At 44.1% G+C, this 129998-nt stretch overlaps 4 protein-coding genes across 12 annotated transcripts; all 4 read left to right on the top strand.

Moving 5' to 3' along the window:
• Positions 1 to 15300: 15300 nt before the first annotated feature.
• On the top strand, positions 15301 to 66363 carry DDAH1 (dimethylarginine dimethylaminohydrolase 1). Of its 3 annotated transcripts, XM_042819588.1 has the most exons (7): positions 15301 to 15606; positions 49745 to 49844; positions 50985 to 51058; positions 51635 to 51754; positions 61455 to 61598; positions 62007 to 62171; positions 63361 to 66363. In XM_042819588.1, exons 1-6 carry the CDS (start codon positions 15301 to 15303, stop codon positions 62121 to 62123), a joined length of 861 nt encoding a protein of 286 aa, XP_042675522.1. In that variant the 3' UTR covers positions 62124 to 62171; positions 63361 to 66363. The 3 variants fall into 3 exon arrangements, with proteins under 3 accessions (XP_042675522.1, XP_042675521.1, XP_042675523.1); XM_042819587.1 differs by having other exon boundaries at positions 62007 to 66363; XM_042819589.1 differs by lacking the exon at positions 15301 to 15606 and adding an exon at positions 36881 to 36912 and having other exon boundaries at positions 62007 to 66363.
• A 2846-nt stretch (positions 66364 to 69209) lies between these two features.
• On the top strand, positions 69210 to 77490 carry BCL10 (BCL10 immune signaling adaptor). Of its 2 annotated transcripts, XR_006169022.1 has the most exons (5): positions 69210 to 69340; positions 72990 to 73278; positions 74375 to 75981; positions 76918 to 76986; positions 77406 to 77490. XR_006169022.1 is itself a non-coding variant. In XM_042820067.1 (3 exons), exons 1-3 carry the CDS (start codon positions 69263 to 69265, stop codon positions 74740 to 74742), a joined length of 735 nt encoding a protein of 244 aa, XP_042676001.1. In that variant the 5' UTR covers positions 69210 to 69262; the 3' UTR covers positions 74743 to 76788. The 2 variants fall into 2 exon arrangements, 1 of the variants encoding a protein (XP_042676001.1); XM_042820067.1 differs by lacking the exons at positions 76918 to 76986; positions 77406 to 77490 and having other exon boundaries at positions 74375 to 76788.
• Positions 77491 to 77580: 90 nt separating this feature from the next.
• Positions 77581 to 98945, top strand: CUNH1orf52 (chromosome unknown C1orf52 homolog). 6 transcript variants are annotated; one of them, XR_006168841.1, is made up of 9 exons: positions 77581 to 77841; positions 77955 to 78162; positions 79408 to 79484; positions 85307 to 85440; positions 85822 to 85880; positions 87629 to 87735; positions 88457 to 91397; positions 91764 to 91907; positions 94720 to 94804. XR_006168841.1 is itself a non-coding variant. In XM_042818974.1 (6 exons), exons 1-5 carry the CDS (start codon positions 77581 to 77583, stop codon positions 95371 to 95373), a joined length of 747 nt encoding a protein of 248 aa, XP_042674908.1. In that variant the 3' UTR covers position 95374; positions 98838 to 98945. The 6 variants fall into 6 exon arrangements, 2 of the variants coding, with proteins under 2 accessions (XP_042674908.1, XP_042674909.1); XR_006168840.1 differs by having other exon boundaries at positions 88457 to 91907; XR_006168842.1 differs by having other exon boundaries at positions 87658 to 87735; positions 88457 to 91907.
• SYDE2 (synapse defective Rho GTPase homolog 2) lies at positions 96063 to 121393 on the top strand. The gene is made up of 7 exons (XM_042819498.1): positions 96063 to 96171; positions 98841 to 99554; positions 107346 to 108445; positions 110931 to 111057; positions 115162 to 115343; positions 116046 to 116277; positions 119138 to 121393. The coding sequence occupies exons 1-7, from the start codon at positions 96063 to 96065 to the stop codon at positions 119638 to 119640; spliced, it is 2967 nt and encodes a 988-aa protein (XP_042675432.1). The 3' UTR covers positions 119641 to 121393.
• Positions 121394 to 129998: the final 8605 nt, after the last annotated feature.

Consider the following 129998-nt stretch of genomic DNA (forward strand, 5'->3'; position numbering starts at 1 on the left):
TTTGCATTGTGAGCTGTCTGATGAGAGAGAGCTTGACGAGGGATTTAAAAGAAAAGATGCAGTAAGCTGAGTGTGGTTAACAAAACATTTCCTTATGGAGAGATGGCAGAAGAAAGAGAAAACATTGCCCTGGGAAAGCCTGAGAGGAGGAGCAGGAGTGCGTATGCAAGTGCAGTATTAGAGACTGATGAAACCAGGGCTGGACTGACAAAGAAGGAGCAAGAGGCAGGTTTGCAGGTGGCAAAACATGGATGCTGAAGCCAGACAGCCTTACATTCAGTTTTGGGATCACTCTGAGAAATCCAAGCTTGACGATGGAGCATGAGGAGCTCGGGTTTTGCGGGATCCCTGAGTTGAATTACACCAGAGGTAAAATTTTAGGGCTGTCAGAGGAGTCAAGGTCAGCTGAGCCTGAACATCTTGGTAAGGTTGTAAAGAAAGAATTACCAGGGACTGGGTGTGTTCGGGGAGGACAGAAGAGGTAAGGAGATGAAGGAGATGGGGGTAATGCATCACTGTATGTTCACATGGAAAGAGGGCAGTAGCACTGCTGGTGGGGATGAGGAGATGGGAAGGGGCTTGGGGTGAAGGTGAGGATAGAGCTTGTCCTCTGGGGGCAGACCACACCACCCAGCATCAGACCAAGCACTTCTCCTGCTCCTGCCATGTTGGCAGTAAGCCCAGCAGGACACAGATCCCTGTGGTAGTCTGTGCTGCACTATGGGGCAGTAGGGAGGGAGGAGGCTGCATCCAAGCTGATGCACACAAAACCCAGCTGCAAAGGTGTTACTTTTTTTGGAACAGACACCCATTGGTTTAATATGAGGCAATCATATACATATGCAAGCACTGTGCTATACAGGCTCCTTTTCAGACAGCACACTGAGCACCTGGATGCTCAAAAGTTATGAAGACTCAACAGAAAATAATGTGATGATTTCTAAGCAATTTTTGAATCTGGGGTGGAGGAAGTAAGCTCATTTGCATTTAAATACCATAAGCCCCTGCAGGAGTTTGAACGTCTCATTATGCTTGGCAGACAGCTATTTCTTTTTTTCTATGTCACCTGTTACTATCTTATTAACAGCTGGCTCCTATCATTTCAGTGTCAGGCTTCCCGTTTCTGAGCTGATCCTGTGCATGAGGTGCACTAGATATTGCTTCTTTCCTAAGCCTCTTGTTTCAAAGGTCTATGCATTTTCATCAGACTTTTCAGTAAGCTTCTGCTCTGAGCAGCAGTTGTGAAAAATAGCCCAGGTTTTCCTATAGGCCTTTTCAAGACCTTTTGTCTCTGTCACTTTTTCCTGTTTTGGTGTGGTTTGTTGTAGACTAGGGTAGTGTTCTCTGGGTGGAGTGTATATCAAGGTAGGTCATTTGTGATATGTTAATTCAAGTTGATGTTTGGATTTGCCGGGATGATTTTGTGTAACAGGTTTTTGTTGTAAAAAGCATAGCTGACCTTTGAAGTCCAAAGGCCATATTTATGAATGACTCATCCTGCTCTCAGTGAGCCTGAAGATTACAGTACGCAAACAAAAGATGAAACATACTTCTCCCATGTAACTTTTTGAGAAAGCAGTATTTGCCCATGGCATTAGTCAAGGGAGCTTTCCCTTTGTGTGCAAGATGAAAATGGGGCGGGCTACAATAAAAGGCATTGTTGGTCCCAGCATGCAAAGAATGATGATCCAAGAACTAAAATAATAGAAAAGTGTTGGGAGGGAATTTCGTTCGCAAACATGTCAGGATAGCTTCAGGCTTACTCAAGTTTTGATTCAAGTTTTTCATTCTTCTTAAATTCTTTCCAGGCCAAAATGAATTAAATAGTTGCTAATCCTCAATCCTCCAGTGTTTCATTGGGATCAGTGTGTAAGGGTGGCTTCGCAGGGCAGCATTTCAGGCTGCGATTCCTTAATGACAGTCTGCCCCAGGGAGCCACACAGCATGCAGTTCTGTGCTGTGAGTATAGACCGTTCCTTTGGACTCCAGTGCTATGTTCTCTGCAGGAGGGTCCTTCCTGCTGTTTATCCTGGAGAGCATCTGTCATGACAGTCAGCGAGTATGACCGTGTATTGCTCCCAGCGTCAGTAGTGGGCTATAAGGAATTGGGTTTGTGGAGCTGTTTCCAAACTAGAATATTGCCTTACGGATGTGCTTACAAAGCACTGAAATTAGAACTGGTCCTGCTGTGCCACACCTAGACAAATAGTGAAGGCCTGCACCTAATAAATAAGTAGTTCTTTCTTTTTCTCTTGCTAGTCCTGTCAGGATGTCTCCAAGTTGAAAAGATAACACTATTAACAGCAAAACAATAAGAAGAATATTAATAAAAGCTTTTGACATATATTATTTTTAAAAGGAGTTTTAGGGTGAAAAAATATCTCTATGGAAGTTCAGATGTCTTTTTCTCCTTTTCCTCCTTATCCCCAGCAAAAGCCTGCAGGATCTAACGCCAGCCAAGAATTTGCGGCAGCAACCCAGTGTAACAACTATGTAATTTATGTCCTGCGGCCCTACCAAATATAATTACAAACCATGTTCATAGTGCTGCAAATTACACAGCATTCACCAGTGTGGGAGACGGCATGCTGCCTGTTGTGATAGATGATCCCACACCTAGCAGTGACTGGCAGCTTCTGGGAAATAGTCAGGCATCCCTTTGTGCCTGGATGATGAAGGACAGATGGTTTTCTTCTCCTTCAAGGGCAATTCCATTCAGGCTTTATTTGCAACAGTTTATGTGTATATTAATTATTTGTATTAAAGGAGGCTGAATATAGTATTTATTTTCAAGCTAAAATACATCTATATAAAGTGAGATTTTTAACTTTTTTTTTTCATCAAGACCAGTTCTGACAGTTCAGTATTTATTCTCTCTGACAATTGAGACAATTTTCATGAGCTCAAAGGAGGCCTTGTGCTTGTCTGGTAGTGCAGATTCCTTTGTACCTGCCTCGGAGGCCTTCCTGCCCTTCCAGAGTAGTGCAGCAGAGGCTGAGGATAAATGAGAACAGAAGAGCTATTAAAAGAACCAAAAAAAGGCATAACCCCAAGTTAATTCTCTTTAATGTTCGTAATACTGCTCTTAACCATCCTCCTCAGACCTTCTTACATCATTTGGAATGGCTCAAGGGGAATGACTGCTCCTTCCCACTCTTTATTTTCTCCCCAGCTTATTTTTCCTTCGGTAACATAGTTGAACCCTGCTCAGCTAATTCTGTGAATTAATAACAATAACCAAATCACTCTGTATAAGCACAGAGAGATTTGTACAGCACGATGTCTTGGACATGGTAGTCTTGAGTTGCTGGGCTAAGTGAGGTGCTCTTGGCTTTTATAGCCCTTGCTCTTGTCTCTGTGGGTCTTTAATGGGTGTTCCCACTTAATTCACAATAAAGTGATAATCATCACGATAAAATAAGAGTCCTGAGCTTTTAGTGGCTTTTCAGTGAGCATTGCACAGCTTCACTAATTGCATTAGTTTCAGATCTGAATTATTGAAAGCTTCTGGGGAAAAAAGAAGAACAACGCATTTTGGTCAAGGGCAATTAGGAGATGTTCCTGGAACCTCTTTGCACTACTCATGTTCAGCTATCCATTAGTTGCTCTTACTCATCAAAAATTACATCATCAAAAATATGCCAGGATAATTAAAGATATTATAAAGAAATTTCTGTTGTATTGGTCCTTACAAGTAGAATGTGCTCTTTCCTATTAGAACCTAAACCTGCTTCAGAAAATAAAGGCCCTATGAACAGTGCAATGACAAAACACATAAAAGGACAGACCTCATTTCCAAGAAGATCAGGCAGGTCCTTGATGTCAGAATGAAGCACCTCCTGGCGTTTTTGGATGCTCTCAGCAGTGCAAGAGCTAATGACCTGCTTCCTGCATGGCTGGCTGCTGGTGCACCATTTTTCTTCACCACAGCCTGTGCTGCTCCTCACTCTGTCTATACGTGCTGCTGTGCTGCAGCTCACAGTGCAAAGCCCGAGGAGGGATTGATGGCCAGGGCTGATCCTAAGAAGCCTGGTGCAATAAAAGAAACAAGTAGCTGAGGAATGAGCAGCAAGAGAGCAGATCTGTATGGAGACTGACCTGGCCAGGGCAGTGGGTGGGCTGCAAAATTCAGTGGGAGGTGAAAAACAGTGAGAATGGAATGGAAGAGGGAAGAGGATAATCCAAGGGCCTGTAAGAATTCTGCGTGGTGACTGGGCCATGCATGGAGCCAGGTATAAACAAGGGTTTATTTGAGTTTTCAAAAAAATACATCAGCGCTAGCGACAGCAGCAGGCCTGACTGTAACGAAATTAATGAATGTGGTGCAAGGGATGCTTCAGGTAAAAGGAGAAATGTGAGATTTCTTGTGTGTTTAATTAGGACACTTGGCAGTTGGGTAAGCTTTAATTGCCATCCCAAGCTCTGCAGCTTGCCAGAGAATGAGGAGAGGTATTGATTTCCATCTGGGCACACAATTTACTTCTTAGTGCTCATCAGCCTGATACGTATCTTCATTCTCTGTCACTGCTGTGTACAAGCTAGCGCTGCTTTCACCTGCAGATTTCAGGGGGGGCTTCAACTGAATAAGTGCCCAGAATTGCAAGAAGTTAGCTAAAAAAACGGCCTCATTTATCAGAATGTCATGCACAATGTGCTGTTCGTTTGGGAGCATCTTCACATCTTCACTTATATAGAGCATCTCGTTGCTGCAGTGTCCAGTTGCTTCTCAAAAATGAAATGGGCACAGAAAGATCCTTCTCTCTCTTGTAGGCAGGAGCAAAACAATGCTTATTTTATACAATGCATGTTTGTTTGTTTATAAATGTGTTTCGGAGAAGAGAATTAGATCAAAGTGGATTTTGTATTTCCCATTGAAGACCCAGGTGTCCATAGTCAATATGATCTTTTCTGTGGGTGACTCCCAAATTTCATGGGCTAAACACCACATTTTTGCCCTGTAGTTGACAGTTTCTAGGGGAGCACAGCTGGTGCAGTTCATGATCTTGAAAGAGAGACATGAGAAATGAAAACTCATATGCAAGGCAAAGAATGAAACAATTTGATTTGGAAAAAAAACAGGGAAATGTTGTGGGAAAAGATGGAGAAGATGGAGAAGAAAGAGTAAGAGGCTGAATTACCTTTGCAAAGCTATCAAAAATATAGACTTGCTGTCATTTACTATTCACTATGCAAATAGCATCGTTATATGCAAACAGCTTTAGTCAATTAATCCAACATGTAATGGAGATCGGTGCAGAGTAGGTGTGTGTATGGCTTTCTGAAATTAAAAAATAAAGGTTAAAATAATGAATTTCCTTCTCTTCAGGAACTGATAATGAGTACAATTCTACACACTCAGCAGATACAATTTATAGGGAGATCCATCATATAGTTCCCCAGGTGAATTGTGCACTGTACAGTAAGAACTGTATGAAATCATGGTCAATAGTAAAAGTTGTTGGATGTATCCAATTCTAGCAAAATCATTTGTACACCAAATGGGAAGAAACATAAACACATCTGGCACTGGTTTTCCTTTTGCCCACATTTTCATCTGGAGTGACTTTTCTGGAACAACTCTGCAGCAACGATAAGGCGGAATTGGCCTCCACATGTGAAGGCACTGAGGAAGGGTGCCAAAGTCAAATGATGACAAATTAAAACGAAAGTAGTGTATGAGTAATGCCTAAAAAGTCATCTAAAATAATCTTGTCTAATGTTTGATACTTTAAAGCTCTTTTCTGACTTAGTAGGAAAGAAATGCCTAACTTGGGTTAGTACAGGCATTGGCTATTACCATCTCACCTTTTTGTTTGTCATTTAAAGCATTTAGGAATGCTTTAATTCAACACAGTAGGGAAAGAAACTAACTTCCAAATTGAAACGGCCCTTTTGGACACAGAGATTTATATCTGTTTGTCTCTAAGAACTAATCCCATTAAAATAGTCTGTACTGAAATGCAAATTTTAATGTAGACAAGATAATGGAGATTAAAAACAACAAAAAAGTAGGCAAGTTTTAGATCTATACTTGCCTATTTTAAAATGAGAAAATGGTGCATTTTCATTTGGTTGGTTAGATCTTGAATTTCATCTTGTTCAATTATTTTTAAATCATGATGTCACTGTTGCTTTACTTTCATGTATATATATCTCCCTTTCTAATCAGGAGATGACAACATGCACAGCAGCAGTAATCTGGTACCTCAGACAGCTGTTAAAATACAACAGCTATTGATATCTCCTTTGTTATTTGGTATTGGATTATAGTCTCATTTCATATACAAAATAGTTCTACTGTTTGTAACAAAATACTTCCCACATGACACTGTCTTGTCATCTTGGCTGTTCCTAGTGAGGCGCAGGGAAATGACTCGCAGTTTGGTGTGTCCTACTTCAGGTACTTCAGGCACTGGGGTGCTTCCCCAGGCCTTTGACAGTCAGGTCTTGAAAGAAGAGAACACAGAAATGTAAATGCCTGAAATCATTGGTTAACTTTTAAAAATATGCCTTTTTCTTGTAAAAAAAAAAATGAAAGAAAGATTGCTTTTTCCTCTGCTATTCAAAGTTATTTAAAATTGCTTGAAACAGTTCCATTCCTCCGTTAATTTATCTGTTAAGGTGAGCAGATAATTACACTTTAAGTCTGTATATCCTGTGAAACTGTGACAGTAATCATTACCTAATTTTATTTTATTTAGATGCACGTTAGAATTTCTTCCATTCCCATTTACTGAGTTTGTTACATATGGTATTTCTTCTCTGATCTTGAACACGAGTATTTTGCAGTACCAGTCTGTATGTATTTATAGCAGTCAGGGGCAGAACTGGCAAAATAGATGAAGTAGGCTTTTTTGTCACTGCTTTCAGAGAAATCAATACGAGAGCTATCTGCTTTCAGTGCTGATTTTGCTTTTGCGATTGTGTTACGAAAAGCATAACTGGTCCTCTCCATTTCACAAACTTTTCAAACAGAGCTGAACATATTGGGCCAGCATACTCAGTATATGAACTGATTTCTTGCAGCAGTTTATTAAGCCAACATTCCTCCTTTTTAAATAATGTGGCTGGCAACGTTTATATGCCTGCAATATGGAAGCATCAGTACAGAATATTTGCAGTACAAAGCAAATAGTCATTTACATGTCATCAGAAGTTCTCAGGATCTGGGGGAAAGAAAGTAATCATCAGTGAAAAAGTGGTAATCATTAGTTTCATGACATAGCTAAGAAAAGTTGAATGAGCCCTTTTACTGGTGTCACTGGGCATAGGACCATGGGCTTGAGTACATGTGTGACTTCCATAGGACTAAACCAAAGTAGCTGCTCTTTTGGTAGAATTCCCACTAACAAGTGAAAGGATAGGAAGATTTGCATTATTGACAGAAGACTGCTGGTTGATTTGTTTTTGTCTTTTAACAATAGCAATTGGCTTTATTCCACCTTCTTGTTCTTTGTGTTTGGAATGAGATGCAAAGTTTCAGTTTGAGTTGAGCTGATCTGCAGGATCATTTAGACACTGCAGAACCATCTCCATGAAGATCAGTAAAAGGCACAGAGATTTTCAAATATGCATGCCTCTGTACAAGATAGGCAAATCAACCAAGAGCATTGCTGCAAAGGCTGTGCTGGTGCCTGTGGGCTCCAGGCTCACACTGCAAATTTGCAACCAGCATATAGGGCTGCGCTGGGAGGTTTGTGGCCTGCAAGGAGGAACTAATAGCAGTCTTTTCTCAGGAGACATGAAGGCTGACATACTTCTCAGGAATCTCTACTGGGTTTTGTGCTGTCCAACATATTTGTAAGTAATCTGAAGAAGGAGGTGAAGAGCAATGAGTGATGCGAAAGTCACTGATACTACTAAGTTTACTCAGCAGTGTTCTGGTTGTAGAACTTCAACACAAGCTCTGCTTGCAGGACAAGTGAGCAGATTGCGTCTATTCAAGTGATGTGCATAGGGAGAAATGTTCCTACTGCTAAATTCACTGAGATGAGTTCCAGTACAGTTACTGACATTTGGAAAGCAGATCTTGAAGTTTAGTTTATGCTTCAGCTCAGCATTTCCTCCAAATCAAATGTTAGGTGCTGTCGAGGCTGCCTCATCTTCTGCTGCTCTGTCAGTTTGTCTGCTGAAGTGATTCCTGTGCTGCTTCCAGACCCAGTTGTGTGTAGTGGCACTGCTTGTCAGGAAAGATTATGGGAAGTAGTTATGTTCCTTCTGAACTGCACCTTACTTGTTCCATTTCTCCATTCTTTTTCAGCTGGTGAGATAGAAATATTCACAAACCTGCCCACTGAGGCAGGAACTGCATAATTTAAAATGGAACAAGCTGATCACCTGGTATCTCATTAAGCCTTCCTACCAGTGTTGGTCCCTCATTTACTACCTGCCTCCTATGGAAGCACTACACATTACTTTTGTATGGAGGGGCAAAGAGCTATCGAATATTTCCCTTTGAAGAAGAAAAGATTCTTTTATGTCTGTTCTGTGATGGATTACAGCAGTAGTTATTGCCCCGAGCCTGGACACATCAATATTGAAGCTAATCATTGCATCTTTTCATGTTTTATAGCTTAACTCTGACACGTAGGAAAGCATATTAATAAATTCTTAAAAAAAAAAAAAAAAAAAAAAAGTACATTGGTAATCTTTTACTTTCTTAGTTCAAACTGTGATGTATTAACTTGTCTCTAACACTGATCTTAGTGCCAAAGTAGCTGGCAAAAGACCTGCTTGCCCTTTGTAAGCATGTAAGAGAAACCACAAAGTTGTTGACTTGTGTGAGTACATACCAGCTATATATAACCTATATGTGTACGTGTGTATATTTATATCTCCATATTTTCTTTCCGAGAATAAAGAAGCTGATTCCAGTTTACTGTTTATATGTGAATATACAGTTTCTTAGTTTCATTTGCAGGTTATTGACTAAATTAACACCAAAAATGTACCCAGCATTTGCAAGCCAAGGTAAAAAAAACTGTTTGAGTGATAAGAATGGCTGAAAAATTGTTCTCAGGGAGCTGGCCACTGGAAAGAATTGAAATACAGACTAAGAAATGCAAGAAATGCTACAGCCAAATGTCACTGCATCTCACTGCTGAGGTCACGAGGGCTTTTCAGGCAGTGAAAGGAAAGGACAGTTTGCCACACTTGCAGGGTGCTGCCAACTGGTCAGCTGGCCCCCTAGAAAAGGAAAATGGAGGCTTAGTACAAACATTAAAAAGCAACTCAAGCCACTTTGCAAAGGGTTTGGGCTCTTTAGAAAATATTAACCTGGATCAGTCAGCATTTTTAGTCTCTTGTTTTTTTAGAGATTAAAGGTGTATTTTTGATGGAGGACTGGAAGAAAGAAAACACAGCATATCCATCATCTTTGCCACATCAGTGCCTCCTTGTTTCAGAGGCTGTGACTTTCCAAAGAGTACCTCCCACCCATACCTCCAGGAATCTTTGTGCCCTTCCCTGTCCACAGGGGCACCTGCAGCACTATCTGGGCAGTACCTCTGCATCACCTCACAGCAGCCAGCTTCGCATTCTTGAGACCCATTGAAAAACAGCTGCATAAATGCAAATTGCATGAGCCATCTCTGTTTTTACTGCTGGTGCTGGTATTTCCTTGCCAAGCTGATAAAACAGCATACTTTATTAAAAATGCTGTCCAATACCAGGAAAAAAAAGTCTTACTGGCTGATTTTCCCAGGGCAGCCACAATAAGAGCAAATTACAAAGCACTTACTCTAACTGTCTCCTCTTTCTCTTGTGGGTGGCACAGTATGTGTGACGTGTTGCTGGGAAGTATATCCTTCAGGGAAACAAATGGTGTTGTTCTTTTCTGTAACAGGGATGCCAGATACTGTAGTTCAGCACAAATTCCCACAGATTACCAGTCTCGCTTTTTAGTTCTGATTGTCAGAGGTGCCTGACGCAGGGTATTTTTTTGTTTGTTTGTTTGTTTAATTGAACAGGAGATTCTTCCCCCTTCAGAGAAAGAATGGCAGAGGTGCACATAAGGCATGGTGCAGATGTGGAGACATGAGCATAGCACAGAAATCATCAAAATTCCACAGCTCTCCCTCAAATGATCTGTTTGCTCAGCCAAGTAAATCCAAAAGCTGATCCTATTGGAAGCAGTGCAACCTATTGTAGCAAAACATGTGGGAAGACTATAAATGCCAAGAATGCCCTGAGCCTATGAGTTTTGCCCAGGCTCCCTGGTGCCATAAGTCATGGCAACAATGCTGCCAAAGCTGACTTTTAAAGAATAACCCTTTGACAGTATTGTCTCCCAACAATTGCTTAGCTGCCAGCTCAGGGAAATTCCTCCTTCTCTGGAGTATGCAAAATGCCAGCTGAGGTCCAGTTCTTTATCCCATATCAGACAAAACAAATACTGTGGACCAGCTAGATATAGAATTAATCTGACCCTTGTTAGACTCTGTGAGATAGCTTGGGTTCAGCTCAGGCAAGGGAAAATGCTGCTCCCCAAAAGGATTTCTTTGTGCTCTGGCAGATGCACTGCTGATTTACACCATCCAGAAGGGACTGGTCACCCAAGAGCAGCCTGTTACATGCCAAGCTAACGATGTCCAGCATTTGGAATATGTAAAGTGCTCTGGAGCCTGTCCATGCTTCATACACCAGGGTAAAGTTAAGTGAGGTGACATGTTGTCTATATTGCTGATCTTTACCTCCTCTAAATGAGGAACCCAACTACTTATTTAGTAAAAATACTGTTCAATAGAGTCACGGTGTTATTTTGTATTAGATAGCAGAAATTGAACATTACTGTCAATTACCTCGGTGTTCTTTGAGTTACTTTTCATGTATCTAAAGCAGGATTAAAATCAGCTTTTCTCTTTTATGGCTGTAAGCAAGACTCAATCCTGTACCCTTACTATCAGAATGAAAGACCAATTGATCTTAACGGGAGATTTTCCTGCAAAGTGTCTGCTTCTGTTATAATAGCATTTGACTATGAAGCCTTGTACTGAGATGAAGAATCTCTCAAATTTCTGGTCCTTTAAAATTTCTACTTCTTTAAAAATGTGAAACTCGATGTCTCTTCTACCTGGTACAGATTCAGCCACCACAGTGAGAAGAACTGGGTGCTTGGTGGCCTTCTTGTCCGTGGTCTTCAATGCCTCAAGTTTCAGTCAGCATTTCATTATGGTGTGAGACATGTTCAGTAAGGCTTTAGGGCCAGAGGTGCTGTTCCTGCATCTGCAAGCAATGGGAAGTGATGTTCAAGGTGGCCTTGTAGCACGTCTGAGCAATCAGCTGTGTGGTATACCTTTGTGCTCAGCAGTGATTAAATTCTCTTGTCATTGTCCCTTAGACTGTTCAACAGCAGTGGCCAGCTGTGACCATTCACCTAGCATTGTACTAGAGGCTTGTGCATTTGCTAGACATTAGGGGACTTCAGAATCATCATTACAGAGCTGATTTCACTAAAATTATCAGTTATTTCCAGTGTAACAATGACAATAGAAGCATGGGACTGGAAGAGACCTTCCTTTATCCATCCTTCTTCCCCATCTCCAGCTCTCTGCTCCTGACAGACAGTTTTTTAAATTACTTAAAACACCTGGTATGGGGGCTGCCTGTTGTTCCCAGCAATCTTTACTTCAGCTCCCTGCTGTTGGGATGTTTTCTCTAGTTTTCATTGCAATAGTCTAAGTTTCATGCTTGTCTTCAACCTGGTGGATAAGGAGGACAAATTATTCTTTGAGTCTTCGCAGCAGCTTTGTACAAAGCTGCAGACTGTTCTCAAGTCATGGTTGTGAAAAAAAAATCATATCAATATGCTGCTGGTGATTTTGTCAAATGGATGAATTTCACTCTGCTTATTGATGACTCCTCTGTCATATGTTTTAAGCCGTGTCTTCTCTTTTAGTGTCTGTTGCATTCTCCTGAAAGTGAATGCACTGTTCACATATGCCTCTGCAAATGCATTTTGCAAAGCAATTTTCTTGTCACTGTCAGTGCCAGCAGATGACTCTGTGTAGTGTCAGTCAAAAAAAAAAAAAAGTTTGCTTCTTTTTTCTCTATTTTCTGTATAAAGTGTTCTTCCACATACAGTTTTCTATGATACTGCTTGAGTGGTCTGCATTATATTTTCTGATATGAGAACCATTTCCATCATTTTGCATGAATTCCACACAGCAACACAGCTTTTTTCTTGCTGGGAGGCAGCTTTGCTCTGTTACAGCAGTAGCTCCAGTAGGACAAAGTTACTGAGAGCAGGCTGAATATATAGCAAGGTGCACAGAAAATAGTCTGTAGATGAGTGAAGCTGAGCCATTTTAAAATAACTCTTGCAAGACTGTGTGAACACATTTTATTGTGCAATGCTAATTGTGAGTAAACTGATATTTTGTTAATCTTATTATAAATACGCGCAATTTTCCTCAGGCTGCATCTGTTCCTAAATTGCTAATGATGCCTCTCTATTCAACAGAAATAACAGAACAATCACAATCAGCAAACAGTTCTTCATTTGTATGTACACTGCACCTTTTTATAAATTTGTGAAACTAGACAGGATTTTTTACTGTAGTAATTATTTCTGCAACATCGCTCTAAATAGATAACACTGTATTTCCAAGATATGTGATGTTCCTTGCATGCCTTTGTCCATACAACATTTCCCCTTCAACTGGCCCTATCTCCCATGGCAGGGTGTGCAGGAGATGCTACAGGTGGTGCTTGGCCAGCTGCCATGGGCCACCTAAGACCTGGTCAGTGGCAGTGCTTCCAGGGCAAACCACGTTGTCCTATCATAGAAGTGCAGAATCATTTAGGTTGGGAAAGACCTCCAAGATCATTAGGTCCAATTCTCCACTAAACTCTACAAGTCCACCATAAGTCTTCATCCATGCTGCTCTTCAGTACCTCTGTGGAAGGGAGCTCCCCGCCTCCTGCACAGCCCATACCAAGATCTGACCACCTGTCTGTGAGGACATTCTTCCCAGCATCCCACCTAAACCTCCCCTGGCACAACCTGAGGCTGTGACGTCTGATATGTGCATGAGGTGACTGCATGGCATATTGCTGTAATCTCAGTAAGATTTGAAACTTGGAGCATATAAATTTAAAAGGTATTTATGAAAGTCAAAAACTCAGTACTGAATGGAACTTCTCAATTAAATGACTGCAGGAACAATTTTCAGCACTTTCTCAAGGAGGTACCCTAGCATATTTTAAAATTGCAGAAAGATAGTAGCACTTTCTCTTCTGCCTAAAAGTCATTCTAACAAAAAAACAAACCAAAGATTGCCAATAGCCACACCCCAAATCTGTGATGGGTAGAAATAGGCCCTAGTGGCTGTGCAAGAACCACACGTTACACTCCACAAGCTGAATACCATATACCACAAGCAGTATAATACCATCTATAGCTGTTTCTCAAAAATTTCAAGCCTCCAAAATGATGGCAGCTCAATTGCCTGCCCATTTGTTTAAAGAGAATAATATTTGCACATTATTCAGTGAATCACAGTTATTCAAACAACTGCGCCTCAGCACGCTACATAAAGACAGCCGTTACGGGGCATATGGAGAACGTGTAAGAAATGCAGATGAACATCAAGACATCTGCCATTTTAGAAGCACACTGATATTTCCTTCATGTTATCCATTTATTATATCCCAGAACTCTGAACACGTGCCTGTGACATGGCTGAGACAGCTTGCCTGGCTTTTGTCTGAGCACTGAAGGGGAGCAGAGCTGTGTGCGGGCAGTCCTCTCTAAGCTTCCCCTCTATGACCAGGGGATACCTGCCAGTAAAAATGGCTGGAAGGAATGCCCGTATTCCTCTCTTCCCATCTGCTCTGGTGAGGAGAGATTGCTGAGGCACTTGGGAGGGCAGCAGTATTGTTGTCATCACCAGAGCTGGTGCTGGGGATATCTCCTGTGGAGTGAGGTCTGGTGGAAAACCAAAGTTGCTTCTATGGGGAGCCAGAGATGTGGAGAGTCGGATGAGGGCTGCCCTCAGCCAGGACAGCCTTGAATCAGGCAGGAGCATGAGGAAAATGACTTGGGAGGAGGCAAGGGTTTCTTATAGGGGAAGAGATGGAAAATCCCTATTGTTTCAGTCCCCAGCACAGGGGTGGAGCGAGAAGCTGGTGTCCCTATTAGCTACTTTGCCCTGCAGAGGTAGAAAATTCAGTACCTTAAAGGAATGAAAGAACGCAACAAGCTCTCTTGACAAACAGTCCTGTAGAAGCACAAAGGGTTGTTTTGAATTGACTGTGTTCATTTGTTCCAGGTTGCATTTAGAAGTGCCTTCCTTTGTGGGAGACCTTCCATGTGCAGTTAGGGACAAACCACTGGCCACAGAGGAGCAGACTGCTGCAGGCGGGCACCACGGGGCTAGTGCCATGCCACACTGCCCATGCCAGGATCAGGTGTAAAAGCATGGGGAGATGCAGGTGTCTGAATTTTGTGGATGTGATTACATGGTTATGGCAATCATTGTGCAGATAGTCTGGGAGATACTGTTACAGAAATGACCTTATGCCCAAGTAATTGCTAGAACTCTCTGAAACAAAGCGAGAGCTTTGCCTCTGACAGGAATATAAAGCAGAAAAACATCGTGGCCTTCAGGCTGATAACCAGAATGACCACATACTGCTTCTGGGACAGATGGAGCTCTCTCCCAGTACCTCCCACATGCCGGGACAGACCGAGGAGCGCAGCACGATGACTACAGCTCTGAGGCCGGCTCCTTCAGTGGGAGAGCAGCCCCAGGTGCGTACAGTGAACGGCGTGCTGCCACCCGCTGCTCGCTGCCTCCTGCCCTCGCCTCCCGGCCTCAGGGAGGCACCCGCGCAGGCGGTGTCACGAGGCACACAGAGCGCCCGAAAGTCGATGCCCGCCCGTTGATGCCGTGACGCCGGGGCCGGGCACGTGGCACCCGCAGCCCTAACGCTGTGGAACCGGAGCAGCCCCAGTTGCCCCGCCAGCGACGACGCCCGGGACCGAGCTTCACCTCCGACCGAGCCCCAGTGACCCACCGAGCGCAGCAGGGCGCGGCTCCTCAAAGCTGCGAGGGTCACGGCGCCGCCGCCCGCCGCCCAGGTAAGCGGCGCCCCGCGGGGGGCGGCCAATGGCGCGGCCCGGCCGCCTCCGCCAGCCAATGGGAGCGCGCTCGGCAGCGGCCCCATGGAAATGTGCCTGGTGGGGAGCCAATGGGGCGCGGCCGGGCCGCGGGCGGCGCTTTATCAGCTGCCAGGGCCGGCGGTGGCGGCAGCCGCGCGGAGCCGGGTCGCTCGGATCCTCCCGCGTCCCCGCGCAGCATGGCCGGGCTGGGCGGTGGCCCCGCCGCCTTCGGGCGCTGCACGCACGCCGTGGTGCGGGCGCTGCCCGAGTCGCTCTGCCGGCAGGCGCTGCGCAGCACGGCGGGCCCCGAGGTGGACTTCGCTCGCGCGGAGCGGGAGCATCAGCTGTACGTGGGCGTGCTGCGGGGCAAGCTGGGGCTGCAGGTGCTGGAGCTGCCCGCTGACGAGAGCCTCCCCGACTGCGTCTTCGTGGAGGACGCGGCCGTAGTCTGCGAGGAGACGGCGCTGCTCACCCGCCCGGGCGCGCCCAGCCGCAGGAAGGAGGTACGGTACGGTCGCGGTGGGGTGCGGTGCCGTGCGGGTGCCCGAGCTGTGCCGGGGCGCGGCGGGGACCTACCGTCCCTGCTGAGGCGGCACCACGGGGCTCCTCCCGGCCCCGCCGCCCCCCGAGGCTCCGGCCCGCAGGTGCCCGGAGCGCGGCTATGGTCAGCGCCTCTGCGAGCTGTGACTCATCTCGGTCCTTCGCGGCCGCGTGGGCTCCGGTGGCGGAGCCGCGTCCTTCGCGTGGGTCACCGCGAAGCGGTGTGGGTGTCCGGCACCGCCGCCGCTCCTTTCGGCCCCGAACCCATCTTCGTGGCGCGCCGGGCTGCGGCCGTGCTGCGGGTGGTGCTACAGGTGCCGGAGGGCCTCACCCGGTCCCTGCCCGAGGATCTGTTCCTCTGCGCTGGACCTCGTGCCTGCAGCCCCTTTACGGGCCCCGCGTGCTGAGCGGGTACAGCTACTCGGCCCGCCTCGGGTGTTCTTAGGACCCGCTATGCATCCTACCCACCCGAAAGGTGGTCTGGTAGGCAGTGAAGTGCCACCCATCCACTTCCTCGAGGAGCAGAGTAGAAAATCGAGGAGCTTGCCCATCTTCAGGCTGCAGGACTGCTGTGCTGACTGTTCTTCTCTCTGCTAGCAGGCTGTGGGGGTGACCCTCTTTGTCTGCCCCTGTGCTTGTTCCTGGGGTGCCACTGCTGAGGCCGTAGGATACACAGCCACTCACTGGCACGCCTGGGGCTGAAGGGAGGCTTCCTTGGGCCACAGTGCAGTATGTAATGGTCTGTATGGTTCTGAGGCTTTGATGTGATGCCCTAGTAATAAAGTTCACCTGAATTTTGTCCAACAGTGAGTTGGAGATATTGCACAGCTCTTACACATATGCTTTTCCCTATGCATACATGCCTACCTGCTTCTTCAAACACACTTGGATGCTCTTAGAGGGAGCAGCACTAGAGCCAAGTGTGCATACAGCCACATACTGTTTCCAGGAGCTGTCAAGGCCCAAGGGGGCTTGTGCAGGTCTTTTGCTGTGAGTCAGTGATGTGTGCTGTGAGAGTCTTCAGGAGAAATTACTCCATTATTGACTGCACTCTGTACTAACACAGAAGTGTCTCTGCAGAGTGGTGTTGGCTCTGACTGGGAGCCCAGAAGTGTTTGGGCAGTAAGGGGTGCTGGGTTATGTTATGCAGCTGGTGGGAGGTGGGACACGTGCAACCAGAGCACCAGCAGAATGCAAGAGGCAGTATTTCTTTGTCCACTTCAAGGTTTCATGTTCTGCCAACACAGAGGGAACACAAAGAGACAAGATAGGGCAGCAGAACTGAATGGGCTACTGGCTGCAACTTTGCTGTATCATTTGAGGTGGTGTAAGGAAATTAAATATATATATAAAACAAGGAATAAAACGGTGTAGGGTACACCTTCCTACAGGGAATTAAGTTGTTTTCCCTTCAACGTCATTGGTTGTTCTGGTTCAGTAGAGGTAGTGGACAAAGACAAGTCTGCAGGAGTAGTGGGGGAGAGCTGGTGGTGCTTGAGAGAGGGAGAAGGCTGCAGAGCCCTTGAATGAGCACTTAAATGTGAGTGCCTGATAGCATTAGCTCTCTCCTGTGGTTAACAGTAGCACGCTAAGCCATGCATCAGTTATATCTGACTTATTGTAATTATTGGTGTTGTAAAACAGTTTGTGTTTTGTTTTTTTTTCCTTCCTTAACAACAGCAATAAAAAAATCAAGATCTGATCTTTACTATGTAATGTTAAATTCTTTTAAATCATAATTAGATGTTCTTCCTCCAGCATCCACGTAAAAAAACTTAAAATGATTGTGCTGGAGGGGTTGCATATGGTAGCAATTTATCATTGAATTATGCAGTTCATTGTCAATTTGAGAATAACAGAAAATCTATTCTGCTTCTGTTCTTGTTTGTTGGTTTTTGTTTTTTGTTTTTGTTGATTCTTTTTTGCTTGGCCCATGCCTGCTGGGACTGATATGAGTAGTCTTATTGATAGTGCTAACTATTTTCATGAAGTAGCATTTCAGATGTGATATGAAATAAATCTACTATGTTCAAATTTCATACTAGAAATGGCAGAACAGATTTACTTCTTTCCATGGGTGACTTGTCCAGGCACAGTCATAAATCAAGATAAGAGAAAAAGCTCTGAAGCATAATTTGAACCTTATTAGTTTCTTTGAATGATGGGGCAATCATTCCCATGAGCTTTCTGAGTTGAAAAAAAATTAAAAAATAAAAAATTGAACAAACATCCTCTTAAAACTAACAATGCAGTGTAGTGCTTGTCTGAACATGTAACTTAATTATTTACAACAGTTGGCTCTCCAGAGAGCACTGCTACTGCAGTGCTTTTGGAGAGATGGGGAGAAGATGGCGGGCAGCAGCATGCCATACACATCTGGGGCTGCCCTCCTGCTGAGGGAAGGCCTGGCTGACACACATGTTGAGGACAGCTTTGCAGAGGAACAGTGTGGGTCTAGTGGTCAGCAGGCTGAATGTGAGCCTGCAGCATGTGCCCCTGTGGTAGAGAAGGTACAGCATCCCAGGCTGTAGCAATCAGCAGAATCAGTAGGCTGAGGAGAGTGCCCTACTCAGCGCTTGTTAACAGCCGTGTTCAATCTTGGTTCCTCTTAACGTTGGGGAGAGATTGACAACTGAACACACTCACTGGAAAGCTGCTCAGGGGCTGAAGCATAGCCTGAGGCAACAGGACCTGCTCCACTTGGAGAAGAGGTGGCTTAGGGGGCCTAAGAGCAGGACCCCAGTACCTACATGGGTTATCAAGAACAGAGGGAGAGTGTCTCGTCGTGTGTGGCAGGATGATGAGACAGTGGGTGTAAATTGAATCCTGATGGTTTAATGGGATAGGAAGAAGGGTTTTTTTTTTTTTGTTGTTGTTGTTGTTGTTGTTGTTGTTTTTTTTTTTGCAGTGGGGAAGTGGGGACAGCCAAGCAGTGAAATGAGGGCCTGGAAAAGCTCTGCCATCATTTCCGGAGGCTTTCAAGACCTGACTGGATAAAGCCCAGACCAGCATGGTCTATTCTGATAGCTGGTCCTGCTTAGAGAGGAAGTTGGCTCCTGGTCTGATCGATCACTGCTAGAGAATCATAAGGACAAAACCTCATGAAACCAATTTCTGCATGCTGCTTCTGGAGGTCTTCTCTGCTAGCCCAGCTGGTTAGCCAGCCTGGTGTGATTGTGCATGGGGCTGCTTTAGTGCCTTGTCACTCACGCTGACACTGGCTGTCAGAGGGGAGGCAGGTGGTTGCAATCCATGTACAGCACCAGTTTCTCAAAGAGCAGTTTCTTATTCTTTTTATGTAACACAAGCATAGCCCATGAATATTTCAAGAGAGTGGTTGACACACGCTTGGCTTAACCCAGTTAATATGAAGCCCGTCCACTGAGTATGTGTTCCTGCCCTGAACCTCCTGCAGTGCAGGAGAGCTGTTCCAGCTGGTGCTGCAACCAGTCAGGGCTCACTTGTCCCTTCTTTTAATTCCATGGGCTGTAGGTTACTTACTGCTCCTGTGGTATGTTAATAAAGGGCTTGTGTCCAGGCAGCTTGCCAACAGGCTTGTGGTAGGTCAGGCTCTGTAGTCTGATCGGAGCCATGGAAGATGAAGGACATGGGGACACTCAAGGTGCATCCCAAAGACAGCAGCCTGGCCGAATGTGCAGCTGGAGCAGTTCTGCTTCAGGCGCATAGTGCCTCCTGATAAGCTGCCTGCCAGATGTGTGAACTGAGCTGCTCTGTCTCCATCCTTCCCCATTTCAGGTTGCCAAAAACCATAATGCAATATTTAAGAACCATTGCAGCATGTTCTTTCACTGGCTAGACTCCTTATTAAGAAGGCTTGTCATCAAATTACTGTAATGCTGTATGTAGCAGGAAAACTTCTGCAGCAATCTTTAATAGCACTGGCTGAGCTTCTATGCTTTACAGATATAGTACAGGTTACCCCTCCAGTACTGTTGCATTCTTTACTGGTTGTCTGCTGGGGGAAAATAAAAAAAAGAACAGCTGCTGAGGCTGTTTGTTCTTGCTCCAAGTTATTGTAGGGTTTAAAAAAAAAAAAAAAGAGGAGTTGAATTCAATTTGGTCATGTTCAGTGACTACTGGGAAACAGCCCAGTGTGTGTGTGTGTGTGTGTGTGTGTGTATATATATTTAGTAAAGTAGAAAAATCAGTCATGCATTTAATGATTTGTTTGCAAGAAGCAGAGGCTTATTTCACAGCATTATGTTTCTGTGCTATCAACTTCTGAACTTATTTTAAAATTCATAGTTTCTGGGGACTTTGAGATTTAGTATGAAGGTAAAAGTAAAAAGTAAACCAGAGATGGATGGCTAATGTGGATAAGCCAGTGTTTTGTTTAGCTGTGTGCAGTCACCAACACACTTGATGTTTGAGTTGAGTAACTCTAATGAAAACATTGTGATCAAGTTCCAGTACCTTTTGTCCAGGAAGTGTGTTCTCAGTTGTTCTGCTGGTATAAGTTATTTGTGTCACCTTCTGAATGCACCAGGGTTAGATGTGTAGATGAGCTGTGATCAGCACATTGTGCTTACTGTCTAAGTTGTCTTAATGTGCTTGGGATGGCGCAAATAGCACTTGCACCATTTCAGCGCTTATGCAGGCAGATGGAAATCCAAAAGCTCAGCAGAAAATACCCCCAGTAACATGGCTTCTTTTCAGCTGCTGCATAGGCAAGGAAGAGTAGTTGCTGCAGAAGTGATGGTGGTGAGCAAATCCTCCAATGATGGTCAAGAAAGGAAATGCCCACCCAAGAGCCTCTTTTCTTCCCCAGAAAACCTCAGGGGACAAGCTGTGAAGCAGCACTGCTGCAGCATCGAAGGAGGGAGGACAGGTTATGAGCAGCAACAGAATGTTTATTAAGTGCTATCATCTCAGCAAGCATTGGAAGAGCCTCCTGGTGGCCCCTTGAGCATCTCTGGGTTCTTCCTACATCTGCTTGCTGAGTGGCAGGGCTTTGGTCTTCGAGATTGAATGCTGGTGCTGGCAGGAATGCTTCTCAGCCCAGGTGGCCGAGGCCTCTGAGAAAGCCTGCAGGGAAGCAGCCAGGTAGAAAAAGCTGTCAGGGGTAAGGAGTTATATATAGCTCAGGCAGGTAAGGTTATATTGCTGCTGCTAAATGATAGGCATCTTCTCTGTAGACCTAGATGGTTCTGTAGAATAATTGTTAATAGAAAAGCTTAGCTCAGGAGAAATGGATTCAAGGCTCTGCTAGCTCCTGAACTTAATTAGGCCATGGGGGTTTTATTTTATAGTACATGCTAGTGCACGAGAACCTGTATCTGCTGACTAATCATTTAAAGCAGCATTTCTCTGCATAAGTGGCAAATGCCTGTCTCATTCCCATTGGAGGATTAGTGCTTTCTCCTCACTAGAGAGGCAAGAGGTAGACAAAATAAAACGAATGCCACTTTAAATAATTTGTAGTTCTGTAAACTATCATAATAGACACTGGAGGCCTTGTTCATTTGCTCTGAACCCTTTGCATGCTTTTATTGCACCTCAGCTGTGATGTTACTGATTAATTTGGTGTTCTATCTAGAAAGTTTGGTAGGAACCTCAGGAGTACCTCTTTGCCATTGCTTGGTGCTTAAACCAGTTGGAGAGTAAACATAATCAGAAACTTTATGTGAAAGATGCCAAAAGTAAATTAGAAATAGTGTTTGGCACCCTTCTATTCAGACTATTTTGGTTTGAGTATCTTTCCCATTTTGCTCATGCTCTTTTGGCCTCTTCACCATGCTCTCATTCTAACTTCAAAACCAGAGCAAAAATGTAAAAGACGCTGTCTTTGGTTGTCACAGCTATTTTTAGGTGTACTGAAAACAAATGGAGAAGTCCCAGTCAAATGTAGGTTAAGATGATTTTTCTGGATACCTAGGTTTTAGTTGTCTTCTGTAGAGATATTGTATGGAGAACGTTGAGAGTATATAATTGACAGAACCGAATGTAATGATCTTCCTCAAAGTGGACACACTTGGACAGGTGTGCTGGGGCTGGTGCAGCTTTCTGCTGCTCATCATGGTGCACAGAAAGCAGCCAAGTGGCTTTCATCAGAATTTATAGCAATGCTTTCTTCAATATGTTTTATTAGCTTTCACGTCAGTGTCTTGGTATTAGCATATACCTTGGTTACATGAAAAGTAACCAGTAGAGAAGTTTTGTCTTAATATTAAAATCTCCTCTTCAATAGTACTTGAGGCAACTTGGAAAAAAAAAGAACATTTTGGTGGTATCAGATAGACCAGTGTCAGGAGCCTGTGTAATTGGAGTCTCAGTAGATGCGTGGAAGGAGTATTTTAGCCTCTTTAAGCTGTCTTCTTCAAAAGCAGGTTGAATTGTTTCTGTGGCCCTGCCCTTCCATCTGCTTTGTGGTTGGAGCATTGCCTTATGGTTTGGGGAGATTCTTCTTTGGTCACAGAGTTCACTGCTGGTGAAGCTCTGACCCTATATTAATAGGGCTGGCACTTTAGGCAAATGAGCCATGCCAAGAATTACATTCTTTCATTTTCAATTTTGCTACTGTGATTACAGGTTTAATGAAAATACTAGGAAGTAGCTTCTAGTCAAATCAATATAACTGGACTGTATTCATTATAATTGGTTTCTATCTATAAAACTGTAAAACAGTCTCACAGGATGGTCTAGGAGCAACTTAACTCTCATACTTTTCTAACAGAGGCAGCATTTAGACTTTATTATTAAATTGCTACATCTCAGCAATATCTGAAGTGCTGACCAAAAGATTCAAAATAATTTGGCCTTTAAGTGCCTGTTTTTAATCTCCTCTGGACACCTATTATTATTTTGCAAGCCTTGATGTCAGCTTTTGTACCTTTCTTAATCACTGCTCCTCTGACTGTGATAAATAGTCCTTGGTGAGCTCACGGTTCAGCGCAAATGCTAAGTGCTTAAAGGTTCTGAATAACCTTAAGCATTTCCTTAGAAGAATGAAAAGCGCCTTTTCTGCCGTTCTGACTTAGACAGATGGCTTGGAGCTACCTCGCTGCTTCCCCAAGAGAATTCTGACCAGACTGTCAAAGTGAAGCTAAATCTTTTTCTTTTACAACCCCCTCACTTAAAGCGTCATAAAAACTAGTTTAACCACGGTCACCACCAGAGTTCTGCTTTGGGGTTTTAAAGGTGGGTTTGTGCTATCCCCAGTGTAAGCTGCTTGATGGGTTTTTCAGTCCTGCTCTCCCTGCAGTCCTGCAGCACCTCACACACCCTGCAAAGGAGGGCATTCATATGGAAGCTGCAGTGATCTCTTGCTCATGGGTGGATCTGCCAGCACCTCCTGAGAGTGGTGAAGTGTGCAGAGGAGCTGCTGCACAGGGGCTCTGCTGCTGTCTGCTGAAATGTGCTATGGAGAGGCAGATCCCTGGATGAGCTTCCTGGGCTGGCCCAGAATGTCCGGACACACACACAGGAAAGAGTGCAGATCTTCATCTCCCCCTCTGCCTCTCCTTTGCAAATTCAGTTCCAGTTTGCTGATAATACGTGTGGAGTGTCTGGCCTGCAGCTCAGGTAGTTGCCTGTCGTTTTGATAAAGCTTGAAAAGCTTCTGGCTTAATTGTAAAACATACTTACTGCTGATGTAGAAGTATCCATGTGGCAAAGGTAAAAAGCTCTGGCTTGGTTAAGTGGGATTTTGGAAGTAACAAATTGAGCTGCCCTTTTAAAAAAAGAAAACTCAGTGCTTCCAGTTGTCCTGCTTGGAGAGTTCCCTGGGGCATACAGTGCATAGGCACAGCTGGTCTAAACACTGACTTTTTAAATCAAAATAAGCACATCTTAATTTCTGCCAATATTGTTCCTGTTCCCTTACTGCTCTTTTTTCTTTCTTTCTTTCTTTTTTTTTTTTTTTTGGGGGGACTGATTCTGGATAGTTGGTGTGGTACTCAATCTTGGCCTCAGATGCGGTTTGCACTTGTTATTCCATTCATAAGGAGCATCCAGTGAGTTTGTGGTACAAATTAGCCTAAGGGCATGTCGTCAGTGCTTCTGCATTGTTCAGTTTTCAGAGGTTTTTTTGTCTTTATCATAAGTCTCCTGGTAAGTAATACTGGATCAAAAATGCAGACTGGGTTTTTAGATGTCTGATCTGAAATGTGTGTCACCTGTGCAAAGCAAGAATCTTCATTGCCCAGAAGTTATCTCAGAGCACAGTGATTTCTGTGCAGCAACCACTGCTTTTGGAAGGCTTGCATGAGTTAGTGCCTGCAGAGAGTGTGTTCCTATTATGAGAGTGATTATTATGGCTGGCATAACTTCTGAGCATTAATTGGTTAAGTGTTTTATTTAAGTACAGAGGCATATCCTCTATTCAGTCAAGGTATATGCTGTGAGGAAGCTTCACTCTGTTGGTCTGTGATCTGGCCAGCACTAAGTGCTGGTCAGCCTCGTTTCTGGGGTGAGATTGAGTGATGAGACCACAGCACCAGCTGGCATCTTTTTTTGCTACTTCTTTTGTAGTAATATTAGCATTTCCTTCAAAGAAAACAAATGAAACAAATGTACTATTTTATGGCTGAGATGTACCCAAATCAGGTCTTGCATTCATCCAAGGCGACTGATCGTAAACAAGTTAGTTGCTCTATTACTTTTCTGTTACCTTGAGTCAACAGCAAAAGCAAACGCATACGTCAAAAATAGCTTGTTTGAGACTTGCAGAATTCATTTTCACTTCAGTAGAACGTCAGTGCTTGGCACTGTCTTCAAAAAATAATTGTGATAATTTGTTTCTGGAAGGGTTACATGTGTTAATAGTAAAGGAGCTGGCTCTCTGCATCTGTCTCTGAGTGTTAGCAGAAGTTCTCTGGCAAGATCAAATCCTGTTTCTCAGCTCAGCCCCAGCTGGCCACCATGGCAAGCTTAAACAAAACCTGCCGCACAATTGGATGTTAATGGCAGCATTGTGATATTTTTCTGGATTTGTCTTGTCTTCTCTGGAAAGAAGTATAATATGAGAGCTGTCTTTTTAACTCCCATGCCCAGAGAATGATCTTCCTGGCCAGGAGTCCTGCATATACCTCCTCCTCTGCGCTGCTGTGTGGTTGGTGTCTTTTGTGTTGTGGTCCAGCAGTTACAGAGATGGTCATCTCCGTGCAAACCCTTGTGTTCAGCTAACTGGAAAAGTCAATGGTTTAGAGATGGAGCCAGGCTTTGGTGTGTCCAGAAGTAGCACACTGTTTTTTTTAAATGTACTTTAAATGTTTAGCAGTAAATTCCAAACTATACCTCTTTGTAGAGGTGAGAGAGACATTTACTAGTCCTACAGGAGATCATTTTCCAGATAATTCAAGTGATTGGAGAGTTTCACCTACCCGGTTGTCTGAACATGTGATATCTCTGTGATTGAAATGGTAAGGATGATGACTCTCATGCATGCATTTCATGTTCTTCCAGTGATGACTGCACAGAGAAGTGGAGCTGTGGTTATTGCTAGCCAGTAGGCTTTCCTGAGGTTTAATGCTAGTTCTTGGCTCTTTAAAAGACGTGAAAAGATGCAAATACTAGTGCCTGTGCTCACAAGGTGTGGTATGTAGAGCTGAAGTGAGCAGTGTTGTTTGGAGGCAAGTACAAAGTGTGTAAAGATCCTGATGGAGAAAGATACAAATTAGATAACTAATTTTTTCCAGATTTCCTTGACCACAGGGTACTGCGTTAGGACATTCCTTCTTAGATGAGCACTGCAAAGCTTTTTTAAAAACTGTATACATGCAGTATTACTGTTGTTTTTCTTAAATGGATTTTAGATTAATTATTCACCTGAAATGCTGTTTGAAGTTCTAGCTGCCGATCTTGGAAGCACACCGTAAGCAGAAAAGGTATGGGCCTTGAAGGTCAAGAAGATCTTGCTGCAATACAGGGTTGTGTGAAGTAAGGCTAATTAAATAAATGCCTTTGTCCAGAAAAGCTGTTTTAGGCAAGAGGAGGAGAGAAATAGAAAAGCTCTTTATTGCAAATGGTACAGTGAAAATGAAATGGGATGATAGCACAGAATTTGATGACGTCCAGAGAAACACCCAGGCAGCAGACTCAAGCAGAAGGAAATACTTTGTCATGCAGTGCACAACCGAGCTGTCAGCTTCATTGCCAGGATGTTGTGGGGTTCAAAAGTGCAGCTGGGTGCAAGTTTACAAAAGAGATCCTTCAATAGCTGTTCAGCACTCTGATCCAGATGCAATATCTGGCTTTGAAAATGTGTACACTGCCTCTTACAATAAGTGAGGCAAAATTATACCAAGACAAAATCACACTATATTTGTCCTCTCTTTGTTATCTTTCCATAAGCTGCCAGCACTGACTGCTGCTTGAGTCAGGCTACTTGAATATCCAGGTCTCTGTGACCCACTTAAGCAGCTGATGTATTATGAATAAGCTGTAATACTGATAGCTCTTTAGCAGCCTTATAATGAGTCACTCACTGTGATCCTGAAGGTCACGAGTGGTCCAAGAGCTGAGCTGCACTTGGGGAGGCTCTTCTCTGCTGTGGACATCTTGCCAGTTTCTGACCTGCTGGGCTGTAGAATCCTTCATTCAGGCTTAATTAGAGTGTCAGGTGGCATAAGGTGGGCCATTGTAGCACCACAAATGGATGCTCTGAGGTCAGATGTTAATTTTTTCTTCTCTGCTTCCATGTATCTATCCTAGCACAGAAACTAGAAAATGGAACAGCTCTCTTATTAAGAAAAGAAAAGCTGAGATATTTTATGTCAACAGTATGAAAGGATTTTATTTTTTCCTCCCTCTAGCAAGTCAGATTAACCCTAAGAAACAGAGCACACTTTGTAACACAGATTTCTCATTGGGAAATGTTGTTTCTAGCTTTTCCACATCAGCTGTGAAAACATATTGCCATCCAAGCTTTGCAAAATGATTCTTAGAAAGGCCAAGCAATGAATACTTGGCATACAGAGGTTTGATGTATTGAGAGCCAGGCTTAGTGCTGTGGAAGAGAGTGTCCTTGAGGAGGTTTGGCAGAAAGGTGTTGTGGGAAGGGCAGTCTCTCGCAGCCCCTGAGGTCAACATTGTCGTGGGGAAGCTGATGGCTATTGATAATCTGCCAGTACTGACTGTGGAGATTATGGGTAGGCTTTCCTGTATAGCCTGGTGTAGACTGAGACTGAAATACCAGTACTGGTGGTATAAAACAGTTGTTTGGTTTTTTCAGAGCACAAGGAGCCTTTTGGAAGAGGTACTGCTCTTTTCTGCCCTTACACCCCTGCTTCACAGCTAATCAAATCACTAAAAATCTGCAAAACAGAACTGCTGATCTTCTTTCGTCTGCATGCAGGAGTCATTTTCAGGTGGGTCTGATGAGTGGCAGACTGCCAGGAGTGGCATCCATCTTGTTATCTGAGATAAGGCCTCAAGCAGCCCGAGAGCCCTTTCTGACAGAAGTCTAATCAAGCCTGGTGTGCATCACAGTGTCTCCACTGCCAACTGTGAAATGCTTTTTACAGGAGCAGGACTAGAAGTGATGCTGCTGGCAATGGGTGGTAAGCATTTGTCTGTGGCCACGTGTCCAAAAACTCCTCCCAGTAGTGAGTCCTTTGTGTAGAAACCTGGTATGAACCCATGACCTTGATGGCAGGCTTCTGAAGATATAGGCTGCATGCGTCTGAGGCCTGGTGGCTTGTAACCTGGCCCTGCTGGGCAGGGAGGGAGGGTTCAAGCTGCATCTCCTTCTGCTTTGGATTTGATTGTTTTGGCTGCAGTCACGCTCCCAGTGGGCTTGCCTGACCCAGTAGCTGGAGCTGCAGCCTCTCTTCAGTCCAGATTGCCATTGCACTGCTTCACAGTAATGCAGGATGATTGAAGAGGAGCAAAAGTGAATGCCAGGGAAGGTACGAAGAACAGTGCTACTATCTGTGCTCTGACTGAGAGCGAGTTTGCAGTACCGGTGGGGAAAGTGCTTCTGTGACTGTCCTGCTCCACAAGCTGTGAGCAGCTTCCATCTGGGGTGAGCATGTCCTCTCCCTCTCTGGGCTTGCTCTTTCTTGTTATGGCTTTGATATTTCCTGAATGTGACTTGATCTTTCTCATTTTTCATACTTAAGGGAGACTCAGCACAGTTGTCAGCAGACATGAGAAATGGCAGAAAGCTTTTGAGCAGTTTTTTGTCCACTCTATCCATGCTTGATTTTTAAGGACTAAAGTCACTACTTGTATTTCTGCACCAGACTTCTCTAATTTTAACCTAATTTCCACTTTGCTGGGTTTCCTTACTATCTTTAGAAGATGGCTGCACCCAACCAGGAGCGTAATGGGAGCTCCTAAAGAACTGCCAGCCCTTCTAGTGGCCATCATTACTTGCAGAACATCTTAAGAAATGGGTCTGTACTGCTCAGGGATGGAATGTAAACAAAGAGCTGTTAATAAAATAGTGTGTATGGTCTCACTGAGATTGTGTAAATACAAAGTTCTTGTCTAAAAATAGTGCTCTGTTTTGCATTCCTGAAAGTAAATTCACTCACATCATCGTACGTGAGGTACTGTACTGGTAACAAACCCAACTTCTTGTCTATATGCGATGTTAACATTCAAGGAGCTTTAAAAAAATAAATTAAAAAAAAAAAAATTAAGACCTGTGTCTTGTTCTGCAATGTAAGCACTTAAGTAGAGAGGGCTCAGTCCTGCAAGGTGCCAGTGCTTAACATGGAGACTGTAGTCGCTCCCCTCAGCTTAAAATGCTTGAACTCTTTCCTGCTTTATCTGCTTACCATCTCTCTAAGCTGATCTCACGATCATGTTTTTCTGTATTGGAAAGTCTGGTGTAATGTAGCATTTGTCAAAATGACATGGTTTTAGCTTGAAAGTGTTTCTTAGCCTTAGATATTGACTAGGAGACTTAAAACTGTATCACACAGCACTTGTGAGTGTGGTTAGTAACACAATAGAACTTGTGTGCATAATAATATTAAATAGTGTGTAGTAATATTTAATATATCCTGCAATTAGTGTGTACCATATACTTTAAAGAACACTTATTTTTTGTGTCTTGCTTTGTACATGTTCCTACAGGGATGGAAAAGCCCATCTCTTTGTTGCTGATGCATAAAGCACCTGATGTGTCTGCCATGTGTGTTGCTTGCTTTAGTAATAAGATTTCCTGTAGGCTTCCTTCATACCTAGCAGAGGAGAGATGCAGTTGTGTAGCTTTTGGGGGACTGCACCAGAGTCTGAAGGGGCTGAAGGTGTGGGGACTGCTGCTGCTGCTGTAAACCCCAAAGGGTTTTCCTTCAGAGGCAGAGCTCATCTGACATGCTGCCTGCTGCAAGGCATTACCCTCATCCCCACGCAGACAGCAGTGTGGGTGATAACTCATAGATGAGATCAGCAGTGTGGTCTTTTTTAAAGTGTTTTAACATGCTTGAAAATGCCGTGGAAAGCATCCTGCGACCCCCAGCCAAAGCCCAGAATGGGAAGTCCAGGTGCAGCATCTCACAAAGGCAGAGCCCTTTGCTTCTGAACCTAAACATGACTTAGAGGCCCAACCCAGCTTTAGGAGCTTGTATTAAGATTTTTTGGCTGCAGTTTCCAAACCAATCCCTAAAACTTGAGCTGTCAGTGTGCTGGGAGTGCCCTTCACACGGGCAGCCTCTCCAATCTCCAGCATGGTAATTTTTTTCTTGCCAGAAGCATGGGCATGTGCTTTGTCTACCCTGAAAAGTAATGCTTAACATGAGGAGATGTTCCTGAAGGCATTTGTATTTGGTCTGAGTTCTGCATTTCCAGCAAGGCTTTTTCTAAAGCTGATCAGTTGGTGGGAACTGTATTGACCCAGCACTGATGCTTAGAAAGATGCTTCCTGAGGTGCAGATGTGGGCTGTAACAGTTTGCAAGTATTTGGAATATTTATTAAACCATTAGTTGCACAGAAACAGCCTTGTCCAAGTGCAGTGCAGGCTTGCACTGTAATTCAGGGAGACTGGAAAATGTGGAAACCAGCTTCCTCATTCCCTCATGGGTTGCACTTTAGGAATGTGCATGAAAGATCTTTAGATCTTGCTCGATGCTCCTACTCAGTTCTCACCAACTAGCTCATCTTGATAGAAGTGCTTACTGGATGCACCATAAGGCTCATGAAAACCCATTTCATTGTGCTGAGTGAATTAGAGTCATTTGTTCTTTCCATAACAGTTCTGTCTGTGGACTAAACTGCTTGGACATCCCACTGTGATGGTATCTGACCAAGGCGTTTTCTGGGAAGCCAATTTCCTGGTGATACCTAACAGCTTCCAATTCAGCTCATCTCTGGGGAAGCCACCTAGACAGCCACTGCAGCAGAGAGAAGAGCTGAGTTATTTTAAAATTCTAAAAATTAGAAGTTTTCTTTACTTGCATTCCTGGGTCTTGGCCTGAAGGAGGAATGGGAGTGCCAAAATACTGCGAGAGCGTCTGTTGTTGCAGTATGTCTGGCCGAACCAGAAGCAGGAAATTCTTGTGAGAGCCTGTCTCATGAGATTGCCAGCCAGCTCCAAGGCTGGCCTGGTGCTTGCTGCTGGTGCAAAGTTGTGAGGTGGGGATGCAGCTGAGGGAAGTATCTGAAGATGAGTAAAATGACAGTTAGACAGTAAAATGTGTGCATCTGGGGAAGGCAGTGGCCTTCTTTACATAGAACATAAAAGCAACAGAATGAATACACAAAGCAAACTTGCATCGTATTCCTTCTTCTAGTGGAGGAGGACATGGGGGAAGCTCCCTGTGCTGGAGCTGGGCTGGCTCTGCTCTGCCTTGGAGTCTCCCCATGATTTGAAGAGGGCCAAACCCAGCCCCCTGGTTGTTCATAACACCCTTTTCTAAACTTGCTGGTTAGGAATTTTTTCGTTAACCTGAGTAGACTCTGCTCTAAAACTTTCCATTTTGTCTTGTGCAGAGCTGCCTGGGCAAAAGCAGAGATGCCCACAATGGAGGCAGGGAGCCGAGCATTAACCCCTGTCCAGCAGACTTGCTCAACCTTGGCTCTGTTTCAAGACAGTTTTAAAAGCCATATCCAGCCTGTGCTGCCGTTTTCAGCATTATTGCTCCTGATGGAGCTGTAGCAGTGGGGAACTTTAAAGGAAAAGGACATAATGGAAACTGATTAGAAAAATGCAGAAAGTCTTGGGGTACAATAATGCCTTGCCCAAGGAAGGGAAGGGGAGAGGGGAAGGCCTTAAAAGGCATGCATTCTGTCACAGCAGGGCAGGAAGTAGCTTTGGGAGAGTTTTTCTTTGGTCCATTCATAACTCGGTTTGTACCTCATTAACTTTCTGTTAGTGCTTTTTTTTCCTCCTGAAATCCGGGGTAGTTTATTCCCACTGAAGTCAATGTGAAGAGTCATTCAGCACCAAGTGCAATCTCTCCTACAGATTAAACAAGAGAAGCTCCTGGTATTGCTCTCATCCAGAAGAGATGAGAAGCATGCTGAGGATGTGCTGATGATGCATGCTTTGTTTACTCCGTTTCCATGAAGCTACAATGAGCTTCCTGGAGGTTCTTTTCTAAGCCTCTTGCACTTTTTTTCTTTAGTACACTGAACATACAGTGATAACCTCTGTGAAACCAGCTGCAACCTTGCTACTGGCTGCATTGAGCCTGTTGGACTGTTTGAAATATCTTATATATGACGGAGTCTCTGTAAAAGCTGCATTGATTAAAACTTGCCCAGTTGTTTAAGATCTTAAAGATTTTTTTCTCTTTCAGCTATTCCCTACTTACCTCAGAGATTCATTTTGCTAACTTGTTCTGCAGTGCTAAAATTAGATTCCAGGTATTTTAAACTGTGCTTTGTTATATCCTTTAGGAAAGACAGCTGGGGTTTTGTCTTGCTGATGAAGCCTAATTTGAATGACTTTACTCATCAAGCCCATTTAATTAAAGATTCATTACATTCTATATAGTCCAACAGTGACAATGCAGAGGTATTCCCTGGGCAGCCAGCTGCCAAAAGAGGGGGATTAACTACAGCAGATGGGGTAGGATGATGTGGGAGGAAAATGAGGTAGGCAAGATCCCAGTTCAATACTGGGGGAAGATGGAAGGGATAGCAAGGGGCTAGAATGTGCTCTCTGCATGTCTGGGGTGTCCAGAACAGGGCAGGTGTGTGTCTGTGGGTGAGGTCCATGAAGTGATACATCAGCTTATCTCATCTGCCACAGGGTGTCCAGGTTCTGTGAAAGGATGGAGGGCAGTAAGCCATGGCAATAGGTACTGGCTAGTCCAGGGCTGAAGGAAACTCTCAGAAATCTAGGAGGACTAAAATGAGGCAGATATAATTTGGATGCTGCTGAATGTTGTCCAGAGTGGACATTTCTATTAGATTACATTAAGGGACTTTTACTTACCTCTTATGGAATGTAATGTCACAGTGAAATACGCTGAAAAATAAAATGACTTATGTACTTCTTTTGTTGCTGAGCATCCACTGGAGAAACTGGCTCAGGGTGCATATACACAGTTATGTTGAAGAAAACACTTTCAAAGACCGCCCCAAAAAATTCTAATGCTGGGATCCTCAGTGGGGGTCAGCCCAAAGGTGGATAAGCTCTGTAAGATTCCCTTGTGTCACACAGCGGTGCCACTGGAGCATCCAACTGGCCAGGTTGCAGCTCTGACTTCTGTTTCATGGCAGAGATCAAGAGCTGTGTATTGATTTATTCAAAAAAACATTTTTTCTTATTACTTTTGCTTGAAACAAGTAAATAGATTTGGTGGTTTTGGCTTGTATTTCTGGGAAGAGAGGAGATAAAAACTTGAGGCAAATCTCATGAGTGAAAACATTCCAGGCTAAATTTGAAAAGCGTTTTTGCACTCTTTCTGAAGTGCCTGTTTATCTTGTTTGCTCTGATTGAAAGAGGTTGTCTTAAATGAACAAATAAACCATCAGAAAATCTAGCGTCTCTGCTCGGAGCTCTGCTGGGAGCCTGCTGAAAGCCGGTGCTTGCTTTATTTCTGGTCTGAGTTCAGGTTCTGTTTTTGCTTCATTGGATAGAGTTTTCTGTTTGCAGAGCAATGAAGGGCTGAGCTCGGATCCTTCTCCAGTGCGAGCTGTGTCTCTCGTTCGGTCTTTTATGGCTGAGATTCTTATTGCGTGGCCCTGGCTCTCAGCCATGGCTGGGCTCCCTTTGGGAAGGGATATGTGCTCATGCTGCACAACAAAGCCCTGTGCCATGCAGGGGGAGGGAGGAGTTGAGAACTTCTGCAAGAGTGCTTGAAAGCTGTTGTCCGTGTGCCCAGTATTTGTTGATGCCACTCTAGATTTCCAGCAGGAAGAGGGACGTAATTAAATCTTGGTCCTGCAATCTGAGCCCTCCACCAGCAGCTCTGTCAGAGCTCTTCTCTCCTTTCCATGTTTTTGCGGCACACTGGTACATGAGAACTGCTAGGCGGGTTTGTCTGGCTCTGACTTGGACCTGAAGGTGGCTGGGGCTGCACTATGGGCACTGTGTGGCATTGCTCACATCCGAGTGCGCTTGCTGCTGGAAACACCGCAAGGCCTGATGCTGCTGTCCTGTCACGTTAGCGGCATTCCTTGGAAATAATCCCATGTGCTCTATGAAGTCTGAGTTCCCTTTGCAGGAAAGCTTACTGTACTGAGATTCATGCTATAAATCCTCCAGACAGTGCACTGGAATGAGATATATTTCAGATCTAATTTGACTCCTGTTGTCCAAGGTATAGTGTAGTTCTCTCTGGTTTCTCTGACTGAGCTGAAGACACACACAACTTCTTCAGGGGCCTTAGGGTCTTGGAACCACTGTACAATATGCTCTGTGCTGTCTTTAACCTGCAGCAGTGAGCACGTGGGTCCTGTTGCCATCACTCACCTGCTGCTGGTGCCTTGGGTGCAGTACTGCATCCTGCAGAGCTTCTCTGCTGACACAGGGCTGCCACAGCCCTGCTCTGCCTGGAGTTTCAGACAGACCTGCCTGCTACGGACAGTATGAAGTTGCCATTGCAGGAAATGCTAACATTGATGGGATTTCCCTTAGATTGCAAAGCTTTGCTAAACATGCATATCCTCAATTGAAAGGAAAGCATTTCATATGCTTGTATATGTATGTATGCTTAGTATGTAACTATGTTATAAGTTGCTTATACAATTTATGAAAGCTACTAGCTCATTGCGAATGATGCTGCATTTTTTTTTTTATTATTGCAGAGAACAGCTCTTGCTCGCTAATTTCTGCTGAGGGCTGAGTTCATCCCTGAGAAATATTTCCAGTCTTGGTGTAGCCGGGTTGAAACGTGGGCCTCCAGAGGCAGGAAGGAGAGTGCCCTAAATCATGACACCAATGAGCTCTGAGCAGCACCATGTGTTTGCTGCCCACCTTTCTCTTTCATCCTTCTCCCTGACTCCATTCCAGGACATCTTGTGGAAAAAGGAAAGGCAGTTTCCTTTAGAACTGGCTGTTTTTCTTCTTGTAGACCATTCTGCACTCCCCGCCTCCCCCCGGCCTCTCTCTCAAGTTAAATGGGAAAACATAAGGTATGCAGTATTCCTGCTGCAGAGTTAAATATTGATGAAGATTAAGATGCATTAAATGACTGAGGAAATTCATGGGACAGGAAGAAAAATAAACAAAGCTCAGAAAATTAAAAAATGTTCAAGTGCCTGAATAGCCCTTTATCTTTCCACCTTCCTGCATGGCTTCCAACGAAATGTTTCAGCATCTTGCTGCAAACATTCCAGTTTTAGCAAGCTGGGGACAAGGAAGTGCTGTACAGCAATAGCTAAGGGGGGAAAATGTTCTGCACCATGTTGCTCTTGGACTTCCTAGGAGTGTTTTTGTTCCAGATGTTAAACTGTTATTTTTTCAGAAGCCTTGCGAAGTTGCCAGGACATTGGATTTTTCGAAGGATTTTCCGAACCCCAGCTGATTATCACAACACGCAAGAATCCAGGCTCGGTCCTGGCTTTGCAGTGCTCCAACAGCTGTAGAAAATCTGGGGGAAGGTGTGGGTTCACGGCACCGTCACCCACTGCCTTTGTACGGCCAGAGAGGAGTGCACCGGTCCAGCTCTGCTGCCTCCTGCTACATGGGTCTCACATCAGCGACATGCTTCATTGCAGCTCCTCGACTGCAGCCCTGATGGGTTGAAAAGTTACATCCCTCTGCCTCCCTTCCTACAGAGGTTCACTTGCTTGTAGGCAAAATCAGTGTTTGGTTTCCAGGTGCAGGGATGTGCTGTTGATCGCATGACAATGCTGGCTGTGCAGGCAGAGGTCACACACTGCCACTCCCAGCCATAGTGCCTGGCCCTCCTGCAGCCCCACTGCTCCCATTCTTTTCAGTGCTGTGGAAGCAGATGGAAAAACCTCCTGGGCTCTGACTTGTCTATCAAGTGTTCTCTCACTGAGTGTCAGTGGGAAACTTTGATACAGAGCAATAAACCTTCTATTTTGTACCTGCTCCTCTCTTCAATATGCCCTATTTTCATCCTTATGCATTTACAGAAACTCTCAGCTGTGGTGCTTCTGCACTTAATGCACCTTCTTAATGCTTGCTGCACCCCCCTGCTGCCTTTGCCTTGCTCTGCAGGGCTGTCAGCCTCACAGGCGGAAGCCTGCAACTATCCCAGTGTTAAGGCAACATGGAGCACTGTGCTCACATTCCTTCCCCTGACCACAGCTCTCCTTCTAGAGGTGAGTTCTGCCAACCAGCCCGGGTGCTCCGCTCTCCTGTGCCAAAGAAAGCCACTTATTTTGCCAAGCACATCTGCTTTACCTGGAAGAGGTCTGCTGGAGGTGGCCGCCTGCAGCGTGAGGACCCTGGGTGGGTGGTGAGTGGGTTTCTGGGCTGCAGCCAGAGCCTGTCTGGAGGGGACTGTCACACGTGGGCTGAGCTAAGGGCTGGTGCCCAGCTCAGCTAACCTGGGGCTGTGGGGCAGGTGAGGGAGAAGGGAGGTGTGGAGATGTCTTCTGCACTCGCTGATTGCGGCTGGAGCAGAAAGGGAATGGGCTGCAATGTGTCCTTGGTGCTCTTGCAGCATGGAAGTAATCCTAATAGCCCCCCTCCTGTTTTGTTTGCTCTTGATTTTCTGAAGGCTTTGTTTGAGTCTGTTTTTGTGTATTACGATGCCCACATGGAGTGCATGAAGAAAACTGTCCCAAAGCAAGATATAAAATGTGGAGTGAAACTGGACAGCAAAGGCAGAAATCTGTATGTAGAAATGGTAACAGCCTTGCTTTTGTAGCAGCAGCAATCCTCACCAGGGAGTGGGCCTAATTCTCAGCGTGCTTTTATGGGCAGTGAAGCAAAATAGCTGTGCCCCAGCACACCCCATCCACCTTGCGCTGCTACCGAAGGGTTGTGCAGCTCTTTATGGAACTGAGAGGATGGTCGGCCCGGCAGCGGGACCTGGAATAAATGACCTATTTGGTGTCCTCCAAGCTCTCCTCTTCCTATTTCAGAGCAATGGGAACGGAAATGGCAGTTCCTATTTACATGAACAGATGGACTTTAGTGGTTCTCTTTGAAAGGTACCATTATTCTAATTAAGCGAAAATAACTGCAGAAAAGTATCAGTTATCGTAAAATCAAGATGTTACAGTTCGGTTGTATTTCCAGACTCTGATGAGCTGCTGGAATGTGTGCCATTTAACTTTCCTCTATGATATAATAGTTTAAAAGAGATCAGGGTACATTTTACCATAGTGTCTAGCAATGTGCGTTTATTCAGATTTTTGGCAGGCAGTTCTGCACACTCTTGCTAAAACTGTGAATCATCCATTGTTGGCTGATTGCACGCTAGTTGCTAAGAGATCTGTCAAGTGCATACTGTGGCTTAATTCTACATTTTCTCTAAGAAGAGCTAAATGTATTAAATTGGAACATGTCACATCCTTCCTAAACAAGTAATTAAGGCAGCACTGTGAGCCTGTCTGATGGAGAGAAGGAGCTGGGAACAGCTGGAAGATTTAACTTGAGCTGAGGTTGGCCTCTTCTGTCTGGGAGTGCTGGGTTTGCCGCATGCTGGATTTTCACATCCTGATGCAGAGTGGAAATAGGGAGATGGTTTTTTGTTTTGTTTTTTTTTTTAAAGTTTTACAAAGGACTTGTTTTTCAGTGTCCTTATATAAACCTCTTAAAATGATCTAATGCTATTTCACAAAGTGTAATTTTCAGTAATGGAAAGACAATACGTCAGTGTTTCCCAGGCTGCCTTGCCCCCGCCCCTCCAGAGTGAACTTCGTGTTCAGCAGCTTCTCCTGCTTCCAGGTCACACCGTGCAGCGTCCCTGGGTGCCAGCAGAAGTGCCAGGTAGGCAGTGCATCACATGTTTGTAAGCACCTGCCTGGCCTGTGTACCCTCAAGAAGCCCTTTTAGTGTCCACAAAGAGAAAACTCATCCCCTCCGTAGTAAACCTAGCACTCTGTGGGTTTCTCTGAATGTATGTCTGCTTGTGTGTGGCTGTGTGGCAGCAATTGAAAAAGTTGTAAAAGAAATTGGGATGCTCAGACTCTAAATCACATAATTGGCACCATTGTTTGCCATAAATGTAGGATCACCTCGGTTCTTCACTTCTCTCTCCCTGCTGCTCGCTGAATGGGCAGCAGAGCAGTGGGTTGGCTGCTCTTGCTTCACGACAGGCTCCTGGCTCCAGCCCTTTGCCCAGCATCCTTTGTGGGCCGGGCTGCCTGCTGTGAGTTACCTCAATGCTGAATCACCTTCCTTCTCAAAGCAAGAACACCAACCATGCCTCAACCACTGCTACTCATCTACGTTCCTCTTATAGATACTGTGTTTTGTCAAACCTTATTATTGAATTTCTCTTCCTTGTGTAGGGCTTTGCAAGCACCATTGAAACCTTCTTTCAGTCCTACCGCTGGTCAGTAAAATAGATTGAGCCCTGAGAATCCTGCACTGAGTGAGGTTTTGGAAATGATGCCTTCCTGCCTGTGGTTGCTCTGTGAGCCCTTGGCACCGGCTGGCCAATCTCCATGCACACAGACACAGTCCTGGCATGTGGTGGTGGCATAGCAGGCACAGAGCTGGCTGGTTTCCCCCAGTCCTGTGCTGTACTCCCTGCCCATCCTGCTTGAAGGTCTCTTCTCTATATATGGCTGGAATGAAAGCTGCTATCCATGATGTAGTCTGAATATTTGAGTGGCTTTTTCCCAAATACCGAGCAAATGTATGTTGTTTGTTCTTTGTTGTAGTGAAAATTGAAAATTTCATCCTTTTCAGCTAGTAATGTATTAGCATCACTGATGTTGTTCCTCAGACAGAGAAACAGCAGAAGAAAATGTCCTTCTGTATCTTGATTCTGTTGTCCAGAGACTTTCACTAGCTCCTTTTGCTTCTACAATTTCCTTTGGTTTCTGATATATTGCACTAAAATGTGTTTCATGCAGTTATTTTGGCTTTCATATCCAACTTTAATTTCTTTTCTACACTAACTGTAATTATCTGTTATATTTGCTTCTTAAAAGAAGCCTGGAAAGGGAGTCTTTACTCGGGGAGTGTAATGATAGGACAAGGGATAATGCTTTTAAATTAAAGAGGAGAGATTTAGATAAAATGTTAGGACCAAATTCTTCACTATAAGCATGGTAAGGCACTGGCATATCCTAGATAAGCTGTGGATGCCCCCTCCCTGAAGTTGCTCAAGGCCACGCTGGATGGGGCTGTAGGTGACCTGGGCTAGTGGGAGGTATCCCTGCCCAGGATAGGGCTTAGAGCCAGTTAATCTTTAAGATCCCTTCCAACCTAAACCATTCTATAATTCTGTGGTGTTCTTTCTGACATGTGAATGCAGTATTTCTGGACATTTAGTGACATTTTTGTAGAACTGCTCCTGGGCACCACTAATTTCTAGCTTGCAAATTTGCTGCTTAATGATCTGGCATATAATGATTTCAGCTTTGAGAAAATAGTGTTTGTGAAAATTGTGTCTTCGTTATGTAACTGATTTTGCTTATTAGGGACATCTTTCTGGTCTATTAAATCTGTCACTTTTTTGGTGAATTTTGCTTCACCACTTTACATGTAACTGTAAGAACACAGAGAATTATCTGTATTCTGAACAAGATAATATGCCTTCATAAATTAGTATCTGCAAACTATGTGTTAGTTTTTCCAGGAGCGTCATCTTCCTAGTTGCTGCAGTGAGTGGTTGCTGACGGAGAAGCTGTGTTTGTCCCCCCTAGGCTGAAGTTAGTATTGAAAACATCTGGAGCATGATGCAGCCTTGCTTTTTGCCTTCACCTTCTTTTTAAGTTGATAAGCTGCTGAAGCACAAGATAAACAGGCTAAAGAGAAGATTATAATCTTCCTGCTCTGACCCTGCAGACTGCACACACTTCTGCAGCCTTTTCTCTTCACTGTTGTGTAACTATGCTTAGACCTCTTTTTGCCAACCAAAATAGATAAGAAAGCAGGCTTCCTACCTTTCCCCTCAAGCACTTACCACTGGTAGTGCATCAGAAGCATTCAGCAGTAGGTAGATATGAGTCTTAAAAAATACTCTAGAATTTAGAAAGAATTTAGCCATTGTTATTTTTCCAAGTTTGCACTTCACTGCTTAACACGCAGATCCGCACACGTGTGATACGGAGTTGCAGCAGCAGAAGATCCAGGTCCCTCGTACTGAAGAAACTGAAGCCTTTGCTGCATGACATCTGCTTCTCCGTGGTTCTTCCTGAGAGTAATCCAGTGATGGTGAAGAGTGAAAGTGGAGCTTTCAACCTTTTTGCCTTTCTTGGTGGCATGTAATGAGGAAGTTTAAAGGCTCCTCCATCTCCAGGGTGCTGGCAGCAGTCATGCTAGGGGCTCTATGCTGCAGTCATGTGCAGTCATCCTTACACCAGTTGCTTGCCCTGTGGTGCAGGTGTTGTTTCCCTCCTCCCAGGCTAGGTTGTCCTCACGGGCTCAGCTGTCCAACACAGCAGTGTCATCCTCCCCTGGAGCAACAGTCACGCCCAGCCCTGTAGTTGAAACCAAAACCAGTCACCAAGGAAATATGCTGTTCAGCTTCTCAGTGGCAGAAATACATGGAGTGGTTTTTATCTAACTTTTCCACAAATTACCCTACTCCAGCAGGAAGCTTGCTTTTTTATTTGCACTGGGTTCTGCAGGTATGTGTGGGCTCTGGCATTGCCTTTGTCTGGAAGCACTGCTGTTACAAGCTGTTAGGTTACTGCCACACCTCGGGCGGGTTTGATAGCAGCTGGTGAGCTAATCGTTTCCATTTTGTTATGATTTTATACATCTCAGTTTTTCCCTTTATTTCTACATGGCGTTGAGGTTATGTAGCACAGCAGGAGGAAAGGAAAAGCCATCAGGCAGGCTGGCTGCCTGCATCATTGCCTCCTGGCTGTTGCCTCCTATTCCACCTCTCCTCAGTCGTGCTGCGGCAGTGGGCTCTACGCAGTCTCATGGCACAGCTCTGAGCAGGGAACGTGTCCCCAGAGCTGAGGTGTGCTGGCACCCAACTCATCAGCAGCGTCACAGCCACTCTGCAAAGCATGCCAGCACGGATGTGGTGAGACTCAGGCAGCTGCTGCCTCAGGTACAGGTGATGTGATTAGGAAGTGTGGGTCATCACATTCGATTAACCCTGTACAGTTTGGTTATGTTCTTTTTCAATCTGCTCCTCTTTTAAAGTAGCTCTTATTGAGTAATATCATAGCTTAAACCCTAATCTCTAATGTGTATTTAAAAGTCTGTAGGAAGATATTTCCCAAAGTAACTGTTTTCAAGACTGAGTGGTGGGATGTCAGTGAAGCTGCATCTCTTACAATGTGCACAGTGAACAGAATTATACACGTGAAGGGAGATAGCTTTGCTCTCTCTGAAGGAGCATGACTGGATCAGGAGTCTGATATCTGAAAGAGCTTTTATTAAGTAGAATCTTTAAAAAGTTGCCCTTTACATAGCTCTTGTCTTGCTTTTCTTCATTTTTTTCTACTGTCTCTGTACATTTATAGCAAGCATGGTGGTTTCCCGTTGTTTAAAATCCATTAGTATTTTATGTTTGGGAAAGGCAAATATGTTTATACAGTAGGACAGTAGTAACTCAGTTGCAGATGTGTCAAAGAAATGTGTTCCTTTCAAAACATAACAACCCCCTTCCTGATGTCCTGCACTTTCAGCTGAACATGGTGTTTAGCACTATTAAAGAATATGGCCTCAGGATGCAAGAAAGTAGGTAAGAGCTTGTTTGGTGGAGAACGGAGTGCCTGCTCATGCCCCGGAAGTGGCTTCCTTGCAGGATCACTGATATTGGCATTTTTTCAGTTATGATACACTATGGAAAGGTGCATCTTGGGGGAATTTTGACCTCGTTGGGTCAGGCTTTCATCCTCTGCTGCCTGCCCAGGGTTTGAGTCCTGCATCTGGTTTGTGTCAGTGAAAGGTGGCAACTTCCTTTTTTCAAGTATGTAGAGATCTGGATGTTTTGTTGCCTGTGTGTGCAGTTAACCCTTGATTGTGGGAGCAGGTGGTGAGAATGCTGGTGGCTGAGGCTGGTGGTGGCTTTGGGGATCCCTGGGGAGTTGTGCATGGGGGGAGCATTTCTACCTCATAAAAATACACAGTTACAAGGGGAATGTACCAACTACTGGGTGTTCTTATGTGCTCTTTGTTTCAGTGCTTGTTCTTTACTCTCATTTCCTTTCAATTGTTGTAAGCTTCTGATGGGCAGTTTATGTAAGAGCAGCACGTATGAGGCCCTTCCACTGCCTCTGTCAGTCTGAGCTCAAGGAAGAGCAGACAGAAATGGGTAATCAGTTTTGCTTGCTGCAGATTTTCTTCTGAAGCTGAAGAATTTGTTGAAGCTTGTCACTATTGTATAACATCTCTAGAGGTTATTTTCAGGTTGAAGTGTCACTGTTTGCGCTGTGATGGCCAATTTGTTCAGTGGATGACTTCTAGTTTGCTTATTGGCACTGAGATGTATTAATTTTGATTTCTCTGACTGGTTGGTATGTCTTCTAGGATTTGATTCCACTTTATGAATATCAGCAAATTTCTGTATTCCTACTCAGATGTTGCTTTTATTTCTAGTCAGTAGGACATCACTGGAACTAGTTGAGAGAAGGAAAATGGTCAGAATTTGCATTTTCTGCAGTTGCTGTTATGTTTGTCTTGATGCTTCAGGCACATTACAAGATACGTTAGTATTGCTAAAATAAGACTGTCAACTTCTCTAAAAGCATGAATGAAACCTTGTATTAGAGGGGGGAAAAGCTCTGTGTTAGTATAACCTCTGCCTGTGGCCTCGTTATAAAATAACAAGGGATGTTTCTTGGTGAAAGGCCAGTTATTGAGTGAATAGGAGGTGAACAAAAACGTTTTCTTTGCCTGTGAAGATGGTCGCTGTTCCTACAGCTAGGCTGGCTTCTGGGACTCTGCTTCTCCTCACTGCCCTCCTTGGCATATGGCAGCACGGGCCTGGTAGCAACCGCTGGGTGTTCTCTGTGGCTCCCCAGCTGACAAACGAGGTAGAACAGATCTTCCTGATGATGGTCCTCTGCCATTCGTGCAGCTGAAATCCTTGGATTGCAGGAGGGCTCAGAGCTGAATGGGAACAACTGCCACCAGGCCCTGCCGGGCTGGAGCTGGGTGGGAGCTGCTTCTCAGCAGAGCAGCATTACTTAATAGAAATGGAAACTTATAAATCCACTTTCCAGAAGGAGATGGATATGCTTTTCACTGTTAGAAGTTACAAGATTTGGAGTCCTCTTGGCAAAATGGTACGTTCACAGCAAGATCAGAAGGTGGTAGTGGGCTTTGCCAGTATTTTGGCAATTAACTGAGGAATCTCAGCAAAATCTATCTTAATGCAAAGCAAACACTCTTAGAGGGTCTTTAGAAGAAGTCTTTTATATTTATTTTCTTTGTTAAAATTAAGATTCAGTGAAGATGGGAGGAAATGAATCGCTGAAATGAAAATGCAGACGAGACCCAAGCTGACCGGGTGCATGGGAGCCCCAGAGGCTGCTCCTCTGCAGAAAGCCCCAGTGGTATTTACTGCTGCATTCAGGCTGTGAGCACCCCTTCAAAAGGTTACACACACACACACACAAAAAAAAAAAATCCTGGTTGAGGTATAATTATTTTTTACTTCTTTAGTGTAGATTTTCCTTTGAAAAGAGCTTGCTACCTTAAAATAAGCAGAGTATTATCCTTGCCAAAGATCTTTCAGCCTCCTTAGAATAGGGCATTTAGATGGCCTGGGACAAAGTAAGCATCATGAATGCTCGGTGTCAAGTCGTGAACAAACGGCACAGAAACAGGAGTACAGTACAGAGTGAAACCTGACAACTCTGCGTTAAAGGAAAGGAATGCTACTGTATGGTTTGATTGTGATCAACTTATCTTCAAGTAGGTTTATTAGCAATTTAATAGAATATTGGTTATTCAAGAGCCATAATAGCCCCAGCTGAAATGTCCCTTCTGCTCGGCTTTCCCATACCCTGTGGAATGAGCAGAATGTGACAGTCGAGCTTTCAACAAGCTTCATGAATTTTAAATACTTTTCAGCTGTGAAATGGGGCACATGGCGTGTGGTCAACAGTGGACAAGGAGCTGGCAGCCACTGTGGGTATTATGGGATATTGAGTGTCTGGGAGATAATGAATGCTTGGCTTATCCAGGTGCATTCTTGGCCCACTGTGCATGTCCAGGCAGAGTGGAAGATATTTCTCCGTGCAACCTTTAACAATTGATCATTTTGTAATTGTAAGCAGAAAGTATTTAGAACGTTACTTTCTCAGCATGCCAGCGTACGACTTAAATTTCATGTCATCATCTTTATCCAGCAAAATCTTCGCTGTTTTTCTCTGACAATGCATTCACGCTGCTTAAACTTTTCCACTAACCTCATTTTATGCCTATCTTAGTGAGCCTTTTTTTTTTTTTCTAGTGATTTTGAATCTCAATCTTTTTAAGCATTCTTTCACTGTTAACAATTTACTTCTGATTGAAATTATTTCTACTTGCTGTGGGTTGAAATTTCAGCCTTTTTCTAGTAAGTAAGCAGCTTGCTGGCTCCTGCCTTGTGGGAAGTGGTATCTCTACATTTCAAAGTGTTCTAAGAGAAAGGGCAGAGACAGACATACTTTACTTCTGGTGAGCTATGTATTGTTTTCTCATGCACTTCAATTCTGCTTAGCTGTGAAAGCACGACATCAAGGGCATCCAATTTAGTTGTGTTTTTTACTATATGTACAAATGTAACTACATTGAAGATGCTGCAAATTAATGGAGTGACAGTGACCAATGGTAGAGCTCTTCCACAACGTGTTCCATCTGATGACTGTAGAAACTTGCTGGATTACTTTTGGTCATTTCGCTTGCATCTTATATCTACATAAATCTATTTTCATGGCAGTCATGAAAAAGTACTTAAAACAACCAGGTTCCAAATGCAGTTTTTTTTATAAAGATTTGAAATCCTGTAATATCACTCATGAGAAATATCCATATTATGTATTTTTTCCTATTGAGTCATCCTGTTGCAATTTCTTTGCCAGAGAGTGGGCATGAGATTAGAGATGCCTGCTGCATTGGTGCATGCAAGTATATGTGCAAGCAGATGTGGCACCAGCACTTAGGGCACCTGGGGGAGGGGATGGTCATAGGACCTCCTGAAATGTGCCAGGCTGGAGCTCTCCTCCTGTGCTGCCAAAGAGCTGTCAGAGATGTGATGTTTGGATGGAATCTATAGGGGTGCTTCAGGAGCATCCCTATTCTATGTCATCCCGTAACATGCTGCTGTGCAGCTCGCTGCTGCAGGTCTTCACATCTCCCCCCCCTTCCTGAAAGAGGAGGAGGCCACACAGAGTCCCTGCATGCGTGGAAAGGGGAATCACAGAATTGCAGGGGTTGGAAGGGACCTCTAGAGATCATAGAGTCCAGTCCCCCCCTAAAGCAGGTTTTCTATAGCAGGTCAAACAGGTAGGTGTCCAGACGGGTCTTCAATATCTCCAAAGAAGGAGACTCCGCAACCTCTCTGGGCAACCTGTTCCAGTGCTCTATTGCTGCCACTGTGAAGAAGTTCTTGCATATGTTTATGTGGAACTTCCTACATTCTGTTTTCTGGCCATTGCTCCTTATCCCATCACTACATGTCACTGAAAACAGTCTGATCTCACCCAATTGCCTCCTGCACTTCAGATTTTTGTAAATATCGATCAGATCCCCTCGGTCTTCTCTAGTCTGAACATCCCCCAGATCTCTCAGCCTTTCCTCATGCAGGAGGTGCTTCAGGCCCTTTATCATCTTTGTTACCTTCCACTTTCTAGGAGATCCCTGAATCACTTGTCAAAGCAAACTGCAGTTCAACTGGCACAGGTGGTAACAGCTACAGGATGTCCTTATCATGCAGTGCTGGGTGCTGCTTGCTGGGACTGAGCTGATGTTACTTATCCAGCACGTAGTGCTTTTATGGTTTGATCTGCTTAGAGGATGCACTGGAGCATCATCTTGTTCCTGTGTTTCCTAGCTAAGATCCCAAGAGCCAGGGCCATTTCTGGTGTCAGCAGAGAAGGGACCGAAGCTGGAAGCAGGAGTTGGAAACTCTTCCATAACCTGCATCCCACTGATTTCTGAGATCAGTATACACTAGGGTATGTATCTCACTTACTTGAAGTGAGAAAACAACTGGTAGTGGGTTTCTCTTTTCAAAAAAGCTCAAAACTATTACAGTGCTGCTTATTTTCTTTATTCTCTGCAAACCCAGAATGACAGTGCTTATCATCAGCAGGAGACATACTTCTCTCATCTCCCAGCTGAGCAGATGCAGACAGGCTAGGATCTGGATCGTGACCAACACTGGTATCTGGTTTTGCAGAGCTGAAGTCTACCCTTTCCTGGCTCCAGATTTGTCCATCTCTATTTATATTTCTCACTCAGAGACTTGCTGAAAAATGCTTTATATGTTGACAGTGGAACTTTGTGAACTCAGAACTAATGGCTCCCGAAACAGTCACCTCAGAGATATCAAAATATAACTTTTGAATATATTGAGTCTGACGTTTGCTTGGCATAGCTATAAATAATAGTTTAAAAGACAATGAAGTGGAGACTGAAACCCAGTAATTGTAATTTACCACACCAGAGAAAATGATGGTGGATGTAAAATTACAGGAGACAGTGAAGTAGTGTTTCTTGGGCTGTGAGGCCTTTTAGTGAAGGCTGTGGTCTCCAGAGAACCAAGCTGTTAGCACTTAAAGCTGAACTGTGCTATTTTAGAAACCTAATTTAATAAGTAGTTCACTGGATGATCTGCAGCCCTGGAATCTCTCTGCATCTTTTCGTTTGAAACAGATCTGTAGACATCTTCCCCCTTTCACCAAAAACTCAGAGGCTCAGAGACAAAGGCAGATGGGTAATTGCAGTCATTAAGGATTACTTCCTTTGTACCACACACAGCTTCTGCCCACATCCAGTGGTACCCCTGCACTCAGTAGCATTTTGGAAACTTGGGGAAGCCATGCCTATGTCCCAGTAACCAGCCCAGGTGTTAACTAGGCAGCTTTCCTGCTGGGGTGCTCTTGCTGGAATGAGCCCATGTTTTGTAGCTCAGCGCTGGGTTCAGGCCCCTCTTGCAAAGTCATTTCCTTGTCTCCACCATCCTTTGAAAAGATCCTTCTTATTGTCAGTTGCATGAATCTCATAATGTGGTTAGTGCACAGAATGCCAGTAAATAATTAAGGAAACAGCCTTCAGTGAGAGTGCATCAAATACTAATATAGAGAAGGAAAAATCCCGGCACATCAGTTACAATAATTGGTGGAACCAGCAGTCTGGAGAGTAATGAGCTCCATTTGTAAAGCACGAGGAAATTAGATTCTTATAAATGTCAAATGCAGTTATTGTCCTCTTTCCTTGAAACAGAACTGAGCTGGCTGAAGTCCATTGTCTCTCCATCAGCTTTGTTATGGATTAGACACATCCCGTCTCACACCAGGAATGTGCTTATTAGAAAAAATATCACTACACAAAGCATACAAGCTTTAACACTCAACTGATGTACTAATGGGTACATTTACAATAAAACCCAATATTGTGTTACAAACCTTAAGCTGACCTGAGATAATATGATACAGAAATCTTAAACGATACAGATGAGTGTTTTCTTTGTGTGCTACAACTCTGACTACCTGGGGTTTTATTTTTCAAATAAAGGAGATAGAGTAAGGGAAGGTGACTTTTCTTCTCATCTGCTTTGAAAAAGAAAAAAAAAAAGCCAAGTCTTCCTCATTGTGAATATGCTTGTAGTCAGTTCATTTCTAAATACTGAAGGTATTTTACTGTTGTCTCCTGGGTAGTGTGGCTTCACAGAGAACTTTGTCCATCCACCTTTTTCACTTTTCTCCTGGGAAAAAAAGCAAGAGGTGGTGGTTTGTTCAAAATCAAAGCTAACTCTGTGATTTTGTCTTTCTTATAAAATCACACCCATATGCCTTAAGGGTCCATGTTTCATAAAAACTGGTATCACTTGTTCTGGGAGAATGAAATGCAAGGAGGATAAATCAAACCTGTTCCCTGCCTCCCTATTTTTAACTTCAGGGTAGCAATCAATTGTCCCTCATTAGCCAGAGATGGCATCTTAATGCTTTCTCTGGGTAGGAGCTGTGTTAAAAGTGACAGCAATCCTTCCTGGTTTGGGAGTGCTCTCATGAAGGCTTAGGGATGGAGCCATGCTCTCAGTTCCCTTTTGCAGTAACGAGATACAAACAAGCAGCTTGTGTGGACTGCAGTAGCTATCAGCTCAGTCATTCTGTTGTGTGGTATGCTTGGTCTCCAAGACAGCCATGTGTCCTTGATCGCTAACATTTACCTTGAACACGCTGCATGGGAGAACCTATGCAAGGCTGCAGTATTGCTCTGAAAATGTCATGGTAGGGATGATGCCTGTTTGTGCTCTCCCTGTGCAGGTGACTCAGCTGTTTGCAAAGGCAGAAGGGCTGTAAGTTTTGGTTTTATTTTTCCAGAATTCTATATTTACAAATTCTCTTTTCTTGGCAGTCTTTTCAACAATGTCAGGTCTTCCCTTCTGTCTTCTTTGTGCTTCTTTTTTCATTTCTGCTTCTACTGAATGAAGATCCTGGTGCTGCTCATAGAAAGAAAACAAACAAACAAAAAAACCCCAGTAACTTGAGACTTTTATTTTACACAAGCTGTGGATATTGAAAGATATTCTTAGCATATGTCACCAACCGTGTGAACATTACTTTCCAATTAAGTCTCCCAGTATTTCTGCTGGTTGCATAAAAGCTCTACAAAACGTGGAGCCATAGACATGAATGCATTAGCACCCATGGTGGAAAAAAGATCCAACTATTTATGTGGCAGTCATTTTTTTTAATTTAAATGTGGTTTCAGAAGTTAAAATGAGCTCAACTGTTGGAGAAAATCATCTTGAGCATCACGTATATGTATATCTTCAAAACTTGGAACAATCACTGAGCAAATTAAAGCAGTTTTCTGTGATTCTGGGCAACTTTTTAGATGCAATAACTTTCCGTAATGTCTGTGCCGCAGCTGCATCAACCTCTGCAAATTAAATAAGGAAACAATTCAAGGCATTTCTGACGTAGCCTGGTGGTTAAATTGTAATCAGCATCTGGTAATTAAAACGTATGGCTGAAACGACAAACCCCAAGTCAGCATTTACCTTCCATTATCCTCATCTGCTGGGTGCTTTGCTCAATTGGTTCTCCAAGATAGGGGCTGCTAACGGTGTGTGGCTGAGTGCTGCGTGCCCAGGGAGCTGCAGGCACCTTTGTGTGCAGCACCTGCCTGGAGATGCGCTCCAGCCCTGCTGACTGTACCCACCTTCCTGTTCTCTCACTGCTTCCTCCCCCCCTTACCTTTGCTGAGGTGCACTGCTGACTGCATCCGGGTCACTTCTTAAGGCAGCATGAGTGTTTCACATTGTTGCAATGCTGTGGTCTGTAGGTGCCTCGGACAGGTGACTGAAGGCCTGGTACAGACAGATGCGGCTGCGCGTACTCCACATCCACCTATAGTAGTGGGTGGTGCAGAGAATGAAGCAGTCTTTCCTTTTTGTTTGTGTTGGTAACCAGGAATAGCCAAGGCATGTGGTCGCTCGTTCTGCAGGGCAACGCGTTGTGGTGGTCTATGGCCAGAGGCTGAAATGCCTGCTGCATCCTCTGAGTGCAGGAAAGGCTTCATAGCCCACGTGCAGGCAATGGGCAGGGGCCAGGGCAACCTCTGGCTTGGCAGCTGCTGGGAGCTTTCTCTTGTGGTCTTCTGTTATCAGAAAAAGAAATCTTGCTGGTGCCAGAGAGAACATGGCAGTGGTTCTGCCTTCAGTGTAACTCATCGGCATTCTACAGGTGGCCCACGGACCTGCCTTCATCCTGCTCAACCTCAGGCTGTCCTGGGCTTTGCCTATAGAGCAACTGTGAAATATGAATGCGGTAAAGAGTCAGCTTCAGAGATCAAATTAAATCCAAGATAAGATGGTGTCCCTGGTGCATTCCTTACCTCCTGACAGCAGCTTGCAAAGCAGCAAACAACTGCACAGACAACATGCAGAAGTGAAATACACACAAAGAGCGCACAGAAACGGAAAGTCTTGAAGTTCTCTGGTGTAGTAGCTCCATGATGCAGAGAGAACGGGCACTCAGTAGAGTTGGAAAACTATAAGGAAAATGAATATTTACTGACGCCAGTTTCTTTCACTGGCTGACGGGGGAGACCTAGGGTAGAGCTGCTTCTGTGGCTGACAGAGCTGTGTCTTGTGCCTGAGTGTGGCAGAAGGAGAGAACATCACTTCTCTGGCACCACTCTTTCCTGCTCAAATCTAAGGGACAAGCATTTGCAAGAGAGAGCATTGCTATGCAGGAGAGAACTGGAGTTAACATAAATTTTGGACCACATGTACCACTGGATGTGGTTTCTCTGCAAAGGTGATGGCCCAACCCTGGCTGCTTGGCACCCCATTCAGGAGGTCTGGGAGCTGTGGTGGGTGAGGGATGAGGGGCTCTGCTGTCAAGCTGGCTATTGGTTTGTTACAGAACTTCGTTTTTACTAAAGATTAATATTTCATGTAGGTTATTTTAAGTTTTTCAATGATACAAGCAAAGTGTGTTCTAAACAACTTTTTCTTGAACAGGTTGAAGCCATGAAGAGAGTACTAGAAAGTCTTAACCTCAACATGGTAGAGATGGTAGATGAAAATGCAACCTTGGATGGTGGAGACGTCTTATTTACAGGTACAGTGTAGTAAATTTGCTGTTTAAATATTCTGCTTAGAAGACAGCATGTTATCTGTTGTCTGCACAATAAAGTGTTGTTCGTATGGCTTGTTAAATCAGTTGTTTGCTAAATGTCACGTAGGTAGCGGAGAGATTAATTTTCAGTGCAGCCCTCAGTGTCCTGTCTAATGCCTGAATAAATGAAGCAGCAGTACACACAGTACAAAGAACGGTACTGTGCATACAAATTTTATTTTAGCTTGTAAAGTGCCAATAAGAAACATGCTTTCAATAGTCAGCTGCCTGCAGTTGTTTCATATTTCTTATTACAAGCAGCTATGCTCACACAGACTCATTTTCAGGAATTGTGAAGCTTGATGCAGGCAGTTGTCACTGGTTCAGTGAATCAAATACAAAAAACGCCTTTTAGTTTATGGAGAAAGCGGCAGAGTTGCCTGCCAGATGTCATGTGCTAGACAACTCTTATGCGTGGTTGACTTCAAGGGTGAAGATACTGACAGTGTTTTTTATGTCACTAAACCCATTAGGCATTTTCTCACATCAGCTGCATGTACGCTTGCTCCCACCTGTGCCGAATGAGCCTGTTCATTCTGATCAGCATCACAGCAGGCTGGCTGCTTGTCTTAGGTCACAGGGGGACAGGAAGGGTCCCAGAAGTGGCGGGCCAAGGAGGAAGGTCTTCCTAATATGGTGCAGGTCCTGTGCTGGCCCATTTCCCCTGGAGTCAGTGCCGGCAGAGCTGTCTGGAGGCCAGAGGAGACCTCAGAGGAAGGGGGAAGCGCCCATCAGAGCTGTGCTAATCCAGCCCAGCTGTTCTCTTGCCTGGCTCCATGAGCACTTCGTTAGGAGGGGAAGCTGTTTGTGTTTCCAGCAAAACTTGTTGTGTGGAAGAAGATAACTGATTTGCATTATCAGCTTGGGATTGTAGGTTGTGTACTCCTGAACCGAGTTTTATGGTTCAGCTTAAGAAGGGAAAGATAGGAAATTATATCCATTAATGGTTGCCTCAGATTGTCTCTAAAGTTGGCCCGGTTTTGAAATTGATTTTGTTTGATTGGTTTTGAAACTGGTTTGTTTGACTGGAGCTGCTAAAGAATAAAATCTGTAATTGTTTCATTCCTTGTTTTTTCATTCTAGGCAGAGAATTTTTTGTAGGCCTTTCCAAGCGGACAAATCAACGTGGGGCAGAAATTCTGGCTGACACATTTAAGGTCTGTAGGTTGACCTGTGCTACAGGAAGCACAGTTGTCCTCTGAAAAATTGTACTGGCTAAGATGCTTGTCATACTTGTAAATGGTTTTCTTACAATTTCTTTTTAAAAAGTAGAAATTAATGAAAAAAATGAAAAAGTGTAAGCATCCTCTGACTTAGTATACTGTAATTGCATCTGAAATGGGGAATCATTGCATAAAAGTAACTTGGGTAGTAGGAGACTGAAAGGATATTGACATGTTCTTAGTGTTCTCATCTGTCAGCTCCTTGTTCTTAATGCAGGTCCCTGGAAAGTTTTTATGTACGTACCGTCTGATTGCACATTGTAACGTATTGCTTCACAGCTGCAATAACAGTATTGTTTGAAATGTGCTCTGGATTTTACTCCAGTGCACAAGATTAGGCAAGCTGGTCCAGAGGGGTATGTCATACATAAGCAGTTGACACTGTGCTCTGGGATACGTTGCTATTGTTAATTTGTAGAGAACATGATTAATTATGGAATGTCTCAATATAATTAAGGAAATAGGACAGCTTAAAAATATTTATAGTACCCATTTTCTGCTCCCACACAGGATTATGCTGTCTCCACAGTCCCTGTTCATGATTCTTTGCATCTGAAGAGTTTTTGCAGCATGGCTGGGCCAAATCTGATTGCTATCGGGTCAAGTGAAGCTGCACAGAAAGCCCTCAAGGTAAAGAGCATATGAAAATTTTCTTTAAACGGCAAACTTTGGTTGGTTAGTTTTTAATCTCTGCTCAAGGATGCTGGGGTTTTAAATATGTGCACATCAATGAAAGAGGAAATCGGTGCCTGCCTTGTATATACAAGCCAGAGAGTATGTTTATACTGGGTAAGAGAACAGTGATATTAATTTAGCTCAAGCTACGTAGATTAGTTTATAAAATGGAATACGTGGGTTATTATTTACACTTCTATTGTCTGAAAGTGACAATTTGTTGATAGGAGGGAGGAAGAAGATATCATCAGAGCAGTAGGAGACATTAGAATCACCTGCTCCAGCAGAAAGTGAAGCCCATGGTCCTTTGCAAGCCAAACCACTCTGTGGTTCTGTCTTTATTTCAGGTGTTGCTGTTAGAACATGTGGCTTTTAAAATTGCCAGAGAAGATGTAAAAGATATGGCAGGAGGAGGGAGAGGGGAATAGACCCAGTTGTACGAATGGCCCATGTGTGCATTTTTCACAGGGTAAAATAATTCTGTCACTGCAGCCACAGGGCTTGGGGGCCAGAGCTCCCCATCCCTCCACCAGGTGGCTGCAGAGTCAAGGTCCTTTCATTTTGCTTTTTCCTATCGGATCCCATCCGGATGTCATGTCATAGCAGTGAGGCTCCAGCAGAAAGTAGGGAGAGCTGTTCACCTGAGCCTTGCCCTTCTCTCAAGGCTTTGAACAGTTCAGTTTGAAGTGAGGTTGTGAATCTGGATCTCTTTGCTGACAGGCTTGCTAGCCAGTAACACACTGTGCAGCAGGTCAGCACTGCGCTACCACTGTCATGGTTCATGGGAAATTGCTGCTGTGGTTTGTACTGAGCTCAGTGGCTTCCCCTGCATGTGTACAGAGCATTTTGGAGATGTGGGCACAGAGGTGCCTGAGGCCATGAATCTCGTTACATGTGTAGGTAACCTGAGAGATTAGCATCTCTGCTCCAGCCTGATAGCACAGCTGCAGGCACTGATGCTTTGCAGCAGAAGCTTGTGCCGAAGCACCAAAACAGCAAAGTGTAGCCATGGCTTTACCTGGTGTGAAGCTTGAGGGAGTTTGTCTCTGTGATACAGACTGGGTCCTGCCATCCTGTGCTCTTTGTTTTGATATGCAGGTAAATCAGAGTGTGTCTGAAAGCACTGGAGCTTTTTTTTTAATCAGTACTTGCCTTTAAAGATTTAACCAAAATTTACTTATTGGTGATGACAGCAAGTCCCACATTTTCAGCTTCTGATTACACTTATTACTTTGCCACTAAATAAGAACATAAGTGCATGCATTGTTCTTCAGTTTTGCAGAAGCCTCAGTGATGCAGTGTCATCACTAATGCATGGACAAAATCAGCTGTACGTGGGGAGGAGTGGAAGTAGCTCTGCTTAGCTGGAGTGAGAAAGCCCTCTGCAGTCCTCAGTTGAAAGGCACCTTACTCAACCTGACTTATGTCTCTTGCTCTAATTATACAAAATTTATTTTAAAAAACAGCAATGCTATTGGTGCCCAAGGCTACCAATCTGAATCTGTGCCACACAGAATATGTACTATGGGAGTAACATGTAGCTCTGATATTAACATCACTTCATCCTAAAGAGCTTTGGAACCGATCCTGCATTTGTGGTGCATACACCTCCTTGGCTTCTGCAAACTACTTATTACTTTGATACATCTGTAATTGTCTGCAAGATGGAAGCCTGAAAACTTTCTCATTCTTATTGCTGTGCAGCGATTTCTTCTTGCATATTTACCTACCAATTTTTATGAATTCCCTTCATGGGCATAATCCTAGGACTTTACATTTCCCAACAGCATCATTTATTCCATCAGAGCTCAGCAGAGACTTGTTGTTTGTTTTTCCTTCTCTCTCTTCTGACAGTTGAGGATTTAAAATATCTTAGTGCCCTGCTGAGATAAAACCAACTTTTCAGATCTGCTCAGGATCTCCCCTGCAGGATGCTGCTTGAATTATGGAGGAGGGGAAAGTGTGATCCTGGCTGCCTTACATTTGCAGCCTGACGGCTATGAGGGAATAGGATAGCAGCCTGGTTGCTCTGATGAGCAGTGAGTGTGAGCGAAGGTAGGGAGCTTGCTCTCAAACAGGAGGAAACAGGAGGACAGTCCTGTGGATCCCCGCGTGGCTTGCAGTGGCTGCAAGTCTGTTTGTTCACTTGAACGTGCTGTGGAAGTTACTGTCTCATTAGAAATCGCTGCACGAAGCTCTGGGAGTACATTCCCAGCCTCTGCTCTGCCCTGAGGAATTTATGACAAATGGCTTTGGTTGAAAAGGTCTGATGTTCCTGATGCTGTGAGATTGATTTAGTCTGGGGTGGAAAGTGCCCTGCATCTTTCTCTGTGAAATATGCACAATCCCAGATATTCAGGCTCAGGCTCAAAACACCTCGTGAGCAGCAGCCTGATGGAGTTTGCAGATATCCAGACAACCCTACTCTTGTATAGAGTGTTTATAAACATGAGCAAAATTCAAGTACAATACTGGTTGCTCAGAGCTGCAATTGGAACCTGAGCCAGCACTAATCTGAGAACTCATCGTTCTGATTAAGGCTTTTTGCCCAGCTTGGCTAATCATGTTGCAGTGCATAAATGTAGCTGTTGTAGCCAAAAATATTTTTTGGATAAACTGATGAAATGATGCTGATAACTAGCCGTCAAGTAGATATCACCATTAATCAAGGCACAGTGGAAAACAGATTTATTTTGAAGAGGATGTGCTCATTGACAAGATAAACTAGCAGTCTGTTGTTTAAAAAAATATATCAGTTATGCCAGTTTTCAGTGTATTTCTGTGAATCAAAGACTGAGTAGCATGTTCACGTGTGCAATTACATCTGCTCACATGCTGCGAGCTGGAGCTCTCAGAGAAATTGTCTGAAAACATGTAAGTAATACATCTCCCTTGGAAATGCTAGCAGTGGTAGTGCTGCGTATTGCAGCTTTCTCCAATTGTTGAATTCCTGCTTTTTGACCCAAGTGAATTTTCTGTTTGTTCACTTACCTCTGATGAAAAAATATTGCAGTAAGTGATCAATGTCTTGCAACCTTGTGGAAATAAAACTGCAATTTCTATAAAGTGTTGATACTGAGAATTAACAGCTGCTGCCTGGCTTTTGGCCAGTGAATGGAGTGATAGCAGTGCCTGTCCACCTCTCCTCCAGCCCTGTGTGGCCCCACTGTCCCTGGGCTCCCTCTGGGTCACCTGCCTGAGGCAGCTCTCAGTGTGGCTGCTGTAGGAGACTGCTGTTAGGAGCCTCTCCTTGGTGGCTGCCTTCTGCACTGGAACTCCTGTTGAGCAAAAAAAGCAATTGAGCTGCTTTTGAGCACCCTCCCCAAGGCATTTTGTCCTCCAGTGTGTCTTGGTGGCCAACAAGTGAGCTGTAGTGCTAGGCTAGGCTAACATTTATATTTAAAATAGGGTTTTTTTGTTTGAAAGGCAGCAGTTTTTCTTGATTGTTCTTGCCATTGCAACTGATGTCCACACAATTCCTTAAAAATAAGAGAATAAATGAAATCTGGTGCTTATTGCAGAGCGCAGTTTATCATGAGCTTAGTGTAGTGTGTGTAACAGAGAGCACTGCCAATGAACTATAAAATGAGTGCACAGAGTTTAGGATTATAGAGCACATGCTAGGAGCAGGCAATAAATCACAAGTGACGTTCTTACCATGAAATCCTCTTCAGGCTCTGGCAAGTATAGAATATTTATTTGGGCTGCAGCTGAAAAGCGGCACTCGAGGAAACTTGGTGAAAGAGAGAGGCAAATTAACTACAGAAAGTACCGTGGCCTGCCTTGCTTCCACATCTGAAACATTAGCTTCCCTCTGCTATACGCAGGGCACATTTCTTTCTTGCAGTTAACCCCATCAGTAATTCTGTAGCTGAATGCTTGCCAAGGCTGTTGGGCAGATAATGCCTTGGGGAGGGTTCTGTACCGTTGATGGGGCCAAGAGCTTTCCAGAAGTGTCATCTCTGGGCTCCAGTCTTGTGGTGCTGGAGGGGCCGGGCAGTGGGCACAGTGCTGTCAGCACGGCTTGGTGCCCTGCTGCCCATCATGGGGCACAACCCAGATTCTGGCCCAGATGACAGGAGATGAGAGCCAGCCAGTCAGGTCAGCAGCAAAGGCAAATTATAGGATTGCATGGAGAACGGTGACCCAGCATCTGCTGTGAACTAGAAAGGCTGTGTTTGTGTCCCTCACATAGTCCTGTTGGATGGCACAGAGCACAGGTCCCTCTGCTTTCCCTGGTGAGCGAGGACTTGGATGGTGCTGATGGGCACCACTTTCAGCTTAGGAACTTGTCTATGGCCGGGCCACCCTGTCCCCTCACAAGTAGCTCAGTAGCGATCCCAGAGTACCTGAGAGGTTCTCTGATGCAGTATCTCCTGCTGGGAGCAGTGCTGTTCATTCATCTCCTGATGTATTCCCCGGAGAACACTATTACAAAAACAACTCCTCTGTTTTGACAGAGGCCAAGGGAGGCCTACCAAAACCACATTGTAAGCATAAAGAAGGAAGTCTCTTTTGGGCAGCTGGGCCCTTGGTCCGTATCCAAAGCTGTGATCACAGCAGGGCTTTTAATGACTTGGGTGCAAGAAGTTGCTAGAGTGTTGGCAGAGTTACCCCATCCCCATGATTAAATGCCTTTTGTTCTCACTGTGGCTTGGCTAACCCTAGTCCCTGCAGTGTGCCAGCTTTAAGAAGCAGAGTGCTGTTAGCCTGCATTGCAACAGGGGTGCAGTGCCTGCATACAAGCTATGGAATTTCTGTCCCAGCTGCAGAAGAGCCTCTGGAATGGGCAACTAGGGGAAAGCATCATATATCCCGTGTGCTTACAACGCATCCTCTACCCCTGGGCAGAACAGAAAGGCTCAGAAAAGCTGCTTTTTGCTATTGTCATAGAATCATAGAATTGCTCAGGATGGAAAAGATCTTAAAGATCATCAAGTCCAACCACTTGTCTGTACAGGGGCTTTCTTTTCTAGTAATGCAAAAGTTAGAACAAACATATTGTCTCTTATTTCTTAAGAATTCATCATTTGTATCTCTGCTTATTCCCCATATGAAGTCATCATCCTCTATTTATGATATCACAAAGGGTTGCTGTGGAAAAGATTGCTAATATTAATAATCCAAAGAGGACAACTTCAGGTAGGGGATTAGCAGAAAGTGCAGATGAGTGTGGACATCTATGTAATGCTGCAGCAAAGAAGGTAATAAAATCCAGAGAACAGCTGTCAACCTGCTCCTTAGTATAATTCAGAAACAGAGACGTCATTTGCTGCTCCCAGCCTTATAGATAGGAAAATTAGTCAATGTTTAAGATTCTGAACACTTTCCTTTAGCTCATAGTTGCTCACTCTGGATCAGGTCCTGTGAGACATTGCATACTTTCAGCTCCTTCTGACTTTCCATTACTTCACAAGTGAAGGGCGTAGGGTGTCCCAGAGGACACAGGTCTTCACACCGCATGGCCTGCTGCTTTATAAGACAACTCTTTGTGGGTTCTTTTAATTAAGGTCGGGTGTTGTAATGAATTTCTTCTGTGTAATTGAGTGTCGGCGTTGTTCAGTTTGCAAACAGGCTGGAGAATTGAGTCTTTTGGAAGTTCCAGACTCGAAAGTATACTTATAGAATAGGCTGTGCTGTATTAGGTTGTTTGTGTTTCTTAACAAGGTGAGGCAGGTGTCCCTTTAAGCACGTCTTTGTCACTGCCAGTGACACAGTGCAGCCTGGGCAGCTCCCGGTTGGCAGGGCGTATGTGTTCCTCTGACAGGTCTGACATGTGAGCAGATCAGGCTCTTCCAGCTCTGCCCTCTGGTCTGCCCCTCTACCTGCTCGCCATCACTGTTGCCTCCATGTGCTGGAAAACTGTGTGCTCTGTAGAGCCATAGTGCATGGGCAGGCTGGCATAACAGCAGCGTGGCCCTCTGGCCCCTCTTCATCCCTACAGTGCTGTTTTCCTTCTCTGCTATTGATGATTTCTCCAGACATGAAGAGGCAAACTTGAGGAACTGAAGAAGCAGAGACAGGGCAATAAAGCAGTGAATGAAAGTCAGTGTAGATAAATGTAAAATGATGACCAGCATGGGCTGGGAGAATGATGAAGTGAACTTCACGTATGAAATAATGTGCCCTGACTGATGGTTACCACAGAAATAAGATGCTACTCACTGAGGCTGTCAGCTAAGCTGAGAGCCAGGCAGAAAACATCATTATGCCACTAATTAAAGCTGTGGTGTGTCTGTATGTTGGCTGCCACATGCCCTTTGCATGCACAATCCCTTCATCCAAAGAAAGATAGAGCAGAGATGGAGAGGCTCAGGAAAGAGGAGTAGGTGAACTAATACCTGTAGCCTGTAAAATACCTTGTATTGGATAAAGAGATAAGGTAAGCAAGCTATGGCTGTCACCTGGAAAAGAGACAGCTACGAAGGGGTGAGAGATGCCTATAAAACCAGGCATCTCTGGTTTATGGCACAGGGCTTGCTGTGACATTGCAAAGAATAGCAGATGCTGTGCATTGGGCTTGGCCTGGGGGGGTGTGGATATGGGGGATCACTGCATCCCTCACCCAAGCATGGCAGTGAGGCCCTGCATGCCAGTGAGGGGGCAGAGTGCATGGTGGAGCCTGGCTTGCCTTAAAAGTGCATGTGGTCATCTCAGCTCTGCTGAGATAATAGGCCCTGAACACATACACATTTTTCCTTCATTCATAATGCTGCTTCATATTTAGGATTATTTAGCTTATCCATTACCTCAGTTGTCTGAGGACACACTAAAAAAAAAACAACTATAGGAAAGGCATTTTAGGCTATGAGAATGACTTCAACATAAGGAAAGCATGACTAAGGGCTGAGAGAATGTGCAATGAAAATTACCCTCTCCGGGCTGAAGAAAATTCCCAGAAAACTAGGCATGCGGGAAATGCCTGACTGTTAACATAGCTGGTCATACAATGCATGTGGGCAGAAAGCCAGCCTTCCACTGATGCACTGTGCAAGGGCTACAGGCTTTGTAAACTGCTCATTTCCCAAAAATGTGTATTCTGCAGGAGTATCTGATAAAAAATAAGAGCCTTGCTTTTATCTCTTTCTCTGCCCCGGAGCCCTGTCTGGCCAGCTGTACGTGCTCAGTGACTTTTTGCCATAGAAATATACAAGAGCACGAGTCTTTAAAATAGCCTGGTTGCATCATTTCTGCACATTTCTGCTTTGTTCATAGACTCCTTGTGGCACAGGTCTGGGGTTTATTGCCTTTGCGCACTCTCAACAGATTGATTTTTGAAATTTTACTTCAATATGCAGACATTGTTAAAACAGATGAAAGCTTGCATATATGATTTTCTTCTTATTTTAAAAGGTGAGGAAGAGAGAGCAATTTTGTGTTGTCAGAATGCTAGTTCTGCTTTCTTAGGGTGATACTGTAGTGAACAGATCCCATCCCCACTGCTGCAGCTGTGGACTTAAGATTCCATGATTCTGTATCTTGTTTTCTCGCTCGTTTTTTCTTTGCTTCTTTCTAAATGAATTCAGCCACCACTTTCCAGCTTTTTAGTCTTGAAAGCAATCCTTCTAGCATGCCTTGCCATCATCTGCTCAGTTTTCCTGAGGCTGGTTTGTGTTTCCTGCAGCACAGTTAGGGCCTTGCATTTGGTCTTCGCTTCAATTTGCTGTGAGTGTTCCTAACTGAAGCATTTTATGGAAGGAAGTGAATGGGAGATGTGTCCATACCCTTCCATTTGAGAATTCATTTGTAATTTATTATGGAAATGTTACCCAGTGAGTCAGTACATTTCTGATGAATGAGCTGTTTTCTGTAGAAAACCTGCAGCACAGAATTTTTTTTTCACCACCGAGGTCTGGAGAAAGCACAACTTTCTGGGAGTTGAGTGAAATCCAGGCGGTAGCTTTTCTTCTGCTGCTGCATATATTTCAGTGCAGGTTTAATAACAACAACCCTTAATCCAGACTTAAACAGATTATGTTAGGAAGGAGAAGGAGGCTGCGGGCAGAGGACAAGTCTGCAGGCTGTTACCAGGGAGAGCAACAGCAGCTCTGCTGGCATGTCACCTGCTGCTGTATGCCTGCAACATCGAGGAGAGCTTGAACAAATGCATCACGGCAATGTAACGGAAGCAAATGCATAAACAGGGAAGTGAAACACATGGAATACAGTAATAAAAACACATCCGGTGAAGTAAAGATGCAAGGATTGCTTCTCAGCAAAGCACAGCAACCTTTTATGGAGGTAGTTGCGACCTTGGGAACTGAGGAGAGTTTCACAATTGAAGAAAGAACAAGAAATGATAACGCTTCCTCAAGAATGCGTGGCATCCTTCATTACCAGTTTCACGTTCTCCATGGGATGTGCATGACTCAGACTGCGACATGAAAAATGCATCCAGACCTAGAAAGGAATTGCTGTAGCAGTATGTGTGTATGTACTGCTTTGGTACTTCACAATATGTTTTAGAAGTAGTTATTATAATTAGGTTCCACATGGTATTTCTCATGAATGAGTAGTAGTACAAATGACCCTGCTGATAATTTGAAGATAAATTTAACTGTGCCACAGATCAAAGTCTGCTATGTGGTGTAGATCTGTGGGGTTTTGCTGAGAAGGGTAAATTCCCTTGAAGAATTTTGTTAACAGAATAGTGATTTATTTTTAACATAATGTTAATGTGAGTACTTCTAAGTTGGAAAAAAAAAAAAAAAAAGACTTTTATTTCTGTTCGGATCTTTGCAATGTGTGTGGGAACAAAGGAGAGCTAGGAGGGAAACTGAAACACTTGAGTTTGCTTAGGCTTTGGGCAGAGCCAAAGCTTTGGGCTTTGTTCACTTCTGCTTTATTCTAGGTCTCTGTCAGAGAAGCTGGTGTAAAGCTGGAATGATACAATGGAGAGTCAAGCTTCTTGTCTCCAGGCTTTTTCCATCTTTACTGAGAAGTTGAGCCTAATCCAAAACTTGGGATCTCAGGCTTCTCATGTGCTTGACAGTCTGTGTCTCTGAAATTCCAGCCAGGGTCCAAATTTGTGTATGAGCCTTATATTTATAAAAACAACCTTCTGAAAACCACCAGCTCTGCTGTTCTGACAAGGTTATTGTGTTGTCCCCTTGGGAACGAGGATTAACTCGGACATGTCATCTCGCTCCCCAGCACAGGTGCTTGGTGAAAGAGTAACTGCTTGGAAAGCAAAAACGAGGTCCTTGAAAAGAGTTAAGATTGGGCTGATATCCAAGTTGGGAACCATTCTTGTCCTGTTTGTGCTAATTCATACTCGTTTGATGAGTGTTGAATGATGGCTGCTTTTTTCAAAGGTGGCTGAGCACCTCTAGTTTTCATCAATGTGAGCAGGAGGTTTGCATACTCAATGTGCGCTGCTTAAGGAAAAGACCCCGCTGACTGTCCGTTGGGCAGCCTGCTTAATCCTGCCACTTGCAGGAACCATTTGACAGGTTTTCTACTGCTGTTCTTGGGTAGGGTTAGTGGATTCTTCCTTGAAGGCAGAGATAAAAGCAGGTCTCCTTGCTGCATAGCAAAATGTCTCTTGACTGGCTTGGCAATCGTACTTAGAGTGTTTTTTGAAGGCTCTATTCTTGCATTTATTTGGGCCCACTACAGTGTTTGGTCGATAGTCGTGCTTTGTGTCTCCCGACAGACCATGCAACAGATGAGCGACCACCGCTACGACAAGCTGACGGTGCCCGACGATGCCGCCGCAAACTGCATCTACTTAAACATTCCCAGCAAAGGGCACGTCCTGCTGCACCGAGCCCCTGAGGAGTACCCAGAGAGCGCAAAGGTGAGGGATGTGCTGGGGGCAGCTGGGAGACTGCCAGCATCCCAGCATCACCGGGAAGTGGCTGGGAACTGAAATTCAGTGCTTTACAGAGTGACATCCTGCCATGGGAAATAGCAGATGGCGAAAGCTCTCAAAAGGTGGGAGGTCTGGGCTCTGTGTGTGTCTCCACTGGTTTTGTGTGCCCCTTGTGCTTCTTCTGCCCAACTGGAAGCAGTAATGGTACTAATGTTTGCAACCCTCTGAGAGCCGCAGCCAAATGGCCACATAAACTGCAAATGTTAGCTTGAATTACAGTGAGAAGCATGGCACCCACTGATCAATCCGTGACTACTCTGAATACTCAGGGAAAAGGGAAAATTAGGAGGTGTAAAAAGTAATTGTTTCTGTGCCGTTTCCTTTCCTAAACAGGTTTTTGAAAAACTGAAGGACCACATGCTGATCCCAATAGCCAACACAGAACTGGAGAAAGTAGATGGGGCTCTGACCTGTTGCTCTGTGCTTATTAACAAAACTTCAGAATTATGAGTTTACAGAAGTCCCTCCCTTGTAACTGGCAATAATGTTACACACAAGGTAGACGAATCTGTATCCACACTTTTATTGTTTTTATTGACAATCTACTGTACCACTGTGCTACTAACCCTTGTTTACAAATTTTTTGCTTTGTGTATTTTTATGATGTCCTTGCAGATGGTATTTAAGGTGGATGTATGCTCTCATTGAGGGAACATAACTCTGAAGTGTGTTAGTCCTGTGGGCTGGCAGAAGAAAATTACAATGGCTAACCCCAAGCTTTAGCAATCTAACTTACCTGTGTGAAATTTTTAAGAAGACCAACTAATTCTCAACACTTCAAGCACCTCTGTTGTCTTTGCACTGCTCCCTTCTCCTGTGTTTTTTCTTTCTCTTCCTTGATCTACTCTTTTGATTCCTTTAGTCTTTCACCTCCGTTTCTTCTCACTTTCAATGATGCAAAGTGTCAGTGGGGGCGGAAAAAAGTTCAGGGGACTCATGAACTTGGTATTTCCTGTGGTAGGGAAGCTGAAACAGTGGGCAGTAGTCTACACTCAGTCTCAGCCATATCACAGCGCTGCTGCTGGGCATTGTTAGTTTCAGATGCAAGGTAGCAGCATTGGGAAAAGCCTCCTCTGACAGGAGCATTTGAAGGCAGTACCTGCCTGGGAAACTTGGATGACATAAAAAGAATTCACAGTGCAGCCACACAGGACATCACCTGCAAGTTCAGGTGGCATTTTGCTGCTAATGCTCTGTTTTACACGTTGGTGACAACAGAATAAGAGTTTTCTTCAAAGGCCAGGTCCTGGGGAACATTTGGACCACAAAAATGAAGATCTCAGATGCTTTCAGTAAAGTTGAAGCTATAAAAAGTAATCAAAAAAATTTGGGCTTTTAAAATTATTATTCGTTTGCTCTTTTTTTTTTTTTTTTTTAATTTGTTCCTCCTTTCTGTTGTTTTCTCCTCTTTTGAAGGCCACATACTAGCAAAATTCAAAAGGAAAGGCTGATAGAATGAGTTGAAGGACAGTTATTCCTGGATTATGCTCATGAATAAGGGAAGCTATTGTTTCCTGAAAGATTGGCATGTGTAATTTGCCCTTGGGGTAGTTTTCCTTGGAACAATGACCATCTTAACTTTTAATTGCATGAATATTTAGTGTGGTATTCAGTTAAAACAAATACATTTTTTGTAGCAAATTCCACAACATGTTTACCCACTGAGTCATACTTTTTTTTGCCACAGTAAAGCGGAGCATACCCCATTGTATTCACATGCTTCTTGTTAAATCATTTGTAAACTACGGATGGAGAAATTCCCAAATAGAGACAGCAGCAGGAACTCTCCGGACACTTACAAACAGTCAGAACATGTTTTCAACTTCCTAGGCACCTCCTCCACCTTTCCTGAACCACTTGTGACATGGCGCTAAGGTACAGTCGGAAGTGAGCAGGGGGAGTCAGTCTGTAGCACAGCAAATAGCACTAACCAAGCACATACTTCAGTATTCTTTGGAAACCTGCGTGTTTTTCCACGCTGTCATAAGGGAGGAAACACAAGTACGTACATCCGTGGGTACTCCACAGTGCGACTCTCACCTCACCTAGCAGTAATGTGGAGCAAACATCCTGTCAGCCACCAGGATATCTGTCGCACTGTCTGCATGCTGCGGTGACAAGAAGCGTCATGAGAGAGAGGACAAGGACGAGCAAATAAAATGGTTTTATGGCTGTGTGCTGTCCCAAAGGATTCTCCCGAGGTTTCCCCTTTGTCTCCTCCATTCCCATGCACCATGGTTTCAGCCTGACCCACATGATCAAGCTCTAAGGATGTAAACGTTGCAGTGGGAAATCTTTCCCTCTTTCTTTCAGTGCTCTTTAAGTATCTGATAAAGCATCTTGCATTTTAAAATGACTTGATACTCAGCAGAGTTTCTGTGCCAAAAAAGTAACCCTGCAGTATTTAACTGTGACCGTCTAAAGGCAAGCTTTACCTTAAAACATCCGTATCTGTGGGAGCTGTCATATGAAGGCCACATGCCCCATCCCTCCTGCCCTGTCCATACTCCTGAGCCTGGTTACACCTCATTCCCATCCCTTTGCCTTGATTCCTCCATCATCTCATCCAGGAGTGGGAGTTGTCCTGTGCCACCACTGGGCTGTGGGGTATCCATTCCATTTATGCCTCAAGCTCTCTTCCTCAGACTATAGTTTCTACTTTTGTGGCATAATGAATGCTTTTTTCTTTCAGCCTCAAAGAAAATTTTCCTCCCGCTGCCTTAGTTCTCCTACTTCAGTTGTTTTTTTTCTGCCTCCTTGTTGTTCACTCCATAACAGACTGTCCTAAATTCCTTCCCTTCTTGTGTCAGTGCCAGGTGGGAGAAGAAACTAAGGGGTCTGCTCTTACTTTGAGCTGGAAAGATGAGTGTCAGTATACGTAGGGATTGACAAGGAGGACACTTCTTACGACAAAATATGGTAGACACCGCTCATAGCTTATGTCTCTGAAAGCAACTGAATGGGTGATAGTGGCTTTCCTTGGTTTCCCCATGGCATGGAGAGGTGAGGCTGGTCTTTCACCTGTTGCTAGTTAGATTTCCCTGCCTTCAAGGCTGCATTTTGGTATATGGAAAGAGCAGGGGAATGGCTGAGGGATCTGAATTCCCTATGGTGATGATTTCAAATTGTATATAAATTTTCTGACTTTAGGGGCAGGATTTGGTTGCTTTAAATCACACGTGCTTTGTCTCTGTCTTATAGGCTCATAACAAAGTTCAAAATTAAATCTTAGTCTGATGCCCAAAGTTACCTAAGCTGGTTAGTGGAATTGCCCTTACCTCTCTGCTTTTAGCATTGTTCTTTATTATGTCATTATAATAAAGCAAAAACACTTGAAGCACTTCAGTTTGTGCATTTGCAGTATGGTACTAAGAACTAAAATCATGCCAAGTGCTTCTTGCTGTTTGTTACTTTTTCTGTTGTCCAAACAAATAATTTCTTTGCAAGGACGTTCCTGCTGTAGCACGTACGTATTTAATGGGTACCCTGTGCATCCTGTCACTAGGACATTTCTCAGATGTCAGATGTAAATCATCATCCTTGACTGATAGAAATAATAAAATGAAATCCCAAACCAAACAAAAAGGAGATGAGACACTGAACTGCCCACAGAAAACATTTGATAACAACTGTCAGGCTGCATGACATAGCCGGTCAGTGAATAAGATGTTGTGGTTAATAGCTCAGCAGTGGGGTTTGAATTTACTCGTCAGAGGTTTTTTCATTTTGAGCAAGCAGTTTAGCTTAGATCAAATGAAAGAGCTAGAATATGCATTAAAGGTCTTTAAACGATATTATCTTTACTGCTAGTGCAGGAAGAGCTGTGATATGTGGGTTTCTCTCTTCAACAAAATGTGAATACAGTATCTCTCTCTGCAATGAAAATGTGAATGTGTACTGTACTTAGAGGATAATCTGAAATGCTTCCATTTCGGCATTTTTGTTGTTTTCATGCTAATACACTCCTTTCTGGTCTTAAATAGCTGCCACTGTATGAAGCTGTTCTCTGATTTTTGGATGAATTCCAGAGGTCATAGGTACAGAGGTGATAAGTACCACCAAGCTGAGTTTTAAAAATAAACATTCAGTGAAATGCAGAACAACGAATCTGATTTTCTGTTTGCTCACAGTAAATTGGAGATAAAATATGGGAAAAATCAGCTTTTGATGTCATTCAGCTTCTTGAACATTATATTAATCAAGCAGAGCCAAATTACTTCAACATAAAATACCAGCTTTCATGTGGAACTATTTGGAGAAAATAATTTACTTTTTAAGACGCTATTTTTGTTTTTATCAATAAGGAAACTGAAAAGATAAGACTGCTTAAAGAATGGTATTTGTTAAGTGATTGTGAACAAAGTATAATTGGACCTCATGTATTTTCAGAAAAGGTTTAACTGGATGTATGATGTAACTTGTATAGAGCTGCATGTGAATTGTTAGTCACTGTTTTATGTTGTATTGTTCTGCAGTGCACAAATACGACTACTAAACAGAAGTGTTACATTTCATTAAACTTAAAACCTTGTTGCAGTACATAGTTTCCCACTTTCTGTGCCAAAAACATCAACACATTCCATAATCTGTTCTAATAGAGATTTGCACTTTTTTTTCCCTTTTTGACTCTTGCAGTTTCAATACTATATATCCCCATCACAATGGAATAAAGTGTCAATTGTACTGTGAACTGTGTAGTTTTTTGCCTCTTATTCTGAAACTGCAAGCACCTGCATTTTATTTAATACTGTTTCATGTCATCTTTTTATTAGAAAGCTTGCTATATGCCTAGGAAAAAGCCAGTAGTATACAGGAGAGTTAAAACCTTTCAGCATGTTAGAAGAAAATTTGGCTCTTTTTTAAAAAAAGTTATTACTTACATTTAAGAATAATGTAGGTAGAGGTATTGGCCAAGTGTTCCAGGTACAGTGGTTGTAATCAATTTTATTACTGTTAAGATAACTAAACAGATATTACTGTAGTGCAGTTTGTTTTTCTGTCATGCATGTATTTACTGCAAGTTACAACAGTTAAAATGACAAAAGTTGAGTGGCATGACCATGGTGTTTTCATTCTTAATGTAGCACTTGTGTCTTTCTCCCCCACAAGATGTCAAGAAAGTTGACTGTATTTGAAATATTGTGTACCAGTAATATGGCTGATGGCTGCACGTTTTGTATCCAAATATTTCTTCTCGTGTGCTACAAATGATGCAGGTGGAGTTAATCTCTGCCTGGATTCTTGTGCTCTAATGACATTAGGTTGTGATATCCGGAGTAATGGTCCCAGGAGGTAATCCATGACTCTAGGCTTGGAGGCCGTGGGCATTAAATGCTCGTAGGCCTTCAGTGCCACCTGGTGGCAACCCGAGCTTTAATTATTCGAGGCCTCAGTGTTGCTTCTGCTCTTTTAAGAAATCCAGCATAAAATGATAGTACTGGAGCAAAAGAATTGCAGTAGAATAGTTTGTCTAGGAATATGACTTTAAACAGAGAAGAACTGAATATTCTTGCTGAAGATTGAAGAACAAGTAAAGACGTAGCTAGAGCTAGTCTAATCTAAATACAGCCTTCATGCTAATTTAACTACACAAGTTAACTGGTTTATATTGCATTATAGGTTTATATTACTATTTATAAATCAGTGCTACCTCTGGATACATTCTGCTTGGTGCAATTACTTCACATAGTAAACTACGTCATTCAGATGAATCTTTGTGTATCTGTATACAGGAGAGAGTTGGTACCAGTTTACTTGGATTTGTTTACGAATGTCAATAATGTAAAATAGTACAAAAGCTATACAACTCCCATTTGCCACATCAACAAGCACCTCATAGAATATTTAAACCTTGAAAAGCAAAATATGACAGTCATTTAAAAAGATGTGCCCTTTGAGAAGTTTAGCTGAAGAATATCACGTCAGCAAATCAAGTCTTCCTGCACTGACTTTGTGAATGTTTCAGGGACAGCCTGCCAAAAAAAAGCATCAGTCACAGTCTCCTGCATCCTGAACTCCAGATATCCTCACATTCTCAGCTACCTCACCTCACCCCCAAATCCACGAGGCGTAGGTTCATTGCTGTGGGTTTGTCATTTGAAAGCTGCAGTTGTTAGCTCCAGAAATCCATTCAGTTTGGTCAAGGCCCCCTGATCTGTGTCTTTGACTGAACCAAAGTCTTTGCCTGGAGCTTTCTTCCTCCTCCTTAGGGCAGCACTGCTGTGGAACATGACGCTACCAGGGAGAGGCCTTGCTGTGCAGTGAGGCTGCCTAGGGAAAAGGCTGATAGCTGTGGGCAGAAGGGGGGGGAATCAGCAGCCAGCCATAGTGCTGCAAAGCCCAGCGGCCTCTTCTCACAAACCAATAGTGTTACAGTGCTTGCAGGAGCCCACATGTGAGCGATTTGAACAGAGCTTTGTTGTAAGCAGTTTCTGAAACTTCTTTGACTTAGAAATTTCTTCTAAATGTGTGTACGTACATAATTATATAAACCAGTGCAGTGTCTGAAATCTTCCCACCTCCCTTCAAAAAAGAGTTCTCTAGCTCTCTCCCCATTGAGGCTCACTGATCAGTATTGAACTGATGCTAACCTCCTGAAATGAGTATCATACTGAAAGCAGTCTTCTTCCGGCTGCTGGGCTCTTAATTCCAGTTTTATTGGCAGCAAATCTGCTAAAATCTATTCTATTATTGAGTTCTCTACCCACAGTTAATTCCTTCCAGCTTGCCTCATGCTGGCTACCATGGTGCAGGGATCCAGAAGCCCAGCTCTTCAGGTGCTGCTTTAAACTGCATCTCTCACTGAGTGGGGTTATTAATATCCTAATTCCAGAGTGCACAGCAACTATTTTTATCAGAACTATTGTGCAGAGACAGCAAGGTCTTCAGCAGAATTCCCCCTGAAGAGAGGCTGGAAGACGTGTGGTTAATGACCAAGTGTGGGAGTGGGGAGCTGGGGGACACCTGCCTCAGCTCAGCAGTGCCAGCACCTTGCTGGGAGCTCCAGAGGATCTCAAAGCACACTTTTGAGTGCGACAGATTAGAGAGGATCAGTGCAGGTGCTCGAACTGCCCTGCAGTGCTCTTTGTTCTTGCAGTCATCCAGGGTGATGTTAACATCCAGCTCTACAGAGATCAGAACAGTGAGCATTCCTGTATTTTTGAAGTGTTCTGGGCAGGATGTTTGCTATGCAATGCGGTTATTAATAAGCCAGCGGAGCAGGTATCCCAGTCAGCACCCAGAGTATGACGCGATGTGGCACCGAGGGACGTGGAGGTCACGGGCTGACGGCTGAACTAGATGACCTTAAGGTTTTCCACGCTTAATGATTCGTGTGACTCCACGAGCCAAACAGCACTGCAGCGGGTGCAGACGGCAGCGACTCGGCGCTGAGCGGCGCAGCAGCACAACATCGAGTGCCCGCACCACCGCAGCGGCCCGGCACGGCGCCTCACTGCGCGTGCGCCTGTGGGCGGGACGGCCGCGCGCCTTTCTCTTGGGCCGGCGGGCGGGGCGCGGCGCGGCGCGGGAGGGGCCGGAAGCGGAGCCGGGGGCGGTTTTCCCTGTGGTGCGTTTGGAGGGGTTCCGCGATGGAGGTCTCTGGCCCGGCCTCGAGCGCGGTCGGGCGGCCATTGACAGAAGACGAGATGGCCGACGTGAAGAAGGAGGCAAGTGCCGGGCCGGATTGCAGGCGGGAGCCGGCGCGGTGGGAAGCGGAAGCGCCGTTAGAGCGGGCGGGAGCGCCTCGCAGAGCGGAGTTCCCCGGCGCGGCCCGGACAGCGCTGGGCTGTGGGTGGTTGGTTACGTCAGAGAGGAAATCAGTTTGCCTCTTGTTTGTTGACCGTCCGAGTGCTCGTAATGTATAGTGTCCTATGTACCAATTTGTGTATATTTGTGTATATTAACACTGTGTGGCCTCTTGGGTAATTTTTTTTTTCTTCTCTCCTATGCCGTTTTTTCATTCAGAAAAGGATGGAACTTAGCTTCGTTTCTTAACAGCTTTATGCGTGCGGCGTTTCCTTTAAATGCTTTGTCATAGTTTGTGAGGCGTGTTTTTCGAGTTATTACTTGCTTCTGTGGAACGTCAGAGTACAAGTGCAATAGGTAGCATCCAGTTGTTACAGCAAAAACAAAACAAATGAAGGCAGGACCTACTTATATATCACGTCACATGTGCAGTCTGATTTAAATTTGTCTGTGTTAGTGGCTGAGTTTGTAGTTTCTTCTCCCAGGAGTCCATCGGTGTCACATCAGCCTCTAATCTTACAGTTCCATATAGTAATTGGAGGACTTGATGGAAGGCTGGTGTGTAGTAAGAGAGAACTTTAATTTTATCATCAAAATGCAGTACAGTAAATCTGACTGTAGAGACTCTCCCGTTGAGGAGGTTCATTGCTGCTTCAGAGTATGCTCACTTGGTTGCCCCAAAGTCGTTCAAGTACCTCTGATCAGGCACATTCATTCACCACATTCATTGTGGTGAGCTATGGGCCAGGTCAGGTGCTGGTCTGTCTTTGTGAAGCAGCACAACGCTGCTCAGAGCTCGCAGTGCAGGTGTGTGTGAGCGTAACAAAAGGAATAGCTGCTTCTCCAGCTCTCAACTAGATTAAGTGGTGATCAGGGCAGCTATGGTATCAGAGCAGACCCAGCTTAACTGCTGTGAGAACACAATCATAGTAAAACAGGTATTTAATTTTTTACCTCTCTTAGCCAGGCTCCTGGTACCTTCTCCTTCCCTACCATTTTGTCACATCAGAGAATACTTAAAGCAACTGCCTAGATGGTCATAGGAGTCTTACACTTTTCTCTGCACAGTGAGCTGTGAGATAGAGAAGCTGCACCACTAGAAATCCCATGTGTGTTGTGTGACAGTGCACCTCAGAAAGCTCTTTTACAGGGGTCATCCTGCCTGGGTAAACTTGTCTGAAGGAGAAATTACAAAGGGCAAAATCTAATGGTGGAGATCTGGGCAGAAGGCAGTGAGACATGCAAGAACATTGATATAGAAACAGATATTTAAAGCTCCTGTTCTTCTATGTTTACTCTTTCTGTTCCTTACAAACTGCTAACCTGTGTGGACAGTTGGGGGAATTCAGAACTGATGCACTTAATGCAGTGTAAGGCACAGTGCAAGAAGGTGTTAGTCGAAACACAGTACTTTTCTTTTGAGTAACAACTTGCTTTATACTTCTAATGCTAAAAATTTTACTGACTCTTGTGTCTCAGAGTTTGTTGATTGATCCCTTGTGTGGTAGGAAGAGGTACAAGAAATGGAAAAAATCAGTGTTGCTGGCAGTATTTTTAGCACAGCTTGCTGCTGTTGGATGCTTGAGGTGTGTTGCAGAGCAGATGGATACAAGCAGCACTGCTGCCCTTCTCTGTTCTTACAAAGTCAGTTAGGCCAGCACCCTGTGATTGCACAGGAAGCTGGATCGAGTCATCATCCACTTGTGGGACTGGGTCCTCTCACTACCAAGCCCAGAATAAGAGCAGGGACAGATGCAGCTGCTGTGTGCCCCCAGCCCAGAAGAGCCACCCGGCTCCAGCTGTACTGTTATGCTCTGGTTTCACATTGAGTTTGGTCTGGCTGTGGCAGTTTGCTCCCAAAATTTTTCTTGCTCATCAGTGCACAAGTAAAGCGAAGAGTTGTTTCCACATTGCTTTCATAGAATATAATCTCAGTGAGTTGGAGGATATTTGGAAGTTTTCTTCAGGAAAAAGCATTGAATGTTTCTTTCATCACTTGTATATTAAAGCTTTTTTCCCCACTTGTAGCCCTCAAATTGCTTTTTCTTTGAATTAAATGAGGCAAATTTGATGAAAGGAGAGAAGGGGGATTTTTTTTCACATTGGTAACTTTCAGCTAGTGGATCTGCCTTGTGTATTTCTTCACAGTGAAAACTGCTGGCACAGGAAACTGCCAGTTCTGTAGTATTATGTAAAATGAAAGCTTGTTTTTCAATTAAAAAGGTATCATTTGTGACTCATCTTCATAGAGTAGTAGATTGGTTCTTGAAATCAGAGTTGTGAACAAGATGTTAGTTCTGTTTTGAAGTTAATGTACTGATTAAAATAAGAGTTGGAGATACTTGCAGTTGTGTGAACCCTATGAACAAGGTAAATAAAAGTCTTTATGTTATGCTATGTGTGAATAAATTCCTCTTTAAAAGAGAAGGCACGTGATCTTCCAAAGAGGAATTCAAAGTCGTGATGTTGCTCCTGTAAATTAGCTTTGAAGTAAATTGATATTTGTGTTGTAATTGAATATGGTAATAAAAGTTAGTTTGTTTCTGGGGAACCATAGCGTGTGAGTGGAGGTGGGACTCCATACAAGGTGCTGCAGTGCCCAAACGTACTTAGTGGCACTGCAGTTCTGTGCTCAGAACAGGGCTCTGCTTCACCTTTCCCAGTGGCAACTGGCTGCCTGCAGGGCTTCTTAGGCAATTGGTACAATCCCCTCCCAGGGGTAGACTTGCATCTTTTTTTCCCCCTTCTCTTCTCTTTGCTGGTCATAGAAAAGAGTTAAGCAACTAGTTGACACTTGTTAGCTGGGGTTATGCTGTAGGAGGTAGCGCCATTTTGCTTCGGCCAGTCATCAGAGTTGTGCTAATTTCCATGCATTGGTGCTGTGTGTCAGGGCTGCACAGGTTGCTCCAGGTGTGTGGTATAAAGCCTTAAACCAAAAGAAAGCAGATGGACAGACAAAAAGCAGCCAGTAAGTCTGTTCAAAGTAGGTGCATCTGTGGAAGGAAGAGCATGTATTGTGGATGCCAGTAATCTGGTGGTGAACCTGTGTGCCCAAATAACTGTCTGTCTAATGCAACTTTTAAACGGTGAGTATGTTTATACTGTTGCTCTGAGACTGCAGTTATTCAGTGTGCAGAGAACATTGATAATGACAGTGTGTGTCCTGCATACAAATGGTGTAGAGATGTGACAATGTAGACAAAATGAGTGGCTGCTATTTGTGTTTTATTGGTTTAATTTTTTTTCATTTTATTTAAAGACAGTTCTGAAATGTGATAAACACAGACTTAATGAAATATTTTCAGTGTTTGCCTCCACTGGCTAGTATGCATTAAAAATTCTTAGATCACTCAGGAAAATGATGAATTTTCCTTTAGAAAATTTTGGAAAAAAAAAAAAAATTCCCTTTTAAATAGATGCAAGGAGAAAATTCTCTGCATATGATATGCTCATAACGTAGTGGCATCTTTAAACTATTTTATTAACCTGTAAGTCATAAAGATTTTTCAGTGTAGCTTCTAAATAAATGGGAAGACTGAAAGATTGACTAATGTTTGTTCTGTTTTTCAGGCTTTAGAAAGGATGCGTCCTTACTTGTGTGACAAAATTATAGCTGAGAGACACTTTGATTACCTGCGTTCAAAGAAAATACTCACTAGAGAGGACACAGAGGAGATCTCTTCGCGATCTTCTAGTAGGAAAAAAACTGGGAAGTTATTGGACTACTTGGCAGAAAACCCAAAGGGACTGGATGCTTTGGTTGAATCCATCAGGCGGGAAAGAACACAAAACTTTCTGTTACAGAAGATAACTGACATAGTGTTGAAAGTCAAAAATGAAAAACTTGAAGCTCTCAAAGGTGAGAAGTTTATAATAATGTACTGTAAGACAGAAGTTTTATTTTGAGGAGCTGTGAAACAAAAGTCCTACAGCTGTGTGTTCCTTACAGATTTTTTTTTTTTTTTTTTTTTTTTTTGCTTCCTCTAGTTTTTGGGACAGCATAGTTTGAAAATTTCATAGTTTTCCATTTAAAATCCTGGGCATATATTGCTAGTTTTACTTCTTTATTTTCTGAACATGTAATAAACAACAGATCAGAGAAAACAGCTGTGCTGTGTGTTGTTCTAATGAATAAGTTTGTTTCATGCTTCAGTTCTACTTTCTGTGAGCTTCTAATTCAGAACTCAGAATAGGTGATTATCTTCCATCTTGCATTGCTGTTGAAGCTATTTGCTGCAGTGGCAGGATGCTTTGGTTTTGTTAAACTTTGCATCTCAGCAGAAGATAAGCCCGCAAACACAGCATGAGGGGGAATTCTTATTCTTGCCTTCAATGTCAGAACTTAAAATTAGACTGTTAATCTCTTTCTTCATGCAGTCGGAAGTTTTGTTGACATAGAAAACTTAAGTAGCTATATGTACTCATATTTGAAGGCAGAAAAAGAAAGTATAGAGTATCTAAACCAAAACCCTTACTTCCTCTTCCACACCCATAAATAAATAAGAAGGAAGAAAGTATATTTTTAACTCCAGAGATGAAAGAGTTGAATTTCTGTTTGGCTTCAAGTATAGCAGCTGTCAAATGCAGTCTATTTTGAAGTAGAACCATGCAGCTGAGCTTTTTAAAAGTTAGTTTGAAGATTATAGTGAGAATATTCTATCCAAAGATAGCTCAGAGGGCTGAAGTGACTTCCTAGAGGGAAGCTTCAATTACAGTGCACCATTATCAACCAGTAGCTGATACAGAGAAAACTTTTTCACGTGGTTGACTAGATGATCTGCTTGTGTTTTCTAATTTGGTGTTAGTACTGGAATGTCACAGGTAAGATGAAGACAGTCTGTTAAAAGTGGACACAGCTGATCCTTAATGACAGCTTTACCACTACTGGTTTAAACTCAGAGCACAGTTAAAGGATGTATCCTGATGTTGATTTTATTCTCTGCTCTTTGTTTCAGGTCTAAGTTGCAGCACATGTCTGACCTCACTGTATGGAGGAACAAATAATCTTTCTAGATCATATTCTGATGAATCCAATTTTTTTGATAAAACAAAAGACAAAGAATCTACTCATATGCATAATCCAGAAGAAGATTATAGCACTGCTGCATTTATGTCTGCTGTCTCTCTTCATTCAATGAATCTACCTGTTGCAGAGATGGGGAATGCTGAGAGTGCAATTTTTTCAGCCACTCTTCCAGGCCCTGGAGACCCTGGTGCACCCCCTCTCCCTCCAGAGCTCCAGTCAGAACAGCAAGAACCATCTACTAGTTCCAGTGACAATTGCTTTTTGCCTTTAAGGTCACGTTCTCTTCATCCACAGTGAACTTAATGACATTTGTCTGTTCATCCAAATGCTACTGAAACTGAGTTTCAGTCTTTTAAGGGCAAAAAATGTTTTCAAACCGTTAATTTGGGTAATCAGAGAGAACAATCAATGCTACTTGATGTTTTTAAAGTCTTTTTTTTTTTTGTAATCGGGTGTCTCTAGCTGCTTTTGTTTTTCTTAAGGAGTTTGGTTTTTTGTTTTTTAATTATGGTACCATACCAGCAGAAGTTGTTTCTTCGTTGTTCTGCTTTTTTTGGTTTGTTTGCTTTGTTTTTAAACCAATATATTTAAGATACCATGTTTAGTTGCAGGTACTTAAGCTGCAGTTACAGAATAGTAACAACAAATGTCATTTTTTTTTTTTAATGTTTTGTGGTGAGTGAAAAAGCAGCAGTGATTAAGAAAAGCACTGAGTATTGAAAAACAATGTCCTAGACTAAAAGCTTAAGCTCACATGCAGAAAAGCTTAAATTCATGCACTAAATTAATGTGTCCTCCATATATGAGTATAATTTGCAAAAAAATATTTTCATTTGGGGGGGAAAAAAAAGAAGCCTTACTAAATCTGTAGCTATGCTTATTCACAAGAAGGCTCTTAATTTTCTGGACTTTCTTTGTCCGACCAGTAAACTGAAAGGCACTCAATATCAAAGTGATTTTGAGCCAGCAAGTACATATTCACAAGCCCTAGCATGTTATTATTGTAATATAACTTAGAAAATCATGATTTGAAATGCACTTTAAATACAAATTCTCATTAATTTTTAGAAAGGAAAGGTTTTTTTAAAACTCGTGAGGGCTGTCAGAAAATGTTTTGTATAATGCTGTTAAGGACTAAGGCTTGTGTGTTTTGTCCTGGTGGGTGAGCAGAGGAGTCTCGTGGCAAGGAAGTGCCCTTAACTGAAAGATTCTTGGAAGTGTTGTACTTCAGATACCTGCTCTTCAACACAGACACGTTTACAGTTGTTTAGAATTGAAGGCATTTAAACTATTTGATCATGGGAAGGTTCTCGTGTTTCTGAACACAATATAATGCAATATTCCTCTTATACTCTGCCTTAACCACTTGAAAATGACTAGACAATCTTTTTCTTGGAAATGCACTCTTGCAGCATTCTGTAATGCTGCTCTTCAAAATGATGCTTTCAGTATATCGAAAGACAAGTTTTGTATTTCTTGCTTTGAATTCTTTTTGTTTTCATACAGCTGTGTAATTCCATTCAAGACGAAAGCCAGGTAATAACCCTGAGTTGTGTTTTCCTTTTGCGCAGACAGGCCTTCTGCAGGACCTCTGCATAGTCTCTACACTTTCATTTCATGTTTGCTCTGGTTTCAGGAGTAGGTGAAAATGACCTGCAGTGTTCAATTGTCGTCCATATTCAGTACGTGAATAGCTTACATTTGCTTATAATGTGAGCTTCTGCTTGTGTATTTATAAAAAAGCCTGGTCTTGTAAATGTCCGAAGACCTTCAAGATGGTGAAAATGATTCTAAGTGAAACTCATCAGTACAGATGGCACTCTGGGATCTAAATTTAAGTAAAATCTTGCTCTCTAACATGAAATAGAGGATAAGTGCAGGTCTTTCTTCCCTTAACTTGTACTGCAGTTGCCCATACTCAGGATGCATAGAAGTCTGTGTCTAGATCTCTTTGGTTGCTGTATACGACTTGAAGAGTTGCATGTGTGTTCTCAAACTTTTTTTTTTTTTTTTCCTCCTTGTTTTCACTTCCTTGGAAGTCTAGACTTGGGTCCCTTCTTGGGTTCTTGTACATGGGGAGAGAGCAAGCTTGGCCTTAACTGAAAAAGGGTTTTAGGTCACTGTGGAAACTGTCTTGCGGTTGTATGTCAGAACACGCAGTGTGAGCTGCCTGCCACGCTGCACAGTGAGCAGCAGGCCTGCCCGTGTGGGGAGCGCTCCTGCAATGGAGCTTCTTAACCTGAGACTTTAAATGAATGTATTATCTTATTAATGTTTATAATGGGCATTTTTAAGAAAAATGAAATATTTTTAGCATGACTCTTGAATAAATTCTTTTGTATATTTGCTTGTTTTCCTGTTTGCCTTTATTAAAATGTGTAGGCTCTAAGAGACTCTAGGAGTAGCTCGTGCCAGTACCTGGATGGGTGGCTTTGGTTTTGTATGTGTGAGAGGCTTTTCTTCTTTTTACAGAAGTTGTCTCTGGTGGAAAGAGTGACAGTGTGAAACCTGTGTTGGTACAGCCTTGAAGAGGGTATGAAGGTAGGACTGCCTTGAAGAGCCCCGTGGAGAGAGAGCACACATGTGAAATGGAGACCTTGTCTGCTGTGTGTGGCTCATGGCTGGTACTGCTAACCTGAGAGTCTGAATAGCAGCAAGAGTGCTGGGAGTTCCTCCTGCTTTCCAATGCCAGCTGCGGGGCCTGATTGCCTGCATGCTGCCCAACAGCTGCCACAAGCTGATGTGGGTGGAGGTGCCCCAGAGCGGTGCTGGGAGCCTTACCTGCCCAGAGGCTGAGGGCAATGCCATTTCTCTCTGTTCCCTCCAATGAAGCTCACGGGTGTGAAAAAGAGAAACGAAGGTTGACTCAGTTTCACGTCTAATTCTCTTTTCATCTGTGGTCTTTTTTTCTTTTTTCTTTTTCTTTCTTTTTTTTTTTTTTGTTTTTTTTTTCTTTAAAGCCCTAACTTACCGGGTCGAACGCTCGCTACTCAAGTGCGAATGCAGGAAGGCCAGTTATTTCTCTCCCTTTCTCCCGGACGCCGGTTGCCGCCCGCAATGCAGGCCGGGGCCGGCGGGCGGAACCCTCGGCACGGGGTCGGTTTCCGTGCGGGCGGCGAATTGCGCAGCCCCGCCATGGCGGCGGAGGGAGAGGATCCGCTGGGCTACTTCGCGGCCTACGGCAGCTCCAGCTCCGACTCGGAGGCCGACGAAGCCTCGGCCGAGGAGCGGCAGACAGGAGCCGGCGCAGCGGCGGGGAGCAGCCCGGGAAGCCGGCCGAAGCTGCCGCCGCCGGACGAGCTCTTCCGAAAGGTGTCCCAGCCGCCCGCCTTCCTATACAACCCGCTCAACAAGCAGATCGACTGGGAGAGCCGCGTCCTGCGGGCGCCCGAGGAGGTACGGCCCGGGGGGAGGGGGCTGCCCCGCCCCGCCCCGCCCTGCCCCGGGTTGTCCGCCGGCTTCTGAGGCCCGGCACGTGGGGCTGACTGCTTCTCTGCTCTCACCCGCAGCCGCCCAAGGAGTTTAAGGCGTGGAAGACGAACGCCGTGCCGCCGCCGGAGGTGTACAGCCCGCCCGAGAAGAAGCCTCCGCCGGCCCCCGCCGTCGATATGGCCATCAAGTGGTCCAACATCTACGAGGACAACGGCGATGACGCGCCGCGGCCCGCCGGCAGAGCCAGGTTCCTGCCGGAGGAGGAGGAGGAGCACGCGGTGTCAGGTAGGGCAGGCGAGGGGAGCTGATGCTGCCGCTGGGGCTCCCGGCCGGGTTGGTGCCCAGCTGCAGGGTATCCTGTGGCATACGGCTATCACTGGAGTCGCAGAACCGTTGAATGTGGAAAGGCCAGTGAGATAGATGGTTGTAGTTCAGCCATTGGTCCGTGCCCACTAACCACGTCCCTCCGTGCCACGCCTCCACGTTTTTCAAATACCTCCAGAGATGGTGTCTCCACCACCTCTCTGGATAGCCTGTTCCAATACATCAGCGCTCTTCCTGAGGATAAACTTTGCCTAATTTCCTCCCCTGTTGACTTTAACATTACTTTCTGCTTCTAAAACATATTTTCCAGCTTTTTATCTTATCTATTCAAACAGTACTTTTTTGGGGCAGGTACTATGCAGCGTCTACCATAACAAAGCCTTTCCTCAGTTGAGCTATGTTGAAACAGCAAAACATTCCTGTTCTGACCACATATCATCCACATTCTGAAAATGAGGATGCTGTTTGTTAGTATTCCTGTGCCTTTACTCCAGGCGTCTCACAGAATCACAGAATCACCCGGGTTGGAAGGGACCTCAAGGATCATGTAGTTCCAACCCCCCTGCCTAGCAGGGCCACCAAACATACACATTCAGATCAGGTTGCCCAGGACCCCGTCCAACCTGGCCTTAAACACATCCAAGGACGGGGCATCCACAACCTCCCTGGGCAGCCCGTTCCAGGGCCTAACCACTCTCCTTGTATAGAACTTCCCCCTAACATCCAACCTAAATCTTCCCTCCTTCAACTTCGATCCATTTCCCCTAGTCCTGCTGTTGTCAGCCCTTTTGAAGAGTTTACTCCCCTCGTGGGTGTAGGTTCCCTTCAGGTATTGATAGGCTGCAATGAGGTCACCCCGCAGCCTTCTCTTCTCCAGGCTGAACAAGCCCGACTCCCTCAGCCTGTCCTCATAGCGGAGGTGCTCCAGCCCCCTGATCATCTTAGTCGCCCTCCTCTGGACCCTTTCCAAAATCTCAATGTCTTTCTTGTACTGAGGGCTCCACACCTGGACACAGTACTCCAGATGGGGCCTCACAAGAGCCGAGTAGAGAGGGACGATCACCTCCCTGTCCCTGCTGACCACCCCTCTCCTGATGGAGCCCAGGATCTCAGATGTGGCCGAGTTAATTGTTCACGGATGAGGATGGTGTTCAACACAAAAATATGGCATTGCTGACTTTGAGTAATTCTGTCTTTTGTTTAAAGATGATGAAAAAGATGATGAACCAGCTTATGCTAAGAAACGGAAACTAGACTCCGGGGAGAAGACAAAGAGGAAGAAGGTATAAGCAGAATACGCTTGGTTTTAGTGTGATGAGAATTTAAATGAACTTGGATTCCTCTGGAATGTGGAACAAATACATGTTTACTGAATTTCTCTCTCCTGTTGGGTAGGGAATTTTATTTCAGCAGTATGCTTGCCTTTTGGAAAGCACAAAACTTAACGGACAGTGTTGTGGTAGAAACTCATCTGCTAAACAAAATTTAAACCTGTTAATTTAAAGAGGTGTCTTAAAACGTTGTGATGGAGACTTGTGCTCATGGGTACAGGATTCACTGGTATTTTGTTTATCAAGAAACCTGGTAGCGTGAGCTTTTCTTGACTGATTTTTCCATTGTGTCAAAGCCTTTTATAAAGGAGCATATACTAAAGATTCTTTAAGTATTGTACTGTGATTTGTTTGAATGATGCTGTTTTGAAATTTATGTAAAGATAGTCACTGGAATAAAACTACATTTTGAAACACCTGTGATATAAATGTTGCACTGCATGCCTGTTGAGTGGGCGCAATTAATTCTGTACTGTATGCATTTTGGTGCTGTATTTCTGAAGACTCAACAATCCTCAGGGTTTTGATGGTAATAAATACACAACTGCAAACGGAAATATTGACCTAAAAGTGGAGTTTAATATTAGATAAATCGTGATATTGTATGTTCTACATATAAAACATGAAGCTAACTGATAGAGGAATTGAAGCATTTGATGTATTCTTCCAAAAGCTGAAAATAGCAACTAGATATGTACATGAGAAATATTAAGATAAAGCTATGGCAGAGCCTTTACTGTCAAATTATGTTTACTGCAGTGCTAATGCTAGTTAAGCTTTTCATAGTATTTGGGCCAGTGCATGCTGCATCTGTGCTAACTGCTGCTTGGAATTTGGGGTCTGTAAATGGAAAAAGTAACAATGGGCTTTGAGGGGAAGGTAAGGGCTGCTCTAGGTTTATTGTCAGCTGAAGCATCTCTGCCTTAGAAATCTGCACTGAGATCTGCCTACTGATACAGGTTTATGTGGTTAAGCAATCAGTGTGCATGTCAACGTTCTACATTTTCCTTCTGTGTTGAGCTAACTTGAATTTGGTAGATTTTATACCCATATGTATATTTAATATTCATATTTTTTAAGTGATCTTTTAAAAATATTCTTTTAACCTCAGTATAGAAAAGTGTATTTGTGGTTAGTGGGTATATGCAGCTTCAGTCATCTACTTCAGATTGCAGTTGTCATGAGCTACTATTTAAGATCAAATGGTTTGAGCTCTTTTTACAGAGAAAGGAATTATAGTTTTGCTGATGTGTTGAAGTCAGTGTCTCTGAATGAAAATGCTCCCTCTGGTCAATTCTCTGTATCTTCTGATATCTCTGATATTGCTGAGAATTCAGCAGATGGCTGAAATTTGAGGGATTTGACATGAGGTGTGGGATTCAGTGGACTGCCTAATTCAAGACTCGCAGCAGTAAGCCTCTCTGCTGCTGAAGTGCTGCTCGAAGTATGTTACAGCTGAAGGTTAATGTCACTAGCTCTGGAAATAGGTTGCATTCCCACAATAGCCGTGGCCAAGAAGGCTTTTGTCCTCGTATTGTGTGCCCTGCCTTTCTGCGAGGCAGCTCAGGAAGTTAGCATGCTAATCACTCCTTTTGTTTTCAGATAATACAATATACTTGGTGTCCGGTTGTCTTGAAGCTAACGTTGTCAGATACTCAGTTTCCAAGGAGAAAAGTAGCATGTCTAATCAGAGAGAAGAATGATTAATTGTGTTATTTAGGCGCTTAGGGAAACCTCATTGTAAACAGGGACCATGGCAGCATCCCTATTCAGGATACATGGCAAAGACAACTATCTGTCTTCTTAGGACATCTGAAACAAGAAAGCCCGTCTGAAGTGGAGGTACCCAGATGAACCAACTCTGTTGCTGGATAAGTTTTATTGGTAGAGGTGGCTTGAGTCTAGGGAAGTTCTAGCATTGCTGCTCATGAAGCAGGCAGACCCTACAAAGAAGCCCAGAGCAGAGAGGGGACTGACCTTCCTGTGCTCAGAGACAACAATATGTCTGTTTTTTCTGAGTAACTGAGATTGTCTAAAGGAAATTTTGTATCCTCAATGAGTTGTAAAGGGAACTGCAGACCTCCCAGGCATGACTAACCTAAAGGCAAATTATGGCTCTGAAATTCAGAAGAATGAGAGGCATTTGGAAGTTCAGTCTGTGGGGCTACAGCCCAGAAAGCTTCCATTGAGAGCTCTGTTTCTAGTGGCAAGCTTTGATAGTGCGGTAGTTACTGAGCAGTACTGAGCTCTGGAGGGAGAAAAGCACGGCATGTGTATCTGGTACAAAGAGGCTGGTTGGAGCAGCTGGGTTGGGCTGGATAGAACACCACTGGTAGCCAGGAGAGGAAGAAAAGAAGAGAAAGCTCACTGATTTTTGTGAGGATTAGTAAAGTTTTACTCAATACTCTACAATGCTTCTAAGGAAAAATGGTGGTAAACTAAATTATAATCCTCATCTGGGGTTGGACTTCCAGGTCAAAATTACAAATGAATTATCAATGATACAAAGAACTGTGAGGCTGCAAAATTACCAGCTGCTGTTCAGGTTCCTCGAAGATGTCCGTATTCCAGGGAGGATGTCACAGCCTTGTGATTATAGGAGTGCATCCAACACGTGCAGTGGAAAAAGAGGCTCTTCTCAGTGCTCTTTTTGGATGAGTAGGAGTGATGCTGATTCCCAAAGCAGGATGAAAATGGTAATGATGTAGTGCTTAAAAAAAGGAGGTGAGGTAAGTGTGAAGAAATGAGCAATAAGAAGCTTTTCTAGTTTATTTCAGAAGCTGAAGAGAAAAGATGAGAAGCTGAAGGGCAAAGTGAGGTTTGGGCTGCTAATAGAGAAAATTTGCCTCCTCTGTGCAATGGGATCTGGGAAATGCATGAGCGAGTGCTTACTGAACTTAAACTGATAGCTCAGCTCAAAAATGTCTGCCTAGAGAACAGTTTGTCCTGGATTGTCTTTCAAGAGGAAACAGTGACAGGGAACATACACCTCCGCTTACACATGTGGAATATTGGCTTTGAAAATCAGCCTGTTACTAACTCAGCACTTGCACTGTTTTTATGATGAATCAAATGTAATGATGATCATTATGTGTAATGGGGGTAAAAAAAAAAAAAGGCAGTAAGAATCCCTACAAGCTTGATCTGAATTCTCTAAAAAAAAAAAAGATTTGTCAAGAGTAGAAAACCGGTGGCTGGAAGGCAATTTGTTTGCAATGAACACATTGTGCTGCCTCTAGATGCTGGCATAATAGCAGCTACACAATACAGATTTCCAGGAAAGGCAAGGTGATCTGGGGAAAAAAAATTCAAGTCAGTATAAAACTACAGCTGTTTCAGATAATGGCCCCCATGGCAGGCAATGCTTCCTCTGAGAAGTGCTGATGGAGAGATTGCTGCAAGGCATCACCCTGCTAGGCTGCTTGTTCCTATGTGGAAGCTCCATGCATGCCAACGCTATCGAAGAACTGATTCATTTACAAATGCTTTGTGATAAGCTTCAGGCTGCCAGTGTGAAATTGAATCCTGTGAAATGCAGTGTGTTCTACAGAGACGTTTATCTCGATCCTGTAATCAGTGAAGGAGAGGAAACGGGAGCTGTGTGAGGCTGGCTGCTCTTTCTCTGATGACAGGAAGCTCATTTGCCAGTTTGCTCATCTTGCAAAATCGAGGCAGAATTTGGATGAAAAGGTGTAATGCTTTCACTCACCAGCAGGATACAACTTGGGTTTTCTTTTGCTTAAAAGGCTCCTGTGAGCATTTGTTTTAGCTTGGGCCACTCAGTATAAATAAGTTCAATACTGACACAGACAGTTTGAGTGTGGGTTTAATGTGGGAATGGAGCAGTGTGTTGAAAGAATATAGCAGCTTGATGTTACAGATAAACAGACTCCTTAAAACTCCAAATGGGGTATGTTTAGAAAATCTCTTAGCAAAGGGAGGCACCTTAGTAAGAATATAACTCCAATCCTGCCAGCAATATTTTCTGGCTAAGGTCAGGCTTAAAACGTGATGCAATGAGAGGCATAGAGCAGCTAGGCATTCTGTGGGTTGGTCAGAACTTGAAGATTGAAACAAAAGCAGCATTTCTGTACAGTAAGTGATTGGCAAAATACAGAAAACTACCAACAGAAATGTCAAACAAATGGTTTGGTTGTTCAGGAAGCTTCCAGTGAGACATGGGAATCTCAGTGAATGATTCTTGATTCAAACCTTTTGGTAGCAGTGAATTCTTTTGTCAAAGCTACTTAAGTCCTATAATGAGAAACCAAGAAATAGTGGGAATAACAGAGGAATGGGGATTCTAGTGAGCTAGTTCTTCTTTTAAGTCTCTGAGGTATCACCGGTCAAAGGAAACAACAGGTATTCATTGGAGCCTGCTGAATTTGTGTCCTCAATAGATGTGGGCTTAGATCAGTTGGTCTTGGAAAGGGTAGTTGCACCACAGATTGGAATGGTTTTTTTGTTGCTGGTTCCTTTGAAGTATTTTCTTCAGGGCACTATGAAAAATTTGGAATTTCCAGGGAAGCTGGGACCTGTGGGGCTGGATTGACAAAAGAATGCAATGAATTCAGTGAATGGAGATAAGCATTTTTGGTCCTTATCAAATACCTTTATCAGCGCTCTTCATTTAGAAGATGAAGTGCCCTTCATCTTTAGAATGCTTTCATCTTGATAGCTTTCAAAAGATTAATCACACCTTTGCTCTGCTGTGGCTGTGAGCAACAGCATGACTGTTCTGTGCTTTGCTGCCTTCTAACAGCACAAGCTGTTCTTGGGGGCAAACACTGATTTCCCTTCCCTTTGCTTAGCTTCTCCCACCTCGCTCATCCCTGTGTATGGATTAACACAGAGTAATTCTGGGAAATAGTAACGGGGAGAGGAAGTGAAACCACAGGACTTACCAGAGGATGTTAATACTCTCCTCAAAACAAACCAAACAAACAACACCGCCCAGCAGCAGGCTCAAAGCAAAAGCAACTGTGAGCTTTTCTTTTGGGAGGCAGAATGTGGGCCACTGTTAAAATTTTCTGGCACTGTTGTTGAAAATTTTCTGACATGCCTTGATGAGTCAATAGAATTGCATCTTGTGTGACTGAGAGCTTTGTATATATCTGAAATGTTTCAAAGACTGGTAATTTAACATAGTTATAACGTCAGCGTGCCTGATAGCAAAAGCTTGTTTGCAGGCATGCTGTGTAATAGATAGGAACGCTGACTTTTGTATAAGCTCTGAAGTTTGCTTGCTATTAGTGACTTGTAACTGCTGTGTTCTCACAGGACCTTGGTGCATCACCACCTGCCTGTAAATATGCTGTATCTCTGTGGCAGTTTAAATAAGCCACGTTGCCATGATCTCTGACATAGTAATAAAATACTGCTTGCATCTTATGTACTTATATTTTTCTAAGTATCTATGTAGGTACCTACCCAGTAGAGGGAGCTTTTGCTAACTGCTGGCATCGTAGCTGCTTTAAGGAGCAGCACTACTTTATTTGATAGACCGCACAGAACCAACCTGCTAGTTTCAGGTTTTGTTGTTCTCTTTCTCTATGTTTTAATTAAAAAAGAAAAGAGAAAAAGAAGAAAAGCAGAAAAAGACGGCCTGTTACTCGGAGGTAAGAAAGTGAGGCAGAACTGGCTTTGAAAAGTTCTTCTCACCTGATTTTTCCACACTGCCATAAGCTTCTTGCTTTTCAAAGAAAACCAGACATGTTTGTAACTTGAATTTTAAGCAGAAGTTTTACATCTTTTTTTTTTTCCTTCTTTCATAGAACTTGCAGAAATAAGGCTGGCACCGGTAGGTCACCCAGTCCACCTGCCCCATTTCCCATGGGAGTCTGTGCTGGAAAACAGTGCTTCCCTGGAAGACAGCAATGCAGTGAACGCCATCACCTCTTTCAGTCAAGTTAGTAGATTAATGATTTGGTAGGAATCAGCACAAACATGCAGAGGAACAAGAAAGGTAACACCTTTCTTTTCCATTTTGGGAGGCATAAAACCCGTTGAAGTAACTCTATGGTTTATGGACTTATTTACAGAGTGGGGACTCCTATATATAAGTACAGGTGTAAATGGCTGAGGATGACATTTGGAATTATCAAACATGATTTATCTCAGGTTTTTCTCAGTTCTTTAGTTGTAACATAGCCAAATAAAATGTAATTCCTATGTCAAATAAAGATTCTAAGGTCAACGACGAACTTTAGCAAAAGATACAGCTCCCAAGGGCATTTTTTGTAGTCAAAACAGCCTAGTAATGCATAGTATCCATGTTCCCTTGGAGCAGGCTTCTGCTGAGGACTGCAATGCTGCTGTACCTGGAGAAGTAGCCAGAACTGAGTGCAGGTAGGTCCTACAATTTACTTACAGAGTAGCCCTTAAAAGCAACCTTTTTTCTTCCTCAAGTCTGCAAAAAGAATGAAGAGAAATTGCCATTATACAAGACAAGAAGCGGAGGTCCTAAGAACTGACAAACTGCATGTGCTTAGGTTTTTAATTAAAGACCTCATTTAACTTTTCACAGGATTTTTGGCTCCATACAAAGCTGGAAGTTAATTATTTTGTTTGCTGTGGAAACACCTAATGTGATGAGATGTGCTTAAAGGCAAAGGTCACCATGACTTGAATGTACTCCCTATAGCTCCATGCGTGCCTACATGGTCTGCTGCTGGATGTGACACAGGTGTGTCGCTGAGTGCTCTGAAATTCAGCCTTCAGCAGGCAACATGGGGGAACTCAAAGCAGTCATTTTTACACAGAGAATGTTATGCAGACCTTGGTTTCTGGTTTTTTGGGTTTTTTTTTCCCCCATTCTACAAATGTCCCACACGTTTTCATAATGCATGATTTCACAGAAATCCTCCTGAAAAGCTATCACATTTAGTAACAGATAGAACTAATTCCTAAGTAACTCTATAGCATTTTCCATTGGTGCTTTTTATATCATACTCAAGCATTAAGGACCAGAAATAAAAGCTGTAGGGAAAAACTGTCTCTCCTAGTACTTGCTAATTCATTTCAGAAAGTCTTGATTTTCCACTGCATATGAGTTTTATTTGTTAAATAAGCAGCTCTTCTGTTCTTACTGCAGAACAAGCAGATCCTCCTAATCCTCCTAGTCAATGCTATAGGGTTGTTGGGAAGCTATATGTGGTATAATCACTTTAATTCTATTTCTGATATCATGCTACCGGATCCTTTTCAATCTGTGGCTACATTTACATTAGTAAGTCGTTTGGCACAGTAAGACAATGTCTGTAATGTGAAAGCACACCGCAGGCTAACTCTGCTTTGCCCACCAACCTGCCACAGCTGGAGTGCATTGAAGGCACTCCTGGAGTGCATCTTCTGCTTTGGGCTTCATCCAGAAGGAATGCAGCTGATGTACTCTGAAAACCAAAGCACATGCTGCCAAGGCAGTGGGGAGAGTCACCTCAAAAGTGCACTACTAACCCCAGCCAGTAAGCTCCTGCTACCACGGCCTGCTGCAAGGACAGCAGCATCTGCAGGACACACCTCACTGGCCAAAATAAGCTTTGCTGAGGCAAATGCAACTGTATTCAGATTGAGTCCAAGCTTTATGCTTTTGGTAGTGTGCCAACACTGCCTTCTAAACTTAGCTTTTTCCTTGTCTTGAGTTGTTTTTGTGTGGTTTTTTTCCATGTTAATGGTTCTTATGTTAAGCATGGGGGTTGGTGGAGAGTGAAAACTACAGTAAGTTTAAGCACTTATCCTTGCTTATCCATTGTAGCCAGTCTAGTAGCATTTCTTGTTAGACGTGCCATTCATTGCTGCAGCAGTTTATATTTGAAGCTTAGCTATGTGTGCATCCCACTACAGGCCATGGAAAACCAGCTGTATATGAAGCAAATGATATGTGAACTCACTGACAGGACTATGGCACTGAGCACCTGGTTTGTGATAGTGGCTGAGGCCTTGTTACATATCTAACAGTAGAATAAGGAAAGTGATTTGTGTTGTTATTACGCCTTGAAAGAATGGATCCCTTTCCCCTCCCAGTGCTTTCTTCTCAGGCAAACTTGTAGCAAATTTGAATCTAGCAAGCTTGCAAAAACTTTTTCTTTGCCATGCAGTTGTCTTAAAAGATGAATTTCTCCCTGAGGACATTTCGGCAAGGTGAAGAGAGAGATTGATCGTTTCCAGATGCTCTTTGCTGGCAGGCAAAGAAAAACTATTTCAGGTAATGTTTGTGAGTGTGTTTCCAAAATATCCATTTTGTATGCAAATCGGGCAGGGAGAGTGCAAGCCAGCATGATAGACATCCTACAAGTGCCTGAGATACATAGGTTTTCATTGTTGTGGCTGTGGGTTACTAGGAGGCTCACCCCTGCTGACCTTTGGAGCTTCCCTTTTGTGTCTCCTATTTCCAAGCAGAGAAAGGAGGTATTTTTCATACAGAAATACAGAGGCCACGCTCAGTGTCCTCATTAGACAAATCACCCAGCACTCCTTGCTTTAAAGTGGAATCAGACAAGTAAAAATCCATCACTCATCTTTTATTTGATGAGCTGTGTGCCTTTGCTGGTAAGCTTCCTAAATACTTCTTGCTGGCATGACTTGGCAAATGACAATGGATTTGCCAAGAGGTTTCTGAGGGAATACCCTGCATCACAGAAGCAGAGAGACCTGATATATTTTACATTATCTGAGACAGTGGACAGATGGGGAGAGTGAGGGTACATTAGCATCCTGTGCTTGGTGCACTCCATTTCAGCCTCTTGCAGAGCACAAGCAGGACTCACACAGCAGCAACTGGAGTCACTGCTGCTTCTGCCTGTGCACAAGAAGTCAGTACTTACTTGGGTGCTGACTGCCTTGCCTGGCAGGAACATCCTGTCTCTAATGACTACAGTTTGATGACTTCTTAATGGTGAAAACTGAGAACCAACCGTTTCTTTTAGAGACCCTGATGTCTAGAAGCAACATCTGTGTCTCACTCTAAGCAGTTGTGCCACTGAGTGGTGGAAGCCATGGGATCATGTCTATCAGAAGCAAAGGATGTGCCTCTTGGTAAGCAGTCTTTCACTTCCAGCTGTTATACTTCTCAGGACAGCCAGTATGACAACACATCTGCTTGTGCACACTGAATCAAAGCAATCAGCTCTTGTAAGCCTGTCTCCATTCTGACACTGGTCTTTAAACCACTTAAACTGGTTGTCATGACTACTGATAACGATACTGAAGCTGTGTCCTGTAGCAGAAGTACAGCTTGCCCTGATGAACGGGACAGAAGACCCTGTCTAGTCCTGGGGGCAGAGGCAGCACTGCACTTTGCATCTAGAACTGGCAGCGGGATGGACAGAATTCTGCTCTCCGGTGACAGAACCCAGGACGCGGGCAGCATCCCTGGCTGAGCCCTTCTAGGGCCAAAGAAACGCATAGTGGGCCTGAGGTTTGGAGCTGGGATGGCCCTACTTTGAGCAAGTAAGTCCTCTGTGGAACTCTGTCCTGGTACTTATCCCAAAAGTGGTCAGCAACTCAGATGTGACTTAGTAAGTGAGGATAAGGAAGGAAAGAGAGAGAAAAGAGGGAAAGGTGAGAGTATAGTTCTCTGAGATTGTTTGGGTAGAGCAGGCGAATACCTAAGGGCCCTCATTACTGTGCAGAAAGGAAAATGAGGTTTAGAGGACAGGTTTAGAGCACTGCTTCGCTTGCTGTGTTTCAGAAGACAAGCAGAGGGGGAAGGTGGCTCCAAGTCAGGTTTTAGAGTGTTCTCTGTGAGAGCAGGATGTAGGTAGGAGGAAGCCAGAAGAAATTGAACCTCATCGTTTTTGTGATTGAAGAAGAACCAGGTACTATGCCAAAGAGAGCTTTGAATCCAAACACATGGTGCTAATGGTTTTGATGTGCTGAAGCTGTGGTTGGCCGCCTGTAGTGCTCCAGCGTGGCTGAAATGCATTGTCGGTGTGGGGGCAGAGTGTGCCTGTGTCTGTGTGTGTAGCCGACTTTCCCTTTCCAGGCCTGCAGGTTCTGACCTGCCAGCCACTGCCCAGACAGAGCCCTGCCGATATGGCAGCACGGCAGCTCAGGTGGGCTGCTGATGTAGTGGGGTCTGAGCAGGAACCGTAGCCATGATGCCTGATAGACAGCACACGTGGTTAGAATGTGCTGGGTGGAGTCCTATTCTGAATGATGCTAAAACTGGCAGCTTTGCAGTGGGACCTGATCTTTCTTTCTTGTTGTTCATGAAGATAGAAGCCTCTATGTGGTTGAAATCTGTTTTGTTGTGTTTGGTTGCGGGTTTTTATTTTGAGGAGAAGGGAGGTAACTTCAGGTCTTCAAAAGTAAAAAAGAGATCAAAACCCTGGCAACTGTTCAAGACAAATGAGAAACCTCCCAATGAAGGGCTTTCTGTCACCTTGGAGACATCATTTAAAAAAGCGAGGTAGAGTAATTTTAGTTTCAGACTTCCCTTTGTCCTTGTCCCTCCCATGCAAATTCTGTTTTTGTACTTACATATCCTGTTTAGTTTTGCTTTTTTTCTATATAAACAGGGGAATTTGGCAAAGCTAGGAGAACACTGGAAATGACCTTGCACATGATGTTTCAGAGCATAAAACCAGTGCTTGGAAACAGACAAAGTTAAACTTGCCCAATAACAGATTAAAAAACAAGATCAAACATTTTCAGATCATACAGATAAACATAAAAAGCTTGGAAGTCTTATTTTATATTCTTGGACTTTTATGTGTTGCTAGGTCTTTATTCTGCAGAAGAATATGGGATTTAGGCAACAAGGTTTTTGTGATAAGAAGAGAGGATGGAGAAAGATTAAATAAGGAATAATCTAATATGCAGTATGGATGTAATCTAGTAACTATTCACTGCCAGAATGGGCACTGTTGTTCTGTGCTGTGGAGCTGCAGGGGTTACCAGGTGAGGCTGTGCCATGGCTGGAGACGGGAGCAATTAGAGAGGAGATTAGGATAAAGTAGTGCTTCTATCCACTAAAGAATGTAAATATTTTGAATATTTTCAATAGCTCACACTTCTCAATACCAAACCTCCTCCAAATGGTACCATGCAGGCCAGCTACAGGAAGCACGGAAGCCTTTCTGTGTACCTGAAATTACCTGAGATACGTAGGCTTTCCGCTCCCACTCAGAAAATATTTCAAAACAAATTGTTTTAAAACTGACAGATTAGATTACATTTAAATATCTATTTTATTGTCCTGGTAATGTTCTTGGAATGTGGGAGGGAGCCATGCAGGACGGACCGGCAGTCAGCGTGCCGGTGCCCAGTGCCACCTCCTCCTGCAGGACTGCCACAAGCAGTGCAGGGTGGGAAAAGATCCTGCACAGGGCCGTGCCATGGGTTGCACTGCACAGCCACAAGCAGAAGTTGCATACGCCCCTTTCTATGCAACACATTTTAGAAGAATATCATGCGATCAGATGTAAGCTGTACTGCTGTGCACGTGTGCACTGCTGTCTGATGGAGACCACCACTTCTTAACCACATGCTTAACGAGGCTTATTCAGTACAGATTCAATATACTATGTAGTTACTGTGTGATTTTTAGATAATTCCTACACACCACCTTTTCCATAAATGCTTTTCATAGAACAATCACTGACATCTTATCTTCCCCTCCTGGTTGCTGCTTTTGGGATAACTCTGTGTTTCCTCACAGCCACCCCTCAGTCTGGTGGTGCCTGTTGACGTGTCATGCTGTAATGCACACTCCACCTCAAGGAGGATAAGGTGGCATTTCAGCTATGTTCATGCCATAGGATGCCTGCTGCTTTGGATGAGGGGCAGGGTGGCTGTCAGCACTTCCAGCTCGGGAGCCGTTTTTGATAGCAGCCATGGGGAAAGCCAAAGAAGTCAAACGTTGAGGTGAGTTTGGGCCAAGTGTGATGCCCATGTCTGCCGATGACATCAGTGCCAGGAGGCAAGAGCTTGTGGCCCATAGCAGGGGCACACTGAGCTGTTGTTATGGCTCAGGCCTTGCAAGTGTGACCAGTGAAGGGGCGCAGAGCACAGGCAAGATGCTACACTGGCACCTCCTGTAAGCCAGGACTGACAGAAGAGCTGACCAACACCAGGTTTACGTGTTTAGAAATATCTTCTAACAGGAAGAGGCACTTAAAACTAGATTGGCCTGAACGTGAGCAGACAAGATTTGTGATTAAGGCAGCACAGATTAGTTTATAAATGTATTTTTTCACCTCAATTTTCTTGGATTCTGTTGTGTCTACTAAGGGTGAAGCCAAAGAACAAACATTATAAGGGACACAAAGAATTAAAAGAAGCTTGGCCACAGTACCTCCCCATAAGCTGCTGTGTGACTGCCTTTTGTGTCATCATAGTGCTGAAGGAGAGCTGGGAGCGAGCTGTCAGCAGATGGTAAGCAGCAACCCTGGCAGGTTTGCAAATGAGGGAATTTCCCTGCCTGAGCCAGTGGGATGAAGTACTCATCTTTGCTGGATTGCTCTTTACAAGTCAAGAAAGCCCATCAGGTCAAAACATGTGCTTCACTGTGGCTGGTCTAAGGAGGAAAGCTTTTTTTCTCCTGAGCACCACAGCTCTTTCTCTGTTCCACTTGGTAGGTACACTCCAAGAGATGCAAAGAAATAAGCAAGAAAAAAAAAAAACAAAACCAAAAAACAAAAAGAACAATAACAAACCCAGGCTTCATTTACTTTTCTAGTTTTCAGTCACCCTAGTGAAGTGGTGCTTCTGTTCTGCAAACAAGCTGGATATGAGCACACTGACACACGCACAGACTTCAATGTCATTGCCTCTTACTACCAGCTGCACTGTCTGCTCCCTTTGCTACACACACAGTGGAGAGACAGAACAGAGTGGTTCGTATGTAAAACTCCACAGGGTTTCTCTGGCTCTTTTTTTCTTTCTCATTTTGTGGCTTTGCAGCATACAGAGTAGCTATGATGAAACAATTACATACGCAAACATACAAAGGTGTTTGTTTTTTCTGAATGATAAAATTATTTTGAAGATGTGAAAACCTACAGAAACAGCATAGGTTGCTTAAAACTGGAGATTATAACTACAGATTTTTGAGCACAACACAGTATACAAAGTTCTTAAAAAGGATCTGTGATCCAATTTAAGGACTTTCCACCTCTCTTCTTAAATACTGGCTTTCCTTTTTACTACATTTGGACCCTTTGCACTTCACTCAGAGTTGGAATTCAGAGTTCTGAGGCTGATGATTGAATAAAAATTACTATTTCTAATGGTAGAAGTGGGAAAAAAAGGAACTTCAAGAAAGGGGATTCTCCTCAGAACGTGTTCATTAAATGTGTTCTCCCAGTGTGAACTGGAAATCATTCAAGGTATTTTCCTTACTTATTGAGTTTTGCAGGATTTTTAATTAAATATGCGTTGTATGTGCAGCAATTTTAGGACACTCTACACAGCAGCATTTATGGTAGATGCACCCAGCAGTGCTGAGGGTCTGCCTGCCTGTGCTGTGCTCCTGCTCAGCGTCAACAGATACTGCTCTTGGATGCAGCTCATGGCTACTTAGGAGATGAGTTCCTAAGTTTGGGCCAGTATGCAAATACTGTGAGAAACTGAATGATGGCAATGACTTTGTGACAGCACACTGCTGAGAATTTTGCTCTTCTTGGGGCAGAACCAGCAGGAAAATTCTTTCTTGTGACTTACGAATGTGGTCCCAGCCAGAAGCATATAGTATAAAATAGAGAATGGTTATTTAGTATTTTAAGTTCCTTTGAAGAGGCTCTTCTGATGTTTAAAGCATAAACTTGAATTTGTTTATCTTTTGCCTGACCATACGACGTTCTCGTCTTCAGTGTTAACATTCACTTCAACCCATGTGGAATGTCACTGATCTGTCGGTTTTGTCTCCATGTTAGGAGAAGGCTATGGTGATGATGGTCATTACACCTACTATTTTTACTGTGTGGGTGATGCCTTGGCTTCCTGTTAGCCAAAATACTTTGGTATTTTTAGCATATCTTCAGGGGGACTGGCATCCTGCAATAGCACTCTCATGCTGTAAGATTGCAGAGGTGGTAATGACAGTGCTGAAGTTCAGTGACATGCTTTGGAAAGCTCACTGGGAGGTTAGCATGTGTTTCCTAAAAAGACAAACATAATCTCAACAAACTAGGTGCAAGATACGAAAAAGAGCTTGAGTTTCTGACGCACTGCTGTTTGAATAAAGTGCAGAAGGCAGAACCATTAATGTTCCAGCTGCCTAATTCGGCTATGAACTGAAATATTTTCATCACACTGCTTATTTGAATCATTTCTTATTGCTTTCCTGTTTAATTTTAAATTTAGCTTAGCAGGACAAGCAGACTACTGGCAGTACAAGAGCATCACAGGATGGACTGGCAGAGCTTGTGTTCCTGGGAGCGTCCAGCAGTTGGTGGCTGCCAGCCAAAACCTGTGCTGGGTATGGGATCTCAACAGCGCTGCCTCTTAATGCATTTTTTGGATTAAGGAGATTTTTGGCAAGGATGTGCTTGAGGAGAGAGTCACCGGTCTGAGCCAAACACTTGGCTGCTCTAGAAGTCTAAAATTTGCTTTTAAATAGTGCACCCCCAACTTCAAATGGGGCTGGAGACCAGGGAGTCAGTGGTGGAGCCAGTTTGGTCATAAACATCTTTGCTTTTGTCTGGCCTTTAATCTAGCAGGCTACTCAGGTCTAGAATATAAATGAATTAGTGCCCTGGTTTGTCCTTGTAAGAAGATAAACAGCTGTATTCCAAACCTGGGAGCCACTGGGGTGCCTCATCTGGCTGATCAAGAATAGCTCTGGGGGTAACAAAGATGTGGATGGCTGGAGTGGTGTCTGCATGCGAAGATCAGCTGCTCTGCAGGATGGAGATAATGCGTGCTGCCATTAGTGGCAGCAGGAGCCAATAAGTTTCCATGGAACTGCTGCTTTGGTCCATTTGGATATCAGGAAGGCAGATGTTGTCAGTAACTGGAGTGCTCAGAGATTTTATTGATTAACAAAATCTTAGTCTGGTGATGGGGGAAAAAAAACAAACAAACTTAAAAACGTTTTTCGTGTACAGAAAAATGCAGCCTGCTATTTGTTTATAGTCACACTGTATTTAACCAGTCCTGAATGTTTGTCAGTGTCCCAGTGAGAGCTCTTCAAGTTGGTGCAAGCTCTGTTCCCATCCCACTGAAGTCACTTTCACATTCTGTACAGGGCCTGCTGAAGCGAATCACGTTCTGCACTGTGTGCTCTGCAGCTCCTGAACAAAATGGGCTGAGCTGGAAACAAAAGCTGGGCTTTGACTCGTGCTGCACTGGATCAAGTGAGTTCCAGCCAGATCCTTAATGTTATTTTATCTGCAGGGGTTGGTTTTTTTGTTTTGTTTTTGGTGGGGGTTTTGTGTGTATGTGTGTGTGTGTGTGTGTGTGTGTGTGTGTGTGTGAGAGAGAGAGAGAGAGAGAGATCAATGCCACCTCTGTTGGGCAAATACAGGATGCATAGGGATTTAAAAAAAAATAAAATCTAGCTGCCAACAAGAAAAAGTGCTTTGTAACCAGTGTTTGGAATGGAAACAATTTAAAGATATGGATCAAACTGTGTTTATAGACCCACCGTTGGCAGCTTTTCCCTGGGCCATTTCCTGTGTGCCTACTGCAGAGAGGACGCATGGAAGTGTTTAAACTAACATCTGGAACCATATGGAACACGAGGAAAATACTGTGCGAGGCTGCATAGAAAAAGAACAGTGATGCTGAGTTTTCTTTTGTTTCCCCAGGCAAGAGACATGGGAGAACAGGCCCAAGGAAGGACTGGGTCATAGCCCAGAGGTGCTTTCACACCCCTGTGGTTCTGCGACTGCATGACTGAGGTTGGACGGACCTTCAGAGCTTTCCTGTGCTGTATGTGTATGGGATGGGATCACTGCTGTGGGGCCTCGAGGGGGTTATGACTAGAAATTTGAATCAACTTTTTTTCTTTAGGAAGATTCGACTTCAAATGTCATTAATAATTAAACTATACAATGGCTTGGGTTGGTAGGGCCCTTAAAACTCACCCGACTCCAAACCCTGCAAGAGCAGGGACGCTGCTGCCAGCTGAGGCCGCCTAGGGCCCCCTCAGCCTGCCCTTAAGCACTCCAGGGCTGGGTGCATCCAAGGCTGCTCGGGACAGCCCTTCCCTCCGACTTTGGCAAGGGACAAAATCCGCGAACACGTGCCGTTTTCCCCAGACCCCGGGCAGCGCTCCCCGCGGCCCGCTACGCCGTACTGCTCGGCGCTTCGCCGGCATGGCGGCGGGCACCAGGTGCGACGGCGAGGGCTCTCCTCGAGCTGCTGCCGAGGCGGTCCCAGCGCCCGGGGCGGCGCGGCACCGGCCCCCGTCGGGGAGCGGCGATGGGGCGGCGGGGGCATGCGCACTGCGGGGCGGCCTCTCGCCCCGCGCAGCTATGCCAAGTATGTGCGCGGCGGCGGCGCGGCGGCAGCCGGGCGCGGGGAGGCACGCCGCCATGGGGCAGCTCCCGCCGTGCCGGGGGGCCGCCGCCCGCTGAGCGCCCAGGCATGGCCGAGCCGCTGCGCAGGACGCTCTCCAAGCTGCGCGGCAGGAGGTCCCCGCGAGGGGCGGCGGCGGGCGGCGCGCACCGGCACGGCGGGGGCTGCGGGCCGCAGGGTAAGAGCCCGTCTGCCCGGGGCGCCGGGGGCCGCGTCTGGCGACGGAGCGCTCCCACGTGCGGAGCGGGGCGCGGGGTCGGTCCCCTCGGAAGGGGAAGGGGAGGGGCGCGGGGCTCTGGCGCGGCGCTTCTCCGAGAAAACGGTACCGAAGCGAGTTTCTCGGCGCTCCGAGCTCCGCTCCGCTCCGCGGGGCTGTTGGCGGCGCTCCGTGCCGCGTCTGCCCGAGCAGTGAACGCGGTGCGGCTCGGCGCAGTGCTGGCGGGCGGCGGGGAGTGCAGGTAACGAAAAGGGAGCCCCGAGGCGGACGGGGCGGCTGTGCCGCGCAGGTCGGTGCGGGGAGCGGGCTGCGCCGGGCTTTGGAGCTGCATTTTTTTTTCCAGAGTTTGCGAAGACTTCGCGTTTGTTTCGAGCAAAAGTAATGCTGTTCTGCAAGTTCCAACGTAGGTCGAGAATCAGCCCTCCGCGGGCGCGTTTTCACAACGTCGCTCATTCTTCTCGGGACAGAATTCCCCGTTTCCACGAGAGGCCCTCGCTGTCAGAGCGCTGCCCCGTGCGGCTCATCACGCGGCCGTTCGCTGCTCTTCGCCTCATGACCGTTTGTCATTCTCTCGCATTTGTTTCCTCCCTGTTTTTTTTGCACAGTTTGATGCTTACGGACCGTGCTTTGACCGCGCTGCCGTCCCGCCGCAACACAGCCCCGCTGTGTGCTGGGCGGTGTGCAGATTGGGCAGGGAGCGGGTGGCTGTTGCAGCCCCGGAGCTGTGCGTTCTGCTGGACCGTGTGCGGTGGGACTGGGACGGCCGTTCCCCGCTTCGTTATGACCTGAAAAGCAGCGCCTCGCGTTGGGATGAGATGTTTGATATGTGTATGTAATAGGCACGGGATTTGTCGTGACCTCAGCTGAGCTGAAGCACTGCATCTGGGGCTCTGGAGGTGCTGTGGTTTTCCTGTATTATAACTTTAGTGATTTATTTGACCTTGTGTAGATGGAGTGGGAGGTGAGTTGAGTGCCTGCCTGTTTGTCTGCCCTTCTGTTTGTTCACCCCAGCACTGTGCGGAAGCCTTTTGGGGAGCGGTGCCTCATTCTGTGTTGTGCAGGGTCTGCCTCTGGAAATGCTCTGATTGCGCTGAACAGAGCCAATGGCGTTCTGCTGAATGAAGCTTTGCTCTGGAGCAGAGAGCACATTTGTCACCCCTGTAGCTCCTTGAGCTTCCTATTTATTTGAATTTCTGGTTACTATAACAGATGTTGGCGTTTGGGAGTTGCTGTGCTCCGTGGAGCTGCTGGGTGCTCAGATGCTTGCATGTGAAACAGTTTGTTATTAAAATAAACACCCACAGAAGGACTTTCAGGATCAGGGCCAAACTGGAATAAAGGGGAAGCAGCATTTGCAAACACAGCCCTGGATTGCGAGAGCTGTGCTTGGAAGACCTAAATGCAAGTGTATCATTTGGATGGGATTCAGTGAGCGTTTGCAATCAATGGCTTTTGGCAGAGCTGGCTGATTTGGAGACTGAGAGAGGAGAGCTGTGTGGCTGCGGCGTGCCCCTGCAAGCAGGAGGTTATTGCAGTGCTCTGCAGCTGCTGCTGGCCGCTGTTCCTGCAGGAGGCTCATGTGGGTAGTGCAGTGCAGGGCTGCCCAGGTGTGCACTGGGGGCACCACAGCACGGCACTGCCCAGCGCACAGTGATTCTGAACGTGTCTCAGGTCTGTGGGTTGGGGGCTGTGGGGTGGCAGCCCTGCAGAGGGCCTTTGTGTCCCTGGCAGTGCAAGGAGCGGCAGGAGTTGCTGTCAGTGGGCATACAGATCTGGCATGGTGCGTGTTTGTATTGGCGTAAGTGCTATTCCTCAGCTCCATGGAGAAGGGAGCTTTGGGGAGGTCAGGGTAGAAGCACCCTGCCTGTGGAACACCATTACAGGTTTAGCTTTGCTGTAGTACAGCATTTTAAGTATGTATGTATATATTTGTATATAAATGTATATATTTAAGTATGTATTAAGTTTGAACTTGTGTATAGAGTTTGATTTGTTGTTAAATGAAAATGAAAAATTTGTTGTAAAATGATGTATTTAAAAACTTTTATTGATTCTTCCTCTCTTCTTTTTGTTCTCACAAACCAAGGGTTGTTCATGCCCTGGGCAAAGTGTATGGCAGTAAGGACAGTCCTTGCTGGAGGCTTCTGAGCCAGATAGATCCCCATCTTTGTTTTCTACTTAAATCCTGCCCTGAACACAGGGTATGGCAGTAAGGACAGTCCTTGCTGGAGGCTTTTGAGCCAAATAGATCCCCACCTTTGTTTTCTACATTGTAAATACATCGTAGGAACAATGGATAACAAACCCACTGCACGCACAAAATTACCAGAGCAAAAAGATCCTTTTCTGCCTAAGTCTGTCTGACCTTTACACAGAGCTCTCACTGCCATTTACCTAAATTACACGGTGTTAAAATACAGCCCAACAAGCCTGACTTTTCATTAATTACACACATGTTCTGCTTTGGCAGGCTGACGTGTAATTTGATGATAGCATCACCTTGTCTTTTGTCCTTTCAAATGAGGTCTAAGGCGAACGTGATACGATGCTGTATGTCTTCATCTGTCCTGCTAAAAGCAATGCGATATTCTGAGCATTTGTCTCTCCTCTCTCTCCTGTTCTAACAGCAGATCTAATAGAAAATGTATACGTAGCCCCACGGAGCAGGAAGGAGCCCAAGTCTCCAAAGGCAAGCGAGCTCCCCGAGCACCGGCCACAGATGAACAGCATCACTGTTTCTAAGAAGCGCAACTGGCTGCACCAGAGCACCCACCGAGCCCCCCGCCTGGAGGGAGAAAGCACATGTAAGAAGACACCAGGGGCTGTCACCCAGGCCCCACGGTCCCCCAGCCCACTGCCCTCACCAAGGGTGCGGGGGGCTCCTGCCAGGTCCCCGGCAGGGCCGGAGCGCCCCATCCTTGGCTGTGGTGCTGCGAGCGCCCTTCCGAATGCCACAGGCTCTGCTGCGCTGCAACGCTGTGCCTTTGGTGAAGACAACGATGCAGATGATGAAGGAGAAATATGGTATAACCCCATCCCTGAAGATGATGAGCCAGATGTCCTGAGAGTCCTCCATCCTGCTGCCCATAACCCTGTCACTGTGGACTGCCCTGCAGGCTGCTGCAAAAGATTGCCTGTCCGGGACCTGGGAAGGGCATTAGGGCCCCTCGATGTTCCCCCGTGCTCCCCAGAGAGAGCGGGGGACACTCAGCCTGGCGAGCTGGGTCCTGCCGACACCATGCAGCCCGGAGAGCACCTGCTGCAGCAGCGGCAGAGGTTTGCCAGCAAGCCCCAGAGCATGCTGGCAGCAGAGGAAAATCCTGCATTTAAGTGCCCCTCAGCAGGTAAGAGTGTTTAGGTAGACAAAGATGTCTTATCCTCTGCTTTCTTTGTAAAGAATGATAAGCCTTTCTTATGTTTCTTTTCTCTTTCTCCTCCTTTTGTCTGGATCAAGCACATTTCCAGTAGCAGTGCATGTTATGTTCATTAAAAAGAAAAGAAAAAAAAAAAAAGGAAAAAAAGGCTAAGGTAGGGATATTGATACCTGCTAAATGTAGAGCGGCACAGTGACTTTTCAGCCAGTTTGCTCACCTGGCATATCTGGATGTGGTTTGCCTCTGCCAATGGAGTCAGCTCCAATTTGGAATCCAGTTCCAAACAGACCATGTTTGGTCTGGCTCCAAGCTGGCTGAAAAGAAAGGTTTTACCAAGTGGGCTTACTTAAGCATGTTAATGAGAGGACCCACTTAGTTTTCTTTCTGTTCCTTAGTGTCTCGTTTGGGTCTTGTGTTCCAGCCTTTAAATTGCTTCATACCTTCAGAAGTTTCTTTAACCTACTGTCTGGGATTTTTAATAAATACTTTTTGAGAGATCATATAAATGCCATTTGTAATCATCTGCTTTGTGTGGGTATACAGTATTTGTGTAATTGAAAGTGGAGAGGCCCTGGAGCTCATTTCCAGGCTGTCATTCTGCATTGCCCTCTGGAGGAGCTCTGTCCCCCTCCCACTCAGTTCTGGCAAATTGGCCCCAGATCTGTAAGTTCAGAAGCTGTGTTGCCTGGACTCAGCGCAGCGATGGCTTCTGGGAATGGGAGATGTTTTCAGAGGCACCAAAGCAACTTCTGTAAACAGCAGAAGAAAAAGTACTCTGTCCTCTCTTCTGGGAGCTCACATTTTGTTCTCCTTGTGGAAATACTGCTGATCTGAGTGTACTTTCAGTTCCAAAGTATTCTGAGAACATTTATTTAGAAATAATTCACTTTATAGCCTGCATGAAATACTTAGACCAGTTATGTCTGCTTGCAAAATCAGTGAAATACCATGATGTTATTTTTTTCAAAGCAGTTTGGAGAGGTCAGGATGTGGGGTTGTTGGGAAAGTCACGAGCACATTCTGCAGGCTGTTTGACTCCAGTTTAGTCATGAAGCCCGTGATGTACAGGCGATTCTCCTTAAAAAATGAAACCCTTCATGCAAGAAGGAGAATGCCCTTTCTTTTTTAAATACTGAAGAAACATTTATTCCTGAAAGCAAAATGATGTGTTTAAAGCGTCTTTCCTGAAACCAGGAAAAAAGTGTGGTGAATTTCCCCCAGTAGGTTTGGTATGCTCAGAGCTGATTAAGCTACTTTAAATGCAGTTCTTCTTTGGCATGTATTTAACAGCGACCAGAGTGAATGGATGAACTGGTGATCAGATGGATCCCTGCTGCTCAGTAATTGGCTTTATCATGGAGAAGTGATTTTTTTTTTCCTCTCTTCAGTTAAGGTGTCTACAGTTATTTTCAGTCAGATTTAAAATGACAGCTCATCCATGTTGCAATTACTGCACATAGGCTGCATGGACAGTTTAATATTATTTGTGCTTGAACCTTGCTTGAATTACACAGTTGCTGCAAAATAGATGTCTATATAGGTCAAGCAGTAACCCCTGACAAATACTCAATTTCTGCTTTGGGGAAAAGTCTGCTTATCTTTGTTACTGCTGTAATTTTATATGTGTCGGTAGTGCTTAGTACTAGAGTCTGAGAGAGATTTTGAGAAGCAAAGACAGAAAGAAGTAGGATACTACAAAAGACAGTAAAAGACATATTTTCATTTCAATTATTATTATTATATACTCAGTATATTATTTTTATATATAATATATACAATTTTCATTTGATGCTATCTTCTTTGGTCAGCGCAAGTGGTTTAACCATTTAAGCTTTAAATAATGCTGCCTCATTTGGATCTCAAATGTTGTACAGAGGAAGTAGTCTTGCTCTTTTTTTTTTTAATGGAAACTTGAAGGAAAAATGTAAGAGTTTGGTTGCTGAGAGTCTTCCCAAACAAAGTAGTGAATAGATCTGTCCTGTAAATGTTTTGTTTAAATGGTGTATAGATTGTAGAGGTGTTGATTTTCCCGTTGTCTTAACTTGCATCATTAGTTCCAAGTGTTAATCCGGTTAGTTTCTCCAGTAAAGGACATATATGCTAATAGGATTTGTCAGGTAATTCCTTGTTGAATAATTCTAGCTGTGCTAGTTTTTGGAAAGGAATAAAAACAAAACAGCCCTATACTACAGTAATTAGGAAACACACTTTTGTTTATGTATTTTGTTTATGTCAAACAGACAAAAGGTGGCAGTAAGTAGAAAATTTGCTGAGGTAGAAATGTAGAAACATAGCACCAGCTCATGTTCTAAGGCTACAGGAGAGGAATTTAGGTGGAAATTTACGTGGACTGTGGAGCATGTTTTTCATATCGCATTTAGAATTTTTCAAATGTATGAACTTCTGAAGTAATTTTTTCTTACGACTGTTTGACTGTATTCTAGTTGAATGTGTTGCTAGACATCTGTATCACTATCAAGGCACTGAAGAATAGAGTCCCTTTGTAGTTCCTGCTTTTGCCATAGGTTTACATTGTGGATCTTCGGATAGGGCCTTTTTGGAGAATTTGTAATGCTTCTGCTTTTAGTACCAGCATTTAGAGGGTAGGTTTAGACTAGATATTAGAAAGAAATTCTTTACTGTGAGGGTGGTGAGACATTGCAATGGGGTGCCTGGCGAGATTATGGATGCCCCCTCCCTGGAGGTGTTCAAGGCCAGGCTGGATGGGCTTTGAGCAACCTGGTCAAGCGGGAGGTGTTCCTGCCTGTAGCAGGGGGTTGGAACCAGGTGATCTTAAAGGTCCCTTCCAACCCAAACCATTCTATGATTATTTCTGGGAGTAGTGCCTAACTGATCAGTGGGGTCATTTCATGTCTGTGTCTCAGAAGCATTCTATAGGGCATGCTGATTCTAGCCTGTGAGAACCCTGGCTATGCTTTTGTTACTAAACATGTGTGCTAGCTAGATGTCTGGCTGCAAAATCCTGGTAGGAGTCATTGGAAATTGATTTTTTTCTCAGCACTGCGGGAAGCGATGGTTGGTGCTGTGTTCCAGTTTAGCTCCAGCTGGGCACGTACTGGGGTTAATCTAAGCAGTGCTCTTCCTTCACTTAAATGGATGCTCTTCTGGTTCATAAATTTATTGTTTGGGGCCCAAATTTTTTAGGCTTGCATGTTGCAAATGATCTTTGTCAACAGGCCAAGAAGTGTGTCCTGCTTCTGTAGAGCTGATTGGCAGGATTTTGGGGGGGGTGACATGTAGGTTTTGAAGGCTGTGGTCCTACCCAGGGATCTGTCTTTGATCCGTTTTGGTGACCTGTTGTAAGGACCTGCTGGGGAGAGGGGTTTAGGAGTTGTAGCAACCGAAGAGTTGAAGCAGTTAATGTGAAGTAGTTATTTATTTCATCTTCTGCTTTGTATGGAATCATGTTTCTGTCATCTTACTGGGGAAACAGAGATACTTTTTATCCCATGTAAAAAACCACGAAGGAAAGAGGAGGTGGTGCGAGCAGTCCAAAATGAGGCACGCCTGGCACTGCGGCCGATGGCGCTTGGTCCAACGCCAGCATTCTAATGAAGCCTGCTGAGGTCTGTGTGACACGGAGAATCATTAACGTTTAGAATATTTGCCAGGAATTCATTCCTGTTTGCAGATAGCAAGCTCTTAAGGCTGGCGGGTGACCTGAAGTGCTGTTAAACATGCTCGTTGTCCCCTCTCAAGGGGTCCCCCAGCAGGGGGCACTGAGGACTATGGTGGTGCAGGGTCAGCCCGACAGGCTCTTACAGCATGGTCTGTGTAAAGTAGTGTGTGACTTCTGCTCCTGAAAACGTGACCCCAGCATTGGTGGGTTTGTCACGGCTTACTCAGTGTCTGTGTATATTTGGCATTGTACTGGAAGAAAATGAACAACTGTTACTGAGTGCTTAGAGCATTCTTTTTTACCCTTTTAATAGTTTCTCCATTCCTTGACTCTGAAGTGCCATGTGGGGTTGAACACAGAGACCAAATTGGTCAAAATGACATTTTTCATAAAGGTTAAAAAAGGACTTATCTTTTAGCAGACTAAGAGAAGATTCTTCCTTTTGTTTAGATAATTATTACATAGAAATAATTACATTCTATCCTCATTTAAGGAAGTTTTTTTGCTAATATGGATAAGGGAGGTTACTTTCCTTGCATATTAGTTGAAGTTGCTTGCATTTGATATAGCATGAATTCTCTTAGAACTGTTTTCAGCTTTGCAGTGAGTCTTTCTATCAGAGTGGATGTAGAACTATCTGAGGATGAAATGGGCCTGAGCTGGAGTAAGCTACCAGCCTTTGGCATCAGTAGAGCCGTGTTATTTGTGTCAGCTGAGGATCCAGATCAGTATCTCTTCTGGAATCTAGCACAGAAAAACAGGAGCCTTTTTTTCATTCAGCTGTCATTTGCTCTGAGATTGATTTTGAGCTGTTTGGGCTTTTCTGTTCTGATTTGTTGCTTTTGGGGGGGAAAGAGAAAAAAAAAGTTTTCCCAAGGAATACATTGGGTTGACTTTTAAAAATAGAAAATAAAAGTAAAAAATCTAGGACAAAGGGAAGCTTTGGTTTTGAAAATTATAGCAGCTTAGTACAAGCTGTATTTTTTTCCTCTTCCTAAAATGAAATGGCCTAGAAGTTAGCTTTCATATCCTATCATTTTTCTAGAGATACACTTTCAGTGTCAGATGCAGCATATTAAGTATTTCAGGAGGATGGCAGGAAAAATGAAATTACATATGAGCTTGAGTTGGGTCAGAGCTCAGCATTTCCCTTAGTTATTATGAGCATGGCTGTTTGGTATTTTAATAGCTCTGTGATGAGGAACTGATGTTTTCTGACTTACTCATCTCATCTTGGGGTCCCGAAAATAAATCACAAGCTTTCTCATGAGCTTTAGAGTTACTCAGAACTCTTCCTTAAGCGAAGTGGAATGTTGTACATAGAATGGGATAATCAAATATGCCTGTAACATAGCAGGCATTGTTGGCAGGCAGTCTGACAGTGTCACGTCCACCCAGGCACAGAGTGATGCTAAGCTGGGCCAGAGGTGAATGTTACCATGTGGGATCATGACGTGTGCTGTGTGCTGTGAGTTTGCCTGCTGTTCCTGTAGGGCAGATCTGTGTAGGTGAGGTTTCGGGCCCTGCTGTCCCCTGGCCATGAGGGGAAGGGCAGCTGATGGCTGTGGAGCACCTCATGTCTAGGGGCCACCTGCCCTGCCTCTGTGGCTGTGGAGAGTTTTTGTCCCATGTGTGGCCATGCTGTGAAACAAATAGAAGCTGTGGGCTTTACTCATCCACCTGAACCAGCTCAGAGAGGCAGCCCTGGTACAAAGTCATTTGGCTCAGCACACTGCTTGGTCCCCAACTTGTCCCTTGGCAAGCTGTCCATCCCTGGGTTGGGGTCTCCTTCAAAAGCTGCTTTCTTCTGCACTTTGTGCAGCTGATGCTGTCAGGAAGTGCGAGGCGGGTGTGTGGAGTGCTTTGTCAGCTGCACCTCATCATCAGCCCCCTGCTGCCTGGGCTACCATTGGCACCCCAGTGCCTCTGGTGCTTCCCTTCCTCCTGCCAGTCTTCCCTAAGGCATTTCTGAAGTGTCAGATGCCACCTGTGTGGAACAGAAAGGAAGCTGGGCCAAGTGAGCAGATTGGGAAGTGGAATGTGATGCGACTGTGCTGCAGATCCCTATTGCAGCTCGTTAGCAGTCATCATGTGTACATTTGGAAATGATGTCCGTACCTCAGCACATCGCTGGCATTAGTGGGGGCATGACACTTGTGGGATTGGTCCCGCATAACCAGCTTCTGCCAGCTGTGTTTTGTTTTAACCCCTTTGTGATGAAGGCAGCAGAAGTCATACCTGTGAAAGTCAGAATGTCGGGTTGCCTCTGCAGCTCTCCTGAGATGGAGGAAAGTTGAATGGGCTGGCCTGCTTTCTTAAGCCCGTGCCAGAGGCATGGAGCAGAAAGGGAAGGTGAATGTCAGCACAGCACTGGCTGCTATGGGGTGTTCTGGGCCAGCGCAGCTATACCGCGACCCGCAGCACAAGCAAGGCTTTGTCCAGCTCTGTCGTACCCCGTGTCTCCTGCCAGCTGCTGCCAGAACAGCAGGCAAGGAACTCCTCCAAGAAATGCAGAGCTAAAGGCATTTTCCTCTGTTGCTCTCAAAAACAGATACTGTGTGCTGTTCTTTATGACTGAAACTGCTATAAAAGAGCTCTTTTAAGCAAATAGTGACTTGGACTTACTTAATAGTGATTGGAATTAGACAGTAAACATCAGAAAAATCTGTAAAAGAAGCTGCTGTAAAGAATGATTTGCTGTGTACCTCTTTCCTTGTACGCACTGTGAGTAGGGTTTGCCTTTCCTCAGTGAGCAGTGCGGTGGATTCCCCTGCTAATATAGGCATAGGACTGTAGGTCTCTGAACAGCTGGGGCGGCTGCAGCAGCAGGGCTGAGTGTGACCGGATGCTCTGGTTTCCAACCGGGAGCACAAGGCTGCATGAGTGCTGCCAGAGCTTGTCTGGGATGAAGGGATGGGATGGTTGTTCTTACAAAAGCCACTCTTAGTGTCTCAGTGGATAGAAAAGTGGCTCTAAGTGAGAGTACTCATGAAATTTTATTTGTTCTGGCCTTAGTTTTCATCTTGCACACTACAGCAACTCAAGTGAATCTGTTGCCTTTTCTACAGTCATTACTGCCTCATGCTGGTGGCAAGAGAAAAGGCTTGAGCTGAAACTCAGTTTTGGGGTTTTCTCAAACATTCAAGCATGAGGAGAGCTACAAGTTCGTGTCTCTATGAGTCATGCACAGAAATTACTGATAGCAACTTCTTATTCTGATTGTATCCCTTCATTACTTGTCCTGCACTGTCAAATGAATGTAGATTTTCTTTTCTCTCATTCTTTTCTTCTTCAACATCAGTGCCTGTTGTTAAAATTATTTTTGTTCCTTGAAAAGAGATTTTCCAAAAGATTTCCCACCATGGTGTCAGTTGGGAACTGTGTAACTTTAAGCCCTGTCACAGGGTGGCTGTGCCAGGAAAGAGGGAAAACTGCTGGCACGAACAAGGCAGTGCACAGTGCAGCTTTTGGAGTAAATAAATCCTTGTTGCTTTCCTGCTCCTCCCTGCAGCAGAAAAGGGGAGCTGAAAGAAACGAGAGAAGAGGGGTGAGACGCTTCTCCAGAGTTCTTTTGGGTAAGAAAGGGAAATGCAAAGTAAAGTAGCAGTATCCTTTACCAGGGATGTGCATGTTTCCTTTAGACTTGAGAGGGCAATGCTGATGTGTTAATCTTTGTCGCTAACTGCTTTGTGGGCAGAAGCGCACTTGTCATTTTCCAGCGCTTTCCTTTTGAGGACTGATTTCATTGCACCTGTGCCCCAGGAATGCAATTGTGTCTGCCTGGATGAGAGGGATGTAACGTAAATGGACAAGAGCTGAATGCAGTGGGTGAAATAGCTCATTTGTTTATCTGTAGTTTCTGGCTCTTTCATCTCCATAGAGCAGAACAAATCAGGCTTCTGACTATGAACTGCCAAATTTTGCTGCACAGGTCAACAAAGCACAACACTCTGGGTGCTTGTTAATATCTCTAACTGGTGAACGACAGTCATCTGAATGAATTGCATTTATCAAGTTAAGACAAATCAAAGTGTTTTCCTCTAGTTCGATATTTTATTTTCATTACTGTGAACTGCACTTACAGAACATTTGTTTATTCTCTTTAATTTTTTTTCCTAAAGGGCCTGGAGTTGTACTTGCACACAAGATTGATATACCAATAACAGAAGTTTCTCCTCCAAGTCCTAGTCCCTTGAAAAAAAGTGGATCAATCAATTGGCCTTTCCCCGATCGAATCAAATCTCCCAGAACTGTGAGGAAGCTTTCCATGAAAATGAAAAAACTGCCAGAACTCAGCAGGAAGCTGAGTGTCAAGGGAACTTCAAGCCATAATAGCTCAGATAATCCTTCTTCCCTGCAGAAAGGGAGCTCTCGGGATACAAGCCATACAGCGTCTTTGCCATCTTCGGGAAACTCAACTGCAGCTGCCAGCAGGAACGTCATAAGTCGTTACCACCTCGACAGCAGTGTGTCATCACAGCACACCTACAAAAAGAAAAGCTCAAGGAATTCCAAGTCCTCCAGCAAAGGTGGTTACCTCAGTGATGGTGACTCTCCTGAACTTTTAACCAAATCAGGCAAACATGGACATGAAACCAAGTGTGGGAAGGGAAAAGAGAGCTTTTCAAGTAACAGTGGTAAAACTGAGATAGATATCGATGCTTTCAGGCACTACAGCTTTTCTGATCAACCCAAGTGTTCCCAGTACATCTCTGGACTTATGAGCATTCACTTTTATGGTGCTGAGGACTTGAAACCACCAAAAATAGACTCAAAAGATGTCTTTTGTGCAATACAGGTTGACTCAGTAAACAAAGCAAGAACAGCCCTGCTTACATGTAGGACAGCATTTCTAGATATGGACCACACATTCAACATAGAAATTGAAAATGCTCAGCACTTAAAGCTGGTGGTGTTCAGCTGGGAGCCCACCCCACGGAAAAACCGTGTTTGTTGTCATGGCACTGTGGCTCTTCCTACTCTCTTTCGAGTGACAAAAACACATCAGCTGGCTGTCAGACTGGAGCCAAGGGGGCTTATTTATGTCAAACTGTCACTTATGGAACAGTGGGAGAACTCTCTTGATGGTTTGGATGCAGATCGGGAACCAGTGATGTTTGGTGTAGATGCTCGAAAAGTGGTAGAGAAGGAAAGTACAGGCCTGATGGTGCCGCTTTTAATTCAGAAATGCGTAATGGAAATTGAAAAAAGGGGCTGCCAGGTACTGTATATATCTTAATGTTTTGTTAATGTTGCTGTGTCTGGATCTTTGTTGCAGATTTTTGCACTGTTACTTCTGGAGCAGGAGTGGTTTTTAAGTTATTTTCTTGCTCCCTCTGTGTGGTGAACGCCAGTCATTGTACTGGGGGGAGAACAGCAGGACTGCGAAATCACTGCTTCCAACTTTGCTCTTGTAAAGGAGAAGAACATTTGCTCACAGTAGCTTTAGGACTGCAGCACCCAGCACGTAGAGTCACCCTCAAAATAAGGCAGAGCTGAGATTAGGATTTGGAAATGTCTGAGGCACAGATCATTACTTAAGGACATAGTGTACTGACACACAAGGAGTGTGGTACTTCCTCCACATTTGATGCAAAGCACGAAGATGAGGAGGGGCTATTGAGAAGATAGATTATTTGTTTCCTCACACTGCTTCTCCTAGCCTTTCTTCAAGTTGTCCTTAGGATAACGAAAGGCAGTAAGGCCCACTGTGTTCTCTTCATCTTACTGCGACTTATGTCAGTTGGTGTAACCCAATGGAGAAAAAATGTTGTAGAAACAAATCCCCCGTTACAGACTAGAAATTTCTAGACTAGAAATCCCCCCGTGCTAGACTAGAAATTTCTTAGGAAGGAAGATATGCAGTCCTAAGGACAGACGTTGCCCCTTGGTAATTCATTTGAAATTGTGAGAGGATTTCTACATACTGCTCTGTACACTGTGAGCCCTTGGTTTCTGTTACTCTTGTTGCTGCCCAGGTGAAATGGAGAGGTAATCACAACTACCACTGTTACTACTTTTAATTGCTAACAGTTTGGCTATAGTTTCCTGGTGTTAAGAAATTAATGGCTACTTATAACCTAGATTGAAATATACAGACAGGAATAGTATTTGTATGTAATTATTTTGCCGAAAGTCAGTGCTGATAACTGTGTGATTGTCATTGTGCTTCTCCTAACATGCAAGTCGGTGGAAAAAAGAAGTTGTATTCTTTCCAGTATTTGTGTCTCATGGTTGCAGTGTTTTATTTTGGGCTTATTAGCACCTAGTCATGCAAATGATTTTGGGTAATCAAGGCATCACTGGTAATGAGGCGATTGGGATCTGAGCTGTCTGTGTGCACCTGGTGCTTCTGAGCATAAAATCTAATTTGTGCATTTGCTCAGGGAGAAATAAAAATGCAAAATATACTGTTAACTTTTAACCATGCACTTTTCTGACCTTTTGATTTTCTCTTAGAATGCAGACTACTGTCATGATACGTCGTTTCCACCTGACTTTCAGACATAGTGTTACAAAACTTGGTTGAAATTTTCTTAGGCCAAATATCGGGTCTTATTTGGTCTTGGGAAGGAGAGAGTACAAATTCCATTGAGTGACTTTCCAGGCATTTAAGCAGGAATTAATGTATGGCCAGACACATACTCTTCTTTGCAAACCTGGATATGCACGTTCTAAGCCAACACAGACCACATCAAGTTTTGAGCTGGTTGGTTGTTTAAGTCCACAGCATTTTGGGGCTAACCATGTGTTCAGTACATCTGCCTGTAAAATCCATTAAAATTAAATTAAAATAATGTATGTAAGATTTAGCTCCTCTCAGTCACGGTGGTGATGAAAATGAAAAATACAGCAACAAAAAAATGCAAAATTGGAGTGTGTGAAAGCACGTAATTGGCTTAGTAATACAGTCCAGATGTGTTGTGGAGTCACTCCTAGCATCTTGAACACATGAAATAACCCCCACATTAAATGTTACATGTCATTTGAAATGTGGAGGTCAGCGTCTTGTCATCTTTAAAATAGCAATTTGTGAATGTCGTTAGAATGGAGTATTCATAATTCTCTTGAAATCCTTTCTACCAACATCAAGCAGGGTTTTAGTTACATCTAGCTTTTTCTTGTAGGAAAATGTTAAGGGTCTTTTTCCTTGAGAGATTTATGACGTCTCTTGTTTATTAGGTAGTTGGTTGTGCTGCTACCTTTTTCTACTAACGTTTAATAACCATTTTGGAACATGTTCTAATGTACTTCAAAATGATTTTTCTCTTCTTTTCCGCTTAAGGCCCAGTTTTATCTTATATAATTATACAGTTATTACTAGAGAAAACGATGGTGACCTGCGTAGGATAAGAGGAGAATTATGTTTACTTCTTTGTTTCCCAAGTTTTACGTAAAAGTAAAGTCCTGAGTGGATTCTGAATTACCTGATGGTGTGCTTCTGGCTTACAGCTTGGGATGGCTCAGTGAACACTGCTCAGGATGTCTCCTGCTGTAGAAAGCTTTGGCATTAGTCACCTGTCAGTTGTCTCTTGAGTAACTTTTGATGGTGAATGTGATCAATTAATATTAGCAGTTGGCAGTGTTTGAGTTTTCTTAACGGTTGTTTGAACATCTTGCTGTACATGCTCCCAGGTGAGTCCAAACATGGTATGTGTTCTGCTTTGCGGGGATAACTGATGTGGAGCTGTGGTTCTTGCCCACAGGTTGTGGGCCTGTATCGGCTGTGTGGCTCCGCAGCGGTGAAGAAGGAGCTTCGAGAGGCGTTTGAGAGGGACAGCAAGGCGGTGACTCTCTCTGAAAGCCGGTACCCAGATATTAATGTGATAACAGGTAATGATTTGACTTCTCTTTCAGTATGTAATTTTGTCATTTTGGTAATACACCTTTTAGAAGGTGAGGCTCTGAACTAGTTTTCTGTTGTCGTTTAACAAGTCATTAGTTGCTTCTCTGTACTGCGAAAGCAAGCTCAGTAACGTCGGAGGTGTGTATTCAAGTAGCTGTGACTGGGAGGGAGGAGGATGGAGTTCCATTGACTCATGAAACTTGGTGTAGGAAGGGAACCTGCACAAGGTGCTTCCACAGTGGCGTCCTGGTGAAGGAGAGGGGCTGGGGGCAGAGGAGCAGGAGGTCTGACAAAACTTCTCTTCACCTGCCCCGGCTTTTTAAGGGAGCGTTGGTGCTCAGTACAGCTGAAATTGTCAGGTGTTTTTGTTGTTGCTTAAAGGCCAAACAGTTTTGTAGCTATTGATGGTATTTGTTATGTAAACCAAAGTTGAGCTGATCTCAGGGATCGCAGAGTAAACTAATCACTGGAGGCAATTAGACAAGAACATTTCATTACTTCCAATCCAGTGATGGAAAATGTTAACATCAGCAGCCAGGGTGTAAATTTTCTGTGCCAGAACACTTTGTGACATTCAGAGGCACTGAGCAGTTCTATCCCATTTGATTGTTTCACTTCAGTGTATTGGGAATTAATTTTGTGTTCAGTACATTTTGTAATTATTCTAAGTAGTGTCAGAAGATACTGCCCAGTGGCATTTTCTTTGTTAACCAAACCTTTTGTACAGACCCAGCAGGTCAGGTCACCTGAACTCCTTTGGCCTCACAGTTGGGCTCATCATTGCTCACCAGCACCAGCATTCTCAGCAGCAGAACCTTGGGCTAGTGTTGCACTCTGCTGTGTGTGATGCATCCTCTACTGGGAGAAGGCGAACAGAAGAAGTAAATAATGGAAATGATCTTTTAACTTAATAATAGATACAATGCAATACCTTGCAAATAGATACATGAAAGAAGCAGTGATGATTTCTAACATGATATTTATTATTCTTGAAAACTTTTCTCAATTTTAGTAAATCAATTGTGCTGTAAAACAGCAGGAACTGTCTGATGTTGACTTGTAAGCAGACAAATGTCAAACAGATTCTCGGTTAATATAAATTTTTGGCTAATGAAATATTTGACCTATTTGATGTTTAATTTTGCAATAATAAAGAAGGCATCACACTCCCATGCTACCAGAAGTGATATAAAGCAGAACTATTTGCAGAAATGTTTCAGGAATATCGTGGGGAAAGGTGTTGAAGCTTCCTTGTATGTGTGCAAAAGAACCTGCAATGCATCACAAGCACTGTGTCCGTGGGAGCACTGTGTACTAGGAACCCACTGTTACTGGTAGAAGCTGAGCTCGGAGCTGCAGGAGTGCGCAGTGGAGACAGCAGGCCCTGTCAGGGCAGCAGTGTCTGTGCTTTCTGTCATGGGTTTATGATGCAGTGCTGAATCTGAAAAGTGTACTTTAATGCCACGCTGCCATCTCTTTAAGCCACATTGATGAGGATGAGCCGTTCTTTGCTTAGCTGTGGGCAGCATGGTTTGGGCATAAAGGTGAGGCTGCAGTTTGTGCTGGCAGAGCTGGGCTACCTGCTATGCTCAGCATGGGAGTAAAGAGCCCGCGGAGCACAGTCTCACTGTACAGAGAGCCTGGGCAATGGCTGTTTGCCCCGGTTCTTCATGCTGTGTTTGCGGTGCTGAGGCTGCATCTCGTGACTCGTACTTTCCTAAGCCAAAGCATTTGTTCCATAGAATGTGAATCCTCAGCATAAATCTTGGCACATTTGGAGAGAAGTGCTTTCTTGTGTCCTTTTTGAAATTTGAGTAGCACTGTTTTTCCAGATGATTATACAGATTTTTTTTTTTTTTTTTTTTTTTGACAGCTCTCCAAAGACCAAAGAATGAGCATTTAATGATTAAATCTTTACTGAGAACTGCCCCTGGGGTTGGCACAGGCTTACAGAGGCGCTCGTGGCTCAAAACCAAGCGCGCTGCCAGTTTTAGGAACTGACCAGTAGAAGTTGTTGCATCATGTCTGTTCTCATCCGTGTGAATTCATATCTCTAAATAAAGCGTGTAACACTGTTAACAGCTCAGTGGGCCAGAAAAATGAGGGATCACTGAAGTGGATGGTAATCTCAGCTTGCTGTCTCCATTTGCTTTGTAGGGTGAGGGGTCGTGGCAAGGAGAACATGCCAATGGGTTAGCAGCAGGGAGTATGGCTTCCTGCAAGAAAACAAGGCTAATTTGGCAGAGTGAATAGCAAAAATGAGTAGAAAGGCCAAAGGGCATTAGTGGATTCCAATCTGCCCTGTTAACCAGGGACACTGAGGAACGTGATTTAATGATTTGATGCTCATGGGTGGACTAGGTGATCTGGTGGTCTCTTCCAGCCTTAATGATTCTACTGATTCTATGGTTCTAAGGTCCTTCAGATGGTAGTCTTGTGGTTGTGGTTGCTGTCAGAGGAATTCTCAGTCATCAGCTGTGACTGTTGCAGTAGCACTAGCTGATCTGACTAGGACATATATTTAGTCCTTTCCTGCTGTAAGCTGATTCTGAATTTGGCCTTCCCCACCCAAAACATGGCAGTGTCAGCATTTCCTGCTGGTGCTTTACATAAATAAGAGGGAAAGGCATCCCAGCCTGTGCTGTGCTGCGCCTCCTGCTGCCACATTGCTCTCATTTTCGCCTGTGGATGCACGTGGGACACTTCTGAATTGAGAAGATGAAATATCATTGGTGGGAAGAGAGGAATGTGAATAAGTTACTAAACAGAAGCGTAGTATGCCACTTCAGTAACTGCTCTGCATAAAAACAGAAAACCTCAAAGCAAACAAAGAAGCCCAGAGGAATTTGTGTTCAGGAAAACATAGAGCTGGCTGGTTTTGTTTCTCATACCCCTGCCAGTATGTTCCTGTGGTGTGCCAGGGGGCTGTGTGCCTGCTGCTGGCCTGCCCAGCCAGAGGGCACTACTGCCGGGTTGCGCTGCTCTTGGGGCAGGGCCTGGCTAGCTGCCTCTGCACTGGGTGCACTCCTCATTTCTCAGTGGTACCAGTTAACAGCGAGAAGCCACTGCAAACGTGGCTGCAGAGGGGAACATTAGCTTCCATTCCTTGTATTTTTTATAAACTGCCTCATAAAAAGCCTTCTGCAGTGTGATTCAGTTTGCAGCTAAGTTATGAAGACAGAATTGATATGAAGTGTTGCTTTATCAAATAGCAGAACATGATAGTATTTACACTGATGTGGGGTTTTCCAGAGCTGTGTGGAGCATGTGCCAAAAAATCTTCTGCCTTTACAAGTGTGCCTTATCTGAGGACAGACTGCTCTGTTAATTACAGTGTCCTCTTTCAAAAGATTTTTAATGCATCATTTCTTAACAAACTTCTTAAGCTGTAATCTAGCTGAATGGGCAGATATTTATGGTCTGAATGCTTTTTCTTTATTCTTTTAGAGGACAATAAGAGCTGATTGTTTCCCTCAGAGCTTTTAGTGCTGGCTGTGCTGGATGTGCTGCCCCATGGCATTATGTTTGTGTGCTTTCCAAGGCCAAGCAGAAATCTTCTGCTGGGTTTTCTTCTTATAGTTGCTGAAATCGGCTCATATTGAAGTGTAGCCAGCTTTTAGCATCAGCTTACATGAATGCAGACAGTTGGTTCTTTCTCATTTGTTTGCATTTGTGGAAGGCGTAAAAGCTGGATGCAGTGCTGCCAGGTTGTTGCGTCCCGCAAACAAGGAGAAAGTACCTCTCCTCCAGCTCTGGAGATGCAGCTGTATGTAGTGCAGCTGGTAGTGCAGCTGGAAGAGCCCAGTGCTGGGATGGCAGCAAGGATGTGAGTGCTGCAGAGCTGCAGGAGCAGAGCCGCCCACTGGCTGTAGCCAGAGCCTGTCCTGTGCAGAGAGCTGCTGCTCAGCTTGCTGGTGTTGTTCTGCCTTTACTGCCTCCTCCTGTCCTTAGCTCCTGAATTTGTCACTGGCACGAGGAATTTTCCCGGGAGATATGTGATTTCTGTGTGCCTTAGTGCTTCCAACCCAATCCATTCCAAACAGTGAACGCGCAGCTTCATGACAGCAGCTGTTCTTGTACCTCTTCTGAAGGTGTCCTAAAGGATTACCTGCGAGAGCTGCCCTCTCCACTGATAACCAAGCAGCTCTATGAAGCAGTAGTGGATGCCATGGTGAAAAATCCCTTGAAGATGGCAGCCACTGGTTGTGAAAATGACCCGAGTGACTCTGAGCACACAGCAGCCCTTCTGGATTGCCTCCCAGATGTTGAGAAGGTGAGTGGTATTAATGGGGTCAAGTAATGGTAAATTGCCAGCTTCAGAAAATAAAGGAGTTTTTTCACACTGGATTTCAAACATGTCAAAACATGTACAACTGTTTCCTGAAAACATGGATTTGTCATGCTCCAAGTCTTTGAAAATACTTCAAGAATGAAGGTATCTGGCCATAACTTTCATTTAGGTGTGTCTTTAGAGATCATCTCTGTAAAGGTAAGCAGTAAAAATGGCACTATTTTATTTTTAGATTTCAGGTAAGCTGTTGTCATTTACAGCAGGACTGGATGGCCAAACAGCTAGCAATGGGTTATTTTTGTTGAAAGCTAAGTAAACTTCTGGAGGCTTGTTCTGACACTGAAGTCTTTCTAAGGGTTTCTTCGTCTTCTAATATATCTGGTTTGCTTGTAGTGCTTCTGCAATCTCTCCCTTCTTTGATATCTCCTCTCCGCTGCTAGAAAACTCATTCATGTAGAACTGAGATCAGGTGAGAAGCAAGATGAATTCTACCAGAAATTCAGTCCTACTTTGTTTCCTCTGCGGCAGTCTAACACAGCTCTTTTATTCAGCACTAGCTGTTCCACTGCTGGGTGTTGATAGAAAAGCTTGAGCTATCAGCCTTGGTATTATCCCTCTAGAGCAGTGATGTTAAGGTGACAGTGCTGCAGTATTGTGTTTCCCGATGAGTGTTTTGTTCTGCAGGCTACCCTGAAGATGCTGTTGGATCACCTGAAACTGGTGGCTTCTTACCACGAAGTAAATAAGATGACCTGCCAGAACTTAGCTGTGTGCTTTGGGCCCGTGTTACTGAGCCAGAGGCAGGAGACCACCAACCACAACAATAGAGTCTTCACAGACTCGGAGGAGCTCGCTAGTGCCCTGGACTTCAAAAAACACATAGAAGTTCTTCACTACTTACTTCAGCTGTGGCCAGGTACTGTTTCACTGATCTAATCAGTGGGAACTGTCAAACTGTTGCTGTATGTTTTTAATGTGACAGTGTAGATTAATTCACAGGATAACTGAGCAGAATCAGGATCTTTAAAATATGAGGTACTGTGGCAACACCTATTAATGTAAAGAAATCATGCAGTCATGTAGTTACTCTTTGTATTAAACCACTACTTAATGTAAAGTTTATTGTTCTAATTACTTCTTTGCCAAATGGCAGCAATTCAGTGAAAAGTGTTTTATGTGAGTAAAGATATCAGAGAAAGCAGACCCAGTGGTAGTAATATTCCCATATCTGAACCTTAGTTAGTTTCTAGTTCTTATTGTTTTCCTGCTTTCTTGCTTCAACCATTCAGGATTCTGAGTATATGGGATTCATGAGTCGTTTGGTCCCTGAGAGACTCAATGGTTTACTTTATTTCTACATTTATAGTTAGGCAGAGCTGTTCCTTGTAGTAGGGGCCATGCAACTTCTTATTGTTTCTCCAGAGCTTTGCGTAAGGAAAAATGTTGTGTGCAAGTACCTTTTATCTCATGTTTCTAAACTTAAGAGCTCAAATGCTTTTCCACGAGCTGGGGTCAGTTCCCAGTAATGGAAGTAAAATTCTAATTTGATTTAACTACTGAAGTACAAGTGGAGTTAATTATTTCTGCAAAGATTTTCCTTTCAAGGACCACTTGAATGATTATACAGCGTTCACATGTCCCCAGCTGTTCAGAGAGACAGTTAGTGGAGATACAGTGACATCAGTGAGCTGCAGCGAGCTCCTTTGCATTTCATCTTCTGCAGTTGCTGTAAGGCAAGATCAGGCTGAGATATTTGGTGGTTTTTGTTAAGTTTGATAAGAACACTGTGAAACAACATTAGATCCAATGGGCTTAATTTTGTATTCAGGTATTCTTTGACCAAATTGTTGTCAGTTTCCTCTCTATATGGAAGATGTGTCCATTGCTCCATGCTGTAGTTCCTTCACTCTTCACAGTACTTTCACTGATGGTGCGGAAAATTGTCAGCTGGTTAACCTGGGTGTTTTAATAACTGTTTCTCAAACCTGAACACTGTAAACCCTTATGTTCTTTAGGGAAGATGTAGCTCATCTTAAAAGCTTCTGAATTGTTCCCTTTTAGAACACAGTAAGTGCTCTTGGAAAACTACTGATTTTCTGCATTAAAACAATTGCAGTTAATCTAGGGGAATAGTATGTCGGATTGTATTTCTTGTTAAATTTATGTGATTTTACTTGAAGTGGAGGCTGTCTGCTTTTCGTGGAGAACTGGGAGCACTTAGGAAATACAGAGGGTCACAGAGGGGCTGGTAGGCAGTACAGTGTTGGTTAAAAGTTAACAAAGATCCATTTCTGGCAAATTAACAAAAAAATAATATGATATAAATAATTCCAAACAGCAGCTGTCTGGATTTGCTGTGTATTTAGGGGCATGAGGTATAAATGTGTGTGCTCTAGCACAAAGTGTGGGATAGACACGCAGACATGTAGACTTTCATCTTAGTAGTTCATAAACCATATAAGAAACATAATGCCTCATTAAAGAGATTTTTATGATTGCAAAAGAAGCATTGAAATCCACACAGTATTGTTGTTGAGATGAGTAAGATAAGTAGAGCTCCTCCTCACCTTGAATGGAAGGCTGAAGTCCTCAACTTGCAAGAAGCATGCAAGGGCACAGCTAACTTAGAGGTAAAATACAAGTGCAGAGCTGTGAGCGAGAGAACTCTGGTGAGCTGTAAGCAGTGCATCTGGACTTGGAGGAGAGATTGCAGTCTGGACTCTTCCATTTTATCTTCTGTAGATTGGGGCAGCTTGATAATCAACATGTTGTGTAAAACTTCAATTTCCGTGTTTTTCCAACAGAAAACAACGAAGTCCTTGTTTGGCTAGAACATGCAATGCTGGCAAGTTATTGTTAACCCATGGCCCTTCATCTTAATGGAGCAGAGTCTGAACAGAAGGGCTTTTGTTACAGTGAGAGAGGGGGGAAAAAGCAGTGATAGTTATTGTGCACTACTGTGAGATGTAAAGCGAGGCTGGAGCACCCTAGGGGGGCTGCAGTGTGGGCAAGGGTAGCACTGGCAGCTCTGTAGGGAAGCAAGGGAACGTCAGCGAGATGCTGAACAGTGCATTTGTGGATAGAAAGTCTGTGGCTAATTACGGGTGGGCATGGTCTGTTTAAAACATAAAGAGATTCTGCAGCTCAGACATTTAATAGGTGCAGGCCAGTAAAATTGTGTGGTGTTTACCGTAGGAAGCCAGTAGCAGTGGAGGTGGCTGTTAGTAACTTGTGCTGTGTAACCATGAGCTCAGGTAACTGCTGTAAGCCCATCGGAGTACGCTTCTGGTTGTGGCTGCTTAGAGAAATTAATGCCAATGAGCTTCTGTTAATAAAGCGGAACATCAGGGCAAAAGAGAAACATGAGAATTCAGCTCTGGTGCATCTTCAGCTTCTACAAGTGTTTCTCTGCAGTGGTATTTTTGTTGTTTTAACCTCCGTTGCTGTGGCTGCTTTCTGCTATTCCCTTCAGCCAAGTGGTTTTGTTTGTCTGCACCAGAGCTGGATGGTGGTTACCTCATGCCCTGAATGTAACCTGTGCTCTGGGAGCATCTCTGCTGAGGGAGGATTTCTCTGCTGCAGTTTGGATCTGGCATGACTGTTCAATGCCAAGGTTTTACAGCGGTTTTCCTAATGGTATTTGATCAAGCAGCAGTAGCACGGTGTGTTGGCTGAGAGTCTGCACGCATCACGCATGCCGTTTGCGCTGTCACGGGCCCTTTGTGTTGCCATGTGGATTCAGCCACACGGGGGTGTAAAATTTTCCTTTTTTCCAGTGCGTCACTCACCTGCCCAGGAACCTGCACATCCCAGCACGCCTCCCGAGCACTTGTTGTCCCTGCGCTACCTGAGGCCGCGGCGGCAGAGACCACAGATGCTGAACCTGAGCAGCGCTGACGCATGCGGGATGCTGCGGCCAAGGCCGGCTGGCCTGGACAGCCCTTCCAGCAACCGCTACGCAGGTGACTGGAGCGGCTGTGGGGAAAGCTATTTCTGCAGCCCCGGGGACTGCCTGGGCGAGGCAGACTATGACGATGTCCCTTCGGAGGACTCGGAGAGTGGGGACGACAGCAGCAGAGTCGATGATGCCGACGGCCTGATGAAGCGCCCGCAGCCCCTCCCAGGGGAACACGCGTTCCAGAGCTATCTGACAATGCAGGCGATAGACTCAGCGGGGAGCCACAGGGCGAACCTCAAGGACCTACAGGAAAGTATTGATACCCTGATAGGAAACCTGGAAAGGGAACTCAACAAAAACAAGCTGAACATGAGCTGCTGAGCCCAGTCCTGCGTGGTGCCTCCTGCTGCGTGCTGCAGCAAGGCTGTGGCCTGCCGTGTGAACGAACCCACTGACAGGCATTCCCTCCTGTTTGTGCATTCCTTGTAGAAGAGCGTGTTAACCTGATTCTGGTGTTTAAGGCAAAAGCTGAGAGACCACAAAGTGACTCCACGTAGTAACATTTCTCCCTAAAAATGCCGTGCCCTTTGGTGGGTGGCATCTGACAGCAGGGCAGACACCATACGCTGCTTGTAACAGCAGGGCTCTTCCTCCTGAAACTCAGCTCTGGTACAGAAGTTCCTCTCAGAAGGGGACTAATGCTGCTTGGCCTGAGCTTTGTAGCATCAACTTCAGACAAACTCATTTTACTATATATGCAATGGCTGCTATGAAAAGTGCTTTTTATATATATATATATAATAATAATATAAATATTTATATATAAAGTTTTAATTGTACAAATATTAATGTATTCATGTATTAACACTTTTCAATAATTATTTAAGCAAGCAAAAATTAAATATTTTTCTAACCTTGTTGTATATATCTGTGTACAAACATGCATGTCTCTGTCCACCTTGAGAGGTCCCGGAGTTCTGAAACATCCCATTCGAAGAGAGTGATGCCAAGAGGAAGCTGCTTTGTGTGTAGCACAGCACTGGATTTGTGCAGAGAAACACATCCAGCAAGAAGGCAGGGTAGATGGTTAACTTAACAGCTTCTGAGTTGCCAGGCATTGGTTCACATGTGCTCCCCTCAAATCCACCCCAACCTTTTACAGTAGTTGTGAGGGCTTTCCAGGATTTCTAGCAGTGAACTGTGCTGCTGCCCTTCAGGGTGATCAGTGTGTGCAATAAGGAGATGAACGCGCTGTTCTGTAGTTTTATTCTTCAGATTTTTCTGTTTTTTTCATGTAAAGGAGGGTCCTGAGGTGCTCACTTCATATTTTCACACAATCACAGAATCCTTAGAGTTGGAAGGGACCTTTAAAGGTCGTCTAGTCCAGCTCCCCTGCAATGAACAGGGACATCCACGGCTGTTTTGAAGACTTCTGGTTTGTCCTGGTAAGCTCAGACTTGGTCCTGGCTGTTTTGATGCTTCTTTTTGCTGCAGAGCTCCATGTGCATTAGTTGAGCTGCATGTTCTGGCTGCCGGTAGGAGTGCCTGAGCCCCTCTGGCTCTGGAGATGCAATCTCAAGTTCTACACAAAGGCAGTCAGGTTTTCTGACTCTTTCGGGTAAAGTGATCTCCCCCAGTGGAGCCGGGTGGGTGGGGTGTTACGGGAAGCAGGGTGGGATTGTGGTTCAGCTCTGAGACGCCCAGCACCAGGGCTGTGTCAGCCAAAAGGACAGAGCTTAACTCTCCTTGTTCATCTGGATGGTACTGGCTCCCTGCCATGGGTACTGTGGGTAAGTGCTTTGCTCTAACCGCTGCTTCCTTGTACTGCTTGTGAGGTTATTTATTTACAGGAGCAAGGAATTAAATACTAGGACAGACTTCATCCCTCTTTTTTTAAGAATTATTTTAGCATGGTCTCAAATGGTTTAATCAGTCCCGTTAATTTATTTTTTTCTAAGTGCTAAAGGATTCATAACAGTTATTGCAATATAATGATAATGTATGAAAATGTAAATTTAACCGGAAACATTTATCAATAAATCAATGTATTTTTTTAAACTTTTATACCTACAGAATGGGCATACATTTTGAACAATAAATTTTAATTCTAAATAAAATTTGATGAAGAACAGAATTTGACTGAGCCCAGTTAGTGTTCTTTAAAGCGGTGTAAGGTTGTGCCATGTATTTGCACTGGCTGCATGCAGGAGTTCCTTCCATACAGGTACTTAACTTCTGGGAAGATGTATTGAACACTGGGTGTGAAAATCTGCTAGCATTATTAAAAGGTGGGGGTGTTAAAGTTGCTCAGTAAGCATTACCTTAAGCTTTCATCTTTTATAGTAATCTTGGCGATGACAATGAGCGCAGTTGAATAAGCAGATGCTTTTTCTACAGAAAGCTGTAAGTTGGTGCAGCAATCTGCTGCTCTGTCAAGTTTTAATATTTTAATCTTACAACAGGAAATGAATGACCTGATAGATGTTATTAATGTAACTGTATTTAATTATAGTATAATAAAGCAAAACCACTTCAGTATGGGTAGTATTCAAATGAAACATTTGCCGTTATTCCGGTTATGGCCACTTGTAGGACAGACTTTACATCCTGGTTTTGACCAGAGAGCTGCTCCTGCTGGCCTAGGTAGCAACCAAGAGCTTTCATTTGTAAGATAATTCTACATTATTGAAACTAAGGTTTCACCAGGGAAAGAAGAAATGTGTCCATAGGTCTGTGCTGCCAGGTATTCAGGGTCTAACACACCCGGGTTCAGGAATGGCCTAGCCAGCTCACAGACTTTGTTTAAGCAGGACTGTCTGAATGTTGCTTCTAGCTGGGGAAAACTTCGCATTGTGAGGGGCTGCAACAGGAGAATGGGCTGGGCTGCTTCTCCTCCTGTCTGCAGCATCCCAGGCTGGCTGGAGCCCACAGGAGTGAGCAGGGGATGGGTATGAGTTGGGTGGGATGAAGAGTGGAATCCCCTGCATGGATCTGGTGTTGTCTTAAGCTTCCAGGGGCCCACATCCCCAGACAGAAACTTCAGGTCTTCAGAATTTTTTTGCCCACATGTATAACGTGTATGGATTTTTATTAATGCACAGGCAAGGAGCATAGCTGCAGCTGTTCAGATGTTCTAAATATATCCCAACAGCAGATATTCAGGGGGTTTACAGTATAAATCTATAAATCTGATAAGTCAGAGGTACAGCTGGTATTTCTGCTGCCAGATCTTAACCCTTTCAACTTCCTCCCCATCCCGAGGTTTGGGGTGTTTTAACATTGGAACTATCTTTTCAAATAAGTCTTCTTCAAAAACTGGAGCTAGAAACACTTCAAAGATGGTTATTGAAGATCAGGGGAGGAGTTTTGGTATTTCTTTTGATAGTAACTACATACCATGGCATTGGTTTTAAAATGCCATCTGAGGCAACGAATTAACTGCTTTCATTTTGTTTGACTCTTTCAGAGCCATGTGGGATGTTCTGTGCTTTGCCATAACATCGGCCAGGTCAGATCAGCCTTGAAGCAGCCTGCTGTAGGGTCGTGCAAAGCAGTCCCTCTGGGTATTGGAACATCCGGGATTACCCTAGAGAGGGTAGAAGATCACAACAGAATGTGTAAACTCATGTATCTGGCACTGGAGATCAGAAGGGAAGTGCCTCTGCTCTGTTTTCTTCATGGCATTGATCTGCTGCGTCCTTTTTTGCTGCCTCCTTTCCCTTACCATCAGGAAAACCCAGCTGAAATCCCACTGTCTTCCAACTTGCAAACCAGAGTGCTGCTTTGTAGCATGCATTGAACTTGTCCGAGTTTTGCACTGAAATCCAGCTCCCCGAGGCAGTGCATGGGGTTGTCCATGTGGTTCATGCTGTGGTGGAGGGGGCAGCCTGGCTACAGCCCAGTGCCTGGACATTGTTACGCTGAGAATAAGACTGAGCGTGTGCTGATAGTGGGGTGATGGGGCGGGACAGCCAAGGTGCAGGGAAGGCAGCGCTGACTGTCCTTGCCTGGATCAGTGGGGACATGCTGAGACCTCCACTCCTCTACATGGTAGGGAGGGGAGGCAGCGGGAGCATTCCAGGTAAGCCATGGCCGTACGGTTGGCTTGTTATGTAGTTGGCAGTTAATAAAAAATCTGCTAACAATAATCTGCAGTCGTGTTTGGTGCAATCCCAGCCTGATAACCAAGAGCGGAGCTCTGTGGTGAGTCAGTGGTGGGATGTTTGCATGTCCCTGTGAGTCAGATTGTTAGTTAAATATTGGTTTAGCGGGGGAACTGTGTTCCCTTCCTGTTGGAGCTCTGACTGCAAACAGTGATGCAGGTGGTAGGGATGGGCTTACTGAGTTTTCTTTGGCTTTAATTTACAGGTAGTTTCATATGAGGAGCATGATATATTTTTATAAGTTTTAGACTAAAGACTAACGAACAAAAGGCCATTTTTGAAACCAAGTCCAATGCAGTCGCACCAAACCTGTCTTAAATCCAACTGAACTTGAAAGTGGTAAAACTTCATGACAAGGAGATCTTGGCAGCTGCAGTAGTGTTTTAAGACTACCTCAAACCAGTGTGCAGTGCCTGTTACGGGATGCAGGAAGCTCACTCCTCGCCTGTTCTGTAGCCATTAGACCGTGTTTTGCTCCAGTGAAACAGAGCACCAGAGCTGGCCATTGCCTGTCAGCTGGAGTTCCTCTGCACATCCTGTGTGTGTCAGTTTTCTGCTTTGGTTCCTGCTGTGAATGTGTGTCTGACGGGAGCCAGTGACTTCTGTCAAACAGTTCGTTGAGCCATGGAAATTGTGAATTTGCCCATCCAGAGTTTAACCTGTCTTCCACTGAGACATTTAATTTCTCCTTGCCAATCCATGCTCAGTTATGTGTGCTGGCCTGGCCATTGGAACCAAGCATTAAGCAGAGCACTGCGTACGGAGAGTTGTCCTAGGGATGGAGGGTGAACATTAATATTAATGAGCTGTTACTCATTTACACCATAAATGTTGAAACTTCTCTGTAACACAGTTCAATTTCACTCGAGAATAATTATCTTCTGACAGAATTACAAGCCCTCAGCAGCTGCAGTGTGCTTAGTAGAGGCTGTTTGTTCTGAGCGGCACTGACTTATGTGATGGAACAATCTATTTTATGGCTTTGGTTCTCAGCTTGTGAAGCATTTGCCAGGCTTAAATAGAATTATTTTCTAATCTGATGCTGACAAGTAGATGTAGTTCGGCTTGAAAAATTTGGAGCACAGATCTGTGCTTTTGGTTCAGCAGCTGCTGGAATTTTTTCTTAGTAATTAACACAGTCCTTTCTGAAGCATCAGCACGTGGCTTTGGCAGCAGCACAAGGGACTCAGCCTGGTGGCTGTTCTGTTCTTGTCTTAGAGATTCGGTTATCTTTCTAAGAACTCATAGCTTTCTAAATGTGTCTAGACTTCAATAAATAAACCACAGAGCCTTTTCACTGGGATAATCTTTACAAATGTTTCATGATCTCTCATGATCCATAAACTTGCATACTGTATAAAATAATGCTTTCCTATGAATGATCTCAGTGCAGGTTTCCTGTTGTTACACTTTGAAAGTGAGTTTTCATTCCACACGCATGTGAATATCTATCTGCACAGATGAGTGTGTGAATAGCAAAGCCATAGAAAGAATTAAAGAGTATTTATCATGCACTCTCAATTGATTTCCTTCCAACTGCCATTAATCTGTTTTAAGCAATACCACTGAGACTTTTAAAATTACATGTTAATGTAAAGGTTTCTTAGGGATGTGAGGCACAATGTAACGTTTACATTCAAATGGATGGCTGAGGGTCAGAGAAAAAGTATGGTGTCAAGAAGATACCCTGATTTTCCATAGAGACATTTTCAGGCATTGAGAATGTGCCCGTGAGTTTGTGCAGTAAGAAAAGAAATAAGCAGTATGAACTTTTTGGGGATCAAAACAAGATTTAATTTGAAACATCTGGCATTAGAACACAAACCCGGAGCAACAACAAAACCTGAGGAGCTCTGCAGGAGCTGGCTGCGGCAATCGCCTTGGAGCCTTTAATAAATGGCTTAATCGTATCGCCCTCTGCCGGAGCGACGGGAGATTGCAGACTGATGCCAAACGTGCGGTGAAAGCTCTGCCGGGAGAACGGTGAGGTGGAAGCAAATAAGTTGTTATACGCTGCTCAGCAGAATCCCAGAATCGAATGCTTCTGCATTTGGATTCCAAAGAGAGACTTGGGTTTTATTCTGACTTGCTGAAGTGGTATTCATTTCCCTGGAGAAAAATCTGTGCACAGAGGAAAGAGATCCAAAGTTGAAAAATCCATTGAAAAGAAATACTGGTTAGAGCCTTTTCATCCACTCCACCCCAACAGGAAAACTTTTCCTGAAGGCCACAGAAGAAACTGCATGCAGTACCTTCTTTTTTTTAATGTTTATGGACAGAGATGAGGATGCAGTGACTTTTCTTTGAAAATGAGCTCATTACTGCTCATTTCCCTCTGTTTTTATCTGTTCAGGTGTGTTTCTTCTTTAGAAATTCCAGAAGGCATTTCACGACTGTAACAAAAGCAAAGTTAAAACAGACTCCTCCTAATGAGAAACACAGTCCTGCTTTGCTCATGAAGGTGGGGATTAAACTATTGAAGAGAGGAAAATATGGATGGTCCACAGAGAAGTGAATGAAGAGAGAAATATTTCATAAAGGCAGAAAAAGGAGCAGCTGGGAAGCCCTAGGCTGAGAGTAAATTTGCCAAATGAAATGCACAACAATATAGTATCAATTTCAAATATGTATAGTGTCATGTATTCTGGTTGGGCTTTGATTATTTTTAATGTTGTAATTTCTGGGCGAATAATTTAATTTGTACAGTGATAAACTGAAAGATAATTTCTGAATGGAACTGGATTTTAACTATTTCAGATTTTCCCGGCCTGAGCAGATCTCTGCTGGGCACCATTCTGTGTGTGAAAGAGAATCGTTTGCTTTGGAGTGCTGACGTACGTGCATGGCCTTAAGTCTGTTTATTTACTTGTGTTCACTTAGCGGATTTGACTGAACAGAAAAGTGGATAAAGCTGCTTGTCAGATAACATAAGAGATTCTTTGCAAAATCATGCAGAATTCTAAATGGTTCTGTGTGTAACACTGAACATCTCTTTTTTTTTTTTTTCTTCCTCTGAATCCTCCATTTTACATGCTTTCATTGAAATATTTTTCTCCTTTTGTCCATCAAGTGATAAATGCTAAACTGCTTGAAGATGTTGTTACTGAACTTTCTGTTTTCATACATGAATTACAATTTTATTTTGTCAAGCAGTGCAAGAATTCAGAAATAAACATTTCCTTCCACTTTTGCTGTTGTTGTTGTGTGATATTCCTTTCTGTTTTTCAAGTGAATCAGCAGATGTCATTTTCATGACACTGAAAGCACAATTTACAACTGAAAAATGGGCTCAGAATTTATGCAAAGTTGGCAAAAATCATGGCCTAGAAAGGCACCAAAGCCCTTTCAAAACATTGACAGATGTTCCACAAAAAGATTTTTTTTTTTTTTTTTTTGCATTGTACAATAGCATATAGAATTAATATAATGGAAAGAGACTTCACTAGGCACACTCAGAAAGGCATACTCATCTCTTATAACAGCTTCATAAGGCACAGCTTGAAGTGTATTTTTTCCGCTGAGATTGCATTTATATTACACATTTTATGTACTGTTTTCAATGCATTACACAGTTAATTTTCTCTATCAGATGGTCACAAATGATGACTGGCATCCTTTGGTATTTATGGAAACAAATTAATATTAATAAAAGTAATAATAAGTGCTGAACTGTCCCAGAGTTCTTGTGTGTGCTACAGGTAATAAGCTAAGCATCCTAACAGCATGACAGGAGGGCTTTAGAAGCTGGAAGTCAGACACAGTGTGTGAATTAATTTTGCATCTGTGATGTTGACCAAAATTCAGAGCTCATTGGTGATTCTCGTGTGTCTCCTTTATGTGGTTTTGTGCAAAATTGTATGAGAAGCTGCTAGGCTTCCCTTGCATACCAGATAATTAATATATTGGAGGCTCATTTCCTTGTTTCTTCCTATACGTGTCTTACAAAATGACTGTATGTGGTGATGCAAAGTGATGCATTTTTTAATTGGGATTCTGATTCTTCACTGATTTTCATTTAGAAAGTTTAGAAATAATACCTTTTTTTCTTATTATTGCTTTAGGAATAAAATGTTAATTTATTGCCAGCCTTCTCTGAGGTATTTTCAACAGAGAAAGGGATCTCTAAATTTGAGAAGTGTATCAGATAACAATTGGTCCTGTAAAGACCTAGAAAGCATCAAAATTTTCATCTTGCAGATTTCCATGCAGGTTAGCTGCCACTGCTGCCCTTTTGCTTATCTTAATACAAGTGCTTCTGCCTGCTAAGCAGCCACTCGGTTACTGATTGCTGCAAAAGCCTGGAAGTGAGGATACACTTCCCATTGGAGCTGCATGGGGACACACATCCTACAGCATCTGAGGGCTCTGATCGCCTTTACATTTCCTGGGCATTATCTTTTAATAGTTATTCAAGCACAATCTGAATTTCCAATGCCCTGTATAAAAAGTAATGGTATGATTGAAAATTACTGTGATAAAAGATGGCATTATGGCCTATGGCGGGGACAGATGAAGGACCTAATGCTTCATTTAGAGTCTGGATTCTAGCAGGAACTCTTGAGATAATGAATGATGTTACTGAATGTAAACGTGCTTTACATTAATATAAATGCATTCTGCTGTGGGTTCTGCTGTGGATGCAAGTTGCTGAAAGGAGATGTCTTCTTCCTGATGTAAATGAGCAATCGTGTGCTGATGGTGTGCAAAAGTCTGCTGAGATTTTCCCTTTGGTAGCATAGCTGATTTCCAGCCATTCCTGTTTTTCATGCAGTGAGTTCAGTTCTGAGCTCATACATTGCTGACCACATGCTAAAAATGGAACTCCATTTACATTTCATATATCTTCATTCCATTTCTTCTTTCTAGAAGGCTCGTTAGGCTCACATCCTCCTCTTCCTGGCGTTCCTCCTCCTTTATTTTCTTGGGTTGTGTTTTAAGAGCATGAACATTCTTCATCACGGAATGCTTTGTCTGTTTCTCTCTCCTCACCAAGTGATCATTTAGTGAGCTGCTGAAGTGACTTAGCCGTCTCAGTGTATAGATAAAATACTTTAGATAAAGGCATGTTTGTCAAATTAGTGAGTCTGGTACTTCAGCATCGCTTATCATCTGAGTGTTACCAAATTAACAGTAAACAAAAAGTACAAGAATTGTAATGTCATCTCTTCCATCTTTGCCTGGGTGATTTTAACACTGTCGAAGGGGGGTTTACTTCTCTACCTGAAGTTTGTGCTGCAACATAAAAGAAAGTGGGAAAAAAATATGACTAAATATTGCAAAGATTTTGAAAACGTGCTTGCGAGAACATTGACAAGCTTTTAACAGATTGACTCCTTTATTTTTCCTTTCTGATTTCTACAATATGTATCAGTGTGGGCTATTGGAGTTGTATGTTCTGAAGCCTTTCTGGGCCTTAGCTGTTCAGTAGGCTTATCACAGATATCACCTTTTAAAAGAAGGTAAGAATGCAACATATTCTAGCAGGAGCTGTCTCACAAAGTTTATTTTACCTACAAGGTTGTATTTGTCCTCTGTAGGGAAAAGTGTGCATTTACACTTAAAGGAGCTAAGGATCAGTCAGATTTTTGATGCGAGTGGTAAATCACATTCTGACACATTCAGTTTTGCATGGATTGTTTGCTCTGAGTCATAGGCAATTAGAACCGCAAGAGACTTTTCAGACCTGCTTTTGCTTAACTGTGAAGATAACACTGTGTGTTACTACCTCCATTTGTCTAACAGTTTTGGGAATTCAGACGGTTACAGAACCAGCAGCATAGGCTGAAGTGGAGTTAGATGGTGGTTCCTGTTCACTTGGTCAAACCTAATGCTGTGCATCTCTAAGAATACTGCAGCTCTAGCACCTAACAGCACTGTGAAATTGGAAAAAAACAGCAATTGTTTTCTCTTCATTGATGCCTATTTTTGAGCTCCTGTTTTCCTTGCATCATAATATATACCATATATGCAGTCAAAGAGAATAACTTTGTCTAGGGAGTGATGGGACTAATTCACTAAGTTAGGACGGCGTTGTGAAGACGTTCCTACAACTCATATACTCCCCTGCGAAGGGGCTGGAACTCGATGCTCCTCGGGGTCCCTTGCAACCCAGCCCATTCGACGCTTCCGTCCCGCCCTCCCCCGGCTCTCCCCGGCTGCTGAGCTCCGCGGCCACGTCGTCACGCCACAGCTTCGCCGCGCTCCACCAAACGCAGTTCGGTCGGGCGAGCGCCGCAGAAGGGCCGACAGAGGGCCCCGCTCCTCTCGCCCACCCCTTCTTCCCCGTGAAGGAAAGCGACGGGTGCGAAACGGCGCTAACGGCAGCCTTCCCTGCTCGCCCCTACCGGCACACGGCGCAGAACTGCCGGCCCCCGCAGCCCACCGAGCGGCCACCGAGCGCGGCGCCCGGCGCTGGTCACGTGGGCGGTCACGTGAGCGGGATGGGGGCGGTGCCGCGCTGCGCTTAAAGCTTCGGGCCCCGCATCTGCGTGGAGCGTGCGGCGGGCTTCGGAGGTGCGGGGTGGCTGTTTGTCTGTCGGCTGTCTGTCGGCTGTCTGTCGGCTGTCTGTCGGCTGT

This window comes from Centrocercus urophasianus, unplaced genomic scaffold (genome assembly GCF_019232065.1).
Source record: "Centrocercus urophasianus isolate 14NV4802_14NV808 unplaced genomic scaffold, USGS_Curo_1.0 seq_18, whole genome shotgun sequence".
NCBI lineage: Eukaryota > Metazoa > Chordata > Aves > Galliformes > Phasianidae > Centrocercus > Centrocercus urophasianus.

What these genes read in the sequence shown, in the direction of transcription:
- DDAH1 (XM_042819587.1), top strand. Translation starts at nt 15,301, where the DNA reads ATGGCCGGGCTGGGCGGTGGCCCCGCCGCCTTCGGGCGCTGCACGCAC. An exon ending in CGCCCAGCCGCAGGAAGGAG is followed by an intron (nt 15,607 to 49,744) that starts GTACGGTACGGT and finishes TTTCTTGAACAG; the next exon opens with GTTGAAGCCATGAAGAGAGT. An exon ending in TGGAGACGTCTTATTTACAG is followed by an intron (nt 49,845 to 50,984) that starts GTACAGTGTAGT and finishes TTTTCATTCTAG; the next exon opens with GCAGAGAATTTTTTGTAGGC.
- BCL10 (XM_042820067.1), top strand. Translation starts at nt 69,263, where the DNA reads ATGGAGGTCTCTGGCCCGGCCTCGAGCGCGGTCGGGCGGCCATTGACA. An exon ending in TGGCCGACGTGAAGAAGGAG is followed by an intron (nt 69,341 to 72,989) that starts GCAAGTGCCGGG and finishes TCTGTTTTTCAG; the next exon opens with GCTTTAGAAAGGATGCGTCC. An exon ending in AAAACTTGAAGCTCTCAAAG is followed by an intron (nt 73,279 to 74,374) that starts GTGAGAAGTTTA and finishes TCTTTGTTTCAG; the next exon opens with GTCTAAGTTGCAGCACATGT.
- CUNH1orf52 (XM_042818974.1), top strand. Translation starts at nt 77,581, where the DNA reads ATGGCGGCGGAGGGAGAGGATCCGCTGGGCTACTTCGCGGCCTACGGC. An exon ending in TCCTGCGGGCGCCCGAGGAG is followed by an intron (nt 77,842 to 77,954) that starts GTACGGCCCGGG and finishes TCTCACCCGCAG; the next exon opens with CCGCCCAAGGAGTTTAAGGC. An exon ending in GGAGGAGCACGCGGTGTCAG is followed by an intron (nt 78,163 to 79,407) that starts GTAGGGCAGGCG and finishes TTTTGTTTAAAG; the next exon opens with ATGATGAAAAAGATGATGAA.
- SYDE2 (XM_042819498.1), top strand. Translation starts at nt 96,063, where the DNA reads ATGGCCGAGCCGCTGCGCAGGACGCTCTCCAAGCTGCGCGGCAGGAGG. An exon ending in CGGGGGCTGCGGGCCGCAGG is followed by an intron (nt 96,172 to 98,840) that starts GTAAGAGCCCGT and finishes TTCTAACAGCAG; the next exon opens with ATCTAATAGAAAATGTATAC. An exon ending in GCCTCCCAGATGTTGAGAAG is followed by an intron (nt 115,344 to 116,045) that starts GTGAGTGGTATT and finishes TTTGTTCTGCAG; the next exon opens with GCTACCCTGAAGATGCTGTT.